Raw genomic sequence first — 144,179 nt, 5'->3', positions numbered from 1 at the left:
CTCCCATTTTCCAGTTGAGAAAATGGAGGTTTGGAGGATAAGTAACTTGCCAAGGTCACAGCTTGTAAATAGTAAGAAAGATTCAAATCTTGTCTGACTCCAAAATCACAGTCATCTCACTATACCACAGGGCCTCTTAAAAGAAATCAAATCTGTGACTCATTCCCCCTGAACCCCCTCCCTACCCCTTCTCTTCCTCTGCCAAACTGAAGCAGTCTGGTGCAGTGGACAGATCATAAGTCCTGGAGAGAGAAGCTCTGGGCCCTTCCAGGCTGTCTGAACAAGTCATTTGGTCTCTCAATTATTCTACAGTTTATTCATGTATAAAATGAAGAAAAAAGTACCACTGTTCAGATGAAAAGAGGTGATGTCTGTGATGCTCTCTGAGGACTAGAAAGTGCTGTATACGTTAGTTGGGACTGTTATAATCTAAATACATAGCTTTCTTTCTAGATCTGAAGGAAAAACTTAACTTGCAGGAATCCTTTTCCGATTGACACAAACCCATTTAATCACTTGATTTATACTCCTTGAGAATTAGCAACTAATTATGAGTTCATTTTCAAATAAATTGGGTGTTTGATTTGGCTCTTCAAATGGACTGTTGATCAAGGCAGGGATTGCATTTTCTATTTCTGTTTTATCCTCTTATCTTGCCCAATGCAGGGATCTTCATTTACCAGGAGCTCAATAAGTTCAGGGTAAAAGACTGACTCAAGAACGAGAATTTGTGGAGAAAGTCAAGAAGTCATTTGCTTATGGAGAGTAAGACATTTGACGAAGACAAGTCTGGCGAATCCAGAAAGTGCAAATTAAGTTGGGGAGATATGTCCCTAAATGGGTAAGTGAGAAATAATAGGGCCATGGAGAGGGGCAAAATCCCCAAATCCCAATGCTGATACATTTTGAGAGGATGGATATTGTTTCTTTCTGTTTTAGGGGTGGCCTGGTGAAGTGTAAAAATTACTAAACTAGGAGTCAAAATCCTGGGCTGCAGACTTGTGAGTCATTTGATATCTCTAAGTCAGTTTAAACATTTGTAACATGATAGGCTGAACTAGATTACTGTCAGGTTATTATTTCTACTTCAAAAATGTTATGAAATCACAGACAAGAGGCTGACTTTCTTAACATATGAAGACCTCCTAAAAAATGAAAATTTAAAAGCCAGTAACCTAACAAAGAGGGTGAAGGGTATAAGCAGACAGTTCACAGAGAAGAAAATATAGGCAACTTTTAAACAAAAAGAGCAATGCAAGTTAAAACTGCAAAGAAATTCAATGTTTTCAACTATCAGATTGGAAATAATCAGGGTTCCACAACACATTGTGTTGCTGGGTGTAAGCCAATACTCTCAAAAAGTAGTGGGAGTGTATACTGGAATATCCTCTAGGGAGGACAACTTGGTAATTACTATTAAAATTAAAAGTACCCTTTAATGTGGCTATTCGGCTCCTAGGTATTTATGCTACAGATATACTCACACATTTAAGAAACAGTCAGTATAAAACGGCATTCACTGCAGTATCTTTGTAGTATGAATGGATTTAAAACAACTTAAATGTGCACCTATGTATTGTTATTTAAATAAATTATGTTATACTGTATTTCCATACAATGAAATTATAGCAATCTTTAAAAGAATGAGGCATCTCTATATGTACTAGCATGAGCAGATCTTCAAGATAAACTGTTTAATTAAAAAAAGATAGGGGCAAGACAGTGTGTATAGTATAGTGCCATTTAAGTTATTAAGCAGAAAATATATTTATTATATAATATGCATATTCCTTTTTACTTAGAAATACTTTAAAACTTACAAAAGTTGTAAAAGTAAAGAGAGTATAAATGACACCCATATACCCTTTAACCAGATTCACCTATTGTTAACATTTTACCCCTTTTGCTTTGTTGTTTGAATATATATATAGATCTGAAACTATATATATAGTTTTAATGTCTCTGGAAACGATCATAAGAAACTTGTAACAATGGCTGCCTCCAAGGAGGGAATTGATTGACTAGAGGCAGGGAAAGACATCTTACTTTTTACTCTCTGCATTCTTGAACCTTTTGAATTTAGTATTATATGCAAAAAAATAAATTTAAAGTTATATGAGCATCTCTGCATATATGATACCTGAGGTCTGTACCTTCTGAGTAAAGATCACTATTCCAGTGAAGGAAGTCAGATATCTGAAAGGGTGAAAGGGTAAAAATGAAAGCGAAAAGGTAGCCAAGAGTGACCAAATAGTGATGAAGGATAGTTTCTCTTTATAGAAATCTTCCAGCTGATAGACAAAGAAAGAAGGATAAAATTATTTTATCAGCATTTGCAACCCCTATTGTGTCTGTGGATCAATAGCTATTAACACCAAAAGGATATTTACATTTGGATGCCCCCTGATGGAAGTATACACCACTGCCTGTGAAGGATCCATGGCAAAATAATTGATCCTGAATTGGGTCAGCTTCTAGATCTATACAGCAGTTAAAGGATACACAGGGATCAGAGGAACACACCATCCTGGGAAGGCTCATCCCTACGGGTTGTGCTCCCTGGCTCCTGTGTCAGCTGGCTTCTGGTACATTCAGGCAGTGGGAGTTATGCAGGGGGCTGAAGTTAGGAAGAGGAGAGAAGCCAAGGTTTTATCTATTCCACCGTGTGCCTCATGGAGGCTCCCACACTGGATACCTCTTTTCTGCAGCCCAAGCTCCTGCTGGTTATACCAACATGATTCCCGCTTCCACCTCCTGACTTGGGCCCTTGGACTCCAGTAACACCTCCTCTTCCCTTTGTTCCCTCTGGATTAGGGGTAACAGTTGTTTCCTACTATTGCTAATTTCACTTTTTTGGTTTTTTGACTCCTCCCATCACCTGTGTAATTAATTCCCCTCTTTTTAAATACTCTGAGTGGTTTCTGTTTTCCTGATTGGACACTGACTAATACACATGGCTTTACTGATTAAGTATTTCAAACATATGTACCTTGGGACAAATAATTTCCGAAGTATCAATACTTATTTTTCAGAGCATAGAAAAGAGATCCTCTGGTCTGCTCTATTTATTAGCACAATCTTGTTACAAAACCTGTAAAGATGGCAGACTAAAACTATAAACAAGTCATAAGAAATGGTTTTCATATGGCCACCTGATTTGTGACAAAGATGCCATTGCATTTCAGTGCAGGAAAGGATCGTCTTTTCAATAAATGGTGTTGGGTCAATTAGAATCCATTAAAATAAAAAAGAAGCCTTGATCCTCTGGTTCACACCATACCAAAAAAAAAAAAAAAAATTGTGATGACCCATAGGTCTATATATAAATCCTAAGGCAACAAGTTTCTTAATAAAACTACAGGGGAATATCTCCATGATTTAAGGTAGACAAAAAATTTTAAAACAAGATGTAAAAACCACTAAACAAGAGGAAAGCTTAATACATTGGATTTCATTAAAATTAATAACTATTTATCAAAAGACAACATTAAGAGACTGAAAAGGCAAGTGACAGACTGGGAGAAGATAACTTCTCTCTATGTCTCTCTCTCTCTCTCTCTCTCTCTCTCTCTGTGACCCCCCTCCACCCCATGACAAGGAACTCATCCAGAATATATAAAGAACTACAAATCTAAGGAAAAAGACTTAGAATCCTATAGAAAAATGGGAAAACACCTGAAGTAGGCACTTAACAAAAAAGGATATTCAAATGACCAGTAAGCACATGAAAATGTGCTCAATGTCATCTGATCAGAAAAATGCAAATTAAAACCGTAATTTGATACCACCACAGTAATGCCAAAATCAAAAGGACTGGTTAAGACCAAATGTTGGGGTGGAGATCTTAAGAATGGCGGAGGAGTAAGACGCGGAGATCACCTTCCTCCCCACAGATACATCAGAAATACATCTACATGTGAAACAACTCCTACAGAACACCTACTGAACGCTGGCCGAAGACCTCAGACCTCCCAAAAGGCAAGAAACTCCCCACATACCTGGGTAGGGCAAAAGAAAAAAGAATAAACGGAGACAAAAGAATAGGGACGGGACCTGCACCAGTGGGGGGGGGAGCTGTGAAGGAGAAAAGGTTTCCACACACTAGGAAGCCCCTTCGCGGGCGGAGACTGCGGGTGGTGGAGTAGGGGAGCTTCAGAGCCGCGGAGGAGAGCGCAGCAACAGGGGTGCGAAGAGCAAAGCGGAGAGATTCCCGCACAGAGGATCGGTGCCAACCGGAACTCACCAGCCCGAGAGGCTTGTCTGCTCCCCGGCCAGAGCAGGCGGGGCTGGGAGCTGAGGCTCAGGCTTCCGTCGGAGCGCCGGGAGAGGACTGAGTTTGGCGGCTTGAACACAGCCTGCAGGGGGTTAGTGCACCACGGCTAGCCAGGAGGGAGTCCAGGAAAAGTCTGGAGCTGACGAAGAGACAAGAGACTTTTTCTTGCCTCTTTGTTTCCTGGTGCGCGAGGAGAAGGGATTAAGAGCGCTGCTTAAAGGAGCTCCAGAGACGGGTGTGAGCCGTGGCTGAAAGCGCAGACCCCAGAGACGGGCATGAGACGCTAAGGCTGCTGCTGCCGCCACCAAGAAGCCTGTGTGCGAGCACAGGTCACTATCCACACCCCCCTTCCGGGAAGCCTGTGCAGCCTGCCGCTGCCAGGGTCCCGTGATCCAGGGACAACTTCCCCGGGAGAATGCACGGCACACCTCAGGCTGGCGCAACATCACGCCAGCCTCTGCCGCCGCAGGCTCGCCCCGCATCTGAACCCCTCCCTCCCCCCAGCCTGAGTGAGCCAGAGCCCCCGAATCAGCTGCTCCTTTAACCCTGTGCTGTCTGGGTGGGGAACAGATGCCCTCAGGTGACCTACACGCAGAGGCAGTGTCAAATCCAAAGCCGAACCCCAGGAGCTGTGTGAACAAAGAAGAGAAAGGGAAATTTCTCCCAGCAGCCTCAGGAGCAGCGGATTAAATCTCCACAATCAACTTGATGTACCCTGCATCTGTGGAATACATGAATAGACAATGAATCATCCCAAAATTGAGGTGGTGGACTTTGGGAGCAACTATAGACTTGGGGTTTGCTTTGTGCATCTAATTTGTTTCTGGTCTTATGTTTATCTTAGTTTAGTATTTAGAGTTTATTATCCTTGGTAGATTTGTTTATTGATTTGGTTGCTCTCTTCCTTTTTTTTAAAAACATAGATATAAATATATTTTTCCTTTTTCTCTTTTTGTGAGTGTGTGTGTGTATATATATATATATATATATATATATATATGCTTCCTTGTGTGATTTTGTCTGTATAGCTTTGCTTTTACCATTTGTCCTAGGGTTCTGTCTGTCCGTTTTTGTTTGTTTGTTTTTTGTTTTAGTATAGTTTTCAGCACTTGCTATCATTGGTGGATTTGTTTTGTGGTTTGGTTGCTCTCTTCTTTCTTTCTTTTTTTAATTATTTTTAAATTATTTTTATTTTAATAATGTTTTAATTTTTTATTTTAATAACTATTTTATTTTATTATTTTTTTCTCTTTTTTTCTCCCTTTTCTTCTGAGCCGTGGGGCTAACAGGGTTTTGGTGCTCCAGCCACGTGTCAGGTCTGTGCCTCTGAGGTGGAAGAGCCGAGTTCAGGACACTGGTCCACAAGAGACCTCCCGGCTCCACGTAATATCAAATGGCAACAGCTCTCCCAGAGATCTCCATATCAACGCTAAAACCCAACTCCACTCAACGACCAGCAAGCTACAGTGCTGGACACCTTATGCCAAACAACTAGCAAGACAGGAACACAACGTCACCCATTGGCAGAGAGGCTGCGCAATCCCTATTAAACTACCAATGGCATTTTTCACAGAACTAGAACAAAAAATTTCACAATTTGTATGGAAACACAAAAGACCCCGAATAGCAAAATCACTCTTGAGAAAGAAAAACGGAGCTGGACGAATCTGGCTCCTGGACTTCAGACTATACTACAAAGCTATAGTAATCAAGACAATATGGTACTGGCACAAAAACAGAAATATAGATCAATGGAACAGGATAGAAAGCCCAGAGATAAAACCATGTACATATAGTCACCTTATTTTTGATAAAGGAGGCAAGAATATATATTGGAGAAAAGACAGCCCCTTCAATAAGTGGTGCTGGGAAAACTGGACAACTACATGTAAAAGAATGAAATTAGAACACTCCCTAACACCATACACAAAAATAAACTCAAAATGGATTAAAGACCTAAATGTAAGGCCAGACACTATAAAACTCTTAGAGGAAAACATAGGCAGAACACTCTATGACATAAATCACAGCAAGATCCTTTTTGACCCACCTCCTAGAGAAATGGAACTAAAAGCAAAAATAAACAAATGGGACCTAAGGAAACTTAAAAGCTTTTGCACAGCAAAGGAAACCATAAACAAGATGAAAAGACAACCGTCAGAATGGGGAAAATATTTGCAAATGAAGGAACTGACAAAGGATTAATTTCCAAAATTTACAAGCAGCTCATGTAGCTCAATATCAAAAAAATAAACAACCCAATCCAAAAATGGGCAGAAGACCTAAATAGACATTTCTCCAAAGAAGATATACAGATTGCCAACAAACACATGAAAGGATGCTCAACATCACTAATCATTAGAGAAATGCAAATCAAAACTACAATGAGGTATCACCTCACACCTGACAGAATGGCCATCATCAAAAAATCTACAAACAAAAAATGTTGGAGTTTTTTACGACCCAGCAATTATGACCCAGGAATCCCACTACTGGGCATATACCCTGAGAAAGCCATAATTCAAAAAGAGTCATGTACCACAATGTTCATTGCAGCTCTATTTACAATAGCCAGGACTTGGAAGCAACCTAAGTGTCCATCAACAGATGAATGGATAAAGAAGATGTGGCACACACATACAATGGAATATTACTCAGCCATAAAAAGAAACGAAATTAAGTAATTTGTAGTGAGGTGGAATGAACTAGAGTCTGTCATACAGAGTGAAATAAGTCAGAAAGGAAAAACAAATACTGTATGTTAACACATATATATGGAATCTTAAAAAAAAAAAAGGTTCTGAAGAAGCTAGGGGCAGGACAGGAATAAAGACGCAGACGTAGAGAATGGACTTGAGGACACGGGGAGGGGGAAGGGTAAGTTGGGATGAAGTGAGAGAGTGCTATGGACATATATACACTACCAAATGTAAAATAGATAGCTAGTGGGAAGCAGCCGTATAGCACAGGGAGATCAGCTCGGTGCTTTGTGACCACCTAGAGGGGTGGGATAGGGAGGGTGGGAGGAAAGGAGACACAAGAGGGAGGAGATATGGGGATATATGTGTAGCTGATTCAATTTGTTATAAAGCAGAAACTTACACATCATCGTAAAGCAATTATACTCCAATAAAGATGTTAAAAAAAAAAAAAAGACCAAATGTTGGCAAAGATATATCAGGCAACTAGAATTCTTACACATTTCTGATGGCGTATATGTTAGTTTAACCACTTTGGAAAATTGTTCAGTAGGCTTTTTTTAATAGCTCTGAGGTGTGATTCATGTAAAATAAATTGCACTTTTTTTTTTTTTGGCCACACTGTGTGGCTTGTGGGATCTTAGTTCCCTGACCAGGGATTGAACCTAGGCCCCAGCAGTGAAAGCATGAAGTCCTAACCACTGGACCACCAGGAAGCTCCCAAATTGAACATTTTTAATGTATGTAATTTGATGGATGAGTTTTGATATACGTATGCAACCATGAAACAATTACCACAGTCAAGAATATGAACATATCCACCACCCCTAGAAGTTTCCTCATGCCCTGTGGAATCCATCCCTTCCTCTTTACTCCCCACCACCCCATCCTCAGGCAACCACTGATATATTTTCTATCACTATGAATTAGTTTGCCTTTTCTAGAATGTTATACCTGGAATCATATAGTATTTTGTATCTAACCTCTTTTACTCAAACCATTATTTTGAGGTTCATCAGTATTGTTGCATCTCAGTAGTTTGTTTTTTTTTTTATCACTGAGTAGTATTCCATTGCACAGCTATGCCTCAATTTGTTGATGCATTCATCTGTTGATGAATATTTTGGGTTGTTTCCAATTTTTTGCTATTACAAATAAAGCTGGTATGAACATTAATGTACAAGTCTTTGTGTGGACAGATGACTGTTTTCTCTTGGGTAAATATTTGGAACGGAATGGCTAAGTCATCGGTTGATGGATGTGCAACTTTTAAAGAAATGAGCGGAAGTTTTTAATTGAACTGAATATACGCATTCCCCCTGACCCATCAAATCTACCTTGGGTGTATTCCCAAGAGAAATGAAAGCACATGCCTGCCCCAAAATATGTATAAGAATATTCATAGTACTTTGTTCACAATACCCAGAAATCGGTCATATGTCTTAACATCTATGAATAGTAGCCAGAGATCCTCCACCACTGCTGTGTTCCTGAGTTGCCTTGGGCCAGAAGGGGTACTTTGTTGTTCAATAAATCTATCATAATCAGCCCATGACATACACCGTCGGTTCGCCTGCCCCTCCCTCCTGTCACTGTTCTTGTCTGTCAAACCCAGCACTCATCAATCCAGATTTCTGCCCGTTTCCTGCCAGCACCTGAACAGCTGAATGTGACTGAAGAAAAGCATGCCCCCTTGTGACTGGTTCCTAGTGCTTCTCAATTGGGAATGGTTCAGCTCCCTAGGGGTATTTGGAAATGCGGTGGGGGGCATTTTTGATGATCACAATTAATGAGGGGCATTACTAAGGGCCAGGGATGCCAAATGCCAAGCAACATGCCTGCCCAAGAGGCCAAGAGCGTTTCCACTGAAAAACACTGCTTGACCACAAACCTAAAGTGTAAGTGCTTTCATAATCATACTATGATTCTCTCATCATTTCCCTTTCCCACTCCCCTGGGCAACTTTTATCTCTTCTCACTTCAAACTTCCAACATATTTTCCCTCCTCCTCATTTTCAGCTGAAAACCATATTTCTTATTCAATAGAAAAAACAGAAGAGTTCAGGGGGACTTCCCTGGTGGTCCAGTGGCTAAGGCTCCACACTCCCAAAGCAGGGGCCCCGGGTTCGATCCCTAGTCCCGCATGCCACAATGAAAGATCCCTCATGCTGCAACTAAGACCCGCATGCTGCAATGAAAGATCCCGCATGCTGCAACTAAGACCCGGCACAGCCAAATAAATGAATAAATAAATAAATATTAAAACAAAACAAAACAGAAGAGCTCAGGAAAAAACTTCCACACGCTCTTGATATCTACCAGTATATCTACATATATACCCACGTATTCAGTGTCCCTTACGGGACATTGTGGGTAAACTGTCCAGGCCGTTTTCTAAGTCCTCTCTTTGCATACTGGATTCCATCCTCTCTCACTCAACAACTTTCCTCTTGCAACCGTTGTATCATCAATTTTCCTCTCTCTGCTCTACTGTTCTCATCAGAATATAAATATTCCATATAACTGCATAACCCCCAAATATTTTCCCCTGACATCATGTTCCCCTCTACATTTTAGAAGGTGGTAATTTGCAGGGAGTGAGGTGTCCTGGCTCTGCCACCATCTCATCAATGACCTTGGGTGGCTGACCTCTGCACATCTCAGTTTTCCCATCTATAAAATGAAAAGGTGATACTAGTTAGTCTCTAAGGTTCCTTCCCTGGTGAACATTTAACATCTATGATGTATCACCTCACAATGCATATATCTGGCAAGGCACAGAGCAAAGCCAGGCTGTTTAAGAAAGGTGTCAGGCTAAAGAAACACCACAGGGAGTGCAGGGATGGGTAAGACATTTTTCCACATGAGAAAATGTGGGGCCCTGAGATAAGAACACAAATAATTCTGACTCCGTAATAACAGAGATGGAGAGGCTCTGGGTGAGATTCAGCCCAAACGTTTGAAGGTTAAGGAAAGGAAAGAAGATGAGGCTGCAAAAATAGGCTGAAGCCATGTTGTTGGGATCTTGAGGTCTGGATGAAAAGCTTGTATTTTTTACTTGCTTCGTGGAAACTAATGCTGGGAAAACTAAAGATGATGGAAACAAATATGTGTTGAAATTCAGCTTGAGTCCTACAGTCCTACATTCAACGTAAAATTGTGTAACTAAGGTTCCAGTCTTTAACAGAGTGAATGGGGCTGGAACAAAGAGAAAATCATCTTTCTGATTAATTTGGGCAAAACACAGTTGGAAATTATCAAAAGAGAATAAATAAGTAAACTTTAAGTATTATTATACAAAAAATATATATATTTCTGATTGTATTGATAACTACACGCTGAACTCTGGAAACTGGTCTGACCATATGAAAAACATTCTTTTCCAAGTTACCACAGGAGAATACCTACTTCTTGGTTCATGACATGCAGTTATTTGGATGGTGTCCAAGACAAGTCTTGTCGCAGGAAGAGGAAATGTTTAATGATAGGACAAAATACTCAATTCTAAGACCAAATATACATTTCCATATAGTTGCTAGCATATTCTTGTTTGCTTTGTATAAAGCTCAACATTAAACACTTCAGTGCCTAACAGCCTTTAACATTGGTGCCAGTTGTGAGGTCCATAAAGCCATGTGGGGAGCCTGAGAGCCTGAATTCCCATTGACCTCACCACCAATTCACAGGGTGTCCTTAGGGAAGGAACTGCCTCTCACAGTTAGTTGGAAAATTGGACACCTAGAGACTTCAATACTAGGTTCAAATCCTGGCCCTTCTGGTAATGTGACTCAGAGCCTTAATTCTCATTGTGCCTCAATTTCCTCATCTGTAGAGTGGAGTAATAAAAGTTCTAGCCTCACAGGATTCTTGGGAGAAGCAAATGTGTTCATATATAGAATAATGCCTGGCATGTGGTAAGGGATTATACGTACTGACTGTTATTATTCACTTCACCATGCTATTTCAGCCTCTCTCTGAGGCTATCACTGCTTACTGAAGATCTTAAGTCAAAAGGCAGGAGCATAGTTTCAGTAAACTCAAATGACTGTGAAACAGAATTCAGGATGCTCAGAAATGTGACCTTATACCTCCACTTCTTCTCCCAGACTCACTGGTGTGTATCCTATGATCAGAGACTCCTGGGAAGAAAGAAAGAAGTTCTATAAGAATTTTTCCTTTGAGGTGGCCATAGACATCCTCCAATATAGCATGCTCTTCAGGAAAACTCTTCCCCCACCCACAATGTAATCTATTTCCATTTGCCTTCTTCAATGTCTTGTTAGTTCCTTTCCCCTTTTTCCTTTGCTTGGTTCACTGATACCAGTTTCTCTGTTCTTTCCTGCATAGCCCATTTTTCAAGTGTGCTTATGAATATATAAGGACAACAGAGCAAATGTGCCAGAGGTCAAAGCCTGATAACTTGGGTCAGAATATCAGTTTCTCTCATAAGAGGCTGAGAAAAGAGTGCATAGTGTCTTGGTTTACCCAGTGAAAGAAAGTGCTTTGGGAAACACGTAGGATATTTTCATCAACAAAATTTCCTATGGAGAACATGCATTTTCTATTCCTGTGTGCTTTCTTCACACTTGGAGCTAAGAGAGTTAAAATTTCAACTCAGCAGTGCCCATAGGAATGCTCTTAAGACATCTTAAAAATTCAGTCGAGTTCAACATACTCCCAGATCTGACTCTCTCTGGAAAATCTCTGCAAGGTCACACCTCTCTAGTACCGTGACCAAACAAGGACATCCTCTGTAGCATGATTACCATGCAGTCTCTCTGGAACAACCTCAAATTCAAATAAATGAATCTAGTCTCCACAAATGCTCACTTGCAACTGTCATACCACATATTCCCAAATATTTATTTGAAAAAAAGTATTAAAACTATAAGACATGAAAGTACAATATATTCTTCCTGTCCCTAGGTCACCCAGAACAAAGGTCAGGACTGACAGTTCTCTGCTGGAACGTGTTTGTTTTCAAGGCTTCACAGCAAAGTGGGATTCTTCAAAAAAGAGAGCAATAATTTGGTACAGAGATGGCCAGATCTCCTGGCCTTTATCACTGAAAGCAACGTTCTTGTCTGCTCCAACTCATTCCATGACATATCTGCTTGAGGAATCTTGACATTTTCATCACTTCTTTTCTCTGTCTTCAGGTTGGTTGCCAGCCCTTGCTAAGACTGCAGCAGGGTGTAATCACTGATCAAAACTCACAGAACTTTGTGAACTGCTTCTGTTGCACTGTGTTCCTTTCAGGAATTTGCTTGGCAAAGTCCTTGCGTTTATTACATTAGACTTGGGCGGGCAGAGGCCACTGCTAAAAGATATAATTCTAGTAAATCCTTACAATATCCAGAGTCAAAGGGCTGGTCTTGAATTTATAAAGGATGTGACGATGGTGCTTTACTAGTTGGATATTGTGGTTTACAGTTTATCTTCAGCTACATTTTGAGGTGATAAAGTATAATTATAAGAAGAGAATAAGGCCCAGAGATAAAGGCCAGATAGATAAGAAAAACAGAGAGGCTGGGGTTTGAACCCAGGTCTTCTAATTTCAGAGCCCATGGGTTTTCTGCAACATTCTATCAAGTTAAGTGCAGTAAACAAGGAAGCCAAGAAGAAGAAAAAGAATCTTCAACTCTTAAAACATATGATACAATTAAGCCTTTCTAAACAGGGACAGGCCCTCTCTCACTTACCAAAGAATGCACTGTTGGTGAAAATACATACATCCTTTATGTCTGTACAAATAACTCACACAATACCAAAAGTCATTTAGATATTTAAACAGAGCAAGACATTGGTTTTCCTGCCTCGTCTTCTTCCTCCTTTCTCCACACCCCAGATATAATGCATGGCTTTGTAGATAAATGCCTACTTGTTTTTCATGATCGTATTACAGTATAAAGTCAAGAAAAACATAAAAATGGGTATGAAACAGTTAACTACTGCCCATATCCCTGGCAACAAGTAAGCTATTCTTAAAATGTAGTGTAGTCAAGGAGTGCATATTTATACTGTCATGTCCAGAAGTAACTATAAAGGGCAGGGCTTCTGATTAATGTGAGAATCCAAGGTAGCACTTAGCCCAATCAGTTAGTGAAAAAAATACATAGTGCAGGTGTTGTGCTTAGCACTATGTATACTGGGGTGTGCAAAACATGGTTTGCCCTGCTTGAGGGTACTGTCTAGGTGGGAAGCTCTTGTCTTTCACCAAAACCGACGTGGAAGGTTAATAAAACTCCTTTTGTTACTGCAGCAATGAGAAGAAAATATTTTGTAGGCGGAAGCACCCAAAGGCCTATTTGCAGAATTGACGAAGCCTGGCAAATCTGATTACTGAAAGGATTTCCCAAGTAGCCAATAGGTAGAGAGATGGCTGCAGCAATAGAAATATAGCTGCTAAAGATGCCACACTTTCAAGGCTGAACTTAGAGCAATTGCTCGCAGTGACAAGTAACTCTCTGAAATATGTTGCTATGTGACAGGAAGGTCACCAGTCTCTTAACAGACCCACAAGTAGATGCATGATGCAGACCACCACAGTGAGACGGAATCTAGATAAAACCAGCGCTCTCATGAATCAGGTATTAGCCTCCTGGTGATGATATTCTGCTGGGAGACAAAGGGGTCATCAGGGACCGAATCATCATAAATACCAGTGGGGAGTTGGTGGCTCCCCTTCTGAGGATGGACATGTGGTCCCAAAACACATTCAAAGGATAGATGTTAGTATTTGAAGAAAGATATCAGAGGTGACACACAAAGTTCTAGACAAGGAAGATTTTCAGAATGATATGGAAAGTAGTGAAATGCATAGCAAGAGAGTCTAGAATCATGGTCTAGCCCCGATTAAATAGAAAGTCTTTATGTATCACCATGCAGTAAGTGGATCAGTGATTCCACGTGATTCCAAACATTCAAATATCAGGTTTATGGCAGTTGTGAAAAATTGGGCAAATACATGGCACACCAGCTTTTACTATTAGACTTCAGCACTTTCTCCTGCTCAGCCCAGGAGGGTGTCACGGTCATTTTCACTGCAGTGATGCAAGCAGCTGTGGTCAGAGTTAGTATCAAAAACATAACCTTCTTGCAACACTTGGACTAGACTTTTTCTAGACATCTCTTATGAGTGGGAAAGGACCTACAAATTTCTGATTCTTGTCAGATGCAGGACTGTGAAGGGGAGCTTTCAGGTAGCTGATCACATTTTAGTGCAGAAAGGAGAAGGTCTGTCAGAATAGGTGGACAGTATAGACATTTCCTTAGTCCCTCTGGCTAATGATTTTGTCCATCCCGTGTTGTAAGAGAACTGGTCATTAATATCAGATTCATACTTGTCCCGCATGTTTACAAGAAATTTTAAAAATGTAATATCCCTACCAGGTTATAAAATGCATAAAGTTAAGAACTATGACCCTCTTGTACAAGACTATATTCTTGGAGCTCAGGGCATAGTTGCTGCTTGACGAGTTATTTTTTTGAGTAGGTAGTAAACTTGTGTCTATTAACTCTCTAGTAGGACACAGTAGCATGGGTTCAGCTGCTCACAACTACAGTTGACTCATATTACTTGTGGTAGTTATGTTCTATAAAGTTGTTGCAAATGCTAAATTAGTGAATCCTGAAACATTGCTCCTAGGAAAAATACAAGATGAGGTTCCTTTGAGCCTCTGGTCACAAACTTTTCATCAACCAATCAATCCATAACTTTGTTTTATGTGTGTTTCTGCTTAAAGATCCCTTGTATGATATATAGTTGATTCATTAACATTGAACTCATGGCCGACAGCACTATAACTGATGCCTGAATAAAGCTTATCTAACATGTTTCTCCATAAAGTACATCACAGCCTTCTTGCACTTAGGAACATGAGACAGCACTTCAGCACCATCCTGGGAGCCATTTTAAACAGAGAAATCAACAAAGAGCAAAAATGCAAAATACAGAGAGACCTTCAAGATGGCAGAGGAGTAAGACGTGGAGATCACCTTCCTCCCCACAAGTACATCAAAAATACATCTACATGTGGAACAGCTCCTATAGAACACCTACTGAATGCTGGCAGAAGACCTCAGACTTCCAAAAAGGCAAGAAAATCCCCACATACCTGGGTAGGGAAAAAAAAAAAAAGAGAGACAAAAGAATAGGGATGGGACCTGCGCCCATCCCTGGGAGGGACCTGGGAGGGAGCTGTGAAGGAGGAAAAGTTTCCACACACTGGGAAGCCCCCTCGCTGGTGGGAACAGCACGGGGGGGAGCTTTGGAACCACAGAGGAGAGCACAGCAACAGGGGTGCAGAGGGCAAAGTGGAGAGATTCCCATGCAGAGGATTGGTGCTGACCAGCACTCACCAGCCTGAGAAGCCTGTTTGCTCACCTGCCTGGGTGGGTGGGGCCTGGGAGCTGAGGTTCGGGCTTTGGAGGTCAGCTTCCAGGGAGAGGACTGGGGTTGGCTGTGTGAACACAGCCTGAAGGTGGCTAGTGTGCCACAGCTAGCTGGGCGGGAGTACGGGAAAAAGTCTGGACCTGTTGGAGAGGCAAGAGACCATTGTCTTGGGTGTGTGAGGAGAGGCGCTTCCTGCTCCATGTGTCCACAGATGACAGAGCACTGCCTAAGCAAGCTCCAGAGACGGGCATGAGCCATAGTTATCATCTCAGACCCAGAAGCAGGCACGGACTGCTGACCCCACTGCCACCAAGGATCCTGTGTGCAAGCACAGGTCACTACCCACACCCTCCCGGGAGCCTGTGCAGCACGTCACTGCCAGGGTTCCATGATCCAGGGCCAACTTCCCTGGGAGAACACACAGCGTACCTCAGGCTGTTGCAACGTTATGCTGGCCTCTGCTGCAGACATGGCCCGCACATTCCAATTGTGACTACTGTACTCCTCCCTCTCCCCAGCCTGAGACAGCAAGAGAGCACTGATCGGCCGCAGCTTTAACCCCCTCTTGTCTGGGCAGGGAACAGAGACCTGAGGGTGGTCTACACACAGAGGCAGGGCCAAAACCAAAGCTGAATCCCAGGAGCTGTGCGAACAAAGAAGAGAAAGGGAAATCTCTCCATGCAGCTTCAGGAGCAGCGGACTAAATCCCTGCAATCAGCTTGGTAAACCCTACATGTGTGGAATACTTGAATAGGCAAAGAGTGCTCCCAAAATCGAGGCAGTCAACTTTGGAGGCAAGTGTGGACTTAGGGTTTGCTTTCTGCATTTGATTTGTTTTTGGTTTTATATTTCTCTTAGTTTACTCTTTAGTGATTGCTTTCATCTGTGGGTTTGTTTATTGGTTTGGTTGCTCTCTTCCTTTTTTTTTCTTTTCTCTTTTTGTGAGTGTGTTTGTTTCTTTGTGTGATTTTGAGTGTTTAGTTTTGCTTTTACCATTTGTCTTGGGGTTCTGTTTGGTATTTTTTTGTTTTGTTTTTTATTTTTCTGAGTGTGTGTGTTTGTTTCTTTGTGTGATTTTGAGTGTTTAGTTTTGCTTTTACCATTTGTTTTGGAATTCTCTGTGTTCATTGTTTTTTTCTTTTTCTTTTCTTTTTTTCTTTCTTTTCTTCCAAGCCGTGCATCTGGCAGGGTCTTGGTGCTCTGGCCAGGTGTCAGAACTGAGCCTCCGAGGTGGGAGAGCTGAGTTCAGGATGTTGGACCACCAGAGACTTCCTGGCCACATGTAATATTAATCAGTGAGAGGTCTCCCAGAGATCTCTGTCCAACACTAAGAACCAGCTCCACGCAACGGCCAGTAAGCTCCAGTGCTAGACACCCCATGACAAACAACCAGCAAGGCAGGAACACAAACCCACCCATTAACAGAGAGGCTGCCTAAAGTCATACTAACTTCACAGACATCCCAAAACACACCACCAGATGTGGCCCTGCCCACCAGAGGGACAAGATCCAGCCCCAACCACCAGAACACAGGCACCACTCCCCCCACCAGGAAGCCTACACAAGCCACTGAACAAAGCTCACTACTGGGGACAATCACCAGAAATAAGAGGAACTACGAACCTGCAGCCTGTGAAAAGGAGACCCCAAACACAGTAAGTTAAACAAAATGAGAAGACAGGGACATATGCAGCATATGAAGGAGCAAGGTAAAAACCCACCAGACCAAACAAATGAAGAGGAAACAGGCAGTTTACCTGAAAAAGAATTCAGAGTAATGATAGTAAAGATGATCCAGAATCTCAGAAGTAGAGTGAAGAAAATACAAGAAACGTTTAACAAGGACCTAGAAGAACTAAAGAGCAAACAAACAATAATGAACAACACAATAAATGAAAATACTCTAGAAGGAAGCAATAGCAGAATAACTGAGGCAGAAGAATGGATAAGTGACCTGGAAGATAGAATGGTGGAAATAACTGCCACAGAGCAGAATAAAGAAAAAAGAATGAAAAGAATTGGGAACAGACTCAGAGACCTCTGGGACAGCATTAAACACACCAACATTTGAACTGTAGGGGTACCAGAAGAAGAGAAAAAGAAAGGGTTTGAGAAAATATTTGAGGACTTATAGGTGAAAATTTCCCTAACATGGGAAAGGAAATAGTCAAGTCCAGGATGCACAGAGAGCCCCATACAGGATAAACCCAAGGAGAAACATGCCAAGACACATATTAATCACACTATCGAAAATTAAATACAAAGAAAAAATATTAAAAGCAGCAAGGGAAAAGCAACAAATAATATACAAGGGAATCCCCATAAGGTTAACAGCTGATCTTTCAGCAGAAACTCTGCAAGCCAGAAGGGAGTGGCAGGACTTATTCAAAGTGATGAAAGAGAAAAACCTAAAACAAAGATTACTCTACCCAGCAAGGCTTTCATTCAGATTTGACAGAGAAATTAAAACTTTTACAGACAAGCAAAATTTAAATGAATTCAGTACCACCAAACCAGTTTTACAACAAATGCTAAAGGAACTTCTCTATGTGGGAAACACAAGAGAAGGAAAAGACCTACAAAAACAAAACCAAAACAATTAAACCAATGGTAATAGGAACATACATATCCATACTTACCTTAAATGTAAATGGATTAAATGCTCCAACCAAAAGACACAGACTGGCTGAATGGATACAAAAACAAGACCAGTATATACGCTGTCTACAAGAGACCCACTTCAGACCTGGGGACACATACAGACAAAGTGAGGGGATGGAAACTGATATTCCAGGCAAATGGAAACCAAAAGAAAGCTGGAGTAGAAATACTCATATCAGATAAAACAGACTTTAAAGTAAAGACTACTACAAGAGACAAAGGACACTACATAATGATCAAGGGATCAATCCAAGGAGAAGATATAACAATTGTAAATATTTATGCACCCAACATAGGAGCACTTCAATACATAAGGCAAATGCTAACAGCCATAAAAGGGAAATCAACAGTAACACAATAATAGTAGGGAACTTTGACACCCCACTTTCACCAATGGACAGATCATCCAAAATGAAAATAAATACGGAAACACAAGCTTTAAATGACACAATACACCAGGTGGACTTAATTGATATTTATAGGACATTCCATCCAAAACCAACAGAATACACTTTCTTCTCAAGTGCACAGGGAACATTCCCCAGATAGATCATATCTTGGGTCACAAATCAAGCCTTGGTAAATTTAAGAAAACTGAACTCATATCAAGTAACTTTTCAGATGACAACTGTATGAGACTAGATATCAATTACAGGAAAAAGACTGTAAAAAATACAAACACAAGGAGGCTAAACAATACACTGCTAAATAACCAAGAGATCACTGAAGAAATCAAAGAGGAAATCAAAAAATACCTAGAAACAAATGACAATGAAAACATGATGACCCAAACCTATGGGATGCAGCAAAAGCAATTCTAAGAGGAAAGTTTATAGCAATACAACCCTACTTCAAGAAACAAGAAAAATCTCAAATAAACAACTTAACCTTACACCTAAAGCAATTAAAAAAAGAGAAACAAAAAAACCCCAAAGTTAGCAGAAGGAAAGAAATCATAAAGATCAGATCAGAAATAAATGAAAAAGAAATGAAGGAAACAATAGCAAAGATCAATAAAACTAAAAGCTGGTTCTTTGAGAAGATAAACAAAAATGATAAACCATTAGCCAGACGTATAAAGAAAAAAAGGGAGAATACTCAAATCAACAGAATTAGAAATAAAAAAGAAGTAACAACTGACACTGCAGAAATACAAAGGATCATGAGAGACTACTACAAGCAACTCTATGCCAATAAAATGGACAACCTGGAAAAATGGGCAAATTGTTAGAAAAATGCAACTTTCCAAGACTGAACCAGGAAGAAACAGAAAATATGAAGAGACAAATCACAAGTACTGAAACTGAAACTGTGATTAAAAATCTTGCAACAAACAAAAGCCCAGGACCAGGTGGCTTCACATGTGAATTCTAGCAAAATTTAGAGAAGTGCTAACACCTATCCTTCTCAAACTCTTCTCAAACTCATTCTATGAGGCCACCATCATCCTGATACCAAAACCAGACAAACAAGTCACAGAAAAAGAAAACCACAGGCCAATATCACTGATGAACATAGATGCAAAAATCCTCAACAAAATACCAGCAAACAGAATCAAACAGCACATTAAAAGGATCATACAACACAATCAAGTGGGGTTTATATCAGGAATGCAAGGATTCTTCAGTATACACAAATCAATCAATGTGATACACCATATTAACAAACTGAAGGATAAAAACCATATGATAACCTCAACAGATGCAGAAAAAGCTTTTGACAAAATTCAACACCCACTTATGATAAAAACTTTCCAGAAAGGGAACCTACCTCAACATAATAAAGGCCATATATGAGAAACCCACAGCCAAAATCATTCTCAATGGTGGAAAACTGAAAGCATTTCTTGATCAGGAACAAGACAAGGGTGCCTACTCTCACCACTATTATTCAACATAGTTTTGGAAGTTGTAGCCACGGCAATCAGAGAAGAAAAAGAAATAAAAGGAATACAAATTGGAAAAGAAGAAGGAAAACTGTCACTCTTTGCAGCTGACATGATACTATACATAGAGAATCTTAAAGATGCTACCAGTAAACTACTAAAGCTAATCAATGAATTTGGTAAAGTAGCAGGATACAAAATTAATGTACAGAAATCTCTTTCATTCCTATACACTAACAATGAAAAATCTGAAAGAGATTCAAAGAAATACTCCCATTTACCATTGCAACAAAAAGAATAAAATACCTAGGAATAAACCTACCTAGGGAGAAAACAGACCTTGATGCAGGAAACTATAAGAAACTGATGAAAGAAATTAAAGATGATACCAACAGATGGAGAGATATAACATGTTCTTGGATTGGAAGAGTCATTATTGTGAAAATGACTATATGACTGAAAGCATTCTACAGATTCAGTGCAATCTCTATCAAACTACCAAGGGCATTTTTCACAGAACTAGAACTAATAATTTTACAATTTGTATGGAAACATAAAAGACCCTGAGTAGCCAAAGCAATCTTGAGAAAGAAAAATGGAGCTGGAGGAATCAGACTCCTGTACTTCAGATTATACTACAAAGCTACAGCAATCAGGACAGTATCATACTGGCAGAAAAACAGAAATATAGATCAATGGAACAGAATAGAAAGCCCAGAGATATACCCACGCACAGATGGTAACCTTATCTTTGATAAAGTAGGCAAGAATATACAATGGAGAAAAGACAGCCTCTTCAATAAATGGTGCTGGGAAAACTGGACAGCTACATGTAAAAGAATGAAATTAGAACATTTCTGAACACTATACAAAAAAATAAACTCCAAATGGATTAAAGACCTAAATGTAAGGCCGGACACTATAAAACTCAGAGAAAAACATAGGCAGAACGCTCTATTACATTAATCACAGCAAGATCCTTTTTGACCCACCTCCTAGAGTAATGGAAATAAAACCAAAAATAAACAAATGGGTCCTAAGGAACCTTAAAAGCTTTTGCACAGCAAAGGAAACCATAAACAAGACAAAAAGACAACCCTCAGAATGGGAGAAAATATTTGCAAACGAAGAAACTGACAAAGGATTCATCTCCAAAATATACAAGCAGCTCATGTAGCTCAATATCAAATAAACAAACAACCCAATCCAAAAATAGGCGGAAGACCTAAACACATATCTCCAAAGAAGATATACAGATTGCCAACAAACATATGAAAGAATGCTCAACACCACTAATCATTAGAGAAATGCAAATCAAAACTCCAATGAGGTATCACCTCACACCTGTCAGAACGGCCATCATCAAAAAATCTACAAACAGTAAATGCTGGAGAGGGTGTGGAGAAAAGGGAACCCTTGCACTGTTGGTGGGAATGTAAATTGATACAGCCACTATGAGAACAGTATGGAGGTTCCTTAAAAAACTAAAAACAGAACTACCATATGACCCAGCAATCCCATTACTGGGCATATACACTGAGAAAACCATAATTCAAAAAGAGTTATGTATCACAATGTCCATTGCAGGACTGTTTACAATAGCTTGGACATGGAAGCAACCTAAGTGTCCGTCAACAGACGAATGGATAAAGAAGATGTGGCACATATATACAATGGAATATTACTCAGCCATAAAAAGAAACAAAATTGAGCTATTTGTAATGAGGTGGATAGACCTAGAGTCTGTCCTACAGAGTGAAGTAAGTCAGAAAGAGAAAGACAAATACCATATGCTAACACATATATATGGAATTTAAGGGAAAAAAATGTCATGAAGAACCTAGGGGTAAGACAGGAATAAAGACACAGACCTACTAGAGAATGGACTTGAGGATATGGGGAGGAGGAAGGGTAAGCTGTGACAAAGCGAGAGAGAGGCATGGACATATATACACTACCAAATGTAAGGTAGATAGCTAGTGGGAAGCAGGTGCATAGCACAGGGAGATCAGCTCGGTGCTTTGTGACCATCCAGAGGGGTGGGATAGGGAGGGTGGGAGGGAGACGCAAGAGGGAGGGGATATGGGGATATATGTATACATACAGCTGATTCACTTTGTTAATATAGCAGAAACTTACCCAACACTGTAAAACAATTATACTCCAATAAATATGTAAAAAAAAAAAAAAGCAAAATACATGGCACGAAATAGAACACAGAAAGGAAATGTGCTTATAGTATGAGACCGGAAGTAGCACCTTGTTCCACCTCAATTTTTCGCTGTCCTGAGGAGGAAAACACAGAACCTCTCTGGTGTGATTAAGAAGAGTCATGGACCCAAAAGGTAGTTTGTGGTTACCTGGGTGCCCAGAACTATCCCAAGAACATGGGGCCTGATCAAGAGCTATTTTCATCTGGGGATGGTTACATAAGACAGGAGACGTTAGGAAAATGTGTATGGAAGAATTTGGCTTACAATGTAAACCAAACTGTAAAATGCTATGTGTAGCAGGTACTCCTTGAACCTTAAAAAGGGCATATTTAGGAAAAAAGTAGATGATTTTCTATCACAGACCAAAAATAAAAAGTAAGGGACAGCATAGGCTGGAACTAGCTTCAGAAGAAGTTCAGGGACGTTCAGAGGTGGCTTTTAATGACAGGCAGGAACAGGTAGAGAACTCACTGATGAAACACACTGAATATTTTCGATTCTGCTAAAGTGATGTGAAATGCACCTTTCTTCTCTGATTCCTAGCCTGACAAGAAACACGTGCTGATGTGGTGCCCAGGTTTGTGCAGGTGTTTTACCTGAGAGCAGCTTCTTGGGGAGACAGTGAGCAGCCATCAGTGCTCACTCTCTCTTTGTGTGTGTGTAGAGGCCCATCTGTCAGGAAGGGCAGGACCAGCTCTGGCCATGTAGGCTTCATGGCTCATTTTAGTTATTCTAGGTGACTCAGTCTCCCCCCATCACAGAAGACTCACCAAACTCCTCGGCAAGACTGCCTCATCACCTCAGAGCCTTCTCTCAGGCTTCCTTGCCTTGTTGGCTTAGCTGTTACCTTCAGGTCTAGTATTTGGTCACTAATGAGGCAACTTGGGACCTGAAACCCAATCCTCACTTATATTCACCTTTCCTGGAAGAAAGCAAATTATTAAAAGAGTTAATGTTGTGAAGCAAGGCTGCTCACCGAAGGAAAGATCATTTGGCTGTTCACAAAAAAGCTTTATATAGGGATCCACTTGACTCATGTCCTTCCTTCTCCTATGATTCATCAAATCATTCCCAAATCCTGACTGAACAAGATGCAAAGTGGCTTATGGATGTGAAAACTGAGGGTTAGAAGAGCTAAGTGGCTCTAAACCCAGAACCGCACTGCTCGTGAGCATCAGTCAGGATTTGAATCCAGCCTTTTGACACCGATTCCACTGCCCTCTCAATTACTCCTTAGTTGCCACTCCTGGCTGGTGGGTTCTGTGGGTACTAATTTATTCAATGAATATCTGTTGAGACGCTGTTCTACCACTGAGTGCAACATGAAGTGTCTTGGAGAACACACTGCAGTAAGACCCAGACACAGGAGGGAGGCTGGAGGAGACTGGGAAGGGGGAATGACAGTGAATGGGTATAGGGTTTCCTGTTAGGATGTTGAAGATGTTCTAAAAGTAGGTAATGGTGATGGTTGTGCAACTCTGAATGTACTAAAAACCACTAACTGTACACTTTAAATAGCTGAATTTTATGATACGTGAATTATATCATTAAAGCTACTAAAAGAAGGAAAGAGAAAATAAACATACCAAAAAAGGATATACTCCATAAGATTAGAATAGAAATAGAAGTCTTTATATATTCAAAAAGAATATAATGTAGGATTATATTATAATTTGATTTTGGTACATATTACAATAAATCATAAACATAAAAATAAAATTAAAAAACCCTAGATGCAGAGTGGTCTTACACTGTGTCACTTCACTACTGTGACTAAAAAATGGGATTTTTGCCTTTTCCCTGCTTCTTGTGCAACTCCAATGGGGGTTAGGTAAGGTTCAAAACTGGATTTGCTAAGACAGCACACCAACAAGATGGATTTAACAAGAAGGTGTTAGCAGCTCTTAGTTCTGGCCTGTACTACGTGCTGTACAAAGAAAACAACATGCAGCATTTTGGACTTCACTTGTCAAATGTTAAGGTTGATTTCTCTATGAATTGGAAATCCAGGTCTAAATGTCGAGAGGCATATACAAATTTAGACTTAGATATTTCTATTTGAAAAAATGTGAGTGGTTCTTGGGTTGCTCCTTTCCTTGAGTGAAAGCCATAATAACTAAAGTCTTTCAATTTAGTTTCCAATTCTGAAGAATTTGATGAGCTAAAGTAAGCCACCCATAACATCAGTAAACATACCTTAATTAAACTGGAATTTTAAAATTGTAATTTACTTGAAGAGAAAGAGGAAAAAGTCAAATAAGCTGATATTAGGAACTGACTTTAAAAGATGCTTTTAAGTCCCAGATTGTATTCTTATGGTGGTATATATTCAGCCCTATCTCTGATAACTTTCTATGCTAACCATGTATGACTAAGAGAAACAGTATTAAAAAGATAAACCCAAGGCATGAAAGATCTAGATATGCTTTCTAAATCATTACATAAAGCAAAAATTAACTTTAATGTGCATATATTATACTTACTAAATGAGGCACAAAGATTATACTACCAAAACACATTTCCAAAAGGTTGAAAACCAAGTTATTTTCTGGTTGAACAAAATTATTTGATATACAAATACTTGTGTTTCCTATTTCAATTAATCTAAGGTTACTATAAATGTTATGACTGAAGTCCCTTAGGAATTTAGTATCTCTCAAGGTTTGGCATATTAGTAGATCATTTCTGTGTATACTTTAAAGTTTATACCTTGATAATTCATTGATTGAAATCATGGCTGCTGTCTATGTTAGGACCTACTAGGCCAAACACCATTTGCTGACTCTGGAAATTTTTTTTTTTTTTTCTGTGCTTATTCATTTCTAAGGAACACTAAACCATATGAATAAGAAACTATTTCAAAGGGCTTAAGTCCTTAGTGTGACATAAATAAGGGTTGAAAGAGGATGAGTTCAAATAGTTCCAGTTTAAAGAGCTGTTTCCCCTTTATTTTAAAAAATACTTAGCGTAAGAAAATAGCCAATGCTTGCTGTCAGGTGTTACTTAACATTTGTGTACATTATCTCTAGAGAGTACCCCGATATCCAAGAAGTGAAGGGACAGAGATTGAGCAATCTGGCTAAGTCATACTAGTAAGTGCCGGAGCCAGGATTACAACAGTGTCTCTCAAAATTAACATAGATGCCAATCACCTGGGGGAACCTTGATAAAATGTACAGTCTGATTCCATAGTTCTGGGGTGAGGCCTGAGAGTCTGCATTTCTAACAGGTCAATACTCTTGATCCACAGATTTGAAGTAGTAAGATATTAGTACAAGATTCAGTAAAGGGCATCTGGATCTCCCCATTCTGTCTGCTCTAGAGCATACGCACATTTGGTGATAGAGGTTCTGGATACTAGGAGCTTCAGTTTACAGATATGTTCTAAGTTATGCCATGGGATTTTGTTCCAGGAAAAGTCGTGATCACGTGCCAATGCCCTTCTCTAACATTTGACATATCTCTAGTGGAGCATTTCTTTCATCACAGAGTAACTGACTTCTATTTGGCTGGAATATACATATATATATTTTTAAATTGGAGTATAGTTGCTTTACAATGTTGTGTTAGTTTCTGCTGTACAACGAAGCTAATCAGCTATATGTATACATATATCCCCTCCCTCGTGAGCCTGCCTCCTCCCCCCCGCCCATTCCCACCCATCTAGCATGTAGTAGACTGCCTGGATTATTGCCAAAAGCTGGGCACCAAATTCCTATCCTTCTCTTCCTGGGTGCACAGTTAGTCTACATTCCCTACCTCCTGACCTTGCAGTCAGGTGTAGCCGATGACTGAGTTCTAAATAGTGGAATATGAATGGAAGTGATATGTGTCACCTCCAGGTCTGGCATAAAAAAATCTTGTAGGCAAGTCCTCTGGGTTCTTTCCCATCTGCCAGCTTGAAGTGGAAAGGCCTGTATCCTTCACATGTTGAAGATGATGGAGCCGTCTCTGAACCAGGACTTGGAGAAGAGTGCTTGCTCACCAGTAATATCTGTTCAGGCTTCAGGTGAGAATTAAATTTCTATTGTGTTTAAGCCATATGCACGTTCAGTGTATTTGTTACAGCAGCTAGCACTGCTTTAACGTACAGATCCTTAGTAACTGTTTCCTAAGTGAGTGGAAGAAGTATAGTATTTCTCTGTATTGTGGTCTTGCTCATTGATTCAGGAACAAATAAAGGAGAGAATTTCTATGCTATAAAACTAAATGTCAGAAAATGGGTTCATAGATAAGACTTTCTCCCGCAAGAGCCTCCGTAATTTTAATGTAGAGCTTATTTTGGCATGCTTTTGGCACTTGATACGGTAGCAATGCCAAAGTCTGTGCAGTTTTCCAGGTGGTGTAAGATCATCATATTCGGATCAGCATTTTCTCAGTGTGATTTGATTTCCAAAGAGGTGGTTTTAAATGCTGCTTTCTTGTTCAACTTTGCTGGAAGGAGGAATTTTTATTCAAGAGGTGGATAGTGAATGGGAGTGAATGGATGGTTGGGTAAAAACTAAAACCTCACACCTGTAACTTCAAATGAACATTTACCTCCCACCCCCAAATATTTTCACAGTCCCTGATGATGACTGGTAAACTCTGCTGTTAATTCCTGAACTTGGTCCTCCCCTGGAACTTGGCTAAGCCAAGTGCAACATAAATAAAAAATAAATGATGAAAAAAATAAACCCTACTTTGGAAGACGTAAGAGGGAATATGAAAGTCAAGCAACTGTGCAAACATAATTAAACCAAAGGGCTCTCGCTACAGATGGCAAGGTCATCCTCAAAGTACCTACAATCCCCATGATCTGGCTATGAGTCCAAGCTGTCTTAACCTGCCTGGGCCTCCATTTCTTCATCAGTAAAATGACAGGGTTCAGTGGTTCTCCACTGTTGGAGAACCAATGCCCCCTTTCATAATAAATTTTAACACCTACTTTACTATAAGAAATAAAATTCATAGAAAACATAACACACCTTATTTAAAAAAAGATGTTATAATTAATAATTAGCATTTCAAAATGAAAATGCCAGACACATCTGAACTAGAAGACATAATTAAACAGTCAAATTCTTTATATACCTACTTATAAAGAATAAATTTGGATTTTAAAGAAGCAAAAAACCAGAGGGCATTATATCCAAATAATAAAAGAAAAGTTAACCAGTCTTAAAATGAATAAGAGAAAGAGGAAAATAACTTGAACTGAAGTAGGGCTCACAACCCAAGTCAAATAACAGACTGCTACAATGAGAAAATCAGGTAGAACTGGGCCGTATCTATTCTGTGAAGCCAGAAAAATTTTCTTACGCTGTGATATGGGATGGGCAGTGAAGTAACACAGAAAACATATCTTTTATCTTCATAACTCACATGTATGGAGAGCCATGCATTCATTGAACTTTAAAGATCTTGCTGAGGCTTCCCTGGTGGCACAGTAGTTAAGAATCAGCTTGCCAATGCAGGGGACATGGGTTCGAGCCCTTGTCCGGGAAGATCCCACATGCCACAGAGCAACTAAGCCTGAGCGCCACAACTACTGAGCTTGCACTCTGGAGCCTGCGAGCCACAACTACTGAATCCTGCACGTTTAGAGCTCACGCTCTGCAACAAGAGAAGCCACCGCAATGAGAAGCCCGTGGACCAAAACGAAGAGTAGCCCCCGCTCACCCCAACTAGAGAAAGCTCATGTGCTGCAACAAAGACCCAACGCAGCCAAAAATAAATAAACAATAAATAAATTTATTGCTGATGGCAGAAAGAGGCTGGAGTGGAAAAAGAATCAATAATTTCCACAACATAGATTATCATCATGCTTCTATATAAGATGGCATAAAGGGAAGTATTTTTACAACAGATTTTAATAAAATTCAATGACAGCCTCACATTTCATGTGTCTCCACTACTCTAACAATTTCTGCAAATATTTTAGTAAGTAGGGAAAGAATTTTAATTTGCTACATACTATCTTTGTTAATAAATGAGTTCCTCTTACAACTCCCTCCTGGTATTTTCTCCCAACACCTAATTAGAAAAAAGCTAAACAATAAAATAAAAATTTAAAAAACCCAGCCAACAGGTATGCATGTTCATTTTTCAAAAGTCCAGATTTTTTTTTTAACAGGAAACTAGGAAATGATAGACTTACTAGAAACTATTTTAAAGGACAGTTAGAACAATTTTTAAAAATATGTTTCACATGTGAAAATTAAGTTGCATATTATTTCTCAGACTATCAAGGAATACCAGGATAATACTGGTGGGGGGAAAATTATTTTTCTGCAAAAAAGCTATACTGAGATTCAGTGAGAATCTCATGCTACCATTAGTTATAGATCTTAAATGTGCAAGAGACAAATAATGCACAAGTGGAGCCTAATGGTCCTAGTATCCCTTCACTGGACCACAACCTAGCATGACAGCCTTTAAAAGAAATCTACATTTATTCTGTGTCAATTTGATTATCAGCACATCACACAATCGTTAAAAGGAACCTTAGTCATTTCCCCTCCAGGGAAACATCATTAATTTTATTAAAAAAGTTTGAGAAAATACAATTTAACATTAAATAACTTTTAAAATAAGCAACTTAAGTTGATGTTCTATATTAGATTATTTTTTTAAGGGCATGAGCTTTGGAGTCAGACTGGGATTTGAACCCCAATCCTATAACTCAATATATAAGATAACATATATAAAGAGTTTAGCAAAGTTGAAGGCACATAGTAAGTCCTCAAATGGTAGTTATTATTATTTCTAATCAAAGCTATGGTAGCTACCATTTATAAACACTTACTATGCATGCTTTACTAACATGACTGCCTTTATTTCTCTTAACTATTCAATGAGTATTGTTATCCTTGAATAATACCTGAAAACAGTGAGGTTCAGAAAATGTTGAGAAACATGCCTGAACCCAGGTGTGTCAGAAGCCAAAGGACCAATGCTATTAAACACCATGAAAAATCCTTGTTGGGAGGGAGAGAGAGAGAGAGAAGGAGAAAGGGGAATTAAGAGCCTGTGTATGTGTTTGCGGGCTGGGAGATCCATGAGTTTACTATGAGAATTAGACATTTTTCATGTTGATGAAAATTCTAAAAAATTAATATTCACGTTCTGAATTATCTGGATAACTACCTTAAAACCAAATATTGCCAGAATGTTTCAGTGACTAGGTTTGCATTTGTCTTTACTTGAAAGTTAAAGCTGGGTTCTGCTTTAGTTGTGGAAAGCTTATGGAGAACAGAGGATAACTTAATATGAGGGAAATGATGCATTCAAGCTAGAGGAAGACCAAATAACATCACTATGTGCTAAATGAATGGAAGTAATAGTTTGAACAGAGAAACAGAGTGAGAGAACTGAGTTACCACATAGCACATGGTAGTAGTTGCATGCTAAACACAGAAGAACCTGTATTACAGTACTCAGTACCATAATCATGTTGCTGCTTCGTTTTGGCAAAACATCATCATACTTAGTTACTGTTATTCTAAACTGTATTAGTTTTATAGTTTTGCTTGTGTCTGATCTGTAAACTTCTTTCGGTTTTATAGCTGTGCGAGAGCTATAAGCATAAGGCATTTACATGTAGCTTTATGTTCATATATAGTTAGGTAACATTAGAATGAACAAAACCTGAGGAGCTAAGAGAATTTTTCCATATTAAAAGGGGATGTGCATTATTCAAGTTTGAGAAACACTGGTCTATACTGCACCGCTTGCATGTTTGGGCTTCAGCAGCACTTAACCTCTATCACCACCTATCTCACAGGATTTCTAAGAGGATTAAATGAGATGAGGTATGTGTGAGTGCTTGGCCCACAGAAGGAATTACACTGATAGTTCTGTCTGCTTTACTGGAAACAAGGAAAATATGGAAGCTAAATATGGTCTAGGCTCTTTTACTCTAAGTGTGGTCTTGGAACCAAGAGTATTGATACTACCTAAGAGCTTGTTAGAAACGGAGAATTGGGGACTTCCCTGGAAGTCCAGTGGTTAAGACTCCACGCTTCCAATGCGGGGGAAGTGGGTTCGATCCCTGGTCAGGGAACTAAGGTCCCACATGCCTTGCAGCATGGCCCCCCCTGCCACAAAAAAGAAAGAAACAGAGTCCCAGGCTCCACCCCAACCTACTGTATCAGAATCTGCATTTTAACATATTCCCAGCTGATTTAATATATGCACATTAAAGTTTAAGAAGCACTAGTCTAGGTCTCCATAGAGATAGATGGTTGACAATAAAATTCACTGCATTTTGAACTGCTCTGTAGGCTAATTTTGGTGATTAGAGAAATGCCGGCCAAAAAAGACTGTCCTATCCTGGGGTTCAGTATAAACATTACCATTTTACTAACCGGTTTTTTTTTTTTTCGGTATGCGGCCTCTCACTGTTGTGGCCTCTCCCGTTGCAGAGCACAGGCTCCAGACGCACAGGCTCAGCGGCCATGGCTCACGGGCCCAGCCGCTCCGCGGCATGTGGGATCTACCCGGACCTGCGCACAAACCCGTGTCCCCTGCATCGGCAGGCGGACTCTCAACCACTGCGCCACCAGGGAAGCCCTTCAACCGGTTGTTAATGGCCGTATGTGTAATAGGGTGGGACTCTCTTTAAAAGGGATCTAACTTCTAATTCAGAAAGAACAAAGTATATTTTTAAGTGCAAAATATTCATAAAAACTTTCTGAATTTTGAATAAACAAGTTTAAAGATCACATCAATCAAAACTCTGTTAGGTCTCCTTTGCCTAATAACAATTAAAATAATTTACATATGTTAAGCTCTTATTTAAATATTTTGGCCCACAACATCTGGTTTGCCAAAGTCTTGGCTCAGTTTATGACGATTGTGTGCTTACACTAACAAAACACATTACCAAAAAAAAAGTATGACTGTGTATACAAAATGTATTAATGTTAACTGTTCAACAAAAATAGTAGATCACATTCACCACTCATGATTTTGTCAGTGTAATTCACCTAGAGAATATCTCTGCTTTTCTTCTTGAACTCAGAGGCCCTAAACATTTAAGTCATGTTGTATTTACTTACAAAGATTTAAAGATACTGTTCTTGGAAGCACAGAAAACAAAGTTAACAACTAATATCCAAGAGAGCCACTAATATTTAAAATGACCGTGATATCATCTGTTCAAGGGTGATTTTGGTAGAATCAAAGCTTAAACTAGGCTATTTATTGTTTTATGTTCTCTATTTATGGGCCATTTAAACCACATTCAAAGAATGTAAAGCAAAGCAGATTATTGTGTATAAATATAAATATGTATGTAAATATGTACACATATACATATATATGGTTAGACCTACTAGGCAATCCTTATAATCTCTGGGTTTATCATACGATTTAGATTACAGGTAGAACTCTCCTCTACCCTTCACGGTCTCAGGAAATAGCAAACCAAGAGTCCATCCCATAGCATGAAGTATATTAGCGCCAGTACCGGTGAAACACTCTAGTGCATGTTGATTATGGTGACCATAACTTAAGAGAACCAAAATCTGAAACTCACTGGCTAACTCCAATTTTAGAGGTCTACATGCTATCTTGCAGTCCTTTCGGTCCTTATTATAGTCAATCCCTGTTCCTAGATCCATACAATTCTTCTCTTTCCAGTACTTCAAATACCAATCATTTCTGTTCATATATTAAGCAATTTAAACTCTATATACATACATACACAATGTACCAGGCGAAACACAAAGAGTGATTTTTAGCTCCTAACTACACTTTCTTGCTTTCCTATGAACTGCTGCAAAGAAAAGGTTAAATCATTACCTACAGTTTGAATTTATTAAACAATATCTAGGCAAACAGAAGACAGGCAGAAATAGGCAAGCCACGTTTTTCTAATACAGTGATTACGCTCATCTCTCTCTAGAAATGGGAGATATTTTAATCATTTTAAATTTCAGATATTTGATCAAAAATCTACATCTATTTATGCTACCAAAAATACTTTAAAAATCCTGTTAATCAGTCTCAAACTAGTGCAGATGGATTACTTTGCAAAAAATAAATATAATAGAGCACCAGCTGATGAAATAAGATATACATTAAAGAAAAGAAAATCTTTAAAATATGAACCTCTTGGTCTCTAAGGTTTAAGAGTCTAATAAATACTGAGTTTTTTTCAAGAGGTCATTTTTGCTATCAAGAAACAATGAAATAAATATAGATTAATTAAGAATCCAAATATATGCTGAAGCAAGAAACATAACTTGTTTTATAATTCATATTATGTCTTGCAAGAACTAATTAATGAATTAAATTAATATTTTGTAAGTAGTTTCTTCCTCAATTCAACTAGCATTTGGCATGACCAAAGTTTAACTAAATTAAGGACTTGAGGGTGCTTTGAATTAACATCAGATGCTAGTGGTCTTCTCCACCCCTTTATCCTCCCTCTAATGTGTCCTTGACGGTGGCATGTGTTACCCAGGCTATCCAACCTTCTGACAAAGGCATATATATAGTGAACATTACTTTATCATTTCAATATCAAGGTCACTATGTTCCCCTCCTAGGATTTAGTACGTTGAAAGACCTTCATTACATAACACTTCAGACAGCTATAAAAGCATGAACTTGGTACCATACCAAATTCAGTTTCACTGAGCAGAGCAACCTTATCTTTAGTCATCATTAAATTATAAAATGCAGTTGATATGTACATAGTCCCATACTACCTTTACACCGTAGGACAGCAATTGAACATTCTTGCTTGTGTTACTAATCATTAATATACTGCTGTGAATATACCAAAGGGACATCCTTTCAAAATTATTGCCTATAAGAAATTGTAAAATTTGCTCCCTTTCAAATAGTAAAGTAGCTTGCACCCTCTATTATCTATACAGGAAATGATTCAGGCCAGATGCCAACGTGAGGTAGCCAAGTCCAGCTTTAACAGAGAAAAGATGGCATATTTCTACAACTGCTCCTAGTGAAATGACACCTCATATATGATCTAACAATGGACTGGAGAAGATGAAGCTAATTTTTCAGATTTCTAAAGGTCAAGGCTCAAGGGATGAAAGGAGTACTGTTTGAGATGAAGCTTAACACCAGACATTTGACTGGCTGTCGAGACCTGATGACCTAGGGAACATAACAGGAAGTCCTTAACAAGTAAGTGTATGTAAGGAACAAGTGGTTCTGATTTCTGGCACAAAGCAAATGTGCCCATTACATGCAAAAGATAAGACTGCTTATCTGAGAAATGTAAAGCCCCTTCTTGTTTATATGGGAAGATAGAGGATGGGGTTAACACAACTATGGAGGGGTTCTCTGGCATAAATGAAGAAATATGTTTCTTTTATCTCCACTGAAGAATTAATCTGGACATAGGGGAGTGGGACTCTTGAAAGCACCAATCCTGAGCACATTAGAACAGAAGAGTTCTACTTTTTCTTCTCCGAACTGCCAGTGTACATGATGGGGTGAGGGAGATGGGGAGTGAATGTAGGAATCAAAAGGAATATGAAGAAACCCTGATGGAAATGATAATGGTTTGACCTTAATTCAAGAAGTAATGTTTTCAGGCTCCGGACACGCAGGCTCAGCGGCCATGGCTCACGGGCCCAGCCGCTCCGCGGCATGTGGGATCTTCCCGGACCAGGGCACGAACCCGTGTCCCCTGCATTGGCAGGGACTCTCAACCACTGCGCCACCAGGGAAGCCCAAGAAGTAATATTTAAAATGGCTAACATATGTCTCTTGTTAAAGTGTAGCACTGGAAGAGGAGTAGGACAAAAGACATTCTGGACAAAGTAGGAAGGAGGTCCTCAGGGTTGGCATTTTGCACTAACAGCTGTTGTCCGAAGAAAAGGGAAATCACTCAAAAGGTGCCAAAGACAAGAGGAGTGCCTTGTTGCACTTCCTCAAGGATATCTGTTATCATTTAAAAACTAACTAAAGACACCCCACCACACAAACTCTCCTAGCATTTTTCATCCAAAGACGTGAAAAGCCCTTTCTAAATGTTACCTAATGATACCTCTGTGAGGTAGGCAGCAAAATTCTAATTTTTATTCGAGCTAAGGCACAAATAGAGCCTGAGTTGCAAAAGTGGTCTGGAATTTTGTTCACTGCAACACACTTCCTTCATTTTGATGTAGGCAACTCAAGACACACTGCTAGGAAATGTCCTTAGAGAAAGTAGACCTAAGAGCCAAACAAAATCATTCATGACTCTGGGAAAGCGGCACTCTAACACTCACTGATGGTGTCTTAGGAGATGCCCTCCACTTAAGAGTACTAATATGTGCAGTCCTGTTGAATACGGAGACCAAACCATCTATGATGATAGGAAAAAGGCTGAAGAAACAGTCTTCTTGTTTTCCCCCACTGTTGAGACCAGAACAGTGACAATCTTAAAACATACCATCTAAGGAACTTTAGTCCTTAAGTCTCGGTCTTCACTGGTGCCGTAAAACTCTAAGACTTATATTTTGCTGATGATTTTGATGTTTTTGATCAGATACATTTCTACATCCTTGATCCCAGACAATTCTCTTTTAGCATAACTGAATTATCTGTATAAAACGTAATGCCAGGGTCTGAAGCAAACAATACATCCAGTCAGCATACATTGGTTCTATATATTTTGAGAAACACTTGAGTACACAAAGAAAGCGTGCAATGTTAAAGAGATGATGTGAACAATATTGTGGCTTGTCTAATGGAGAATCCAGTGTCCTTTCAGGAAACTGAAGATACTCAAAAGTTCCTCCCCAATTTCTATTAACAACCCTCGAAAAGTGAACATTTTCATTTGATACAAATATACAAATTTAAAATAAGTGCACAGTTCAGAATGGCCTACCATTTTCAGATTGCTTATGTGTCAGAAAATATACAGTCGATAAAAAAATACCAGAGAGGTGGGGACAAAAGGCTCTCTGGAGCTGTACAGCAAAAATGAATATCACTTCAGTAGGTAGTGATCTCTGGAGAAAGTGGTGTCCTTAGAAACCAGCAGCACTGAAAGATAGCAGGTCACAAATCTGGTGATGGGGGATAAGACGTATAATAAGGCCCATTTTCCTGCAGAAAGAAAAAAAGACAAGAACATTAAATAATAAGATCAATGTAATTGGGAATGTAAAAGAAAGGGATTTAGAGCCAATGATCTAACGTATGGAAAATGTCTAGCACATGCCTGGCCCTGAGCAGGCCCTCAAGCCAACAGAGCCATTCCACTGGAGTCAGTCAGAGTTGGTATAATGTAGGCAGAGGTAATCAGGATGATGAGATTTAAAAATATTACCATTTATTGAACATTCTATATGCCAGACACTTAACCAGCACTTTTCTTTCATTATCCTTTTATAACCTCACAACATAATGCCATAAAGTAGGTAACATCCTCATTTTACAGAACAGGAAACTAAGGATCACACAGATGGCATCACTCACCTTAGGTCACCAAGCCGGCAACCAGGAGAGCCTGAATTTTAAATCCATGTCTATCCAAATCTAAAGCCCAGATTCTTTTTTTTTTTTTAAACATCTTTATTGGAGTATAATTGCTTTACAATGGTGCGTTAGTTTCTGCTTTATAACAAAGTGAATTTTTTGTTAGGCTGTGTTGTCTTGCTGTGTGCCGAATCTTTGAGTTATGAAACAAAAATCATCATCAAGGAATTTAATAAGTACAACTGTGTTGGCAGAAATGAGTCTCTCCATGCCATGCCTGAGTGGCGAGGCTTTTAACAATGACAGTTTTTAGGGCGTTCAAGATCAAGGTGGAGAATTGAATGCTAGAACTTTAATGTCAAACGTAGAAAGCAATAAATCAGTGTAAGGAAATTTTTTGACCTTATTTTGGCTAACTTTATCTTATAAAAATCAAGACAGTTAGCTTTATGGTAGATAGACCCAAAATTACATTTATGAGACTTAAGATTCATTTCTTGTTATTTAGGAAAGTATTTCTTTGACAAGTAACTTATTTTCCAGTAAACCATAAACAAAAAATGCTTAACATTAATGTACGATAATAGATATGGAGAATGAAAGGTAGGAAGAAAACAGCATTGCTTTATGGCATATTTACATTATAGTTATGGAGCATTAAATCCATCCAGTCTTGAACATAATAGGCAGTTAAATGTTATTTGAGTGACTAAGTGAATCAAAAGCTCTGCCATTCTTCAGAGCAGATGCTCTGGAGGAGAAATTGATCCTGGGACCATAACCAGGAAAACAAGAGAATATCTAGGAAAACTTACTTTCTTCTTTTTTTCTTTTCTTTCTTTCTTTTTTTTTTTTTTAACTTTCTGATTATACATCTGACCAGGTTAAAAAAAAATTCAGTAGAAACAAATCTAAAGATTGGCTACATTTTAGGATACTTCACTAAAATTAATGAAAATTTTTTTTTTGTATTTTAGAATTTCCTACCAGGATCTGTTAAACTAATCACTCCAGTATCCTCAACAGGCATAGAAGCTATGCTTAAGAAACATGCCTGAAGAGAGAAATCTATCCTGAAGTTCAACTGAAAAGAAATGGTTCACGATCCATCTTTAAGATTTCTCCATTCCATTCCACTACGGTATTTTTCTAGGCTTCCTGTATCTACATTAAATTGTGATAAAGTAAGAAGGGAAAATCTAATTCTTAATGCTATGAAATAAAGCTTTTATATTAGTCTCACACTGTGGAAGAGACTGCCGAGCAGTCGAATACTTTCTCTATTTCTCGAAACAATCACAGAATTTTGAAGAATTGTTACCAGGTAAATCTCTACACTCTCTTCTTTGACTATAAGAGTGCTGACTAGCTCCCTTTCTGAAATGGTCTCAGTACCATTTTGATCCAGATAGACAAAAATTACCTTCTAATTACCGCCAAAGGTTCCTTTTAATCCTATAAAATTTATGTCACTAAGTCACAAAAGACCCAGAAAAATAGAAGCTCACTGCCAACAACCAACCACGTCATACCTTCACCAAGTAAAGGACTATGGGCAAAGCACACGTGAATATGATAATAAAACTGACCGACTCTACACTCGTTTCCTTTTCTCTAATCATATTTTTAATTCTTTCTAGCAAAGGAAAACTTTTCTTTACAAGGTACTATCCAACCACCTTCTAGCCTTTCACCTCAGTGTCCCGTGGGGCACCTCAAACCTAGTGTGTCACAAACTGAACAGACCACCTGTCTTTTCTCCAAGCCCCCCCAGTGCTCTTCCTCCAAATTGCCTCTCTGGGATGGTGGCGACACCATTCTCCAAGTCTCCCAAAGCAGAAACTTTGTTAGTCACCTCAGGCTCCTTTCCTCCTTCATTCCTCCCAATGGCTGGCTGCTCAGTCACCATAATGCTGTGGATTCTATTCCCTAAAACGTCTACTTCTAACTATCTCTAAGATCTTCAAACCCTTGCCATTACCACTACCACTGCCTGGCTCTAGTCTCTCATTTCTCCTCTGACAGCCTCTTATTTGTCTCCTTGCCTCCAGTTTTACCCCTGCCTGGTCCCTCTCTACACTGTGTCTTTAGCCATCTTTCTAAACAGGAACACAATGGCAGTTCTCCCTTGCTCAACACTCCCCACCAACTACGAAGGAGCCAAAGTACCGCCGCATAATGTGCAAAGCTGCAGTGTACTTAGGGGTCTGCCCTCTGCCTGCCCTTTCCACATCATCTCCTGACACCTTCTTCTGTTTCTTTCCTCTTTTTATTCCTCTCTTTGGCCTTTATATATAGATGGCCTGATATCTCAGTTTTAGAAAGCTCCAATACAGGTACAGAAAGATGATCCAGTGACCTAAGTGTTAGATTGTAGGTTATTTTATTTCATTTTGATTAATCACATTATTAATTAGGCCTGTATTTAATATATAAAATATTTTAAAAAAACACTAAAAACGCACACACACAGAACAACAAAACAAAACCAAGCTTGAGTGCGGTGTTGATATTTAATGAAAGCCTGCTTTGTAGGCCCTTAAGTATATAGAAGACGTGTTGGCTTAAAAACTGCTCTTTTGGGGCTTCCCTGGTGGCGCAGTGGTTGAGAGTCCGCCTGACGATGCAGGGAATACGGGTTCGTGCCCCGGTCCGGAAAGATCCCACATGCCGCGGAGCGGCTGGGCCCGTGAGCCATGGCCGCTGAGCCTGTGCAGCCTGTGCTCTCCGCCAACGGGAGCCTGTGCTCCGCAATGGGAAAGGCCACAACAGTGAGAGGACCGCGTACCGCAAAAACAAAACAAAACAAAAAAAACCCTGCTCTTTTGGGTTGTCTAACCAATACATCCTAACTTACATATTTCTACAGCAGAAGATAAATGGTAAATCTGGACATTAGCTTTGAATCATCATTCCAAATTTTTGGTATCAAAATGTCTTTCAGTGCCTTTCACATTTCCAGCTATCCATTTTTCTTTAAATATTAAGAAGAGTGATATATAGTTCAAAAAAATAATAAGGCAATTTTCTGCTCTAGCAATCTGCAAGAAATAAAACCGGACGCTCTTTTTTCTGCCTCCCATATATTCAACAATCTTTGTATTTATGATCCAGCGACTCCAATTACAAATCCTCTTTGTGCAAAAGCAAAACATGACATTTTGTTAGCCATTAGAACACATTAAATACTTTGCTCTTCACATAAGAAATCAAAACTGTAGCAGAAATCATAACTGAAGTCGTAGAAATGTTAGAGAGAAAATGTCTTGTAGGATATTTACTGTACATACGTTGTACAATAATTAAGAATAATTCATTTTAAGCTTAATATAACCTGCAAATATATTCTGATTCATGCATAAAAATATGCAATCAGCAATAATTAAATAAGGCAATTGATAACCTTTTGGCCAAGCGTGTTACTTACTTCTCTGTTTTTAACTACTAAAGTGATAGCGTGAATAAGTACAATGGAATAGACCTTTGATGAAATTCTAGAGTAGTCCTTTCTTAGTGTTTAATAGATTCATAAATGTATCTGTAAGAAATAATGTATTGGTTGTCACTTATACAAACTTTTAGCAAAATGAAACTTCTCATAGGGTAAACACTAGGATAGGCGACCCGGCTTACAATTAACGCTGAAAATTTCGGACACCAACAGATTCTTCTGGCTCTATTTATGTAGATGAAAAGCCATTCAGTCTTAACAAAATTAGGGAGAGGTGTGTCTCAAAGGTGATGGAAAACTGACAGTACAAGCAAGGATTGGCTATAAACCTACAGCAGAAATATTTCCCATTGAAAAGTTTACTGGGGGAAAGGCGCCCCCCTTAGAACCAAGCATTTTCCTAAAGTTACCAAAGGAAAAGAACGTCAAACGATACTATCAAGCTTATTCAAACACATTAATTGCATTATCATCTTACAATGAAAAGATGATGTGCTCAGACGCACTTGCACTATAAAATAGTTAAGATAATACACCAGGTAAGGGAGAATTCCTGGTACTTCTTACCCTGGCATCATATTCAAGGACAAAAGGAGGAAAGTCGATCTGTTCTGGGGAGATGGCAGAAAACAGCTGGTGGAGGCTGTCCACATGGTGGATTTTGTCCTTCAGTCCTGAGACAGAAAAGGTGGTAAAAAACCATGTTGATACCTGATTAATAGAAGAAAAAAAAGAATTTAAGCCGGTGGCCTGAATTGGAAATATACACATGATTTTGAAAATTTATGCTAGATAAAAACTATTTTGAAACTGAAATTGATATCAAAAAAATCTTGTAATAAGCAGTGTTTTTCAAGGTGCAGGTTGTAGTGCATCAGTGGATTATGCAATCAGTTTAGTGGATTGTGAACAGTATTAAAAACAACAAACAGAAACATGCTAGAGCAACAATGACTAGGGAATGTAGCAAGATGAGCTTTGTCTCATGAAGCTTCAGTTTCTCTTACATGTCTATGTGCTCCAGTGCATGTCATGTGTTGGGATGTAACATAATATGCTTCTTACTGTGGGCTGTGGGCAAAACCACTGCCTTATCTGATGGAAGAACTGATTCACTGGTACTCTGAAAATGGTTAACATCTCCAAATCTCATAAACCCTTTTCATTACTTCAAATGAGACTGAAAATTTTTGCCAAGTTTTGAGACATTTATTTTTCTGTTGACACTTGGCATGCAGTCTCTTTCTCAGTCAAAGTGAATCTTCTGTAGACGTGGAGCCACCTTTGCTCATTTCACTTCATGACACTGCAATCTTTCTATAAAAGCTAGTCTGCAAAATTTGTTGGTTCCAAAAAAAGAAAGAATTCTTGGTAGCAAACTATACTGGCAAACTATACTGGCATTCTAGCTAAACAATAGCTAGAATTTACAAATTCTTGTTCATCTATCCAAACTGGCAATCATAATTAGTCATGTTTACCAACGGCTTATACAACAGTTCTATGAGGGAGGTACAATGTTACTGCTATCCTCATTTTATTTACAGAAGAAGGTAACATACGCGTGTGAATTCTCAGTGCACTGGCATAGTACATTCCAGTATATAACTGGGTACATTATAAATACAGTACATGCCACTTTGGGCACTTGCCAATCGTTTTTTAAATTTCTCTTTGACACCCTATCATGTTTTCCAGTGGTTGCTCCAAACCTTTCACATATTCCTGGTCCCTAATACAACATACTGTCTTCATACCTACTTATGAGAAAAGGCATGGAATAACAGAGACAACACTACACTTATCTCTATCAGAATCTTGTCCAAATTTCCAAGACTCGGTAGAGACTCATCTCTACCATTATTTCTCCCTTACAGCTCCAAACAGATTATCCCCTCTACTGAATTCACATAACCTTATGTTTAAATCTCATTTATAGCACTTATCTTACTTCATAGGTATATAAGTAGTTTCTTATATTCACTTCTATAATTTCCCTAGTACTTGGCAGACAATCATAGAATGGTCTAAAGTTTTAGAAGGTACAGACAGACCATGCATTCTCAAGTATTTGAAAAAGAATGAATGAATGAAGATAAGGCCTATTTCATACTGAGTTTCATGGCCTGGCTCACTAATCTATTTCGGCTATACTACCAATGACTGTTATAAGGCCTCAGATATTAACACTACCCTCTGTATCCTCTCATCTTACCAAGCTTATTTGGAGGGTGGTGGAGGGGGCGGGAGGTACTCGGCCTTTCTAGAACCAAGTGAGTTAATTTAAATCAGATTAGATTGTCACTTAGTTACACTCCAATCCCCAGTTTTTTACATCAGTTTTTTTTGTTTCGTTTTCAAAGCACATGCTGTTATATACCTAATTGATACAAACTTCTGCAAACTAGATTAGGGGCTCTACAACCAGTTAGCTGATAAACTAGTAAGAGCTACGGAGAGACCATGGAGATTTTAGAGATTCTAGGAAGAGGTTAAGAAAATAAAGATTGTAGAGTCAGAACGGAGAAGAACCTTGCGGATGTGTCAGGAGATACACTGTGCAAGGAGTTACACATCGACTGGGAATCTACTATGTGCTAAGCATTGGACACAGCTGTAGGTGATACAGGGTAACAGTGGCCTGGCCATTCCTCTAATGGGGGCTTAGACTCTAGAAAAGGAGCCAGCTTATAAGCATAATAACAACTTCCTAAGGCAAAAAGTACTAAATGCAATGAATGGCCCAAAGAAACACATGAATACCTATCACAGGCAAGGAGCTGTGCTACGTGGAAAAAGGTATAAAATTACGGAACTAGAAGGGACTACACAGGGTATTTGTGTTCCACTGTCTCTTACCTCAGGATCTTTTTACATGCTGCTCGTTTAGTCCTGAAACCCTTTTCCTCAATTCTTTGCCTGGCTAAGAACTGTCCTTCAGAGTTCAGGTCAGAACTCACCTCTGTGAGGAAGCTTTCACTGAGTACCTACACTCCAGGCAAAGCTGGAGAAGCAGCTTCCCTCTAAGTGTTCCAACAACACCGTGTTTACTCATATTACTACATAACTGACACTCTTTGTGGTAGTAGCTGATTCTCTCAATAGACTAAATTCCCCCGTCTGGGGATTCTCTTCTTCAATACCATATTTATAGGGATTTATACGGTCTAACTAATGCTCAACATGAAAAGTAAGCAATTCAATACGTGTTGAGAGAATTAACAAACACTTTCTGGACTTACTACCTTAGTACTATTTAGGGATGGTCGAATATTCCTTCATTCTACAAAAACAAGTTGTACTTCAATCTGGGCCTCAGTCTCTTCATCTACAAAACGAGCAAGTTGGACTTCAATGATTTTTAAAGCCCCTCTTAGTTATACAGTTCTATGAAAGGACTCTTGACTATGCTGCATGTACTGACACGGTGAGCTGGTGGTGGTAAATTCAAAGAGAAGGCTGGGTTGGGGAAGAATGGGCAGTGATCTTAGGCACACACTCTTTGAAAGACAAACACATTTCTCTGTTGCATTTTCTCCCATTACCTCCTTTACATTCTTTAGGTATTAGCAAGAGAAAATTACTCAAAGTAGACAGAAGTGGAAACCCAGTTACAAGTTTTCCATTCAGGGAGACCCAAGAGCATTGTCTTCAGTTTTTTCATTTTATTTTTATGTAGCTCAGCTTTTAATTTTCAATTATTTACAACATAAGTCATAGATATACATTTATTTAGGTAAACTTGCTTTACTCAGTATCTACTATTTTAAAAAACTGAATTAAAAATTTGAAAAGAAGGCTGCTATGATATTCTGTGAATGCTAGAAACTCTTTCATCCAATTATTCACAAATGCACAGCCAAGAACATGGGATCACAAGACAACATAAACTAGGAAAAGATTGTTCACACATGTATGCACTTAAGTCATCTACTAGAGCCAGAATCAACAGTGGGTTTAAATACTATTAGTTCACGTTCTATTAGTGAACTTCAAGAAAGAAAAAGAGTAGTGATTTATATGAGCAGTCAACTTACCACGTTGGGTGGAGTGCCCTGGAAAAGATCTGAGAAGTATGGAAATCAGGACAGTGATTCTATTGTTTTATTATCCCTTGATTTCATCTCATTATTTTATAATTACAACCCCTCCATTTACAGTTTTCGATTTAGTATAAAATAATGGTGGATTTCATTACACATGGGTTTTATTTTCTCAATCCTTCATCATTTTCTCCATCCCAAAATATTATGAAAGGTAACATAATGGCTTTCACTTCATACATCTGCTCTTCAGTCTCTGCCTACCCGCCATTTGCACTGACTTCTACCTGAAACAATTCCAATAGTGTGGCAACCAGCGCTAGTGGCTCTAACACTGAAATTTCTGCTAATGTCTATCCATTGGTGTCCAAGTGGGGGAAAGATAGCTATTCACTGACTCTCTTGTGTGGGGAAGGAGGGGTTAAAGTCAGATCTTAGCAAACAGTGGCTATGTATTCTCGTAAGTCTGGTACAGAGTAACACTCTGGATAAGTCTGAATTTGTGATAAAAGTTAAAGAAGTTTTTATTCCATTAAAAAATTATGAAGATTCATAATTTGGATGAAAATTCCAACATTCACTAAAGTTGAAAGAATTTTACAGGGAGCACTGGTACAGAAATCATTCAGACGATCATTAACATTTTCCTTAAGTTTTCTTCATCACACATCTATCTGTTCCTCTATGCATCTATTAACCCATCTTACTTTTTTGCTGCACCTCAAAGTAAACTGCAGACATCAGTAAACGTTCCCCAAATACAGTATTCATATCTTTAACTAGAGTTCAGTGTTCGTTCAGTTTGCTATAAAATTTACATTTGATGAAATACACAGATTTTAAGTGTACTTTTGCTGGTTAGACAGATGTACACACTTGTATTAGTAAAACTCCTATTGAGATACAAAACATTTTCATCACCCCAGAAAGTTCCCTCACGCCCCTCTTCCCAGAGGCAAACACTGTTTTGATTTTTTTTCTACCATGCATTAGTTTTGCCTGCTCTAGAATCTCATATAAGTGGAATTATACAGTATGACTCTTTTATGTAAGGCTTCCTTCACTCAGCATTAACGTTTTTAAGATTCCTTCATGCTGTTGTGTATATCAGTAGTATCGATGTTCTCTTTTATTGCCAAGAAATATTCCATTACAAGTATACAGCAGAGTTTAATTATTCATAATCCTATTGATGGACACCTTGGCTGGCAGTCACTGGCTGCTATGATTAATGCTGCAGTGAATATTCCTGTAGAAGTCTTTCTATGCACATATATTTCATTTCACTTGGGTAAATACCTAGTATTGGAATTGCTCGGTCACAGACTAGGTATATATTGAGTTTATAAGAAACTGTCATAACTTTTTTCAAAGTGGTCGCAGAAATTCACATTCTGACTTATACTGTAGGAGAATTCCAGTTACTCCACATCATTGGTAATATCTGGTATCATCAGTTTTTTAAACTTTAGCCATTCTGGTGGCAGTGCAGTGATATCTCATGCAGTTTTAAAAAAAAGTTTTATTATGATATACCCAACTTACAATAAACTGCATATATTTAAAGGATAAAATTTGTTAAGTTGTGACATTACGTATACACCCATTATACCATCATCACAATTAAGAAGATGAACACTGGGAGCTCCCTGGTGGCCCAGTGGTTCAGCTTCCGGGCTTTCACTGCTGTGGCCCAGATTCAACCCCTGCTCGGGGAACTGAGATCCCGCAAGCCACGCGGCGCAGCCAACGACAACAGCAACGACAAAAAAAAAGAAAGAAAATGAACATACCCATCACTCCTACAGGTTCTCAGGGTCCTCTGTAACTCCTCCCTCCCGCCCCTCGTCCCTGTCCACAGGTAACCACTGCTCTACTTTCTGTAGAAAAATTATACATTAGTTCATATTCCCTAGAATTTTATATGAAGGGAATTACATAGTATGGACACTCGTCTGGTATGTACATGCTTCTTTTATTCAGCGTAAATATGTTGAGATTCATTTGTGTTGTTGCATATATCAACAGTTCATTCTTTTTTTTATTGCTGAGTAGTATTCTATTGTATGGATATACCACAGTTTGGTTATCAGTCCTCTCAGTGATGAGCATATGGGTTGTTTCTAATGTGGGGCTATAACAAAAGTGCTATGAGCATTTGTATACAGGCAATGGATATGCTTTCATTTGTTTTGGGTAAGTATCTATGAGTGGAATGGCTGGATCACACAGTAGGTGTGATACCATTTAACGTTCTGATCAGCACTATTTGGGAGTTCCAGTTCTTCCACATTCTCACCAACATTTGATACACAGTCTTTTAAATTTTAGCCATTCTAATAGGAACGTAATATCTCGTTTTGGTTTCATTTGTACTTTCCTAATAAGTAATTGTGCTGAACATCTTTTCATTTGCTTATTTATCATCGTATATTTTCTTTGGTGAAGTATTTTGCACAAATCATTTTTTCCATTTCTAAATTGTTTCCTTATTATTAAGTTTTGAGATTTCTTTATATATTCTAAAGATAAGTCCTTTATCAGATAAATGTTTTATTTACAAAGATTTTCTCTCAGGCTGTGGTTGTGTGGTTGATCTTTTCATTCTCTTAGCTATCTTTAAAAGAGCAGAAGTTTTAAATTCTAATAAAGTTCAATTTCTTTTATGGATTGTGCTTTTGGTGTTGTATCTAAGAAATATTCGCTTTACACTCAAGGTCACACAAAGCTTTTTCACCTATACTTTCTTCTAGAAGTTTAAAAAGTTTTGTTTTACATTTATGTGATACAAGATATAGATCAAAGTTCATTTTTTTTTGGCATATGGATATCTAATTGGTCCAGTATTGTTTGTTGAACAGACTAACCTTTTTCCACTGATCTGACTTTGCACTTTTGTAAAAAAATCAGTTATCCATAAATACGTAAATCTATTTCTGGATTCTTCATTGTGCTCCATTGATGTCTTTGTCTATCTTCATGCCAGTATCTCACTGTCTTGAGTACTGTAGCTTTAGAATAAGCATTGAAAGCAGGCAGTGTTGGTCCTCTAACTTTGTTCTTCTTTTCCAAAGTTGTTTTGGCTATTTTAGATTCTGTGCATTTTAATTGAATTTCTACAGAAAAAACCTTGTTGAAATTTTGACTGGGACTGAATTGAATCTATAGCTTTAGAAAGAATTGACAATTTAACAGTATTCAGTTTTCTAATCCATAAATACAGTATATGTCTTCATTTATTTAGGTCTCCTTTAATTTCTCTCATTAATGTTTTGCAGTATACATAACTTGTGCAGTGTATTATACAAGTCTTTCATATCTTTTGTCATATTTATCCCTAAGTACTTGGTATTTTTGATGCTAGATTAAATTATATTGCTTTTTAAATCTCAATTTGTTTCTTGCTAATATATATAATAGATTTTTGAATATTGATCTTAAACCCTGAAACCGTGCTAAAAGTTACTCATCAGTTCTAGTAGCATTTCTGAGGATACCATAGGGTTTTCTATATAGATAATCATGTCATCCATTAATGACAATCAAGACAGCATTATTTACTCCTTTCTAAATCTATATGCATTTTGTTGCTTTTTCTTGCCATATTACACTAGCTAAAACCTCCAGTACAATACTGAATACAAGTGGGGATAGCAGACATTCTTGCAAAGACATACTAAAAACCAACATACTCTTCTGTTTGTCTCCATTAAAGAAAAAATTTCAGTAGCTACTGGATGAATACAAAAATAAATGGATGATGAGATTTTGGGAAATAGTCAAGCACTTCTTATGTGCTATAGAAAGAAAAAATTAGCCACTTGATGAGCATAACAAAGTTAACTTTTCCAATAAGGAGAAAGGTTAGGAAGGTTAATAATATATTATCTGATAAGACCATGTAATCAGAACTCAACTGAAAGAAGAGTAGGAAAGACAAAGTGATTTAAGTGACTGTTCACACATTTTACTTTTTTTTTTAAGCCTTGCCAAGCAGTGTTCCCATAAGCACAGCACTTTCTACTGTGCTGTTCTAACACTGAGGGACCAAAAAGAAATTTGCAATTTTTAAAAGAATTATTAAAATACTTCATGCAAAACTTAAAGATGGTATTTCAATGACAGACAACAATTTTGTAAACAGTGACAAATCCCAAAGTGGAAAACATTCTCACTGAAGCCTTCACTCATCTTAGTTATGAAATTTAATAAGGACTTTTCACTACTTATCTTACTTAATTTCTCCATAGTGCTTTAAAATAACTATTTCTACCATCTCTGATGCTTTTCCCATCCACTGGCTTCCACAGCATTAGTCAATCTCAGTTCTCCTGCTGCTTTTTGATTATTTCTTCTTGATCTCCTTCCCTGATCCCAGGGCTCTTTCTTTAGCTGTCTAAGTCTATGATTTTATTCATTAACACTTTTAAAGAGTTAAAGCTCTATTTACTTGATGATGTTCTCAAATTTACATCCCAATCCATGGTCCCTACATCTGATGACCCCTGGGAGTCATGGATGACACAGTCCTTTCTCTCACCCGTACTCATTTAATAAATCACTAAATCCTGGGATTTTACACCCAAATAATAAGTCATCTTTTCTCCAAACCACACTGATATATTCAGATGCTTATTTTTTTCTTTGCCTAGACCAGGGGTTGGCAAACTTTTGTAAAAGCCCCTATAGTAAATAGGAAATATTTTTGGCTTCTTATAGTAATATTATAGGAAAATTTCACTAGGCAGGCCTGAAGGCACCTGGAACAGTGCTATACTGGAGGCAGGACAACGTGAATACTGATTAGGTTGTTGCTGCATCCTTTGAGGTAAGAGGTGATGGTGGGATGAACTAAAGTAGAGGCAGTGGGACTAAAGACACAGGCATAGAATTGGACAATAGTAAGCACACAGAAGTGATGCAATATGATGAGAATGAGGTAAGGCAAGTACCCAAGGATGCCTCCCTTGTTTCTGACTTAGGCATCTGGGTAGACAGTGGTCTCATTTACAAAGATAGGGAATACAAAAAGCAGTTTGGGAGGGAGTGGGAGATGATGACATGAGTAGTTCTGTTTTCAAAATGTTGAACTTCAGGGGCCTGTAAAACATCTAAGTGAAGATATCTGATCAGAAGTTCAACAAGCAGGTCTAAGCACAGGAATGATGATGATGGCTAACATTTACTGAGTGTTTATTGCATGCCAGATAATGTTTTAAGCGTTTTACATGTATTAACTAATTTCATCCTTCTGACAACTACACAAGGTAGGTACTACTATTATCCCCACTTTACAGAAGATGAAATTAAAGCACACAGAGGTTACATAACTTGCCTGAGAAAACAAGTTGGTAACTGGTAGAGCTGGGATTAGAACCTACATTACCTGAATCTCAAATCCATGCTTTCACAAACATTAGACTTTACTGCCTCTCCAGACATATACTTGGGAATTGCATATATTTTGGAGGGTTGTTGAAAACACAAGAATGAAAAAAAAGAAGTACAGAATGAAAGAAGTCAGAGGATTTGGGGACACTAACACTCAAACGGTGAGCAGAGAAAGAGGGAACCGCAAAGGAGACTGAGAAGGAGTGGCTAGAAGTAGAAGAAAAACTAGGCAGGGTAAGTTTCAAAGAAGCCAAGACAAAGTGTTTCAAGGGAGAAGTGATAACTGTGCTTAAGGGCATAGGGAAAAGAGAAATTACTGGTGTTTTTAGCGTGAGCAGCTTTAGTTGCCATAGTGGGATCTGAACCAGACTGGAGTAATTTCAAGTGTATGACAAATGGAGATGGTAAGCAGAGGGCACAGATTACACTAAAAAATTTTGGTTGTAAAGGGGAAGAGAGATAAGTGGAGGCTTTAGAATGTTTAAAAATTGATGAGTTAGATCCAGAAAAATGGGAGATAAGAAAGAGGATAATTGCTGAAGAGAGGTTCCTGAGGACAAGGAAAATATTCAATATATGTGTAGAGAAGAGTGTAGGCTCTGGAATTCAAATGCCTAGATTCAAATCCAGCCTTTGCTACTTTACAGTTGCTTAGTTTGCAAAAGTTACTTAATCTCTCTAAGCATCCATCATTTTCCTATCCAATGGGAATACTACTACTATTTACTTCATAGATATAAGGCTTAAACAAGATAACTCATGGGAAGAACTGGCACACAGTAAGTGCTTAGTAAACATTAGCTATTATCACTATGGGAGCCAGAGCACAGGTAGAGGGACTGCCCTTCATTAAGAAGGAACACACTTCTGTGACAGAATAAACAGTGGCAATGATAGGAAGAGATGGCACGTAAGTTTGGGGTGGGAGGGAGAAGACAGGGAGCTCCTCAGTGATGTTTTCTATGTTCTCAGTTAGGAATGAGGCAGGGCCATCTGTTGCAGTGAGGAGTTGCTGGTAAAACAGAGCTTGAGGGGAGCACACAGCCATGCTGGGACACTGTTCAGTGAAGCATCAAAGGACCACTAGCAGTGAATGCCCCGCGAGTCTGCTGAGAAGCCCAAATTCACATGGCTCTATGATTTCTCCACCACTGCTCAGCAACCCAGATACGGGAGTGAAGAAAGCAGAATGATGGAATAGCTCAAGATCAGGTTTGGATGGGCAAGTGTGATGCAAGGCTAAGAGGTCATAGGTTATTTTAGACATAGGTTATTTATTGACAAGAGTGGCTGAAGTGATGGAACATGAGTTTTAGGCTGGATAAGGAAGAAAAATAAAGATTAAAAAAAAAAAAGAAGATATTTTCAGAAAAAGTAAAAGGACCAAAGGACTAGATATCTTGATGAAATCAAGATGCAGGATTAGATATTAGGGATGTAATTATGAGCAAGATAGCTATATAATAACTCTCAGAGATCTGGCAGGCTAACACATAAGGTAGGAAATTAAACTAGTAATTAGAATTAAAAACAACAATGAAGGAAGACTAGAAAATCTGAAGGAAGTACAATGCAGGAGTACCTACTAGTGGCAGGATTGATCAGAGAGGTTTTTTTACAGAAAGTAATTGTTGACCTGAGCTCTGAAGGATAAATAGGAGTTAGCCAGGAGCAAGGGCAGAAAAAAGCCCAGATTAACAAAGAGCATGAAGAGGCAAGGACTGAGGGACTAAAGGCCTGTAAAGGTCGCCTACAAAGATACTGGAGTTACATGGGACCAAAATAGGACCACAACTCAAGATCACTTAAAAAGGAAGGGTAAACAAAGAAATTAGCAGTCACAACGGTGACAGCAAGAAGATGATGAAATATATCTTAATATGCATGTAGTGCACTTAAATTCAAGATTTAGCTAAAAAGAAAAATACCGTACCTTTGAACGAAATGTTGGATGAACAAAATAAACAGCCTTCAAATTCCTCTTGTACCTGATTCAAAATCAAAAAGAGAGTCAGTATAAGCCATGTCTAAAACCAGTCACCATTATGAACAATTAACTCTTTTTCCAGGTGTTTAAAAGCAGGAAAAAGTTCACATATGAATTTACTTTGATACAAAATAAACTGGAGTTAAGGAGGGCCTATTATTAAAATATCCAATCTAAGTAAAATAAAAATCTTAGTTACATGAACTATCCTTTCACAAAATACACAACGATGTTTGCTATTGCTTAATACTCGGAAAGAAAAAGGCTGCTTTCCCCCTTCATAATCTGAGAAGATAACTAACTTGACATCAACAACATCGTAGAGTTTCTTCAGGAAGTCAGAGTCCAGGTGATTGTATTCGCTGGTCAGTGTGTGAAAATATACTAATACGTATTCCTTCACAGCAATGTGATCCATTACATGGATAAAATATAAGAGAGCCTAGAAGAAAAATAAAGATAACAATCATTTTGTACAGTAGTCTATTTCACAGATGCCAAGAGAGAAAAAACCCAGAAGATTAATCTGCTCCCCAGGCACTGCAGAGAGACATCTCAGACTAACGAGTACCTCTTTAAAAAGATCTTCGGGGAAGTGTCTCATGCCAGTGTTTAGTAGTGCACATAATGCTACAGTATGGTCCCTTTCTGTCTTGTTCTAAGTGGTGGAAGAGAATCACCAGTCTCCGTCCTCTCAAACAACTCTTCACATACTCAAAAGAGCTCTTCAGTCAACTACCAGGTTTTCTCTCTCTGGAATAACGGTGTCAAAACCATTAGAGGGAGAATTTCTAGACTTTTAATCATTCTTGAAGGTCCTACCTGCATTCAGTGAAAGTCTTTGCAGTCTCCACTGAGAAACGGACTAATGGCTCTCACGTAACCAAGAATTACTATAAAAGGACATTAGAAGTGATGCCTCACATGGCTCACTTTGAGGGCTAATTTTGTTAGCATCTTTGACGTTGAACTGAATGAGGAAAATGAGAACAGGTTTAGTGAGCAGACGGCAGTGGGCCGGGCAGCACTTCCCTGCTCTGCCTCAAACTTAATGTGACCTGGATCAGTTAGAGGAATATGCCATTACAAGAAGGATGAAATTTAAGAGAAACATTAAACACAAAGCAGAGACACGATATGGGCAGGGCCAGCATGACCCAGTGGTGTAGCTATAAACCATGACAAAGAGGAAGCTAAGAGGTAACAACTGAAGATTATTATCAAACAGGTTATTTCTCCATTCCTCCTCAGGGGAGTCCTTGGCATTAACTTGAATGGACTAACATGGATTAGTTAGCATGGGTCCAACTGCTACCAGAGCAGACAGAGGAGGGCACTAAGGAAACACAGTACCTTTCCAGTTGCTACCTGGTTTGGACTTCACAATATATACGAAATGATACACCACGAACATCCAGAACACCATGTAAGTACACACCAGAATCAAAGGCAGGGGTTTACGCTTTTATTGGTATCAATCACATTATTAATGCTGAGAATGAATGTCATACTGATTATCAGTTGTTTTTTCCCCCTGTGTGTATTTTTATTATTATTTCTGCTCTTGCCAGACTGCTTCTGGTCCTCTTTCTATCCACTCACCACCTCAAGGCAAGGCAATCAAGATATCCATTTTCAGCTTCAAATTCCCCATCTTTAGCTTGAATCTTTTTCATTATAAAGAAGTACAGCCATATGACAGAAAAATGTAGAAAACAAATTCTCCCTAAAACTATGAAATCCATTTTGAGATACTGATATGCATAAACTCGCACCATGCCCCCCTCCTCCACAAAAAGGTCAATGTACATACAAGCTGTTGTTTCTTCTCCTACTGATATTATACCATAAACATTTCTCTATAGTACTTGCCTCTATAACCATAATTTTTCAGGGTCACAAAACATTCCATTTGTGGATGCATAATAATTACCTGTTAGGAATTTAAGTTATAATTTTGGGCCACAAATGAGCCTGTGAATAACATTCCCAATCCAGGGCTTCCACAGTTTTTTTTTACCCAAACACCAGTGACCAGGAGTTTAAGGGCTTAGCCAGATAAAATTATCCCCTTTTGCACAACTGTGTTTTATCTTAAAATTGTATTTAATTTTTACACTTTTGAGTACATTTTTTTTTTTTTTTACTATGGTTAAGAATTATTTATTAAAGTGATTCTCCTCCTTTGCAGTCTGTGTCTATTACAATTGCTCTAGGAAGATCTACATATTTATCCCATGGATTCAGTTGTCCCTTGCCCAAGTATTCCAATTTGGGCAATTTCTGGGCCTACAGCTACTTTCAAACCTAGGATTATTTCCTTAGTACAAATTCTCAGAAATGGGATTAATGGGTCAGTGGGCGTGACCACTTTGACAGTTTCAATTCATCTTTGGTAACAATGATTATTATTTAAAAGTAATGGCTAATTTTGATGACAGTCCCAGCTGGACCACGAAGGGACAAGAAAACTCCCCCGCCTGACATGGAGGAGGAAATGACAACAGAAGCATGATGTCTACTCAGAATGAGGAAGAAGGTGGTCTTCTCCCCCTCACCACTTTTCCTTTGATTATAAAACTGTAGCCCGTTAAGGTCTCGGGGTGCAGCACCTTCTTGCCCACCTGCCTGTAAGCCTCACAAGTGTCCTATTCTAATAAATCACTTATCTATCAAAAAAACAAACAAAAAAAGTAAAAGTAATGGCTAGTTTTGAAGGTGAAAAAAGAGATCTCATTTTAATTCACTTTTTTTTTTTTACTACTAATCAGGTTGAACACTTTGTTTACCAGTAATACCATTTCTTCTGCTATGAATCATCTATTTCTGTCCTTTACCTCCAAAAGAAGGGATTACGAAATTATGACATCTTGGGTTAACTACTTCTTCTCTTCAGAGAGATAAAAGAGTTAATGTTTCTTGTTTCAAGAAAAGCAGAATTTGATTATTAGTACAGTTATAATACAGAATGAGTCCAACCAAAAACTTGCCAGTTACATCATATCCAAAACAAAGCAGCTGCATTTTTGGAGATCACAGTATGGCAATTCAGTATTTCCGTTTCTCCCAGAGCGCAAAACCAAACCCCTTACTGAAATGCTATGTGCCAACTTGCAGAATCAGGGCTGCTACTCTATCACAGATACACAATTCTGTCTCATATTCTAAGCCCTGATTCCAAATTCATGTCCTACTTATTTTTTAAATCAACATATTTATAAAACAAAGCTTTTTAATGGCTTACCTTGTCCATATCTATTAATGTTACAGGAATGTTTCTTCCAACTACCACCATTACTGTGCGACCACAGTTATCAACACCTACAAACAGGAAATGTAATCAGCACCCAGAAACTTTATTCCAAGAATATTATCTGTCCTGGGCTCTGACCTTATAAAAATATTCTACACAAATGTGAAAGACTGAAAACCAGGAACATAAGTTTTTCAGATTTCATCTTCAGATTTCTTTTAGTATGTGGAAAACATCACCTTTCTTTTCTTTTTTTTCCCAGCTTCATGAAGTTTTGATGACTGCCCTTACTTTTAAGATAAGCCCTCTTACAGGTTTTAAATCAGGGACAGCCAAAGGTAAGGTTGAGGGTAAAGATTTTTTTATAAATAGCTTTTTGTTTAAGCATACTACAACTTTTAATAACATCAGTGATCCAGGAAAAACTAAATGGAACTCAAATCTGAAAATTAACGAGTACTGCCTGGAAAAGAAATATAAAGGGGGAATCTGATAACTTTTACTGTCTCCGTTATTTATTTATGTAAGGTTTGAATTTTGTACAGCAGGATTATGGTACTTTTAAAAGTAGAAAAAAAATTAAAAGATAGGAAAAAGGACACTGAGAAGAAATGAAGTTGGCCAATGTAGAATTACTAGCTGAAAATCTTATAGGTTGAGATGCTATTTTGAAGATCTTGATGATGAGCAAAAACTATCTTCCATTGTACAAAAAAAATCTATTCAGAGATAAAATGGACAAAATCAGAGAAAAGTGAAGTCTCTAATAACATGCTAAGTAAGGTTCTTAATCAGTAAAAGAATAAGTTACCATATCCTTAAGCTCACCTGTTTGGTATAAGGCTTTTAGAGAAGCAATATCAGATAGATCCTCAGATCTTGCTTGACACAACCAGCGATTATAACTAGAGAAATAAAGGATATAATTATTGTAATAAACAGTTGTAAATTTATAAATGAGACCTGTTTTTATCTGTCTGTGTTCTTAAAGAATAATGTTTTATTATAATGAGAAAGGAGTTAAAGAGGCTGTTACACCATGCAGAATCTCTACTCTGTTATTGATTAAAAAAAAAAATGAGTTACTGAGAAAGGAAGGTATTCACACTAGATGATTTTTAAAAATCCTTTACGAGCAAATGAAGACTACTCATATAATTGGCTAAGATACCAAGTATTCTAACATTGTTTTTAAATACTATTATCTTCCCCTACTAAAAAAAAAAAAAGCAAAGAAGGCCTAAAGCAATAGCAGTTCTCCACAACAGATGTTCACTAATCCAACAAAGACTTATTGAGTGCTTACTACACAAGAGGTATTGAGAATACTCTAGTGAACAGATGTGGTCAGACCCTCAAGAAGTTTACTTTTCAGAAGAAAACCAGGTAAGTGTTGTACATGTTATGTTGGACCACAAAGAAAGTAGGTAATTTTTTCTGGGAAGTCCAGGCTTATTTAATGACTGGCTAATCAAAGTAGCTGTGCTGATACTCTATATACCAGATCATAAAGATGGCAGTTTGGCTTTGGCTAAGAGGATACTGAAACTGGAAGAAACGTAAAGATCTCAAAGAGTGGAAGCGATCTGAAAAAGGTCAAATTAATCTTAGAGTTACCAGTTAATGGTAGAGTTGAATTTGAAGTTGCACTCAAGTCTCCAGTTTGCTGGAAAGGTCAGTACTTTTTCTACTATTTCATACTTACTTTCTTAAAATTCAAAGTGCCACTTACTTAATTGTGAAAAAAGCTTTCAAGGTACCTAAATGCATGAAAAGCAACTCTGAAGCATCTAGGTCACATATGGCAACATCCCACAACATGAAAACAAACAAACAAACAAACTAAACTAAACCAGAAGAGAGGATACTTGGGTCCTCACACTATCACTTTCTATGCAATCTCAGTAAAGTAGTTTCACCCCTACGGACCTCAGTTTCCTCATTTGCAAAACGGTGTTTATGTAGGATACCTTTCAGCTATGAAGTACAATCACACAACTAAGGATATTTAATAGGAAGTCTATTACATACGGATTGTAATCAACAAGTGATATGCCTGCTAGTTTCACAGAAATTGTTATTGTTTGTGAAAACAATACTTAGTATTGCATAGTTCTATAGTCTATGTTTTTAAATTTAGAAACGTGCCCACCTGTGCAAATTGAATTCAAAGACAATAACTTTTTTTTTTTTTTTGGTGGTGGTACGTGGGCCTCTCACTGTTGTGGCCTCTCCCGTTGCGGAGCACAGGCTCCGGACGCGCAGGCTCAGCGGCCATGGCTCACGAGCCCAGCCGCTCCGCGGCATGTGGGATCTTCCCGGACCGGGGCACGAACCCGTGTCCCCTGCATCGGCAGGCGGACTCTCAACCACTGCGCCACCAGGGAAGCCCTACAATAACTTTTAATTTTAGTTTAAGATATAATTTGCAAGTCAAGAAAGGATCTGTGTTTATTGTAGTTCTCCCTATTCATATGTACTATTCCATATTTTCATACAGAGCTATTTCCGAGGTTATCTACACTAACTCCCCTATTGTCCTGCTTTCTAATTGTTTTATGATTAAGCCATCTCCACACATCAAGACTAAACAGAATAATATGTCTTAAAAGTCTTATGAGCACCACAGGTCATGGCACAGAACATGTAACAGGAATTCAGTAAATACCTGTTATTTTTTATACTCTCTGTGTATTCATTAGCTCATTTTCAAAGATTTATTGCATAAATGCAATGCCTGCATCATAGCAAGGACTCAAATCTTTGTTGAATAAAATAATAAACATGAGTATTATTCAAGGTATTTTGGAGGCCTGAGAAGAATAATAAAAGGCCCTTGGCTTCAGAGTTGAGGTTGAATATATGAGATAGACATATTACAAAGACAACTAACATTGTAATAAGACCCAGTGAGATAAGCAATACAGCAGACATCTGAATACTGTATCAATCAAGTATGTACGCTGAGGTGGGGACTGGCAGGGGTAGGAGTGGGGGCTGGGGGTGGAGTGAGCGGAAGTGGAGGCAAGGTCCAGGCCTGTTATAGAACTAACTTCTCCCTTCTTTATATCACAAAGATCAGCACAAGGCTTTACCCACTCACTGCAATATTTGCTTCTACTCTGTTGGACCTCAAGATAGGGACTATGTCTTAGTTGTCTCTATATTTCTAGCAAATTTCTAGGGTAGTTCCTGACACTAACTATGTATTCAATGAACTGTGAAGAAAAAAAAATTTTTAAACTGGAACTCAGATGTACAAAATAGAATTAATTAACAGAAGCTTTTCCTGACTTGATGCAACTATCCCACACTGGACTTAGTTAAAATCCTTGTTATACACTCTTATTGCACCCTGTAATTTAAATACATTTTTCATACAATAATCAGTTTAACATTTCTCTCCTTTGCAAGACCCTAGGCTCAATGAGGCCTGGGGCTGTGTGTGCCTTGCGTGACACTTTATTATGTTTCTAGCTTGGCACGTTAGTAAGCGCTCAATAAATATTTAATAATGAATGAGATAAAGTTTTTACTGTGAGAAATGACATAAGAGTTACAGGCAACTGGATCTTAAGCCAACCAAGGAACACTAATGAAAAAGAAGAAAGTTCTTGTGAAATAATTTTAAGAGTGATATGCCCAAACTGTGTCACAACTGGATGGAAGACCTGGAAATATTAATCAAGACCTAGACAACATGTCTAATTATTTTAGATGGTCAAGCGAATTATTACACAGAGACAAGGCAATGCTATGAAAGGAATGATCTAACCCTACAGCCGATCCATGTGACCGTTGGTTTTGTTACTGAAGGAAGAATTGAAGGCTTTCAAAAAGATAATTCTAACTAAAGATCTACTTACTTCCTAAGAGATTTAAAAAAATTTATCATTTGTTCAACTTGATCAACAAACATAACAGAAACCAAACTCAACCTGTGTAAATATAATCCTGATTTAGAAAGAGTAAGAGAAATAAAAATTTTAAACTACAGTCTAAAACATGTAGCCATGGCAGAGTATGTAAACAGATGACCTACAGCTCAGTTATATAGTAAATTCCTAAACAATTAGTCATCAATTCTCAAACTTTTGAGTCTCAGGACCCTTTCATATTTATGTCAGTTACACCTACCAATATTTACCATTTTAGAAATAAAAAGAGAGATTTATAAAAAATATTTATTAATTCAAAAATAATAAAAACCTATTACGTGAACACAAATAACTTTTTATTTTTAAATAAGCTATATTTAGGGAGAAGAGTTACACTCTTACATTTTTGCAAATCTCTTTAATTTATGCTAGATTTTTACATCTGCTTCTGCATTTAACCTACTGCAATATCACACATTAAGCACTCTCTGGAAAACTCTATTGAACACTACAAGAATGAGAATGAAAAGAGCAAATAAGTCTTAGTAAGATTATAAAAAGAGTTTTGCCCTCATGGGCTCCCTGAAAGGGTCTAGGTTTCCTGGGTCACACTTCTGAGCTGCTGACAAGACCTCATCTTTAATTATCACAGACATGGGGCACATGAATAGGAAATCTGAAAATCTTTTGATTCAGATGTAACTTATCACTAAAGGGAAGTGAGTGGCAGGGGTACCACGCCTTTGTTTCTTGGTTCAAGCTCTGGGAACCATAGGCTGTGCTCTTCCCCAAGCCTATAGCTATGTGTTAATTGGATGTGCACAACAACCTCAGCGCCGCACAGAACACACCATGACATGTGAGGGTAGTGTGGCTCACTCATGAATTTCTAGACTAGAGAGACTACTTTCTTTATCTGTATATTTCAGTTCTAGAATATTATCTTGTACAGAGTAAATATCCAATGTTTCCTGAACCGACTGGAAACTGTCAACTATGTGACTAACTTGAATCTCAAGATCATGGCCTTCTACCAAAAAGAAGGACAATGCTTTACATGCTGTATTCATATTCCTTCCTAGAACCTACCCCTTTGCTGATGACCCCTTTCCAGAAAGCATGGACTCAGTAAATACAGATTCATTTTAAACTGGTTTGAACTAGTCATTATTAAGTGAAACAAATCTCATTAAAGAGAGCAATACAGACAGGCAAGTATCCAGTCCAGACAAAAACAAATGCCACTTTATCTGTATCACTCATGCAAAAATTAAAAAGGTATGTGTGTGTGTGTGTGTGTGTGTGTGTGTGTGTGTGTGAGAGAGAGAGAGAGAGAGAGAGAGAGAGAGAGAGAGACAGAGAGAGAGACAGAGACAGAGACAGAGAGAGACAGAGAGAGGGAAAAGAGAGAGGAGAGAATAGGGTAACTGATTTGAGAAAGGTGGTAACAAAGCAGTTCTCTGTATATGAAAACAAAATGTGTCTGGTCCTTTCCCAGCTTCTCTGAAGCTGGTCTGTGTAGGTGCCTGGAGATGGTAGTAGAGAAGGGAGATGAGCTGCAGTAGCCATCTTGAAGGCTCATCTTCAATTAGCTGTAACTCTGGTCAAATCACTCTTGGTGATCAATTCACCCTTCTGTAAATTAGAGGGATCAGACCAGATCAGGTACAAAATCACCTAAGAAATCAACTAAGAAACCTTAGAAGGATGATTCCTGAGGCCTTCCCACAGAGGTTCTGATTCAGGAAGTTTGGTGTGAGGCCTATGAATTTTTAGCAAGCACCCCTGGTAATTCTAATGCTTATACACTTTATACTACATTTCAGAAAACTGTATCAGATAATTACCAAAACTCCTTTCAACTATAATGTACTGCTGAGAGACCACAGACCAGTGGTTCTCAAAGTGTGGTGCATAGTCCCAATACTTTTTCAAGGGGTTTTACAAGGTCAAAACTATTTTCATAATAACACCAAAACATTTGTTTTTTCACTGTGTTGACATCTGCACTGATGGTGCAAAAGCAACTGTTGGATAAAACTACTGCTGCTTTAGCATGAATTCAGGTGGAAGCACCAGATTGTACTAGTAGTCGTTGTGTTCTTAATTGCCAAAATACTCACAGGAAAAATAAAGCCAGTTTCATTTAAGAATGTCTTTGATGAGGAAGAAAAAATTATTAATGTTATTCATTAACCCTTGGAAATACATCTTTTTAATATTAATATGTCACAAAATGGGAAGAACACACAAAGCATTTCTGCAGACCAAAGCATGAGGCTGTCCTGAAGAAAAGATCTAGTTGTTTGACTTGCAAGCTGAACCAGTTGCTTTATTTCATGGAACACCATTTGTCTTCAACTAATGACTGGCAGACAAACTGTGGTTATTTAACATGAGTATTTGGCAGATGTTTTGTCAAAAATGAATAAAGTGACCCTGCCATTTCAAGAAAAAAAACCAACAGTATTTGTTACCACTGATAAAATTCAAGCTTTAAAATACAGATATAATGTTAGAAAATTTGTATCCACCACCAGAAGCTAACAGTTTCTAATACTTAAGGACTTTTCTGATGAGATCAGTGGTGATATTATCAAATATAAGTTTTTGATATTATGTAATGTAATGTGTCAATATTTGGAACAACTGAATAATTACGTGAGTCAATATTTTCCAAAAGACCAACACATCATGTTGTAAATTCATGTTCTAAATTCCTATTATAAAATCTACTCAAAGTGCAGGATAAAACAACACATTTTAATATAACAATACAAAAATTCATAAATATGGTTTGAGATTCCATATTACAACATTATGAAACTACCATTTATTGAGTTATGGTGTACTATCAAAGAATATCCCCAACTATTTGAAAAGGCTATTAAAATACACCTTTTTCCAACTACATATTTTAATGAGGTCAAATTTTCTTCATATACTTCACCCAAAACAAAGTATTGCAACAGTTTGAATGCTGATATGAGAATCCAGCTGTCTTCTATTAAGTCAAACATTAAAATATCTGCAAAAACGTAAAACACTGCATTTCTCACTAACTTAAAAAATAGTTATTTTTCATAAAAACACAATGGGTTATTTTTAAATGAATTAACAAATAATTTATCATATGATAAATATTAGTGGGTATAAGCCAGGTAAAAACAAAAGCTCTTTGGGGTCCTCAATAATTTTTAAGCATGCAAAGGGGACCTGAGACCAAACAGTTTGAGAACCACTGCCCTAGTCCAAAACACAGGTACCCAAATCTAGTTGTACATGAATCATGATGTGAAAAAGTTTTAAAATATACATAGAGGCCAAATCCCAGTCATGTGAGGGAAAGCCCAGTCACTGTATTTAAAGAAAAATGTTTGCCAGATGATTCGTACACATGGCCAAGTTTAGAAACCACTGAAACTGTCGTTCGATTGTGCTTGCCTTTAGAAAAGCTGTTCGTTGGTGCCCCCTAGTGACTGATTAGCTTTTGTTCATGAAAATAAAAGGAGAACTGGACTTCCCTGGTGGTGCAGTGGTTAAAAACCCACCTGCCAACGCAGGGGACATGGGTTCGAGCCCTGGTCTGGGAAGATTCCCACGTGCCACAGAGCAACTAAGCCCGTGCACCACAACTACTGAGCCTGCGTTCTAGAGCCCGTGAGCCACAACTACTGAGCCCGTGTGACACAACTACTGAAGCCTACATGCCTAGAGCCTGTGCTCTGCAGCAAGAGAAACCACTGCAATGAGAAGCCTGTGCATTGTAACGAAGAGTAGCCCCCGCTTGCTGCAACTAGAGAAACGCCCGTGTGCAGCAACAAAGACCCAATGCAGCCAAAAATTAATAAATAAATTTATTTTTTTAAAAAAAGGGAGAATAAAGTGAAGACCAGGAACTCAGGAAAAACAAAATTCTAATTCTATAAGGGACTCCGGAGATCGTCTAGTCTGACTCCCACTTTATACATGGAGACTAACAACAACCACACATCATTACAGTATAGTGTGATAAGTGCTAGGCTATCCTTTGGTTAAGTATAGGATGTAAAAAAAAAGGAAAAAAAAAAGCATACAGAGGAGGCATTGATTCCAGACTTCTATTCTGTCTATTCCAACTTATCTCCAGGGAGATAAGTTTCTAGAGGCAATCACTTCTGAGCTGAAACCTGGAGAATGAGCAGGAATTGAAGAACGAGAGTATTCCAGTCAAAAGGTATGGCAAGTACCAAAGCTCAAAGGTAAAATAAACCATAATTTGCTCAGTATTGAAGAGAACAGCAGTGACCAATTTTAAGAGCTTGCTAAGTACCAGGTACTGTGCTAAGCTCATTACATTATCTTATTTAACACTCACAACAACCCTATGAGATGTTATCCCCTCAACTAACCCTATAAGATAATGAATATTAATCAATTATGGTGTATGATTTTTCCTTTCCTTTAACATTTTTTGAAAAGCAGCTAGCTTTCCAAGGACTGTTTGTTAATCCTTGGACAAGCTTACCCAGAAGTACAAAAGCTGCTTTTCTTTGTTTCAAAAAGGAGTTATTCAGAATTCCTTTAGAAAATACCTGAAAGAAATGGAATGGCTTTATAAGGTCCCTGGGATAAATCAGGGGGAAATAAAGCTCTTTTAACGTTAATACAACCATAGATTATGCTTTAATTATAAATATAGTAATGTTAAGTAAAAACTTTGTGACTTGGTTTTTCCCTTCCTCTATTTTCTGCTTTTAGAATATAATCTCACCCAAAGACACTACAATCGCAGTAGAAAGAGTAGGAGCTCTGAAATCAGAGATGCATCTGAACACTGACTTCATCACATACTAACAGTGTCCACTGATATTAACTTTGAATTTCTGCATCTACAAAGTGGGGACATATCTTTCTTAGTGGATTGCCATGAAGAATAAATGAGACCATGTTATGTGTAGATCATTTAGCAGAGGTAGGCCCTTTCTTGTTTCTCATGTCCTTATGTGTCTGTCAGTCCAAAGGGGTTTGCCTTACTTTCTTTGATGCTGCTTCTGCAGGGCTGCCTCTGATAACTGTCCTTGAAGGATCAGTCTTCTTTGCTTATCAATATCTCCTTCCATTCGAGCAAAAGCATGAGAGCCAATGAAAGAGAGATCAACTCCCAAGCCTTCATCCTCCTCTTCTTGGTTGTCTGCAACAAAAATACTATCAATAGAGATGGCAAAACTTGACAGTAAATGCTACAAACAGACTGTGAATGCTGCTATAGGGATGAGTGCACAGAAACTCAAAAAAACAGGGTTAAGGTTATTTTTTGAGAATGAAACTGAAATCAGATTCAGGCATTTGAAGAACTGAAATAATGAAAGAAACCACCTGTCCATGTGGGATGGAAGTTTTAGGAACACATGAAATCAAATCAAGGGGACCTAGGTGTAACCTTAGGAAGAAAAGAGTAGAACGTAATAATAAACAAAATGATAGAAGCAATTATACTGTATGTGGGTTTAAAGATGAACTGTAGCACAACACCTAACCAAAGAGAAATAGAAAGAAAAAGTGTTTGGGGTCATTTATCCAGAATTGTTTAAGAAGGGAGCACTTGACTGGCTGGTACATAATCTTCAGTCCTTTTGTCAGGGAACCCCTGAAGGAAGATGGATGGACCAGGATTTCAGGGTGTGATCCGTATTCACTAAGATATGTTTTGACTAGCGGTCTGATTTTCTACACTGGTCATGCCTACATAATCATTCTGGTACCTAAGAGTTACAGTTCTCACTACAAATTAATGTTACCTTTCTGATTTATCCATATGATCATTTTACGTTTGGCTAGCAGCCAGTCCCTTGGGAATGGATCATCTCTTAATGTGTTCCCCACTGCCTCACTAGATCTGTTTTTAAAAAATTCTTTTTTAAAGAAAGAAAAGCAAACAAACAAAATCCTTGGACCATGGCAGGGGAGCTTCCCAAGGCAATGCCACCACCTGAGGCCGTTCAGCTGGGACCTCCTCACATCTATACCACTGCTCCTCAAACTGTGACAGGCAAGGGCTGAGTGTGCCTTTATTAAAAAAAAATACCCATAAATGAATCTTCTCTCAATCCCTCAGGTAAGGCTGATTTTACATCTATTTTAACAGATTCTATATTCTAACTGAAAATAGTTATGAACACTAGAGCCTACGAGGTAACAATATTTTCTGAGATATGGATGCAAATCAAGCAGTCTTTGAGGATGGGGGACAGAAGGGAACCTTTTGGCTAATGACCGCCCGATTTTGCTTTTTATTACCCCTTGTCATATAAAACACATTTTACGCATTTAAGAAAAATTATATTCTATTGTGGTAGTCACAATTATGAGGATTTCCAAATGACGCTGGGCACATTTCAAGGCTGTACTCTGTTGGTGGCTCCCTAAAAGTACATGAGCATCCCTCCAGGAAAGCTTGGTTCACAGACATTTTCTGATAAAAAATACTGGTGATAAAAAAGAGATGAGTAGCCTTCTATAGATTTTAACTTGATGCTCATTTAAAAGTGTTCACAGCAGGAATCTCACAGTAATTCTTAAACTGCTGAATTTTGAGATCAAGTTCCAGCAATGAAGCTTGTAAGGCATATCTCCAATAACACGTATCCAAGAAGATCAGTACAAGCTGTCATACGGAACAGCTTCAGAGGAGCTCCCATCCTACCCTGCTCTACTATCACTTCAATCTACAGGGGTATGTAACCTAAAGAAACAAAACAAAACAGCATTCTTGTTTCAGTATTTAATGTTAGGTATGGCTTTCAGAGGACACAGTTGAAAATTTTAGATGATAATATACTTGACTGCTTCCTCAACAGTGTCCTGCATGAAACTATAAACTTCGTGAGGGTAAAATGTTGTCATATCCACCTCTGAATCTCTACGGCCTAACACAGACTTGACATTATATATATATATACGATACATATATATATTTTTTACATTTAAAGAGTAAACCTTAACAAGAATAAGACTCTAAAAACGCCTAAGTTGGTCTTGACCTTAGTGTCACACTAATAGCCTCCCAAGGGTCAGGCTGAACTTCCTACTTCTTCGGTGGCTGATGTTTACCAGAGCCTTTGCTTCCTTAAGAGGGAAAGTAAGAAAAGGAGAACTCACCCTCCGGGGCACCAGGTTTTTCACTTATTCTTATCTGCCGTTCGGGTACCACAGGCTCCCCTTCTGCATTTCCAATATCTGCAGGTAGGTATGGCAATGAGCAACTCTCCTCCTTTAATGACCTTGGGAAGTACAGAGGTAGCAGCTTTTGGTAAGTAGCCTGTGTGAGAAAAGCCAAACATTGTGTGAAAACTAACGAAGTAACGAAGCAGGCACCAGCAGTGCTTAGTGTTGTTCCTTACACCGTGAAGACAGCCTTCATCACGGAGAAAGGCCACACCACTTCTAAGCTCAGACTGTATGCTGCCTGGGACCCTCAATCAGTTCTTGTGTTAAGGATCAGGGTTTGTTAGTCACTCAAGTTGAGCATGATTCCCATCCTGGCAGTTCCAGGTCACTGAACCCGGAATGAAAAGTTCTGTGACCACTGTCCCCAGCCCCTCCTTCACCTCACTAGTGATATTTGTCTTTCAAGATTCAGCTCAGACACCACTTCCCTAATCCTCAGTGTGCCATCAGGGTCCACTGGACCCAGGTTTAGTTTTTGAGATTTTTTTTTTAACAGTTCTAACTCTTTGTGAAGGATTGCTATTTCATGACTTCCATTCTTTCTTAGAGATTTCTCAAAGAATAAAGATATATCTCACTTAAAAAAAAGAATAAAACTCATTCTATCTTATAATTTCCATATGGGTTGGTCCATTGGACTCATTCCTAAATCCATGATACATTATAGATACTTAGTGCTCTTATTTTTCCTATATCTTGAAGCATTTTGCTTTTTCATCATCCTAGAATTATTTTACCATTATTCATCAATTATCCCCAACTATACCAGAAAAGACTACAATAGAATAATAAGAAACCAAAAGAACGATGGAATTGCCTAGAAGGGCAGAGAAATCATTATCTGTCAGTTTTCCCATTACGTCACCTGCAATACTTCATCATCCTTCATGTAAATAAGTATATTATATGAGGTACATAAGAAGACTGGATTGTAAGTCAACTGTACTCAATTAAAAAAAAAGACTAGACACAACATCTTTGCAGCCTTTTTAAAAAACAGATATAATTCATGTACCATAAAATTCACGTTTTAAAGTACACGATTCACTGGTTTTTAGTATATTCACGAAGTTGTGTAATCATCACCACTATCTAATTCCAGAACATTTCATCATCTCAAATAGAAAATCTAAGCTCATTAGCTAGGTCATTCTCCATCCCTCCCTCCCCAAGCCCCTGACAACCACTAACATTTCTGTCTGTATAGATTTACCTATTCCAGACATTTCATTAAAATGGAATACAGTATATGGTTCTTGTGTCTGGCTTTCTTCACCTAGCGTAATGTTTCTAAGGTTCACCCATGCTACAGGATATATCAGTACTTCATTCTTTTTATAGGTTAATATTCCATTGTATGTATATACCATATTTTGTTTGTCCATCTATCAGTAAGTCAGACATTTAGGTTGTTTCCACATTTTGGCTGTTATGAATAATGCTGATATGAATATCTGTGTGCAAGTTTTTGTGTGGACATATGTTTTCAATTCTATTCTGCATATACCTAAGACTGGAATTTCTTTTTAACTTTTTTAGGAACTGCCAGGCTGTTTTCCAAAGCAGCTGCACAATTTTACATTCTCACTAGCTATGTATGAGGGCTCCAATTTCTCCACATCCTAACTCTTGTTATTGTCTGCCTTTGTAATTAAAGTCACACTAGTGAGTGTGAAGTGGTACCTCACTGTGATTTTGATTTATATTCCCTTATTGGTTAATGTTATAGAACATCTTCCCATGTGCTTGTCTATTCAAAACTTTTGCCCATTTTTTAAGATTTTATTTTTTTCATAGCAGTTTAAGGCTCACAACAAAATTGGGAAGAAGGTAGAGAGATTTCCCATATCCCTTCAGCCCTCACACATACAGTCTCCCTCATTATCACCAACCCCCACCAGAGTGGTACATTTGTTATAACTGATGAACCTACACTGACACGTCTAATCACCCATAGTTTATATTAGGGTTCACTCTTGGTGTTGTACATTCTACAGGTTTGCACAAATGTATAATGACTTGTATCCATCATTATAGCACCATAAAGAGTATTTTCACTGCCCTAAAAATCCTCTGTGCTCTATTCATCCCTGCCCCATCCTCCGGCAACCACTGACGTTTTTACTGTCTTGGTAGTTTTGCCTTTTCTGGAACATCAGATGATTGGAATCATACAGTATGCAGCCTTTTCAGATAGGCATCCTTTTTTTTTTAAATAAATTTATTTATTTATTTATTTTTGGCTGCATTGGGTCTTTGTTACTACACGCGGGCTTCCTCTAGTTGTGGCGAGCGGGGACTACTCTTTGTTGCAGTGTGTGGGCTTCTCATTGCAGTGGTTTCTCTTGTTGTGGAGCACGGGCTTCTTGGCACGCGGGCTTCAGTAATTGTGGCATGTGGGCTCTAGGTGCGCGGGCTTCAGTAGTTGTGGCACACGGACTTAGTTGCTCCGCGGCATGTGGGATCTTCCCAGACCAGGGCTCGAACCCGTGTCCCCTGCATTGGCAGGTGGATTCTTAACCACTGCGCCACCAGGGAAGTCCCAGATAGGCTTCTTTCACTTAGTAATATGCACTTAAGGTCCCTCCATATCTTTTTATAGCTTGATAGTTCATTTCTTCTTAGTGTTGAATAATATTCCATTGTCTGGATGTATTACAGTTTATTTACCCATTCACCTACCAACATATTGGTGCTTACAAGTTTTGGCAAGTATTAATAAAGTTGCTATAAACATCCTTTGTAGTTTTTTGTGAGGACATAAATTTTCAACTCCTTTGAGTAAATACCAACTTTTGTCCATTTTAAAATTGGGTGATTTGTCTTTTTACTGTTGAATTATAAGAGTGACCAATTTACCTATTTTTATTTTGGATGCTTGTGTCTTTGACATCACATCATATCTAAGAAACCACTGCCTAAGCCAAGGTCATGAAGATTTATACCTATGTTTTCTTCTAACAGTTTTATAGTTTTAGGTCTCATACTTAGTCCCTAGATACATTTTGAGCTAATTTCCTTTGTATGGGTGAAGTAGGGGTTCAACTTCATTCTTTTGCACGTGGATAACCAGTTGCTCCAATACCATTTGTTTATAAGACTATTTATTCTTTCTTCATTGAATTGTCTTGGCAGCCATGTCAAAATTCTATTACACTGATCTATATGTTTATTCTTATGTCAGTACAACATAGTCTTACTTACTGTGCTTGGAGTAAGTTTCAAAATAAGTTAAGTGTGAATCCTTCAACTTTGTTCTTTTTTTCCAAGGTTGTTTTGACTATCCTGGGTCCCTTGCATATCCATGTGAAATTCAGAATCAACTTGTCAATTTCTACAAAAAACTCAGTTGGGATTTTGATAGGGATTTTGCTGAATCTGTAGAACAATTTGGGGAATACTGCCATCTTAACAATATTGTCTTCCAATCCATAAACAGGATATCTTTCTATTTATTAAGGTCTTTTAAATTTTTCTTCAAATATATTTTGCAGTTTTCAATGTACAAGCCTTACACTTCTTTTGTTAAGTTTAGTCTTAAATATTTGATTCTTCTTAATGCTACTGTAAATGCAACTATTTTCTTAATTTCATTTTTGGATTATTCTTTGCTAGTGTGTAGAAACACTATTTTTTATATTGATCTTCTGTCCTGTAACCCTGCTGAGCTCCATTACTTCTAATAGCTTTTTTGTGGACATCTTAGGATTTTTTTATATACAAAAACATAGCTAACATTCCTGGGATAAATTCCACTTGGTGACGTTATATTACATAATCCTTTTATATGTTGCTAGATTCAGTTGGCTAATATTTTGTTAAGAATTTTTTCATCTCTAGTCTTATGTGTAGTCTGTAATCTGTTTTTAACTTTCATTGGAAAGATTTGAGAATTCAGACTTTTTCATTTTCAGCCCAAAATAGCAAAGAGAAGACAACTGAACAAAGATGACGTTTCAGAATTATTAAAGGAATCAAAGGTGAATGTAAAGACACAGACAGCAGCACTTCATTTAAAGATGAGTTTAAGATTGATCATATGAAGTGAATCTCAGACAGAGTCTTCAGATGACAATATTCTAGATTAATCTTCTCAAATTCAAGAACCTATGAGTCAACAACATATTTCTATGGGCAAAGTAGAAATATGGCATTCTCATTCAGTGAGTCACTATAGGAAGAACTTGACTATACAGGATTTTGTGATAAGAACATTTTACTAGAAAGATGTGACAGTATTCTTTCATCTTTTACGATGTTTGTGCAACAAAATTTACTTGATATAAAAAGGTTGGTTACATTTCAATTCTTACTGAAATACCTTATCAAATTGTTTTTTATTATCCCTTTATTATTCAATAAATTATTCTTAAAACGACTTTTTAAAAAAAAGTCCATTGGACCTAGATGATAAACATTAATGACTATTTTTTTCAGGTATACTGCAGGTGAAGAATTTTTCTCTGTTCCCCTGGGTCTGGCTTAGGTGCCCTGATAGACTGCCACAGCACTGTGATGTACACTCCCAGCACAGCACTTGCCACACTTCAGGGTGGTCTTTGTTTATCTGGCTATCTAACTATTAGTCTACAAACTCCCTGAGAACAGGGTATCTTATCTTGGTACCTTACTTGGTATCCTATTCTATGACATGGTCAAATCTCTAGCCCAGACTTCACTCCTCAGTTTTAGACTGACAAGCACAATGGCCTGCTGATCATCAGTTGAATACACTGACCCCCTAGGATTCAACATGTTCAAAATAGAACGTGTCTTCAATCCCTTCTCCTCTCTAAAACTTTCCCCCCTTTCTACCTGCTGTCTCACTGGTGGCATCATTATCCAGTCATCCAAGCCAGAAACCTAGGAGTCATCCTTAACTTCCCTCTCTCTTTTCCCCTACATATTTGTGACCTCCAACTCCAGTTGAATTTGTTTAATATTTTTTTAAATTTCAACACCTCCAGTGCCCTTGTTCAGGCCTGATCATTTCTCACTTGGAATATTACAACTGCTTATTATCTCTTCTTGTCACTTGTCTTTCTCCTTCAAAATCATCCTCCACATAGCTAATATAGAAGTTAGACCACATCATTCGTCTGCTTGGAGCTCTTCTCTATGTTCTCCCATTGTATGACTGATAAAGTATGTGATACCAGGCCTTGAGTGATCTTGCACCTGCCTAACTTTCATTTTTGCCACTCCTAGCCTCACATTTTATGCAATACACTACACCCTTTCTGCTATTTCTTACTTATATGCCTGTGCTTATGCTTGTATGACTACTGTTATTTGCCCTTCCTTTGGAAAATTTTAGTTACCTTTTACAATGATTTCAACTTACATATCACCATCTATGGAAAGCATTTCCTAACCCCATGCCAGGCTGGAGCTGTGTGCTCCTGTCCTTCCCATACCTCCATTAATGCCCTTACCACAATGACCATAACTTATCTGACTTGTCTGTCCCCACCAACAGACAGTGGGTTCCTTGAGGACAACGACCATGACTCATCCACTGGTGTATTCCCAGAACCCAGTGGAGTAAACCTGATATATCCTAGAATTCCATAATAGGTCACTGAGAGAATGAATGAATAGGTAAACCAGGTGAAACAAGAAGAGATAGCAAACATGGTAAATGTGTCTTACTTCAGCAAATTCAAAATGGTTTATATCTCATATATGTACCTACATATACTTTGAATGGCTATTTCACATGTATTAATTCATTTATCACAAAACTCCTGATATAAGTACTGTTAGTATTCATTTTTTATCAAAGCACAGAGAGGACACAAAACTTGCCCAAGGACACAAAACTCAGAAGTAATACAAGCTGAATGGGACAGAACACACTAAGGCTAAATAAAGCTTAATAAGATTTAAAAAAGAACTTATTTCCTAAAATGGCTCTAAATTAAATTGAAACATACTAAAGCTAACCACACATAACAAACCATAAACCTCACAACTTACTCAATACTAGCCACTAGGCTAGGCTGTCACCTGTTTCCAGGTCACAGAGATAACACGGCTTTTCCAGCAGTGGTGGTTTTCCAGTTATGCTGCCCAGGCACCCAGTGCTTAGGTCATAAGGTGATGCCTTGAGCTGTCTTGAGAGCTAATATAGTGAGTAAATCAGAACAACTCCACCTTATAAGATTTTACTGCGTGATAACAGTTTACCAGTGAAAAACATGGATAAGATGCTCCTCTTGACTTGCTTTTAGTCTCCAGTATAGTCTTTTTCAACAAATGATGGTAAGCCCCACTACCGAACATGTGCACAGATAATTAGGATTTCCCTGCTGGCAATTCAGTTAACAGATAATGAAGAGACAGAGGCAAACACTTACAAGTGAAAATAAGATTTAAACAATGCAAGATAATTAGCAAAATACCTCTTCAAGTTCAGAGACAGCAAATACTACTTTTTCAATAGTCTCTCCGTGAATTTCAAGGAATCTCCTTACCGTGCCTAAGGAAAAGAATAGAAAGATTAATTCAATAAATAAGAAATTAATTGTGAAGAAAAATCAAACCCTTCAAAGTTTTATTTCTGTAAGGGATCACTCCTCGTGTCATTCAGGTCTGTGCTCAGTGACACCTTATCAGTAAAGCCTCCCCAGGTCACCCTATTTAAAAACTCTTCCCTGATTTGCTTTCCTATAGAGCAACTATTCTGGACATTTCGTGGTTTCCTGTTTATTGTATATCCTCCCCACCCTCCCTGCCCCATCCATTAGACGAAAGCGCCACAACAGCAAGAGCTTTATTTTATTTACTGCTTTATTGCCAGTAAATAGTGCCTGGCGATAGAAGATGCTGACTCCAGACAATTCTCCCTTATCCAGTATATTCCTTTTATTCTCTGGGGCCTCTCTCTCTGACCAGAATGGTCTAGCACAAGTGCCTTTCCATTAATCAGTTACAGTATGAGAAGTCCTCCTCAGCTCTTTATCCCTGTCAATATCCTATTGAACCAAAACTGAATTATTTTTTCTTAATTTCTATCTTATCCTTTCTCTATAAACTTCTTTGTTTTTTTTTTTTTTTGCGGTACGCGGGCCTCTCTCTGTTGTGGCCTCTCCCATTGCGGAGCACAGGCCCTGGACGTGCAGGCTCAGCGGCCATGGCTCACGGGCCCAGCCGCTCCATGGCATGTGGGATCTTCCCAGACCGGGGCATGAACCTGTGTCCCCTGCATCGGCAGGCGGACTCTCAACCACTGCGCCACCAGGGAAGCCCTATAAACTTCTTAATAATGAGACCTAGTGGACTTTTCTCAGTCCCTAACTTACCTGCAATCTCTCTCTAGATGCCCACACCCCACCTTTTAAAAATATTGTCCTCTCCAGGTTCTGTCCTCCATATTTTTAATTTTCTTGGTATATATATTTTCTTGAGCTCACTAATTTGATTGTTAGATAATACTCCACATGCTGATGGCTCCCAAATCTTTATACTCTGTTTTCTGAACAAAAGACCTGAAATTTCCTACAGCCTGCTGGGCAGGCTCAGATAACTGAGACCTCAAACTCAGCATGTCCAAACCTGATCCCAACAGGTCCAAACCTGACTTCCATCTCTCCTCAACACCTGCTCCTTTACCTGTACTCCTTATTTCAGTTACACAGCAACAACCAACCACTCACCTAAGCTAGAGTCCTGAATTCTTCTGACACTTCTTCCTTCATCCTGCATTTTCAATGTGTTATCATGTGTTTTAAATTCGATTGCTAATATTTTTAACAGCCATTCCTTTTCTCTTCCAGCTGCTCTCAGGCTCTCAATGCTAACAAAGACGTTGGCGATAAATTTTCAACTGTTCCCTTGTTTCTCTTTCCAAGCCTACATATTCACTGTTGCCTGAGTTATCTTATGTTACCCTCCTTACTAACTATTTCTGATGGCTGTGCACTGCTTATATGTTAAGATCCAAAGTCCCCATGGCATGGCTCTCCACACCCTGACAATTAACCACCCCTCCACCCCTGCCCTTTAGTCCTATTTCCAGCTATTCTTCCCACCTATCTTATGCTTTAGCCATTGGCTTCTTTGCTGTACTTCGAATATGCCACTTACCCTACCTCTGCCTGCATGGTTGCCTTTGACTAGAATACCTTTCATCCACCAAGACCCTCTCTTAGTGAACTCCTACTCATTTTTCATGGCCCAGTCAAAAGCCATCTCCTTTGTACAGAACTCCATCCTTCTGTGTGCTCCTCCTGTAATCTTTTAAACAGCCCTCTATTTGTGAACTTTGCATAGCATTTTATATCTAGACTGTGAGCTTTCTGAAGGCCAAGTAAACTTAACATTAATACTACTAGGGCCTTGGGACTGCCCTCGTGGTCCAGTGGTTAGAATGTTGCCTTCCAACGCAGTGCAGGTTTGATCTCTGGTCGGGGAGCTAGGATCCCACATGCCTCAGGGCCAAAAAACCAAAACATAAAACAGAAGCAATACTGTAACAAATTCGATGAGGACTTTAAAAATGGTCCACATTAAAAAAAAAAATCTTTAAAATAAAATATATATATTACTAGGGCCTAGTACACCTTAGGAATATGGCAAGCAATCATTCAAAAGTAGTAACTGAATGAACATTCTATGACTCTGATTATCAACCTATTGCTTGCCTTGTTCACTACTGTGTCTTGGAAGCCTAAATAGAGGAGACCCATTTGTTGAAGGACTGAACAAATCTTCCTAATTCTCTTTCTGTCAGGTGACTAATTTTTTCATTTCTCCCTCTATTCTGCTTTAATAATTTTTAAAAAATGAAATTAAAAAAAAAAAACGATTTTCTTCCATCCTATTTACTTTGACACCAAGTTTTAATGTTTACACAAAATAGTTTCCCAGCGTATAACTGGGGCATTTCCTTTGGAAGACAATGTACGATGCCAACTAGTAATCAAGCTGAATTCCCTCAGCAGCACAGTTCACTCAGAAAAGTAATTCTGCAAAAAGGAGAAAAAAAAAAAGTGATATCATGGCTATAAGGTTTTTGTACTGTGCATTATTCTTTGCAACCAACTAGGATGCCATGTGCCTAACTTGTAGTAAAAACTCTGTAACTGGTGAGAATGACATGTGTGACATTAAAATTTCCAAACTGGAAACACAATAAGAACACCACCATTGCCTTTTTTCTCACCACTGTATCCTCTTCTATACAGCATAGGACCTAGCATATAGTAGTCACTCAGAGTTCTGTTGAATGAATAAATAACATGATAAATTTATCTAAATGTAGATGTTTCTTTAAGTTTCTTCTGGAGAAGAACTGAACTGCACATGAACTAAGAAAAAAAAGATAAATAACTTAGTATATCTATCATGAAGATATTACTTAGATTTCAAATGAAATAAATTTCAATAATAGTTTAATGAGTAAGAAAGCTTTTGGAACTAAGGACTTAAGAGTTACAGCCTCAGATTTGTTCTTGGCCCATATATGCTACAAAAGCCTAAAAGCCATTTATTTCCCAGATGCTTAGAAAGTATGTGAGCAAAGGGCACAACTGTTTGTGTGTGTGTGTGTATTTTTTAATGAGATGTTATAGTTCTGCCATTAGATTTAAGGTGTAATAAGTCAAGCAGGTCTTATAACATACAAGTTAACCTGCTTATCTTAAAGCTTTACATTTCCTTTGTGCTAATTAAATTTCTAGAAATTGCTTCATCAAAGTCCCTTATACCTACTTTTTTTCTTTGTAATTTGAGGAGAATTTAATTGAGGGACCGTTTACAAAAGCACATGCTGGGTTTCTGGCTGACAATTTCAAGGTAGGAAGAGCGGGCTGGCTTTCTACCCTGTGACAGGCAGAATTCTAAGATGACATCCAAAGAGTCACAACCTCGTTGAATCTCCTGCCCTTGAATGTGGAAGGACCCAGCAGAAGTGAAAAATGTCACTCCTGTGGTTGAGTTACATGATGTGAGGCACTGGCCGGCTGATGGAAGAAGAGGTTCTCCTGCTGGCCTGGAGGCAGTGGGCTGCCCTGCTGGGAAAGGGTCACGTAGCAGGGAACTTCAGGTGGCCTCTAAGCGCTGTGAGTGGCCCTCGGCAGCAAGAAAGCAGGGACCTCCAGTCCCACAACTGCAAGAAACTGAATTCTGCCAATAACAACATGAACTTAGAAGTACCCCCCAAGTTCCAGAGATGAACTGTCTGGCCCACACCTAAGTTGTTGCCATGGGAGACCCCGAGCAGAAGAGTCAGCCGAGCCAGACTCCTGACTCATAGGAACTATGGCCTTATACCTACTTTTGATCTTTATCTGCTGTTACTGCAATTACTGCTCAAAGCTGACTCCTCTGTGGTACTGTATCAAGTGACTTATCTGAGGGCCACAGAGCCAGAGTTAGACTGGTAGAACTGGGACCAAAAACCAGTCTTCTTGACTACCTTTTCAGAGCCTTTGCTACAAAATGATGGTGTCTCTTTAAATTCTAATCCATATAATTACTTTAATAAAAAATGGAGACATAAAAGGCCTATCTCAAGCTATGAGATATGGGGCACAGGCTAAACGAAACCAGAGAAAGTTAAGACCTGCCAAGAGCCTTGCCAAGGAGAATTATATAAAGGTAGGAACTTTGCTTTGGTAAGGCACCATTCAGAATACATGCAGGCTAGCTGTAACAGTAGTTTCCCACCAAAGCAGTCCTAACTCAAGCATAATGAATTATCTAGTACAACACATAGGTTACTAGACTTGGGAGTCAGAAGGCCTGTATATATGTTCCAAGTCTGCATAACTCTAAGAAAATGATAAATTTCTGAGCCTCTTTATTTGTAAAACAAATACCTAAAACACTACACTACCTAAAACACAAGGTTGTTGAAGAAGTGAAATGGAATTTCTTTTATCCCTTTTTTAATACATATTTCTTCAGCAAGGACCATATGTAAAGCATTCCTGACATACGAAAGCATTAGAAATACAGAGATGAAAAGATCTCTGGGACATCCCTGGTGGCGCAGTGGTTAAGAATCCACCTGCCAATGCAGGGGACATGGGTTCGAGCCCTGGTCCAGGAAGATCCCACATGCCGCGGAGCGACTAAGCCCATGTGCCACAACTGCTGAGCCTGCGCTCTAGAGCCTGCGAGTCACAACAACTGAGCCTGCGTGCCACAACTACTGAAGCCTGCGCACCTGAAACCCATGCTCTGCAGCAAGAGAAGCCACCACAATAAGAAGCCCATGCACCACAAAGAGGAGTGGCCCTTGCTTGCTGCAACTACAGAAAGTTTGCGCGCAGCAACGAAGACCCAACGCAGCCAAAAATAAATAATAAAATAAATAAATTAAAAAAAAAACCACCTTTCTATTTCAGATAGTCCTATCTCAAAGGGGAACAAATCTTCCTTGTCACTTGGTCTTAGACCTGTCTTCTACAGTTGGAGATCTTATTTACAGTCTTTACAAGGATCTGTGAACTTCCTGAAATAGCATGGAAATTCCCTCTGTATGTGCATTCCTCTGGGAAAAGGGTCCACAGCTTTGTTTCATCAGATGCTCAGTGTAGTTTATGAAGAATTCCAAAGAAGTCATAATAGTTAAGAACTATTGCTCTAAAAATACAGCATGGAATAAGTCCACATGAGACGACTCCATATATTTGGGCACCATATATGCTAAAAGCGTGTTCTTCTTTAGGAGAAACACCACTAATGTTTCAAACTGTTTGCCCTGCAGTTTGTCAGTCTCATAAGATATGACAGCTAGAACTAGATGCAAAATTCTAGGTGTGGTCTGAAGCTGTATACAAATACAGTGAGATCAGGGACTCCCTCGAGCTAAGCATCATATTTTTATATTACATATACAACATTCTGGCTCATAATGATTGAGCCCAGTCTTTTTAAAATCTAAATGCAGGGTTTTATATTCAAATAGCACACGTGAAAGCTACTGCTTAAACTGATAGTGCTGTATCAATCTGATATTACAAAATCTGTTTTGACTTCATTGTTGCTGCCTGCTAAGATTATTCTGAATTATGATTCAAATACCCAATGCATTGGCCATACTTCTCAGTGGTATAATTTTCAAACTTAAGAGGCAAATTTTCTAAGCCTTTATTCAAATGGATAAAGATGTCAAACCTAGAAAGTAAACTGAGAGCTCTGCAACTTGTCAACACAAACTTCCCGCCAGAGTGCCACAATCAGTTAATCAACAAATCTTCTTTGGCTGCAACTATTTAACTAGTGATAAAAAACTTTTTTTAAATTTAATTTATGTACAGTACCCCCAACCTTACTTACGAAGTGCTATGTGTGTTGCATCCTCTAAAGGGTAACCTCGTTTTGCAGAATTGATGACACAGAATCCAACAGAAGACATGGACTGCTCTCTGCAATCAAACAGAAAACACAAAAACTATACTCTAAGCATTCATAATAAATAATAAAAAATGCAGCTTAACTTCTTCCCTGTACCTTCAATGAATCTACTGTAATATTTAACCCACCTGCACTATGTAAAAATTATATTAATAAATAATTTAACTGCACCATTTGGGGGAAATATATTCCGAGTAAAATGGGAACTAAGTAAAATGGGAATGGGTTAAATTCTCAAGTCACCCAAATGTATTCCTCTTACTCTGCCATGTTTGAGAAGATTATTAATTCTATCTTCAGGGTCCTCTTAAATTATTTAAGTCCCTCAAAATTTGACTTTCATAGCTAGGTTTCATTTTAAAACCAGGGCCTTTACCAACGTATGGCATGCTGTGTCTAGGAACTGAGTCAGCCATACTTTGCCAGCTGAAGTACGTTTCTGTAGCAGCTATATAGGGAACTCTCAGCGGCTGTGCGATAGCGGCTCTTGTACTTAGGTCCCACTGTGTGAATGATGAACCGGGCAGCTAGATTAAATCCTTTTGTCAATTTTGCTTCACCTGTCCGGCAACCTGGGAACAAGGGAGAATATATAAGTCATGGAGCTGTTAGGAAAAAAAAAACCCAGCAAACTAACAGAACAATGCATGAAACAGAGAAAGTATTACGAACTTTGAGAAATTCCAGTTAAAAATATGGCTTGAATACAAACATTTGTCTCTGATCCCAAAAAAGCAATACAACAGGTATAAAAAGAGAGACAAAGAGGATGGGAGAGAACATGCAGCAGAAAAGCATCATTAAAATTTTGGAAGGAATAAAGTCAGTGGACTAGAAGCAACTGATTCAGCAAAGCAGAGAAACATAACTGCTTGCAGAAATGGGGTGACCAACATGAAGCAAGCTGGTCTGTTCTGAAAGGCAGTGTTGGATTGAAGACACACTGCTTTGATTCAAATCCTGAATCCACCATGTTCCTGCTGTGACCCTTTGGACAAGCGCTGGGCCTCTCCAGGCCTCAATTTCCTATATAAGGAGGATACTAGTAGTACTTACTTCACAGGATTAAATGAGTTAATATATGCAAAGTGCATTCATGCATTAGCTGTTATTGTTGTTGTTATTACTACAGAACACTAAAAAGGCTCAGAAATTGGAGGTCCTAAGAACTTCTGAAGGCTATGATGTGAAGTTGGACTAAAAAGAGGAGGCTGAGTTAAAAGTTTGCATAAAAACATTCAAATCTGCAACAACCCCTCCCCCAGCCAGCACAGCAAGGCGATGATTCCTTTACCACCACGGCAACAGGAAGGTTTATTCTTGGGAAATGCTGCACTAGAGCTTCTGGACTCTAAGAACCCCAGGCACAGCTGAAAAGAGGGGATTTGATTAAACTGTTATACTCAACAGTAATGGCTCTAGATCTCTGCTCCTAACTGGCTTCCAAAACAGACATCCACGATTATACCCCTGGAAGATTCCCTTCCAGGAGACTAAGAGGCTCAAACCAAAGGACCTACAGATTCTGATAAATGAAGGATGTTCTCCCAATGAAACAGCAGGGCTCCTGCTCATCATCTGCTTCAAGATCCACCAAACCCATGCACACAAAGCTTCCCAGTACCTTCTCAATTCCTCTCTCCTGAATATGCTAACACTCGAGGATCACCAGGAAGTGAGGAAAGCCTCTCAGAAATGGGGTGTGTGTGGGGGGCACAAATGCTAAAAAAAAATAGGCAATTTAGGGAAGGAAACTTAAAAAACAAGCCAAAAAACTCCCAACACTATAATTAATACTCTCAGAGAGGTGAGAGAAGACATAGTATGTCTGAAACATAACCAGAATGTTATGAAAAACAGAATATTCAGAGAAGAGGAAAAAGCACTTATCTAATTGTTATAGCCCAGTGAAAAATATGACAGCAGAAATAAAAAGTTCAATAGATGGGTTAAAGCTAAAGTTGAGGAAATCTTCCAGAAAATAAACAGATGGAAAATAAGAGGTAACAGATATAAAACCTGGAGGATGAAATGGGAGGTACAGCATCCAATAAAGTTTCTTCAAAGACAGAACAGAGAATACAGAGGGAAGGAAATTATTAAAAAAATAAAACAAGAAATTTCCCATAATGGAAAGATATGAGTTTCTAGACTTAAAGAGCCCATGGAATAACCAAACCAGACCAAGCCACATCACTTAAATTACTTAAATCACTTAAATTTCAATTAAAAAAACATCAGAAATAAAGATGAGATCATAAAGTGTCCAGAAAAGAAACCAGTAACATATGAAGAATCAGGAGTAATAACATGGGATTTTTCAAGAGCAATAATGAAAATAGAAAACAATGGAGCAATGCCTTCAAAAATCTGGAAAATAATTTCTAACGCAGAATTTTATTTCCACCCAAACTATAATTTAGGACTGTAAATTGTTGCTAAAACCATTATGTGAATGTACAATGAAGAACTAGATACTCATAGAGCCTAAACACCATCTTATTGATTACCTTTCAGCCCCAAAGGATAAAATATAACTGTACAAATGGAAGGATCAAACTGTCATCACTCTAATCTGGAGAGCCTCTTAATAATGGTCCACTAACAGCTCAATCAGATTTCATGTATCTTCTAATATGAGACAATATTAAGTACACAACACAACATCACCTATGAAATGTTTTAGCCAAACTTGATTCCATTAGATATAACTTCCAGTTTAGAGGAAATACAAGGGATAAAGCAATAAACTAAATGGTACCTCAGGTGAATCAGATATATCCAGAAGGTGGGATATCTTGAAACACATCTTGGCCTAATTCACTCAAACAAGTCATATTTCCCTCAAATCTTTTCTCTATGCTAATCCTAGCTCTTTAAACTATTCCTTCAAATAATATGGTTTCCACAATGTCTACTATGCTAATCATTTTCTTTTAGGTATATCCCAGTTTATCACTCTTAAAAAGTAATAACAAAAATAAGATGAAAACTATGCAGCATGGGGTCCTAACAGGACAGAATAAATAACAGCCTCTCTTGACTCTGATGCTGTACTTTTCCCCTCAGCTTTACTGAGGCATAATTGATGTATAACATTGTATAATTATTGTGGTAACCATTTCACAATATATACATATATCAAATGACCATGTTTAAGGTGTACAACATGGTCATTTGATATATGTATGTATTGTGAAATGATTACCACAATAAGGTCAGTTAACGCATCTATCACCTCAAATAACTACTTTTCTTTATAGAGAGAACACTTCAGATCTACTCTCTTAACAACCTTCAAGTATGTAATAGTGTTATTAATTATAATCACCAAGCTGTACAACTTTAGTATTTATATTATAGCCTGAAGTTTGTTCCTTTGACCAACATCTCATTTCCCCCACCCCTGTCAACCACAATTCTATTCTCTGTTTCTATGACTTCAGCTTTTTTCAGATTCCATATATAAATGAGATCATTCAATATGCCTTTGACTTTATTTCACTTGGCATAATACCATCAAAGTCATGCATATTGTTGCAATGGCAGGATTTCCTTTTTTATGGCTGAAAAATATTCCACTGTGTATACTATATATTATATAATATGTACACACACATAGTTTATACATACACACACCACCACCACTACATTTTCTTTATTCACTCATCCATCAATGGACACTTAGGTTGTTTCCATGTCTTGGCTATCATAAATAATGCTGCAATGAACATTGGGGTGCAGATACCTCTTTGAGATAATGATTTCATTTTCTCTGGATTTACACCCAGAAGTGGAATTTCTGGACAATACAGTAATTCCATTTAAATTCTTTTGAGGAATCTCCATACTGTTTTCCATAACAGCTATCCCAATTCACATACTTACCATGAGTGCACAACGGTTCCCTTTTCTCCACATCCTTAACAGCATGTTATCTCATTTTTAAAATAATAGCCATTCTAACAGGTGTGTGGTGATATTTCACTGTGGTTTTTTTTTTTTTTTTTTTGCGGTACATGGGCCTCTCACTGTTGTGGCCTCTCCCGTTGCAGAGCACAGGCTCCGGACGTGCAGGCTCAGCAGCCATGGCTCATGGGCCCAGCCGCTCTGCGGCATGTGGGATCTTCCCGGACTGGGGCACGAACCTGTGTCCCCTGCATCAGCAGGCGGACTGTCAACCACTGTGCTGCCAGGGAAGCCCTTCACTGTGGTTTTTATTGAGCACCTTTGTATGCACCTATTGGCCATCTGTGTCTTATTTGGGAAAATGCCTCTTCTTGTGCTGTACAGAAGTTTTTTAGTTTGATGTAGTCCCATTTGTTACTGTTCTGATTATTATAGCCTTGTAGTATAGTTGGAAATCAGGAAGTGTGTTGCTTCTGGCTTTGCTCCTCTTTCTCAAGATTGTTTTGCCTATTTGGGGTCTTCTGTAGTCCCATACAAATTTTAGGATTCTTTTATCTATTTCTGTGAAAAATACCATTTTTGATAGGGATTGCACTGAATCTATAGATGGTTTTGAGTAGTACAGATATTTTAACAATATTAATTCTTTCAATCAATGAACACAGGCTATCTTTCCATTTATGTCTTATGTCTTCTTCAATTTCTTTCATCAATGTTTTATAGTTCTCAGTGTACTGATCTCTTACCTATTCACTAAATTTATTAGTAAGAATTTTATTCTTTTTGATGCTACTGTAAAATGGGATTGTTTTCAGAATTTCATTTTCAGGTGGTTCATTGTTACTGTATAGAAATGCAACTGATTTTTGCATGTTGATTTTGTATCCTGCAACTTTACTGGATTTACTAGTTCTAATAGTTTTTTTTTTTTTTTTTTTTTTGCAGTACGCGGGCCTCTCACTGCTGTGGCCTCTCCCATTGTGGAGCACAGGCTCTGGATGCACAGGCTCAGCGGCCATGGCTCACGGGCCTAGCCACTCCGCGGCGTGTGGGATCCTCCTGGACCGGGGCAGGAACCCATGTCCCCTGCATCGGCAGGTGGACTCTCAACCACTGCGCCACCAGGGAAGCCCCTTCTAACAGTTTTTTGGTGGAGTCTTTACAATTTTCTCTAAATAAGATCATGTTACCTTCAAACAGTAATAATTTTACTTCTTTTCTGATTTGGATGCCTTTTGTTTCATTTTCTTGCCTAATTGCTCTGGATATGTTGAAGTATGTTCCCTCTACATTGAACATGTTTAGAATTTTTATCAAGAAAAAGGTGATGAATTTTGTCAAACGTTTTTTCTTCATCTATTGAGAGGATTATATAATTTTCACCCTTCATTCCATTAATGTAGTGTATCACATTTATTGATTTGTGTATGTTGAACCATCCTTTCATCCCAAGGATAAATCCCACTTGATCACAGTGTGTGATTCTTTTAAAGTGCTGCTGTATTGTTTGCTACTATTTCGTTGAGAATTTTTGCATCTATATTCATCAGAGATATAGGCCTGTAGTTTTCTTTTCTTGCAGTGTCTTTTTTTCTTAGAATTAGAAAAACTTTATTATGCAATCATACATCTTTTTTTGTATTTAATGAACCAATAAAAATCCTCTGTAAAATTATAACTACTGATTCCTTTAATAGGAACGTTATTTTAGAATTTTTATTTTTTTAATATCTTTATTGGAGTATAGTTGCTTTACAATGTTGTGTTAGTTTCTGTTGCACAACAAAGTGAATCAGCTATAAGTATACATATATCCCCATATCCCCTCCCTCCTCAGCCTCCCTCCCACCCTCCCTATCCCACTCCTCTAAGTCGTCACAAAGCATCGAACTGATCTTCCTGTGCTATGCAGCTGCTTCCCAACAGCCATCCATTTTACATTTGGTAGTGTATATATGTCAATGCAACTCTCTCACTTCATCCCAGTTTCCCCTTCCCCCCCGTGTCCTCAAGTCCATTCTCTACGTCTGGTCCTTTATTCCTATCCTGCCACTAGGTTCATCAGTACCGTTTTTTAGATTCCATATATGTGTGTTAGCATACACTATTAGTTTTTCTTTTTCTGAGTTACTTCACTCTGTATGACAGACTCTAGGTCCATCCACCTCACTACAAATAATTCAATTCATTCCTTTTTATGGCTGAGAAATATTCCATTGTATACATGTGACACATCTTCTTTATCCATTCATCTGTCGATGGACACAAAGGTTGCTTCAATATCCTAGCTATTGTAAACAGAGCTGCAGTGAACATTGGGATACATGTCTCTTTTTGAATTATGGTTTTCTCAGGGTATATGCCCAGTAGTGGGATTGCTGGGTCATATGGTAGTACTTATTTTAGTTTTTTAAGGAAAACTATGCTCCATACTGTTCTCCATAGTGGCTGTATCAATTTACATTCCCGTCAACAGTGCAAGAAGGTTTCCTTTCTCCATACCTTCTCCAGCATTTATTGTTTGTAGATTTTTTGATGATGGCCATTGTGACGGGTGTGAGGTGATACCTCATTGTGGTTTTGATTTGCATTTCTCTAATGATTAGTGATGCTGAGCATCCTTTCATGTGTTTGTTGGCAGTCTGTATGTCTTCTTTGGAGAAATGTCCATTTAGATCTTCTGCCCATTTTTGGACTGGGGTGTTTGTTTTTTTGATATTGAGCTGCATGAGCCGCTTCTATATTTTGGAGATGAATCCTTTGTCAGTTGATTCGTTTGCAAATATTTTCTTCCATTCTGAGGCCTGTCTTTTTGTCTTGTTTATGGTTTCCTTTGCTGTGCTAAAGCTTTTAAGTTTCCTTAGGTCCCATTTATTCGTTATTTTATTTCCATTACTCTGGGGGAGGTCAAAAAAAAACCTTGCTGTGATTTATATCAAAGGGTGTTGTGCCTATGTTTTCCTCTAAGAGTTTTACCATGCCTGGCCTTACACTTAGGTCTTCAATCCACTTTGAGTTTATTTTTGTGTATGGTGTTAGGAAGTGTTCTAATTTCATTCTTTTACATGTAGCTGTCCAGTTTTCTCAGCTCTACTTATTGAAGAGGCTGTCTTTTCTCCATCGTATATTCTTGCCTCCTTTGTCAACGATAAGGTGGCCAGATGTGCATGGGTTTCTCTTTGGGCTTTCCATCCTGTTCCATTGATCTATATTTCTGTTTTTGTACCAGTACCCTACTGTCTTGATTAGAGTACCTTTGTAGTATAGTCTGAAAACAGGGAGCCTGATTCCTCCAGCTCCATTTTTCTTCCTCAAGATTGCTTTGCCTATTCGGGGTCTTTCGTGTTTCTATACAAATTGTAAAACTTTTTGTTCTAGTTCTGTGAAAAATGCCATTGGTAATTTTATAGGGATTGCATTGAATCTGTAGGTTGCTTTGGGTAGTATAGTAATTTCCACAATGTTGATTCTTCCAGTCCAAGAACATGGTATATCTTTCCACCTGTTTGTATTGTCTTTGATTTCTTTCATCAGTGTCTTATAGTTTTCTGCATACACATCTTCTGCCTCCTTAGGTAGGTTTATTCCTAGGTATTCTATTCTTTTTGCTGCAGTAGTAAATGGGAGTGTTTCTTTGATTTCTCTTTCTGATTTTTTTGTTGTTAGTGTATAGGAATGCAAGAGATTTCTTTTTTTTTTTGTGGAGAAAGAATTTTTTTTTGACAGTTTAAGGCCCCTCTTTAATTACATCTCTGTTCTTTTCATTTCACCAGATAAAAGAGTTTTTCAACCTCTCTCAGTAATAACCCAATGTTCAAGAAACATAAATACTAGGAAATTATTCCACATTTGCTCATTAATTCATGTATGTTTTCATTCAACTAATGCAGCAAGAGTCTAGTGTGTGCAAATATCATGGGAACAACTTACTTGTCCTCTACTCACCATTCTGTATCGTAGGCCCCAATTTTCCTACTTTGTATTCAGTTAAATGGCAAACAGCCAACTGCCATCCTTAGGATAATAACCATATTGCTTTACACCATTAATATATTGTCTTCCTCCTTCTCATCTCTAATATCATGAACCTCAGTCTCTATAGTCTTCGGAATGCAAGAGATTTCTGTGCATTAATTTTGTATCCTGCTACTTTACCAAATTCATTGATTAGCTCTAGTAGTTACCTGATAGCATCTTTAGGATTTTCTATGTATAGTATCATGTCAGCTGGAAAGAGTGACAGTTTTACTTCTTCTTTTCCAATTTGTATTCCTTTTATTTCTTTTTCTTCTCTGATTGCTCTAAAACTTCCAAAACTATGTTGAATAATAGTCCTTGTCTTGTTCCTGATCTAGAGGAAATGCTTTAAGTTTTTCACCATTGAGAATGATGTTGGCTGTGAGTTTGTCATATATGGCCTTTATTATGTTGAGGTAGGTTCCCTCTATGCCTACTTTCTGGAGAGTTTTATCATAAATGGGTGTTGAATTTTGTCAAAAGCTTTTTCTGCTTCTAATAAGATTATCCTATGGTTTTTATCCTTCAGTTTTTTAATATAGTGTATCACATTGATTGATTTGCATATACTGAAGAATCCTTCCATTCATGGGATAAACCCCACTTGATCATGGTGTATGATCCTTTTAATGCGCTGCGGGATTCTGTTTGCTATTATTTTGTTGAAGATTTTTGCATCTATGTTCATCAATAATATTGGCCTGTAGTTTTTTTTGTGACATCTTTGTCTGGTTTTGGTATCAGGGTGATGGTAGCCTCATAGAATGAGTTTGGGAGTGTTCCTCCCCCTGCTATATTTTGGAAGAGTTTGAGAAGGACAGATGTTAGCTCTCCTCAAAATGTTTGATAGAATTCACCTGTGAAGCCATCTGGTCCTGGGCTTTTGTTTATTGGAAGATTTTTAATCACAGTTTCAATTTTAGTGCTTGTGATTGGTCTGTTCATGGTTTCTATTTCTTCCTGGATCAGTCTTGAAGGTTACACTTTTCTAAGAATTTGTCCATTTCCTCCAGGTTGCCCATTTTATTGGCATATAGTTGACTGTAGTAGTCTCTCATGATCTTTGTATTTCTGCAGTGTCACTATTACTTCTCCTTTTTCATTTCTAATTCTGTTGATTTGAGTCTTCTCCCTTTTTTCTCCTGATGAGTCTGGCTAATGGTTTATCAATTTTGTTTACCTTCTCAAAGAACCAGCTTTTAGTTTCATTGATCTTTGCTACTGTTTCCTTCATTTCTTTTTCATTTATTTCTGATCTGATCTGTATGATTTCTCTCCTTCTGCTAAATTTGGGGTTTTTTTGTTCTTCTTTCTCTAACTGCTTTAGGTTAAGTTATTTGAGATTTTTCTTGTTTTTTGAGGTAGGATTGTATTGCTGTAAACTTCCCTCTTAGAACTGCTTTTGCTGCATCCCATAGGTTTTGAGTCGTCATGTTTTCATTGTCATTTGTTTCTAGGTATTTTTTAATTTCCTCTTTGACTTCTTCAGTGATCTCTTGGTTGTCTAGTAGCTTATTGTCTAGCCTCCATGTGTTTGTATTTTTTACGGTTTTTTTCCTGTAATTGATATCTAGTCTCACAGCATTGTGGTTGGAAAAGATGCTTGATATTTCAATATTCTTCAATTTACCAAGGCTTGATTTGTGACCAAAGATGTGATCTATCTTGGAGAATGTTCTGTGTCTACTTGAGAAGAAAGCATATTATATTGGTTTTGGATGGAATGTCCTATAAATATCAAATTAAGTCCATCTGGTCTAATGTGTCATTTAGAGCTTGCATTTCCTTATTTATTTTCTGTTTGGATGATGAGTCCATGGGTGTAAGTGGGGTGTTAAAGTCACCTACTATTATTGTGTTACTGTTGATTTCCCCTTTTATGGCTGTTAGCATTTGCCTTATGGATTGAGGTGCTCCTATGCTGGGTGCATAGATATTTACAATTGTTATATCTTCTTGGATTGATCCCTTGATCATTGTCCTTCCTGGTCTCTTGTAGTAGTCTTTATTTTAAAGTCTATTTTTTCTAATATGAGTATTATTATTCCAGCTCTCTTTTGACTTCCATTTGCACAGAATATCTTTTTCCATAACTTCACTTTCAGTCTTTATGTGTCCCTAGGTGTGAAGTGGGTCTCTTGTAGACAGCATATATATGGATCTTGTTTTTGTATCCATTCAGCCAGTCTGTGTCTTTTGTTTGGGGCATTTAATCCATTTACATTTAAGGTAATTATCGATATGTATGTTCCTATTTCCATTTTCTTAATTGTTTTGGGTTTGTTTGTGTTAAGACTTTTCCTTCTCTTGTATTTCCTGCCTAGAGAAGTTCCTTTAGCATTTATTGTAAAGCTGGTTTGGTGATGCTGAATTCTTTTAACTTTTCCTTGTCTGTAAAGGTTTTAACTTATCTGTTCAATCTGAATGAGATCCTTGCTGGGTAATCTTGGCTGTAGGTTTTTCCCTTTCATTACTATAAATATATCTTGCCACTCCCTTCTGGTCTGTAGAGTTTCTGCTGAAAGATCAGCTGTTAACCTTATGGGGATTCCCGTGTATGTTATTTGCTGCTTTTCCCTTGATGCTTTTAATATTTTTTCTTTGGGTTTCCTCTTTGTTAGTTTGATTAATACGTGTCTTGACATGTTTCTCCTTGGGTTTATCCTGTATGGGACTCTCTGTGCTTCCTGGACTTGACCTACTACTTCTTTTCCTATGTTGGGGAAGTTTGCAACTCTAATCTCTTCAAATATTTTCTCAGACTCTTTCTTTTTTTCTTTTTCTACTGGGACACCTATAATTCGAATGTTGGTGTGCTTAATGTTGTCCCAGATGTCTCTGAGACTGTCCTCCATTTTCATTCTTTTTTCTTAATCTGCTCTGTGGCAGTTGTCTCCACCATTCTATCTTCCAGCTCACTTATCTGTTCTTCTGCCTCATTTATTTTGCTATTGATTCCTTCTAGAGTATTTTTAATTTCAGTTATTGTGTTGTTCATTACTGTTTGTTTGCTCTTTAGTTCTCCTAGGTCCTTGTTAAATGTTTCTTGTATTTTCTCTATTCTATTTTCTAGATTGTGGATCATCTTTACTACCATTACTCTGAATTCTTTTTCAGGTAGTTTGCCTATTTCCTCTTTATTTATTTGGTCTTGTGGGCTTTTACCTTGCTTCTTTACCTGTAAGATATTTCTCTGTGTTCTCATTTTACCTAATTTACAGTGTTTGAGGTCTCCTTTCCCGAGTCTGCAGGATCATAGTTCCTCCTGCTTCTGTTCTCTGCCACTAGTGGTTAAGGTTGGTCCAGTGTCTTGTGTAGGCTTCCTGATAGGAGGGACTGATGCCTGCACTCTGGTGGGTGGAGCTGAGTCTTTTTTCCACTGATGAGCAAGGCCAGGTCAGGTGGTGTGTTTTGGGGTGTCTGTGAGCTTAGTATGAGTTTAGGTAGTCTGTGTGCTGATGGGTGGGTTTGTGTTCCTGTCTTGTTTGTTGTTTGCTGTGAGCAGCTGGGAGCTACTGGCAGTTGGGTGGAGATGGGTCTTGGATTCAAATGGAGGCTTCCGTGACATCTCTCAGTGATTAATCTTCCTTGGAGCTGGGAATTCTGTAGTGTTCCAGCACCCTGGACTCAGTGCTCCCACTCCAGAGCCTCTGGCCCAACTTCTGGTCGAGGGACCAAGACCCCACAAGTTGCTCATCCTGGCAATAAAGGGGATAAAAAAAAAAAAAACTAACAAAACCCCAGACAAATGCTATAAATTAAAATCAAACAATCAGAAACAGAAACAAGGAAGCACACACACACACAAAAGAAAGAAAAATAGAACCAAATAAATCAAATAGCAAGAGAACAACCAGACAAACAAAAGAACCCAAGAATGAAATCAAACAATTAAGAAGAAAGGTGACAAAAACCAAGAAACAAAACCAAAGCAGAGTGCCAACTGAAGAATGAAGCAAAGAAACAGAACTGACAAAAATGATATAAAAAAAGAAAAAGAAAAAGAGAAAGGGGAAAGATGACAGAACAACAGAAAAGCAATGTAGAAACAAATATAAAAAAAATAGAAAGTATATTTTAGAAAAAAAGACAAACAAAACCCTGGAGAAATGGTAAAAACAAAATCAAGCAAAAAGAGAAACAAGGAACACAAACACACATAAAAGAAACAAAAACAGAACAACCAGACAAACAGAAGAACTCAAAAATGAAATCAAACAATTAGGATTAAAATGAACAAAAACACATAACCTAAAAACAAAACCAAAACAGTGTGACCACTAAAGAATAAAGCAAGGAAACAGAACTTATAAAAATGATTAAAAAACTAACAATAAAATAAAAAGGGGAAAAACACAGACAACAGAAAAGCAAAGTAGAAACAGAAATATATACATTAAAAAAAGAAAAAGGAAAAAAATTAGGGAAAAGAACACAGAAAAGTAAAAACAGAAATGTATAAAAAAAATAGAAAGTAAAAATATGTTATAAAACATGGAGATCCCAAAAGAGTAAAAAACAAAAAAAACCCAAAAAAAACCTAAAACCAAAAAAAAAACAAAAAAAAAAGCTAGAACCAAGAACAGAATGAATCAAAACATAATGAAATTAATAGCAATAATTATGTGTCCCTGGCATCTCTGCTGTAAGTGTCCTTGCATATGCTGTGAGCTAGAGCCCACCTCCGCCTCCCCAAGAGGCTCTCCTCTGCCTCTGGGCTGGTCTCTAGACCTTCTGAGGGCCCTGTGGGCACCACTCAGACTCTGACCTTGCCCAATTCCTGCATGTGCTGCCCCCAACGTCCACAGCTGCCAGAGCTAGACCATTTTCATTTGTGGGAACACTCATTGTCTACTCAGATATTCCTTAGATGGAGGATCTACCTAGCTGATTGCAGGGATTTAGTCTGCAGCTTGTACAGCTGATGGAAGGATTTTTGATCTTCCTTAGTCACCCCGTCCCAGGGGTTCAGCTCTGGTTTCATTCCCACCTCTGCGCATGGTCCACCCACAGGAGTCTGGTCCTGAGGCTGCCTTGGAGCTCTAGGGTCTGCCCCCGTGAGGACCAGGTGCAGAGGTGGTATGACTGCTTGGATCATGGGAGCCCTTACAGCCCCAAATGCACAGGGAAGCTGCCAGCCACAGGCATAAGAGATATGGTCGTAGCGAGGGCCTTTTCTGGTGCCTGGCATAAGGCACATGAGGGCCAGCCCTGGCCAGGGTTTTTCTGGCACCCGGCAGCAGGTGTGCAAGGGCCAGCCCTGAGAGGGTTTTTTTGCCCTGCAGCCAGCACGTGAGGGCCAGCCCTCATGGGGCTTTGTTTATTGCTCGGCAGCCAGCGCACAGAGCCAGCCTTGAGGGGGCTTCTTTTATTGTCGTCAGCAGGCACTGGCATGTAGCGAGAGAGAGGTTACAATGGTGGCTCCTCCCCCCTCTTGTGACTCAGCAATAGCGCCCTGCTTCCATGGCAGTCCAGTCTTCCTCCACAGGCATTCCCTGCTGCAGATTTCCTCCCTCCTGTCCCCTCAGTCCGTCTCCCCACAGCCCACAGCAGTTCTCACTCTGGGCCTGTTCTCCAATCCCCATGCACCAGCTCCCAGCCCCCTTGCACACCTGTGAATACACGTCCCAGTCCGGGGCACATAGGGCTGAGGTATGGACCATCTGTGTACTTCTCACTCTGTCTCGTCTGCCACAGACTGGCCGCTTCACCTTCTTCTGACATCCTCAAATGCTGCCCTTCTGTCCCAATCGATTTCCCCGTCGGAGAGGCGTTTCCCCGAATTCGGGCATCTCTCCTCTGCTTCAGCTCCCCTGACCCAGAGTGCAGGTCCTGTCCTACTTCCTCTCCTTCAGCTCCCCTGACCCAGAGTGCAGGTCCTGTCCTACTTCCTCTCCTTCTCCTTCTCCCTTCTTTTTTCCATCCTACACAGTTATGCAGGGATCTTTATAGTCCTTTCCGGTGTCCAAGGTCTTCTGCTAGTTTTCAGCCAGTGTTCTGTGAGAACTGTTGCATCTACAGATGTATTCCTGATGCATCTGTAGAGAGAGATGAACTCCATGTCCACTTACTCCTCTGCCATCTTCAATCTCTCTTCTTGTACCATCCTTATCTGGCTTTGGTATCAGGGTAATGCTGTCCCTGTCAAATGAATTTGGAAGCGTTCACTCCTCTTCAACTTTTTCACAGAAGAAATTGAGAAGAATTGGTATTAATTCTTCTCTATATGTATATGTATGGTAGAATACACCGGGGAAGCCATCAGGTTGTGGGCTTATTTTTGTTGGAAAGTTTTTGATTGTTGATTCAAGTCTCCTTACTCCTTTCGTCTGTTCAGATTTTCTGTTCCATCATGGTTCAGTCTTGTTAGGTTGCATGTTTGCTAGGAAGTTATCTGTTTCTTCTAGGTTATCCAATATGTTGGCAAATAATTGTTCATAGTAGTCTCTTATAATGTTTTGTCTTTCTATGGTGTTAGCTGTAATATCTCCACTTTCATTTAGAATTTTGAGTCCTTTATTTCCCCATGGTTAGTCTAGCTAAACATTTGTCTCTCTTCTTTAAAAGCCAACTCTTTTTGTTGCTTTTTTCCTATTGTCTTTCTAGTTTCTATTTCTTTTATTTCTGCTCTAATATTTACTATTTCCTTCCCTCTGCTAACTATAGGCTTAGATTGACCTTTTTTTCCTAACTCCTTGAGGTTTAAAATTAGGTTGTTTGAACTGTTCTTTTCTTCTAATGTAGGCATTTAGTGATATAAATTTCTCTTAGAACTGGTTTAAAACATTTTTTTTTTACATCCCATAAGTTTTGCATGTTGTATTTTCCTTTTCATTGTCTCAAGATAATTTCTGATTTCCCTTCTGATTTCTTCTTTGATCCAATGGTTTTTCAGGAGCATACTGTTAAATTTCCACATATTTGTGATTTTTTTTCATTTTCTTTTTGTTATTGATTTCTAGTTTCACACAACTGTGGTTAGAAAAGATTCCTGACATGACCTCAGTCTTCTTAAATTTGATAAGATTTGCTTTCTGGCCCAATATGATTTATCATGGAGAATGTCCCATGTATGCTTGAGAAGAATGTATATTCTGGCGCTGTTGGATGGAATATTCTGTATATGTCTTAGGTTCATTTGGACCATAGTGTTATTCAGGCCTTCTGTTTCCTTACTAATTTTCTGTCTGGATGATCTATCCAATATTTATAGTGGGGTATTGAGGTCCCTAATTATTACTGTATTTCCATCTATTTCTCCATTCAGTTCTATTAATATTTGCCTTAAATACTTAGGTGCTTCAATGTTGGGTGCACATATATTTACAATTGTTATATTCTCTTGATGAATTGACCCCTAGACCATATAGTGACCTCTGTCTCTTGTGACCAATTCTGACTGAAAGTCTATTTTATCTGATGTAAGTATAGCCACTCTTACTCTCTTTTGGTTTCCATTTGCATGGAATATCTTTTTTTATCCATTCACTTCCAGCCTGTATGTGTCATTAAAGCTAAAGTGAGTCTCTTGTAGGCAGCATATTGTTGGATTCTTTTTCTTTTTTTTTTTATCCTTCATCCCCTCTGTGTCTTTCGGTTGGAGAATTTAGTCCTTTAGCATTTAAAATAATTATTAAGAGGTAATTACTGACATTTTGTTAATTGTTTTCTGAGTATTTTTTAAGTCTCCTATCCTTTGTTCCTCTCTTGCTGTCTTACTTTAATTTTTTTTTTAACTGGTATGCTTTAACTTCTTTCTCTTTATCTTTTTTGTATCTATCATAGGTTTTATTCTTTGTGGTTACCATGAGGTTTACATTAAACATCTTATAAATATAACAGTTTATTTTAAGCTGATTACAAACCTTCACTTGTGATGTTGTGCAATGATGCATCTGATACTGTTAGTGTTTTCAGTAGAAATGATGCATTATCATCTCGGAGTCTAGTCAGTTAAAATCCCAGGGAACTTCTATTCATTCATTTATCAGCTACTGAAAGGATGCCTTTACTATACTTGGTACTGGGAACATGGAGGCCAATAAGACATATGGTTCCTGTCCTCAAGGAGTTCAAAGTTTAATGGGGACATAATAATTATATAAACAATTTACAAAATTACAATTGTGCTAAGAGCACCAAAGAGAAGTACCACAGGTTGGGAGCATATACCATGAGCGATTCTGAAGTAAAAGGAAGTAGTGCTTTGAGGAAGAGATATAAGCAAAGACTTAAGATTAAGAGTTAAGAATTGAGAGAAAGAACAACAGCACATGCAAAATTGAAAAGGAGCTGGATGACAAGGCAATGAGAGATCAGTCTGGTTCAAGTACATTGAGGAAGGTAAAAGGGGACCTGGAAGTAAGTGAGTGAGATCTTGCAAGAACTTGGAGAACAGTTTAAGGAGTTAGGACTTAAAGTGTAATGAGAGGCCACTAAATGGTTTGAAGCAGGGGAGTAATGAGAAGGGATTTACAGTTTAAAAAGCAAATACTTACTACGTGTGGAAAACAGATTCAAGTAAAGAATGGTTGTAGGAGACCAATTGGGAGGGAGGCAATGGCTGTAGTCCAGGCAGGGGATGACGCAGCACAAGCTAGGCTGGAGGTGGTGGTAATACAGAGAGATTCAAGATCTATTTAGGGCTTGATGACAGACTTTATGTGGGGAATAAGGAAGAGGAAAGTGTTAATGCTAAAGTTTTTTTGCATGAAAAATGGTGGAGATGATAATGCCATTTTACTGAGAAAGCAAATTCTTATATAAAAAGTGTTGTCAGACTGGGCTTCCCCATCCTGAACTTGGGTAATTAATGTTTTCAACTTACTGCAAGACCTTTATATTCATCCTTGTTGATTTTTTCGTTTCTTTGGCTCATACTTCCAGTCGGTTCGGATATTTCAAAATTTTTAGTCTATCATCCAATGTCTCCTATAAATCCTCCCAGCTTTTTATCATCTACAAATTTGGTAAGTCATACTTTGTAATCATTTACTAAGTTGTTGTTAAGCATGTAAAAAGAGGACAGAATTAAGTACTCAGCCCTTCAGTGCATCCTTAATAATCTCTCTTCAGGGTGGCACTGGTTCATTAAGCAATACAACTGAGGAGTGTAACCAGCACCAGCAATAACACTGAACACTGAGGATGTGCCTAGCACTTAATGTCCACTATTTAATTTATTCTTCATGAAATTAGTTTTTTCCATCCTCAAATACTCATTGAGCTCTTGTTATGTGTCAGGAACTAAGATAGGGACTATTATCATCCCCATTTTAGAGATAAGGAAACTCAGGCTCAGAGGTGAAGTAACTGGTCCTAAGTAACACAGTTAGTAAAGGACAGAGTTATAATATGAACCCCAGCTTGGAGACCCTCCAAACATATGCTGCTAAAAATTGAGTTTTTATTTTATATACTTAAATTTTATATTTTTTTAATTCATAAGTCCAGCTCTAAGGTGTAAGTGAGCGTGTGCGCTCATTAGGAATTTTTCCAGACCAGTTTCTCTGTTACTTATATCAAAGAACTTCTCAGTATTATCTCTAATACACATTATAATTTCTACATATTCTTCATGGCATCATGTTTTTAGTTAAACTGAGGGCTTTTTCCCACATCTACCCTCACAAAGTTCAGTTTCTTGATCAGATAAACAATTCTTCTCTCTTTATCTCTTCTTTCATGGTCAGCATTATAAATGATCCTGTTCAAATTCTAATATCTTTATTAGGTTAAAAACTAATTGTTTGTAGAAGTCTAAGAAACGAAGATTTTTTTATATAGGTGGGATTTGCTGTTTACATTTTAAGAAAAATTGCTGTATTTCAAAAATATTTTTTATAAAATGGGATAATTGAATTTCACAATATTCCCTTTACACACAAATAATAATAACAAAAAGTTGTGAGATCGGTAAGTTAAGAAAATAAATGCAAATAAGGTAAACAAGATTCTGAACAAACAGGACTCCTCCTGTCTCCAATTCCAAAGAAATATTCCCAGAAGAAGAATGTACTGGTTTAAAAAAAAAAAAAAGAAAGTACAGAATTAACCCAGAACACACTTGGTTTTCACCAGTAAGTCAATTTCATTTCAGAAGTGTGACACTCTATGTCCAGGAGGTATATAAAAAAATTCTGTCAATATCAAAACTCAATAAAAAATTTTCAGTTTAGATACAGAATAGTTGTTTTATAAGGCTCATCGGTGCAAGACATTATACAGCCAAGAAAATGTTACCAAAAATCTAACTGGCTATGATGACTGTCATTTTAAAATTCAGGTACACGACAGAGGGGTTTTGAAAAGTCTCAGCACTCAGCTTCTAACACATCATAGGTTTTTCAAAGGCTGTATTTATTCAGTTTTAACAACAACAAAAGAGCTACATCTACTTAGTTTCTCACTTACACGCAAAATATACTTCTTCAAACATCAAAATAAATGTTTCCTAAGCACTAACATACCTAAGAAAATTCACTCACCTCTAAGTTTCTGGAGGTCCTCCTTCAAATCAGGCCCTGCAAGCATGAAGATACTTTCTGACACAGGATTCTTATCAGTAAGACTTTCATTGCTGGTATTCACAATAGCTGTACAGTTCAGTAATGCCACATCTCCTTTCCTAAGGAAAATAAATAAATAAGAGCAAGTGTGGGGAAGAGGAGGCAGATAAGAAAGCTAGTTTCTAATTGTTTCAAAACATTCTATCTTCACTCCCTTCACAACATTGGTTTTACCAGTTCACAAGCTTAAGCAATAGTAAAAAGTTGTTCCTGATTCAGAAAGGCTAATATGGCATCGCAGATAGATCTTGAATGCAATTGCTGTAACCCTGAAACCCACAAAACCATCATGTCATTCCTTTGCTTCTTACATAAGAGATGTGTGTGAGATGGGGAGTGACAGCTAATGGGAACAGGACTTTGGGGTGATGAAAATGTTCTAAAATTGACTCTGGTGACGGCTGCACAATTTTGTGAATATACTAAAAACCACTGACTTGTACAATGTAAACTAGTGCATTTGTATGGTATATGAATTACATCTCTAAAGCTTTTTTTAAAAACAGAAATGTACTACTACTACTACATGCAACAACACAGACGAACTTTCAAATAATTGTGCTGAATGAAAGAGGCCAGACTGAAAAAAGAGTACACGATTCCATTTATATAAAGCTCTAGAAAATGCATACTAATCTATAGTGACAGAAAGATGAATGATTGCTTGGGGATGTTGAGGCAGGGAGGGGCAGGAGAGAGGGATTACCAAGGGACACAAAAAAACTTCCGGGGTGATAAATATATTCACTATCTTGATTCTGGTGACGGGTTCATGGGTGTATACATGTCAAAATTTACCAAACTGTACACTTTAAATATATGCAGTTTATTGTAAGTTAATTAAGTCTCAATAAAGCTGTAAATGTGTATGCAAAGTAATATTTCAATAATGCAAGAGTTCACAAAAAAGAGTTTAGAAAAAAATATGAAAAAAAGAAATTAGAAGAAATTATGAGAAAGTATTATTATATCATGATATGATTTAACCAAGGAATTACCAGAGAACCACTTTTCCATTGATATCCTTATTGTAAAGAAAAGGTGATCTAATAGTCTCTTCCTGATATGTTTCAGCTGCAGTATCAGAAGTAGTTAATTGTTCTTCACAAGAATTGCCCCAGCTTGGTAGTGTATCCACATCCACAAACTGGGAAGGTGCACCCAAGGGATCCATGGAATGGGAACTTCAGCTTGTCTTTTCCCAAATTCCTCAGCAATTCAATATTCACTGTAGACTTTAGCTTAAGAGAAAAGAAAGAATCATTTTAATAGAGAAGCACAGGTACTACTTTACTTCTATTAGAGTAAAAAACAAAACTCTGCTGTGAAATGCTCCAATAGTACATTGTGTGATTATAGTCACTTAAACAGTCTATTAAAAAATCAAACGTACAATGAATTACTACGGCTTTTTTAAACAGGAAGAAAGAGGGATTATTTAAACACAAATTATTTTCAAAGAATTACAGTCATTTAAATAATCACACAGCCCATCAATTCTACTTTCCAGAAACACAGGACTATTCATTCAACATTCATTGAGTGTCTGCTATTGGCGGGGTAGGGGGAGTGTCAGGTGCTGCAAGAGATACAAAGATAATATGAACTTAAAAAGTTCAGTCTAATACGGAAGATGAGAAGCAGGGAGGTTACTGCAATCAGGTAGTAAGAGATAAAGGTCTGAACTATGTAGAGAAACAGATGGAGAGGAAGGCATAGATTTGTGAGGCAACATACAAAGGAAAAATTAACAGGATTTGAAAATTTATAGAATACAGTATATGAGACACCGATGTGGTATAAGGTTGGTTGTACAGAAATGTAGAAATTAGAAGAGAAGGGTGATAGGAAGACACGTAGTGTTAAATCACAGAAACTCATGGGAAATTTAACATGATACTTCATTTGGCAATAAGTCAGATAGCTATTTCAGTAAAATGGTAGATTCGTTCATTCAATAAATCTTTATAAGCAGCTATTATGTGTCAGGTATTGTTCTAGTTACTGGGGACACACAGTGAATAAGACAGAGCAAGTCCCTACCCTTAGAGAGCTGATGCTTCCTTGAAAGCAGATGAAAAACGATAAACAAACAAGCAAGCAGGTATCTAACAGAACGACTGGAGGCAGTGAGTGTCATAAGAAAAAGGTTCTATCTGAGCAGAGAGCTAAATAAAGGGAGAGAGCAAGCCACGTGAAGCTCTGGAGGGTGCGTCAGGCAGAGGGAATGGCAAGTACAAAGGCCAAAAGGGCAGGGAGGAGCTTGGTCTATTCCAGAAGAGCGTAGAGGCTGGTTTGGCTACAGTACAGTGAGCTAGGTAATGAGTAGCAGGTGATGAGGTTGGTGAGCCAAGGAAAGGCCAGATGATCTAGTTTGTAAGCCATGATAAGAAGTTTAGATCTTAATGTAAATGAGGGTAAGCTATTAGAGGGTCCCTATAAGGATAATGACTTAATATAAATATTTGAAAAGATTACTCTAGCTACAGTGAAACTGAGTGGGGGCAAGAGTAAACGCAGAGACCAGTAGAAAACGACTGGAGTAATCTAGGTGATGGTGATGAAGGTGGTGGGGAATGGTTAGAATTGGAATGAATTTTGAAGGTAGGGTCAACAAGACTTTCTAAATGCACCTGAGGGGGTGAGGGAAAAGAACAGAATCAAAGGTTACTCCTAGATTTCCTGCTTGAGCAATTAAATAGATGGTAATGCTACTTATAGAGAAGGAAAAGACTGGAGTAGGTTGCAGGTGGAGTAATAATCAAGGTATTTTTTTCCTTATGTTTTCCTTTTGTTAGTTTGAGATGCCCATTATATGCCCAAGTATGTATATCAAACATGCAATTGGCTGGCTACATGAGGCTAGAGCCCAGAGGAGAGGTCAGGCTAAAGATATAAATTTGGAAGTCTCAGCATATGGATGGTATTTAAGACCACCAAGAGAGAAAATGCAAATGGAGAACAGATCCAAGGACTCAGTCCTAAGGCCAAATTTAGAGGCTGGAAAGAGGAAAAGTTTAAAAAAGAGATAGAAAAGCATTGATAAGAATGGAAGATCTGGAAAGTGTGGTACCCTAAAAGCCAAGTGAAGAAAGTAACTTTAGACAGAATGCTCAAGAGGGATCATCTAGGGTTAAATGCTACTGAAAGGCTGAGTAAGGACTAAGAACTAATTAGTCGGTTTGGTAAATTGGAGATAGCTGGTAACACTGAACATACATTAGAGCAAAGAGATGATTAGGGAATGACAGCTGGTATGTGAACTTCCTGAGAAGCTTTTCTGTATGATCCTTATGTTTGTTAAGAGTCAAGGAGAAAAAGCATGCCCTTCTATATCTAATATCTTGCTGTTTCTTGCTGAGAGACATGGGATACTAATTGGAATGAACAATGGATTTGACACAATATTCTAATTCCTGCACCAACACTGTGTGGTAGGAAATGTGCTCATTTATATAACAATTTCAGAAAGGCCTTGTAGATCATACCAGGATAAAATTGTATCAGAGGATTATTCTTATTTGTTACTAAGTACTCCTTTGATATTATTTTGAAATAAATAAACTAATTTTATCTAGAAGTTGGTGTTTAGTCCATCCAATTGGCCTTTGAAACTAGAGGCAACCACAAGTCCTGTTGATCAGTTCACAAGTATTCAGCCTGGAACTGGACAAGCTGAACAGAGTACAAGTGAAGGCTACATTCACTGTCTATGGCTGAACTGCCTTGAGCTCAGCGGAATGACACCCTGCAGAAATTCATAATTTCAAAAAATTATCCACAGGTTTTTGGTGACAACTCATGCTGAAATTTCTCAACCATGATATTAAAAAGTCCATTAAAAACAAACTTAGTTTTCATTTTGCAAACTTGAATGTCAAATTACAGGGCTAAATCACTTCTTTAAAATAACTTTTCTTTCCAATTCTAAGTAATACTCACTTACAGAACATTTGAAAGATACCAAAAAGTAGTTCCTACTTTTTTCTTTGATAGGTAAAATCATAAGGTACATACAATTTTGAATCCGGTTTCTTTAGTATTTTAAGGTAAATAGTTCCATATGCAATTACACTTTGAGGCAGAAGCAGAATGGTAAAAGCTTGGGTTCCGTTATCAGAAGGCCTGAGTTTGGGTTGAGGACCTACCACCTAACAGTCATATTATCCTTGACTCTAAACCAGAGTTTTCTTATTTTTAAAATAGGAGTAATGTACTACTATGGTTATTGTGAGAATTAAATGATATAATCTGTATTAAAATTGCACAGCAGGGACTTCCCTGGTGATCCAGTGGTTAAGACTCTGCCTTCCAATGCAGGGGGTGCAGGTTTGATCCCTGGTTGGGGAGTTAAGATCCCACATGCCTCTCGGCCAAAAAACCAAAAAAAAAAACATAAAACAGAAGCAATATTGTAACAAATTCAATAAAGACTTAAAAAATGGTCCATATCAAAAGAATCTTTAAAAAAAAAAACTGCATAGTAGAGCACCTGGCATCAAGCAAGGCACAATAAAAGTTATAACTTTCTCAGAGCCAATGTGAAAGTCACCTGCACCACTGCTGAGATAAAGAGATGTTTTCATGTGTGGCAAAGACCAAGACACTCACTGTCAAAGACTCTCTAACGAGCATCAGATAAACCAAAAACAAATTGGTGAATTAAGATACACTCTTACTTATCTCAATGTCTGCTCTTGTAATGACTTGTTAATCCCTAACACCTAGATCAAGCCTACATCTGTTTTCTCTGATCTGCTCCTGCGCCAGTAGGGGAAAAAAAAATCAGAAGTTATCCTCTCTGCTGTCAAAACAAATACATGGTTTCCCATGTTAGCTTGGCCCTCCATCAACACTAACAGAAAACTGTTTTGAGTCATTCTTGGATGACTCTATGCTATTCCACACAGCATCTGTGATAAACAGCCTCCAAGATGTCCTTCAATGATACCTGCCTCCTGATATTAATGCCATTGTGTAGATGCCTCCCATAATGAATAAGGCTGGCCAGTGTACCCAACTGGATATTGCAGAAATAACAGTGTGTGACTTCCACGGATGGATCATAAAAGATATTGTGGCTTCTGCCATGCTCTCTTGGACTGCTTGTTCTGGGGAAGTGAGCTCTTGTGACATGGGGACACTCATGAAGCTCATGGAAAAGCCCCTGTGGGGAGAGACTGAGAGTTCCTGCCAACAACCAGCATGAACTGACAGACATGGGAATGAATCACCTTGGATCCTCCAGCCCCAGCTGACATCTTGACCACAACCTCATGAGAAACCCTGAGCCAGAACCACAAGACTAAGCAACTTTTGAATTCCTGACCCATAAAAACTGTGAGGTAATAAATGCTTATTTGCCTATTATGTCCCAGGCATTCATTCATTCAAGCACTGTTAAGTGCTGAGTCTCTGTCTAATGGAAGAGATAGCGCCACAAAAATCACACAAAGATATAATCGTAGAAATACATACATAGTTAAAATCTGTGATAAGTGTCCTACACCAAAAAGTGGGGAGCTATTTAAATTGAAGAGGCAGAGAATGTCTCTTCCAGATAGTGAGAGTTGAGACCAAAAGTAGAAGAGTTTTACAGGCTGCGGAAAGGTACATCTGGGCGCCTTAAGGCAGGAAAGAGCCTAAGACACTAAAGGAACAAAAGAAGGCCAACTGTGGAAGTTACAGTGAACCACAGGGTATTAGATATGTTACAAATATGCTTTCTAATTCTTACAATAATCCTGCAAAGTAGGTATCAGAACACTTATTTTACAGTGAGGGCACCAAGACCCAGAGGTTCAATTATCAGCTCAAGGTAACAGAACTAGTAAGTGGTACCTTGAGATCCAAATCAAAGACCAGCTGGCACTAAAACCCGTGCCATTTCCATTACATCATATCACATTGCCTTCCTTCTTTTCCTGATGCTCTGAGAAAAGAGAAGTTATTGTTCAAATTATCTTAACTTCTCTCCAACTCAAAAAGTCTCTATCTTCATTCACTCTTTCCAACTTCCAAGTGATTTTTGGGTATATTCCACACTTTTAAGCCTGCCAAATCACCTTCATTTAAGCATTTTACTGCACCTGACTAGCTTTCCTCTAAGAGAATGTAATAACATCAAGTATCCCTTCACTACACCTGATCTCTCCTTCCCCTGAGTCTCTTACTCTCAAATTTTTTCCCTACCCCATTTCTTCAGAATACCAACAAACTCCTCTTTTCACCATTTAACTTTAAGAGTAATCTGTTTCGCAGCTCTACTTCCTTTTCCTCCATTTATTCAACCCACTGCAGTTCTGCTTCCATCTCTATAACAATACTAAAACTGCTTTTTCAAGGTCAACAATAATTCTCCAAATGTCAAGTCCAAGAGCTAATCAAATTTTAGCCGCATCCACTATTGATTATTCCCTCCGTGAAACTCTATTATCTTCTTTGACAGTACACTCTGGTGGTTCTCCTATATGTCCAACCACATCTTGTCAGTATAGTTTGTTGGATCTTCTTCCAAGATCTTAAAAGTCATTGTGACACACAAGATACTGAGTGTTAAATGAGTAATAGGTAATGTTCAGAGCTCTTACTGTAGAGCAAATTTAATGGCATTATATGAAAGTGTCATGGCATTTAACAATGAATTCTTTTTCAGCTCCATTTCTAAACAGAAATGTATTTTTCTCATCAAAAACAGATTTAAATCTCCCCCTCCCCCAACACACACACCTTGGCAATAAAGCAAATGGAGCAGCAAAGCCAAGCTAGGCAGGAAAATCTGATCCCTGATCCTTAAGGAACAGTGGTTCTTAACATTCTTGGAGTCACAGACCCCTTGGAGAATTACATGAAATATAAAGACCTTTTCATCACCCAAATTGTGACTACATGAGCTCATACAAGCACAGGTCTGGAAAAAAATCTGAGGGGTTTCCCAGACTCAAATTAGGAATCCCAGTGATAGAATACAGAGTGCTCGGGTAAGGAAAGGAGGAGGGGAAGGCTACAATAATCTACAGCTTTAGCCAGAATTTTGGATAACATTAAAGAGGAGCGGGACTTTCCACTGAAAATCAATTGATCAGTCCTGTATTTTGAACAGGTTCATAAGCAAACACAAAACCTTAGTAAAAATGCTCCTGAAGCAAGACATTTACGTCCCAGGATCTAAAAGTTTACATGTAACGAACAGATGATTGCAGAATCAGATCTATTTCCTTAGCCATACTATCTTAAGGGCTATCTTCAGTACCGCCCTAGATGAGGATAAAGAGAACCCACTATGTATCTTTTACAATTCAAATTAGTAATGAGTATATAATAGTTCTTATTACACTGTAGCTCATCTTTTTTTTTCTCAAAATCTTGTCATCTTTTAGTTTAAGAAGTCCTCCAAATAGTGCTTTATATGATTAATTGGATTGGTTAGAAGGATTAGACTTTTATTGTTCAAGACAGGGCAGAATCAGGCAGAACGTCTTGGATCACTGACTCAAAAAATTTTGATTTTTTGTCTGAATAAAGAGAAAATGATATCATTTAAAAGACAAAAGAACTTTAAATCTGTTTTCTTATTCTTCAAAATGCTTACATTGATTAGATAGGCCTGGATAAAAGTACAAAGAGAGCTGGTCCATGCTTTTGACCTCCACTCATTACCAGCTCTATTTCATTGTTTTTGTATAAATTATAGGTTTACCATTCTTTATGTCTTTATGTCTTTGTATTTCAATATTTTAAACTTCAAGGTACTTAGATATTTCCGCACAATACCTCTATCCCAACACCAAATCTATTATATTTAAGAATCATTCTATGCAAATAGAAAGAATGACTTTTTCTTTTTAGAAAGTTACTTAGATGGAAAAACAAATGGAAGCAGTCAAATATGTCAACAATAAATACAGTATAACAAAAAGATTTCTAAGTTGTATTAATAGCCCAGGTCAAATTTAACACCATTATTCAAAACCAGCCAAACACATGCTCTCTCTAATGGTGAGTTAGTAGTACCACCTTCATATTAAAAGAACTTTACTATGTTTCATCTATCGATGTCTAAACTGAAGAAGATGATTCCTGTGTACTGGTTTACATGTGTGTGAGTGGCAGGTTCTGGGTCTGCTGTGCTGTGTCGTGGTCAGTGTTTCTCTAGTTTTGCAGTAACGCCGTGTTGTTATTTACGCTCTGACAGACTGTCACGTGGTAGGTTCTTTCTCAGGAACTCAATTTAACTATTATTTATTGATATATCATCACCTTTGAAACGCTTTTACTGGCACAACTTATTGTTAAAGTTTTGAATCCAAAAAGTAAAAAGAACTTTACTATGTTTCAATTATAAAATTAATACATTTAGCAATTCTGAAACTTAAGAAACTAAGGTTATGCTTTTGAAGTAGTGCATTGGGAAGTTATAAGATGCATTATCTTAGCACTCAATCAAAGATGCTTACAACAACTTTCATTAAAATTATTTTTTCTGGGAATTCCCTGGCAGTCCAGTGGTTAGGACTGGAGAGGGCGCAGGTTCGATCCCCGGTCAGGGAACTAAGATCCGGTAATCCACGCTATGCGGCCAAAATATAATAATAATAAATAAAACAAAATTATTTTTTCCATTTGTGATTGTCCTTTCCCATAATATCTAATAATGTTAAATTAATTTTTTAAAGATAAAATCATGACTCATTCTAATACAGAAGTGAACATGGTTCAAGATTTTATTTAACTCACAAAGGAACCAGCCAGATGGTTGATAAAGGGAGTCCCAAAATTGGGCTCATTAATAGATCAGGAATACTGAAATGAATGTACGTGAGGCAAAACTTCCACTCAACCTCTAAAAGACATGTAGAATTTTCATGTCTACAAATTAAATGATTTAGTATTGACAGTAGTTATCTACAGTTTATACAGCTGTAAAATAACTTTCTTAAAATCAGGTAATACAAGGGGTGTCACCGAGATGGAATCTAGACTATGTACTAAAGCACGTTTTTTCCTCATATATATATACACATTTTTTCGTATATTAGCCATACACGCTCACCTAAATGCTCCCTTCCCCATCAAACTTAACTGAAGTAAGTCTGTTGCCACAATTTCCTCCCTTCTCATTCATCCAACCCACCGGAGGCTTGTTTCAAACACCTACACTGTTACATCTATTTACAGCCTGATCATATCCATTCTCTACTCTTATCATTTTCTTGAATATGGCAGACTAGGTGAACATGTCTTAAAAACTCAAGAAACGCCTGAAGAAAATGAGGTAATATAGATAAAACTCTATTTTCTAAGCTGGCTGCAGCTATCTTGAAGGCACAGACTTATTTCTTTTATATACCTATATGTTAGCTTTAATCTTCCACAGCTACAGACATCAGAACTCCTTTCTAAACACTTTTATGCAGCCCAAGAATAAAATCGGACAAAACTGCAAGAAAGAAAAGCTAATTCCCACTTGGTGACAGAGCACCTAAAGCCTCAATTACCAAGCAAGGAGGAGTCAGCCCTGGTCACTTCCCCCTCCGGCGACCAAGGAGCGGAAACCAAAAGCCAGACCAATGTCACTCCAGGGACTGCAGAGATCCAGACAACTCAGCATCCTGGGCTCAGCGCCTACCTAGCCCTGATTCGAGCAGCTCTCGGTCCGTGAAACACCCAGTCCACACGAGCGACCACACAAACTCGACTCCTGCACCCCAGGACGCGCGCCTCCCCAGGGGCTAGAGCACCACTGTCCCTTGTGCCTGGGTCTGCCTATCCTCTATCTTCTGGTGGGTAACTTCTCCCCGACAGCGCCTCGGGCGAGAGGAACCAGACCAACAGCAGAGGGGGGAGCGCCAGGCTCATTTTTGCGGAGAACTGACAAAATCAGCCCTCTATGCCCGCACCCCCAGCCCTGGCCGAGTCCCGTGCGCCTCCCGCTGCGCCCCCGGCCCGCTCCGCCCCTCCTTCCTTCCCGGCCTCTGTCCCGCCTCTCACAGCATTCCGGCGGTCCCATCCGGGAGGTAGGCACGGCGGGTTAAGTTCCTCGTGGAAAGCGGCCGAGCGGCATCCCCTGACAAGCCTCGCCAGGAGCTCAGCGGGTAAAGCAGCCAAAGTCGCAGGAGGCTGGAAAGCCCAGCCGCAGGAGCCCTGGCAGGCGAAACACCGCCTTCCGCTCCCGGCCGGAGCTCACCAATCAGAGCCCAGCTCTTACGTCATTTCCCCCAGAAGGCAAAGGGAACGTCGGGCGGAAGAGGCTCCTTGAGCGGAACCGGAAGGGGTGGGTTCGACGGGCGGGTCCAATCAGCTCGGAGCCTCGTGGAGGCCCAGGTAGGTACCGTAGGCGCGCGGCGGCCGAACGCTTTTTGCTCCGCTTCTCGGGTTTGTTTGGTCCAGGCTGAGGCCTTCCTGGTGCCAGCAGCGGGCGAGGCAGGGAGATTTGGGGCCGGTCTCGAGGGTGGAGGGGCACCTGGGCCACTGCGGGAGCCCCACCGCCGTCCCTGGGAAGCCGGCCGCGGACACCCGAAGCTGGCGCGTGCCGTGTTGAACTAGTTCACCCGGCGCCTGCAGGGCTCGCCTGAGGATGGTCTGGCAGCGTGGTGGGTGTGCGGAACCCCCACTTCACCCTCTCCTGACTGAAGAATTGGTTTAGGGACATCTGACAGGTGTGTTCCGGCGGTCCAGCTTTTCAGCGCATCATAGAAGCATGTTTTCGGGGGCTGTGGGTTAAGAAGCAGGGGCATAGAGGAAGGTTAGGGCGTGAGCTCTCTCCGAAAAGCGTCATATTCACAACATGCATGTGAGACACAAGTGACCAGTACCAAGATGTATGGAAGATCGTTGAAGTTCTGAGGCAATGGAAAAGGCTTCGAGAATTGGACTAGCCCCAAAGGAAGTGGGCCTCAGAGGGTAACACTTAGGTAGACGGGCGAATGCATGTTATTCTAAGTGGGAGGAACAGTTTGAAGAAGGCAGGTGACAGGACAAAGAAGGAAACCAGCTAGCCTGACAGAAAAGTTTATGCGAGAACTAAAGAGGAATAGATAGGTTGAGTTCTTGCGAACTGCACACTGTTTAGCTCTTAAAGGGTTTTGGGGTAGGATTAGTGCGTTTGAAAAGATTAGTCAGGTAGTATTAATGACTTTTAAAAGAAATGAATGAAAAACATGGAGGTGGAGGTGCTACATAGTGCAGGAACCCAGTGATAAAGAGCTGGAACAGAAAGTAGTGGAAAGAGAAAAGGATCCTCCTTCAGAGAAACAGGTAGAAGTTTCTGACAAAAGAGAAGACGGAGGCAAAGAAATAGTTTAGTGGTTAAAAGAGGAAATTTTGGAGTTTGGTTTGTAATCTGGCTTTGGCACTTAAAACCAGCTGAATGACTTTCAGCTAGCTATTTCATGTCTCTGTGTCTAGTTTCCTTGTCTGTAAAATAAGGATAAGAATAGTACCAATCTTGCAAGGTAACTGTGAAGGATCCTTTTAAGCACTTTACATGTATTAACCCACTTAATTCAATTAATTATGATCAATCCAATTAATAAATATGAAATTAACTGCATATGTTTACTCAGTTATATATATTTTAATGTATCAGTTACCATATAATAAGCACTCTTTCAGTATTGGCTGTTTAAATAATACTAATGAGCCAAAGGTTACTACAAGGTTTTGAGCCTGAATGGCTTGGAGAGCTGTGTGTTTTAGACTCAGAAAAAAATGAGTAGGGTTCAGGAAGCAAGGTAGGTTTGGTTTTATACACGTTAAATGTGATACTGCAAGGTGTTTGGATGGGGATGTCTAATAAGTTCTTGGAGCTGTATAGTTAGTATTCAGGTATGTAGGCCAGACTGGAAGTAGGGATGTGGTGGGTCCCTGAGCCTAGGCATGTTGTATGAAGTCTCCAAGGAAAATACTGTGGTAGATGGCGGAAGACTACCATGAACAACAATTACAGTTAAGGGGCTGGGGCCAGAGGAGTAAGATGAATTGGTAAAGAATTGATCAAATGGCCCAGGTGAAGAGCGTTTTTGCGATGTTAATATTATCTTCCCTTCATTTTTAACTGGCTTTATGTTGGTTCCTAGGAGAAGAAAAATGAGGCCTGTAAGTGGTCATTAAAAGAAAGTATTAGTACAGGCATTGAATATTTTCCTGTTAAAGTAGACTAAAACATCAGGTTGTAATAGAAAGAGACCCTGTAGCGTTAAACCAAACAAACTGAACCAACAACAACAACAAACAAAAACAGCTCCAGAAGAAGGCTGTAACTTCTGTTTAGTATTCTTGTGTTTTTTAAGTTGCACCGGTATTTGGGGGAATACCTTTCACATTTCCATATTAAGAGCAGACAAGCTTAATTTATCTCCTTCACCAGTTGTCTCTTATGGTAACCAAGTGTTTTCAGTGAATTTGATTTAGTGCAGTTGTTAAAACCAAAGCTGGGCCCGCCCCGCTGTGGGCAGTCAAGCCAGTCCTACTGACACCGGGTTGTGGTGAAGGAAAAGTGCACTAATGCTAAGTGCAGCTAATGCTGAGAAGACACCCCTCCCCGACACTGGCTTTCAGGGAAAGGTTTTTAAAGTCAAGGTGAGGGAGAGGGGGTGGGGCATGTGATCAGCTGGTGGGCATTCTTCTGATTGGTTGGTGGTGAGGTAATTGGGAGTCAACACCATCAACCTTCTAGTTCCAACTGGCCTGGAGTCTACCTGCTGGTGGTCAGCATTCAGTTAACTTCTTCCACCTGGTTGGGGTTTCAGTATCTGCAAAACAGCTAGGATATGGTTCAAAATATTATCTCCATGGCCCTTGACGAGGAACCTAAAGATCCTTGATTTTGTTTAATGGCTAAAACTATTTTTATTTTGTCTTGCTTGATTCCTTTGTTTCTGCATTTTCTCACTTCTCTGATTACATTTGCTCTTTGGAACTCAGGGAAGGCTTAGGAGGCTAAAGGTTTTCTACTAACGGGAGGCAGGTGGAGGACATGGTGCGGCGGGGGCGGGGGGCGAGGGGTGGGGGGCGGCGGTGGTGCCTGACCTGGGAAGGCCCTGTAGTGTCCTGCTCGGTTACACAAGAACTATGGCAACTTTGAAAAACAGTGTGCCAAGGGCAGGTGACTGCCCTGCTTTGGAAATCCAGGGCATACCTGCACGTTATTAGTTACAGTAGTTCTCAAAGCGGGGAACCGCAGCAGCAGCATCACTTGAGAACTTGTTAGAAATGAAAAATCTTGGGTCCCACCCCAGACCTACTGAATCAGAAATAGGCCCTGGGGATGTGCGGTGTAGGTGGTTCCCAGCAATTTGTTTTCATAATCCCTTGGGTGATTTAGATACATTCTGGAGTTTGAGAGCCACTGTGCTCGAAGGTAAGTGCCACAAGATCAGGGATTTTGTTTTACTCAACACCATATCTCTAGCGTCTAGATCAGTGCCTGTCTCATTATTAGTAGGTTTACAATAAATGCTCACCAATAAATATTTTCAGTCTCAGGCTGTCCGTCTCCGTGTAAAAACTTTGATGGTAGTTGAATGGGCAGAAGCAAATTGTTAAGCTGCATTGGGGCTACATGTCAGAATTTGTGAGGTGGCCATGACAGTGTGACCAGTCCGAAACTTGAGTGAGAGATTACACATTGAGTCAGCAGTGAATAAAAAATGGAGATGTCTGGGTATTTTATGTCAGTAATATATTCAAAGTAAATGAAGGTTAAGCAACCACAGGTCGTGTACTTTTAACTACATGATATGCAGTCGGTGTTTGCCAGCCTAGCAGAACCCAAGAACTCAGTTTTCTTTGTTTGCAGGTGCAGCTGCCTCACTTGTGGTATCAGATGTTAGAACATGGGGCTCACCAGGCAGTACCTACGTTATGTTGCCAGTGCAGTCTTTGGCCTTATTGGCAGCCAGAAGGGTAATATTGTCTTTGTGACACTTCGTGGTGAAAAAGGACGCTATGTGGCAGTACCAGCCTGTGAACATGTTTTCATCTGGGACTTAAGGAAAGGAGAGAAGGTATGCGAGAAATCACCTAGATTGATATTGATTTATGGGTATTTGAGGGTGGAGGCAGAAGTGGGAGAGCTCTGCTTTGTCATGCACAGATTTTTTTTTTTTAATGTGTGTGCCTCTAGAAATTTTTTTTTCCTTTGGGTAGATAGCGAAGTATCACATTCTATTGTGCTCTTCTATACTATATTCTGAAAACCACAACCAAAAGAGCTTACCTCTTGGGTATTTATTTGTAGTGATATTTACAGGTAATTATTTGTAATCATTATTCCCAACATGTTTGTTTTTCTCTGCTTTACCAGTTCTCCATTTTTCAAGTTCTTCTACTTGCCCTCACAACTAGTTACAGAATATTAAGCATTTAAAAGGAATATTGCTATGTTGACTGAATCTTTTTCTTACTTATGCAGATGAGGCCCAACGGTTGTTAAACTAGCCTTTGATATCTTGTATGACTCTGAATTCCCAAGCCTTCCACTTCTGCCAAACAAAATACAGGCATTTTGATCTTGTCCACTCACTTTGTGACCTCCAAGAGGTTAATACTTTGATACTTGGTGTCCCCCAGAGTCCCTTGGGGATACATCACTGTAGCACTCCAGTGCCATGCAGGTTGGTTTCTGGGATGGGGCTCAGTTGAATCAAGGATGTGTTTATAACCCTTTATGGAAAATCATTTGGTGTTGACATAGAATAAGGACTTAGTATTTTATTCCATTGCCTGGGAAATTTTGGCATGTATTATGCTAATGTAGAGCTTTGGAGAAATAGTATAGTATAGCTTTACCTTTTCTTGAATGTTTCATTACCCTGTACAAATAATAATTTCTATATTAAAGAACTTGAGGTAGAGTCCGGAGACTCATTATTATTCATAAGAGCGATTTGGAATTATTGATGCTCTTAATTTTACTGTGCCTGATTATTCCCACACTTTTTCCTTGATGACATGCTTAACTCCTCTACATTGTTTTTAATTCTTATTATTTCAGATTCTCATCCTTCAGGGGCTTAAACACGAAGTCACTTTCTTGTGCCCCTCCCCAGATGGGCTGCACTTAGCTGTTGGTTATGAGGATGGGTCTATCCGAATCTTCAGTCTCCTGAGTGGGGAAGGAAATGTGACCTTCAATGGACACAAAGCAGCAATCACTTCCTTGAAGTATGATCAGCTAGGAGGCAGGCTGGCATCTGGGTCCAAGGTGAGACCTTGAATTAGGTGCCCGGACTTTAATCTAGAAAGGAGTGTAAGGCTACTGCTGAAGCAGGTTATTCACAAACATTGTTGCGTGAAACAGTGGGCACTCGGTGTACAAAATAGTATAGATGGTAGAATAGAGTGAGAAGGATGGATATGAATTGGGTGGTTCATTTTGTTTCCTGTCAGATTCACTGGTAAAAGACTATTAAATACAGGAACAAGATGAGGATGCCCATGATAGTTACTATGTAACATCATTGTGGATATGCTACCCAAAACAGTACACAAGCTGGGGGGAACAAAACAAATTGGAAAAGGAGAGTCAAAATGATGATTCTTGGCCATTCGTTTTGGTAAAATCGGTAGCTTTCCTATATCTCAGTCATCAGAAAATAGAATGTAAATGATTCCATTTACAAAAGTATGTTAAGTAATGGACACAAAAATACTGTGAAACTTTACTAAAGAATGTAACAGAAGACTTGAGTGAATAGAGACACAAACCATGTTCTTGAATGGCAAGACAAAGTATTGAAAAGACGCTCATATGTTCTAATTAGTTTATACAGATAAAGCAATTTAAATATCCCAAAGGTCTTTTTGTTGTTGTTTTAGAATATGACCAAATGATTTAAAAGAACATATTGAAAAAACAAATGAATAATAAATAGCAGAATTTTGGGAAAAAATAAAAGGGTTTCAGATTTCTTTTTTCAGGGTTAGATTTAAGAAGTTTCAGATATTAAAATGCATTATGAAGTCATAACTTATAATGTGTTATATTAACCTGGCATTAATACAAAATAGTCAGATAGATTACTGTAACCAAATGGGAATCCAAGAAACAAATCCACTTGATATATTTTAAAGATGACATTTTTGATGAGTAGATAAATGATGGATTACTTATGAAATAGGACTTAAACAGTTGGCTAACTGTTTGGGGGGAAATTTAAAGTTAAAACTTTACCTCATGCTGTGTACCAAAGAGTCGCGGATTAAAGACTTAAATATTAAACCATGATATTTTAAGTAAACTAGAAGATATATAAATAAATATTTATTTGATATCAAGGTGGAAAAAGACTTCAAGCATATCAGCAAGGAAAGAAATTATAAAGGAAAAGACTGATAAATTTGAACGCTTGATATTTGAATATTTAAAACATTTGTGCATTTAAACACTATAAAGAAGTTGTCAAGAGTAAATCCTAAGAGTTCTCATCCCAAGGAGAAATTATTTTTCCTTTTTTTCTTTTTATTATATCTATATGAGGAGATGGGTGTTAGCTGAACCTATTATGGTAATCATTTCACAATATATGTAAATTAAACTGCCATGCCGCATGCCTTAAACTTATACAATGATGTACATCAATTATTTTTTCAATAAAACTGGAAAAAATAAAGTTAAAGGACCATGAAAAAGGGAAAGTATTTAATAGTTCCACTATGAAAGGGAAGGATTAATGTGTCTTAATAACCAAGAAACAAGTGAAAAATAAGACCCAAAGGAAGATGAAAGACATGACTTGGCAGTTCAAAGGAGGTGCAGAATGGCCAGTAATCACCATAGAGCATGTACAGAATTTCTCATTGGTATTCAGAAATGCAAATCAAATGAACATTGAGACAGCCGTTCAACTTTTGAAATTGGCACTGTTTTTTGAGCAACTGATAATATCCAGAGATGAAGGGATGGGAAAACTGGCATTGTCATACATATCCTTGGTGGACCTTTAGGTTGGTGCAGCCTTTCTGGAGATCACCCTGAATTGCAGACTTAAGATAGAAATACCTTTTAACCCAAGAATTTCCCTTTTTAGTTTTTATTCTGATCAGAGATATGTACAAAGATAGAGGTACAAGAATGTTCATTTCCACATATCTATGATAGCAGAAAATTGGAAACTGCCTAAATGGCTGAAATAGAAAAACTTTAAAGTAAATTATGGTATATCCTTAAGGTTGGTTATTATGTGACCATTAAAAATGAGAACAGTGTGGAAAGACATGGAAGTATATTAAATGAGAAAAAGGAGGAGAGTTATACAGTGATAGGAATAGCATGATCTCAGTTAACAACATGTATGTATACATAAAGACTAGAATAGTATACAACAAAATATCTGTGGTGGTTATATCTGGATGGTGAAATCAACTGGTGTTTGGTTCCTCTGTGCTTTTCTGTATGTTTTCCAAATTTTCTATAAGGACTACATATCAACTTTGTAATAAAAATATTGTTTGTCAAGTTAGGCCTTATGTGGTAAAGAAAATTCTTCTGTATTTGATTCCTTTAGGACACAGATACTATCGTGTGGGATGTGATCAATGAAAGTGGCCTCTACCGTCTAAAGGGGCACAAGGACGCTGTTACACAAGCATTGTTTCTACGAGACAAGAATCTGCTAGTTACTAGGTAAAGAAATAATAAGTTTCGTTTCCATTTTTCTCTAGGTGAATTCATTGGAGAGGTTTTCAGAGAGGGAATTTGTTTCATTCCTTACGCGTATCTCCGCACTATACTCAAGCTCATGTGCTAGTTTCCTCTTCTCGCTGCTTTTCCTCTCTCTTCCCCTCCCCTCCCTTCCCAAACAGTGTCATAGATGCTGTCCAGAGTTATTTATAGCATTTTTTAATTCCCTTTTCTGATTTGTCATTATTTTCCCCTGATACCAGCTTTTCCATAATTCCTTAACTCTTCAACAGACCTTGTATAGGATGAGCTGTCTACTTTCTGGATCCCTAGAAAGTCAGAAAAGCCGAACATGGAGCAGTGGGCAGATGCGAATACCAAATGTTTGTCTTAGCCTGCCTCTTGAGAAGAGACATACTCCATACTTAGGCCTTCTGAACATCTCATAGGTTGAACCATTTGAAATTTCCATTTGTGTGGGTTAAAAATGATAGGTCAGATATCAGCAATTTCATATATCAGCAATTTCATATAGCTCAACCTAATATAATAGTTATCATTCCTAAGGAATGACCACCCAGGAAAGTTTGGGATCTTAGGTTTTGCCAGGCAGTAATTAGAAGAACCATAGTAATTAGAACCATAGAAGAACCAGAAGGCAGTGTAGAGGAGCAGCACGAAATGCTGTACCAGTGGTGGATTTGTTCCTGTGGGATAGGATGCAGGGACGTTAGTGTGTCTTGTTCAGATAACACATTCTGTGAGGCAATGACTCTACTGCTCTGCTAGAATATACATACACCTTATAGCTTAGGGAATGTAAGGGAAAGGAAATAACACGGTGAGGTGGGATTATATAGCAAAGACTTTGTAAATTGGGTTTTTGTTTTTTTCCAGTTTTGTCTTGAAGCAGGATTATATTAGATTCACATTGGTGAAGAAGCAGGGAACAGGCATTTGAGGCAGGAATAGTAGAGCCCATTGGCAGGGAGATTAAGTGCCAGTTAATGGGAGGTTTTGGGAATGGTGCTGAAGAGCTTGATTTTGAATCCATAGAGAACCTTGAGTTAGTGCAAATTTAGAAGATTAAGATTAACTGACAGTAATGTATTGGATGTGGTGAGGGAACAGAATAGACAGAGACCAGATAAGTTATTAAAATAATTCGGGCAGTAGGACCTAACTTCAGGTTTGTGTACAAAAATGGATTGGAAGGAATCGAGGCTTGGAGACTTCCCAGAGGAGGCGTTTTCAGGACCTAGAGACTAGCTGGACATAGGAGACAAGGGAGCAGGAGAGACCTCTCCACACAAGATGTTTGTGTGTTAGAATGAAGGAATGTTGATGCTGTGGCGATGGAAATGGTGGTCAACTTGTCAAGTTCTGCGTTCTGTAGCACTCTGAATTCAAGGTTATTTTTGTGCTTACAGATGGAACATTTTATTTTTCTACCTGAGAATAGACATATAAAGAGTTAGGATTCTTTACTTTTTAAAAGAAAGGTCAGGTAAATAGTAGCATTAGACATCATTGCTGTGTATTGTCTTTTTAAGGCAACAAATAAGTCCTTGATTTTCCTGTTAGTTCAGTGATTCTTCCTAATAAGAGTTTTTTCCTATTTCTTCTTCTAGTGGGAAAGATACCATGGTGAAATGGTGGGACCTTGATACCCAGCACTGCTTCAAAACAATGGTCGGCCACCGAACTGAGGTATATGTAGGGTCATGGGCCCAGGGAAAGAATAGCAAGGCAGAAAGGAAAAGATGGTTTCTTCCCTGGCCCTTTCATGACTTTGTTTTTACTGCTAACAGTAATCAACATGTACTGTCTTTAGAGAGAGAAGTTGGAGTGGTGGACAAAGTGCCAACCGTCAGAGCAGATGCAGCTGCTCTGGCATTTAGTAGAAATTGGCCTCGGATAAGTTTTTAACCCATGAATGTGGGTTTCATCACTTCTAAATTATAAGTATCCACCTTTATGATCATAGGGAAGTTTAATGATACTGTGTATCATTGTGCCTGGCCCGGTGACATGTAAATAGCAAATTGTAGCCATTATAATAATTACCTGAACATAGATCTGTTCAGTAGAGATCAGGGAATATTTTACATCTTTGCATCCTCCTTTGTGCTTTGTTCATACCAGGCATAGGTGAAGGTGATTAAGGGGTACAAACTTCCAGCTATAGAATATGTAAGCCATGGGATGGAATCTACACATAGGGTATATAGTCAATAATATTTTAACAACTTTGTATGGCGATGGATGGTAACTGGTCTTATTTTGGTGATCATTTCATGATGTATAAAAATATTGAATCACTGTGTTGTATGCCTTAAACTAATTTAACATTGTTAATTATAACTCAATTATATATATTTTTGTATATATATGCCCTAGAATATATGAGGAATATACACACCCTAGAATTAATGAGGAGGAAAAGCAGATTCTTTCTTGATTTGCAACAGTACTGTTGTTTTCATTGTTTAGTTAGTTCATGGATGTTTGAGGCTAAAAATTATGCTCTGATAGATGTTAATGGGACACCTTTCATTTGCAAGGCACTGCTGAAATCAGAGAAGTGCCACGCTTGAAATCATTATTTTGAGTGGCTTCTGGTTAGGATTTATTCTGAACAGCCATTATCTAAATTTAAGGATAGGAAATTACAGAGAAACTGCTAGTTACCCCATAAACAACACTTCCACCACAGATCATTTTCTTTCTCAAAGTGAGCTGTCTTGTAGTGTATTTTGAAAGGGTTGTCTTAATATTAGACTTTGCAATGCCAAAGAGATTTCACTACAGTGTACTTAGACTTTTGGAATGTCATGTCATGCATCCTGGAGTCCCTTAATAACCATATTATTTGAATCTTTTTATACCCTGTAGGTGTGGGGGTTGGTTCTGGTGTCAGAAGAAAAGCGACTCATCACTGGGGCTTCTGACAGTGAGCTGAGGGCTTGGGACATAGCTTACCTGCAAGAGGTAATTGCTTTTTTTCTGATCATGGGCAGTGTCATGTTTTAGCAATTTCATAGGCTTGCTGAATTTAGAATCAGATGTAATTTTTGAGTACTTCGCATACTATTGGAATTCTCTCTTACTGTGATTTCTAAACAATTTTTTTTCTTCATTCTGTGGTTCATTTGCACTTGGAAGAAGGATAGCTTTAGGCTGACAGCTCTTGGTAATGTTAATGTTTTAGTCTGTAGGGCTCTTAGCTTGATATTCCTTGACCTTTGGATGTCCACGGATGGACTTCCGAATATCTGTGACCCTCTTCCCTCAAACAAAAATCTATGTGAAATTTGTGTATGTTTATGTAAATATGTATATTCTGAGAAGATCTGTCACATTTTCTCAGATCATCAAAGATTTTGCGTGAATGAAAGGTGTTATAGACCTTAGGGTTTAGCTGGAGTTAGGTGTGTGGTGTTGTGTCCAGTAGCCATTTTGATGGGTTCTTCATTAGTAGGCTAGGGTTTATCTTTTTTTTTATCTAAGGAGAAAATGTAACCTCTCTTGCAATGTCTTTCAATTGGTAATGCCAATATGAATCTTTCCCTCTAGAATATGGTAGATCTTTCACCTAAGAAGGTTTTAAAATTAATGAGGTCATCATTTTTTCACCTTGTTATGAAACAATAGTCCTTAGACTGTGGAAAGTTATTGGAGCTGGTATAATGAATAATGTTTTGTTTGTGTTCTTGATGTGGTCAGTTTTTAGCACATTCTGATGAATGTGCTGTCGTTGAAGAGGTTTGATCAGAGAGATCACTTAATGGAAGTTATCAGTGGCTATAAGGACAGGTTTCTAAGTCATTAGGGAGGAAAATCACCTCCTGGAACAAATTATTTCAGCTTTTTTTTTTTTTTAAAATGTATTTATTTATTTTTGGCTGTGTTGGGTCTTCATTGCTGCACATGGGCTTTCTCTAGTTGTGGCCAGCAGCGGCTACTCTTCATTGTGGTGGCTTGTCTTGTTGAGGAGCACGGGCTCTAGGCACGCGGGCTTCAGTAGTTGTGGCTTGCGGGCTCTAGAGCGCAGGCTCAGTAATTGTGGCGCATGGGCTTAGTTGCTCTGCAGCATGTGGGATCTCTCTGAACCAGGGCTCGAACCCATGTCCCCTGCATTAGCAGGCGGATTCTTAACCACTGAGCTACCTGGCAAGCCCTATTTCAGCTTTTATTTTCCCATTTTTATAAAACAGATTGAAGACTCAGAAGAACCAGAGCCCAAGAAAGTCAAAGGGTCTTCCCCTGGAATACAGGACACACATGAAGCAGAGGATGGTACCCTTGAGATGGATGAAGCTCCTGAGGATGTAATTCATTTTTGTTTCTTACCTTCAGTTGAGTTGAATGGTGGGAAAGTATTCATTTTAGGGAAGATCTTTGTCACCTGCATTTCTTGGGATCATGTCTTTTCAGGGGTCAACAGAACTATCAACCTTCATCTTTTCTCTTGCTTCCTCTGCAGCGCATCCTTACATGTAGAAAAGCTGGTTCCATAATGCGGGAAGGAAGGGACAGAGTTGTGAACCTTGCAGTCGACCGGACAGGCAGGATTCTTGCTTGCCATGTGAGTACCAGGCTTAGAAGAAAATAACAAGGACTTGGCTCTTCCTTTAGAGACTTGTTCTTCTTTCGTATTCAGTGTGGAGGTGAATTTTTCTTTGGTCCTGTTAAGATTTCCTTATATGGTATTGTGTGGACCTGTATTCCCTAACTTCTGTTAGCCCAACAACAGTAATTGCTCTTATTCTTCTTATTATTAGCAAACATTTATTAAATCCCTGCCTTTCTAAACAATTTAAAGTATTAACTTCTTTTTTCTGTTTTTTTTTTAAACATCTTTATTGGAGTATAATTGCTTTACATTGTTCTGTTAGTTGCTGCTGTATAACAAAGTGAATCAGCTATGCGTATACATATATCCCCATATCTCCTCCCTCTTGCGTCTCCCTCCCACCCTCCCTATCCCATCCCTCTAGGTGGAAACAAAGCACCGAGCTGATCTCCCTGTGCTACGCGGCTGCTTCCCACTAGCTATCTCTTTTATATTTGGTAGTGTATATATGTCCATGCCACTCTCGCACTTTGTCCCAGCTTACCCTTTCCCTCTCCATGTCCTAAAGTCCATTCTCTATGTCTGCGTCTTTATTCCTGTCCTGCCCTTAGGTTTTTCAGAACCAATTTTTTTTTTAAGATTCCATATATATGTGTTAGCATATGGTATTTGTTTTTCTCTTTCTGACTTACGTCACCCTGTAAAAAGCATTAACTTCTTATTTAGTCTCAGAGTAACATTGTAGAAAGTGGTGAATTCCCACTTTACAGATGAGACAGCAATCCCAACGAGATTAAGTTGTCCATGGTAATACAACTAGTAAGGGAAGAAAGAGAAATGTTCTTACAGAGAAAAAGCTAAATTACAAATTGCCTCTCCTGGACTCACATCAACCTTTTGCCTTTCTAGGGGACTGATTCTGTGCTAGAAGTGTTTTGTATCCTTTCCAAGGAGGAAATTCAGAAGAAAATAGACAAGAAGATGAAGAAAGCTAAAAAGAAAGCAAAGTGTGTTTTCTTTATATTTACTACTAGTCAACAAGTATCGTGGGTGGGCCACGTAGTACTGAAGGAAAAACTATGGCTTCTTTAAAGGAGTATTTACTCTGTTTTCAATTACCATTAAATGCTAGGGAAGATTTTATGGAGTGCTGGTAGTCCAAGTTTTTAATTTCTAAATACAGCTTCATAACTATCATATTCCTAGGTCTTGCACTCAGAGCCACACAGAACGAGAAAGGCAGTACAGATATTCAGACATGGCTTCTAAATGATTTAATTCTGAGAGGCTAGCAGTGTGTCTTCGGTGACAACAGCCAATACAGAAGGAATCCAGGTGGCATAGTACTGACCTTTGGGACTGTGAGAAGGAAGACTGGTTGGACAGTTACATAATTGGAGTTTGGGGGCAGTATAACCTTACAATAAATAGGTCATTATAGCCATAGAAATCAGTTTCTCAGTGGTTGAAATTTATCAAGTCTCAAAGAAATAAAAAGTCACCAGTTTTTAAAATTTTTTATTTGCCAAAGCAAATCTTTTGAGACCTCTGGGTTTTTTTGGCATGGTTGGGTTATAAGTGCAGAGTAATGGGTTTTCTAAAAAGTCCTGAAGTTAGAGAAGTTTACCAGAAACACTTCAGTGGGATAGTTTGAACTATAAAGACTTGTCCCCAGAAATTTTATGGGCTTTTGCATTCAGAATCCGTTTATTGAGGGTACCCATAGGATGGAATAACACTTCATATTAATTGCGTTGTGGTTCACAAAGCGTTTTTACGTACACTACATTGTTTAATTCTCATGGTAATCCGTGTGGTTAAGTGACTCTTCCGGGTTCAATAAAGGTTGTTGGTCTCAGACCAGAGCTTGACTCAAGTAATAGCAAAGCTTCTTCTAGAAAAGTGATAGCATGATAGTCTTTTTTTTTTTCTCCTCTAGATTAAATTCTTGCAAAGAGGAGGAGGAAGACCTTGAAGTCAATGTTGAAATGACTCTGCAAGATGAAATCCAACGGGTGACTAATATCAAAACTTCTGCCAAAATCAAGTGAGTGAAAATGTAGTAGCTGAGGTATCTGAGAGAAGTATCTGAAGTGTTGCTACAAAATTGTATCGGCTTTTCCCACTATTTGTAAGCAGTCTCTGCAAATTACGTATCTGGAGATGGTAATCGTGGCCTCAGCTCCTGCCTCTCACCATGGGCCCACTTACTCATCATCTCATATTTGTTTTCTTATGATAGCTTTTTAGCTTTTTACTTACAGTTCTTTGCTGCCAGTTAAAAAGAAAAATGTATACCCCACATTCCAAAAGGATTTGCGGTCACTTATAAAAAAGAATACATGCACAGAAACAAGTCAGAGCCAGTATCTGAGCTCAGGTTTCTTGGACTTAAAAGCCTATACTAGACGACTGTCCAATACTCAGAGCACTCTTATTTGTAAAATCCTTTATACTTGTTCAAACTTTGTATAGATGGAGGGCATTGCAATGCTTTTCTCCTAGAAAAAAATTAACCTTGTGAGCTAAGATGGTTGCTGGAACATTTATGAATATTTTCTCATGCAGATCCTTTGACTTGATTCATACTCCTCAAGGAGAGTTAAAGGCTGTCTTCCTTCTGCAAAACAACTTGGTGGAATTATATTCACTGAATCCATCCATGTCAGCTCCTCAGACTGTCAGGACAAACAGAATTACCATCGGGGGTCATCGCAGTGATGTGCGGACTTTGTCATTCAGCTCAGACAATATCGCTGTCCTTTCAGCAGCAGCTGATTCCGTTAAGATATGGAACAGGTTTGTGAAATGATGCTTTCTGCTTTATCCAATAGTGTTTTCTTCCCTTTGAGTTAGTTTTTAATACTCTTGATGGTTAGTTATTCTTAGGGCCCTAAATACAGTTCCCTCAAAATGTATCTTCAGTGCATTTTGACTGTAGGCCTGTGGAGTTTAGAGTAGGAAAAATTGCCTTTTTAGATTTGGTATAAAAAATGTAAGTTTATTCCATGTCTGAAGCTTATTGCTGTACTTGGCTAGAGAAAAACACAAGCATACTTCCTACTCTAAATTCAAATAGGCTCTTAGTGCTTTACAGTAATTTTACCATGATTTCTCATTCCTCACTTTCCTAGATGACTATTTCACATGTTCTTACCTCTCCTCACACCTCACACCTGTAGCCCCTTTAAGCTGATGACCTTGCCTCCTAGTTCACTGAAGAAATGGAATCATCTAGAAAATGTTCGTATGTTCCCACCTTAGCTGCATCTGTATCCACATAATCTTTCTTCCTATGACTGTTGGTGCTCCTAACCAAAAGGTAATCACAAGCTATATTTCTCCTTCTAGCAATTTTCCTCCCTCTCTTGCATCATTAATCTTCCCTCTCTGTTGGGTTGTTCGCATCAGCATACAGATACACTGTAATATCTCCCATCTTGAAGGAAATAATCCTGTTTCATCCTTATCTCTCTGTCCAGTTATCTCCCCCCATCCTCTGACTCCTTTTCTCCATCAGACCTTTATCCCCACCATTTCACCAAAACAGCTCTTGTCATCTCATCAGTGGTGTTCATGTTTCAAAATCCAGTGACCAATAAGCTTCGTTTGACACTGTCTTTGAATTGATAACTTTTCTCCTCTTTGAAACAGTTTGAATTTCATTACTTCCTCTTTCTCTGCTGGCTGTTTTTTTTCCTCAGTCTTGGCTAGACCCTTTTTATTTTGCTGACTTCTAACTGTTGGAATACTTCAGGGCAGAGTCTTTGAAAGTTTTCTCTGTCTACACTCACTTTCTGTGATCTCGAGTCAGGTGGCTTTCTATAAGCTGATGACACTTAAATTTCTATCTCTAGCCATAGCCTCTCCCTGAACTTCAGACTCATATGTCCAAAGCTTTTGTTTGTATCTCCCTTGGATGTCTAATTAGGCATCTCAGATTTTTATATGTCCAAACCATACTTGTGATCTTCATTTCTTCAATAGTCTCCCCACCCTCTGTTCCTACAGACTTCCCCATATTAGTAAATAATTACTTTCTGTGGTTTTTCTAGCCCAAATCCTTGTAGCCATTCTTGATTCTCTCATGTCCAGTGCATTAGCAAATCCTATCAGCTCTACCTTCAAAACTTCCCTGGTGGTCCAGTGGTTAAGAATACACCTGCCAATGCAGAGGACATGGGTTCGATCCCTGGTCCGGGAAGATCCCACATGCCATGGGGCAACTAAGTCCGTGTGCCACAACTACTGAGCCTGCGCTCTAGAGCCTGTGAGCCGCAACTACTGAGCTTGAGTGCCACAACTACTGAAGCCCGCGCACTCTAGAGCCTGTGCACTGCAACTCCTGAGCCCACACGCTGCAACTACTGAAGCCCACCTGCCTAGAGCCCGTGCTCTGCAACGAGGAGCCACTGCAATGAGAAGCCCGCACACCGCAATGAAGAGTAGCCCATGCTCACCACAACTAGAGAAAGCCAAGACGCAGCAATGAAGACCCAGTGCAGCCAAAAATAAATTAAAAAAAAAAAAAATGAGTGTTTAAAAAAAGAAAACTCACCTGGAATTCAACCACATCTCATCACCTGCGCTGCCATGACCTGGTTCAAACCACCAACATCTCTTATCTGGATTGTAATAGCTTTCTGACCAGTCTTCCATGCTTCCTTACTTGCCCCTCTGTGGTCTATACTCAACACAGTGGCCAGTGTAATCTTTTTATAATGGAAGTTCTATCACTTCCAGGAGCTCCATCTCACAAAGACTAACTACAAGCCACAGTCCTTACAGACATTGTCTCTTACCACTCTCCCCTTCTCCAGTGGAGCCACCCTGGCCTTTTCGTTATCCCTTACAGGCGACAGGAGCATGCCTGTGTCATGGCTGTTGTGCTCCCTTTCTGCGTGGAACCATATTCCCCTTTTGGCTAAGGCTTTCTCCCTCTCTTCTCATCACATGGCCATCCTGCTATCCCCTTCCCACCCTTGTACTCTTGGTCCCCTTCCCCAGGTGCTGCTAGCACCTGATACCCCAATATTTGTCTCATTTCCAGAGGATGTTAAGCTTTATGAGATTTGGGGCCTCTTCTGTTTAATTCATTGTTATATCTCCAGCACCTAGAACGGTACCTGGCATTCAGTAAATGTTGAAGGAAGTGGGCATTTGATATCTGTTTGTTGCATGGATGAATGTTTATGGTCCAGTAAAATGAACTGTACTTGTAAGGATACAGTATGCTAATTCGACTTGCAGTCCTCTGGCCTCACTTCTTTGTGGTGGCAGTTTGTTGAGCCCAGCAGATGCTTTTCTCAGCTGTTTCGTAGAATCTGTTCCTTAGGATTGGGAGCCACTATGAAAGAAAAAGTTAGGTGCCGCTTACTAATTTCTCCCTTCACTGTAATAAGCCAGGGTTATTCAGACTTTATCCTTTCTCATATTGATCATTCTGTGTGGCTAAGTTTGTATGAAATGTACATGCTGACCTCTCAGATGGAGAAGCAGGTTCTCTTAACATACAAGTTCTTTATTCCTTCTTTCTCACAGGTCTACACTGCAGTGTATTCGCACGATGACCTGCGAATATGCACTTTGCTCATTCTTTGTACCTGGTGATCGGCAGGTGGTCATAGGAACAAAGGTAAACAGGCTTTTCCATGGATTTGGGGGACTTTTTCTACTCAGTATTCTTAAAGTTGTTTGAGAAATATGCTTCCTATTTTAGCATATGGGAAATGTATTAGGGCCAAATAGTATGAGAGGGTGTTAGTTCATTGCCCTTTTTTATGAGGTTTTTATTTTTATTTAATTAATTTATTTTGGGCTGCATTGGGTTTTCGTTGCTGTGCACAGGCTTTCTCTAGTTGCGGCGCGAACGGGGGCCAATCTTCGTCACGGTGCGTGGGCTTCTCATTGCAGTGGCTTCTCTCGGGCTCTAGATACACGGGCTTCAGTAGTTGTGGCTCACAGCCTCCTGAGTGCAGGCTCAGTAGTTGTGGCTCACGGGCTCCTGAGCGCAGGCTCAGTAGTTGTGGCTCACGGGCTCCTGAGCGCAGGCTAAGTAAGTAGTTGTGGTTTGCGGGCTCTAGAGGGCAGGCTCAGTAGTTGTGGCGCATGGGCTTAGTTGCTCCGTGGCATGTGGGATCTTCCCGGACCAGGGATCGAACCCTTGTCCCCTGCATCAGCAGGTGGATTCTTAACCACTGCACCACCAGGGAAGCACGAGGTTTTTATTTTTAAGTTTTGTTTTCTGTGTGTGTTTTTTTTTTAAACCAAATCTTATGTCAAATTACGAAGAAAATTAAAATCATGACCTTGAGATAACTGTCACTAACATTTTGGAGATCAGCCTTTCATGCATCTTTTTATGAGCACACGTGTAATTGTGTTTTGAGAAGACTGATGATAAAAGACATTAAGTACCAGCATCATGCGTGGCAGATAGAAGCATTTGGTAAAGACAGCCTGACTGATGAAGTCCTCAGCTGCTAATCAGATTGGGAGATAACCATGAGGGAATAAGCGGACATGGATTTGGATTCAGGTTCTTCCCCTTACGAAATGGGTAATTTGGAGAAAGTCATATAACTTCTCTTAGTGTGTTTCATTATCTACACAATGGAATGGTGACACTTGCTTTTTGGCAGAGCCTTTTCTGCCAGATGGGCCTAGGTTAGAATCCCAGCTCTTCCACTTACTGGCTATAAGACCTTTTGGGCAAGTTACTCAACCCTGTGAGCCTTAGTTTTTTCATGTAAAATGATGTAAATAACCTGCCTCACAGTCTGCAAAGCATTTAGCACAGAGACTGGCTCCCAGCAAATAACTAATAAATAAGAACTAGTAGCAGAAGTAGCACGAATGGTAGTAGTAGGGGTGGTAGTGGAAATAAAGTGGAATAAGGTCTATGGAATATTTTGAAAAGTGCTTTGCAAGTATTTGTCATTATTATCCCCCTAAACTAATGCCATGTGCGCATGATTATTTTATTAGAAAAACCTATGTTATCATAATGGATATTTTTGGTCCAGCAAAAAGTGTAAAATAAGCTGGAGAGATTTTAGGGTCAGTGTCAGTGAAAGAACATTAAATTTCAGTTAAAAGTTTTCCTCAGTTTTCATTCATTCTTTTAACAAATGTCCATTCACTATCTGCTATTGGGAAAACATTTTGCACATTGCTTCAAAGACTATTTGTATGACTCAGACAGAATCCCTAGCCTAGTCTCTGTGCCGTGCTGCTAACATACATGATCTCATTTCATCCCCACAACAGCTTAGAGGGGTTGGTGATATAAACTCCATTTTTCAGATGGAAAAACAGGCTCACGGAGATGAATTTACCCACAGTCAGAGTTAGAGAGAAGCAGCCCTGGGATTCAAGTCTTCCCCTTACGTTCTTTCCACCACGTGTGCACAGGCTTGTCATAGAGCAGGCTTTGCCACTGTGTGTGTTCCGTGCTGGCACCATGACCACAGCATATACATGGTCTAAACAGGAAGCGTGGCTGATAGCTTTCTAAGCTACTGTGATTTTGTTTTTTTCAAGTTCATTGCCCTCCCTAGCATTGTAGGTAGTATTTCTCATGATCAGTGTATTCTAGAGGGGGAAATCAAGAGTTGGTTAAGCCAACTACCATAGAGGATAGTCCACTTAAAGGACTGATTAAGTTTTTTAAAGGTTTTTAAGTTCCCCATTTGCTCTTATGTTTATTCTGATATGCCTGTGGCCATGATATTTACCTTTTGAAGTTGAGGAAACCAGTGGAAGTGACAGTAGTCCTGTACTACAAGGTTGTACTGTTCCTTAGTTGTACAGTATAGCAACCCTGCCAGGATTAACCCAACATGTCCGTAGGGGATTTAACAACATTTATTCACAGAGGAAGTACAGAGCATGGACCGTGGAAGCCCGTTTCCTAAGCAGTTAGCTACATTGTTGCTGCTTGGTTATGAAACTGTGTAGGTTGTGTGTTCATTTTGTGTCTTCCAAAGACAGGAAAGCTGCAGCTTTATGACTTGGCCTCAGGAAATCTGCTGGAGACAATAGATGCACATGATGGAGCTTTATGGTCCTTGTCTCTCTCTCCAGATCAGGTAACTAAACCAGATGTTAAGATCTGGGCTTCAGTACTCTGGCTGTACTTCCCATTTCTTATATCAAGTTCTACTGCTGCCTAACAGGGATTTGTCTCAGGGTTTCTTTAAAGAAAGCCCACTTCTATCTAATGTCTAGCTTTTATATATGATGCCATATCTTGTGCCTGATAATATGAATAGCTGTCATTACGATTTGAAACCTTGTTCAGCTGCTGTTCATCATCAGCTCCATGACATCAAATTGCTTACCCTCCTGACTTTGTACCAGTGGTTTGTGATACCTCTTAAGAGGAAATACTTCCTGGGGCAACACAATGTGGAGGATAGAGTAGACTTTTGTGCTCCCCTTTTAGTCCATACATCTATGACTATATACATCTAGTGATTTTTTAGTAAATATGTGAACCTTTTCAAGTCAATAACAGTGTATTTCCCTTCAAAGGAGTCACCCTGGAGAACTGTGTACTTATTCCAGTAATGGTGCTGTTGCTCAGAACATTTTGAGATAGTTTTTGACACCACCTTAAGGGATTGTGGCCCATTTATTTGAATACTCCCAATGGTGGCAAACCTTCATTCATTGAAAGTAGATATTTTTGGAAAAAAACGGAACCTGGAATTTAGACTGGGTAATGCCATTTGGGGTCAGAAATGAAACAGCATTTAAAATTTAAATAGTAGCAACATCTAGCGTTTGTAGAGTGTTCTCTTTTCCAAAGTGTTTTCACGTCCATCATGTCATTATTGTTATTTTCACAATGATTTTATAAACTAGGTAGTCTTTACAACTGCACCAACACTGAGGGTCATTATAAGGTTATTTTCCCATGTTACAAATCTCTGAAATAGCAGAATAGACATTTGAGATGTAGTTTTCTGACTCTATAGTCCTTATAGCTTACACTTACACTAAAATGTGATAAAACCAATTGAATACTTCATAGCAAATTCTTTTGACTGTTGCCTTACCCTGCAGTGTTCATTGAGTCTTTCTTCCTGATGCTGAATGAAAGTATAACTAGAACTTTACACTAGTTATCATCTGACTACATTAGTCTCTGCTAGGAGTTCTCCAGTAGGATCTGTGGTGGCATCCCATAAAGAGCAATGAAGGGAGTTAAGGAAAAACCACATATCCTAATTCTTATCCCATGCCATTAAATAAAAATGGTCTTTTATACTATTTTGAGGTGTCTTATTAAAGTTTCTATACTAAGATATTTTTTTAACGGAAATGTCATTTGATTTTCAGCGTGGCTTTGTGACAGGTGGTGCAGATAAATCTGTCAAGTTCTGGGATTTTGAGTTGGTGAAAGATGAAAACAGTACCCAGAAGAGGTGAGTGGACATTTTTTATTTGTGTCCATTTTTGGGGAGCGAAAATTGGGAACCATTGAATGGGTTTTTGACATGTATTGATATTTCTGTTGAGCTCCAGAGGGTTTTTGGAATTTTTTTGTGCCTTCGTACTCATTTTCCTTGATGCTTTCTGTAATGCTAGGCTTTCTGTGAAGCAAACCCGAACCTTGCAACTAGATGAAGAAGTTCTGTGTGTCAGTTACTCTCCCAATCAAAAGCTGTTGGCTGTGTCTTTGCTGGACTGTACTGTGAAAGTTTTCTATGTTGATACTTTAAAGGTACAATGGTTATGCCTATGGATATTTGCTTTCTTTCTGACTGACCTTGGGTTGAGACTATAAAGAAGTGTCCTTGAGTGTTCCCAGCAGTAGTATGTTTCTAAAAATTTGTGAATCAAAACATTGCAAGTACACTAGGAAGGCTAGGGTTTTAAAAGAATCCTTTGGTTCATAAATTTTGTTTAAAGCAAGTTGTATTTCATATGTTCAGAAAATCTGTGGACAGAAAATCCTGTCGTAGCCAGTAGTTTTAAGAGCGATGCTAGGTGTCTTAGGCAGTGATTCCACACTTGGCTGTAAGTCAGGATCATTTGAGTTGCTTTTAAAAATATAGATTACTGGGCTCTATGCCCAGAGTCTCAGTGGGACTGGATTGGGCCTGGAAATATTGTTGTGAAACAAGTGCTCCAGAGACTTTTCAGCTAAGAGATCCAGAGAACGTCTCTGTTCCATATTCTGACTGAGGGAATAGGCTTCTGCAGCAGCCCTGGCTCCACTGTTTTGCAGCATTCTTGGCAAGTGCATGCAGGGGTTGTATGCTGCATATGGGTACAAGTCACCTTCAGTGGTTTGACTGTCTTCTTTGAAACTACAGACATAAAGCAATCCAGAACAGTCTTAGCATTGTATTTAAAGTTATATTTTAGGTCTACAGGTAATAAATTATACCTGTGTTTTATAGACATGAGTTATTTATATTCTTTTTTTATTTTTAAATGTTTAGTTTTTTCTCTCACTGTATGGACACAAACTGCCTGTCATATGCATGGACATCTCTTATGTAAGTAAAATTTAAATAGTGTCTCAGTAACAAGTTGTCTTTTCTAAAATGCTATCTTAGTTCTTGGCTTGATAGCTTCATTTTAGTATTTTTCAGTTTGTTGTATAACTGACTATCCTAAAAAAAAATCATACCTTATATAGATTTCTTTAATGCTTTTAGGATATTTTCACAGATACCTGAATTAATCCTCATAACCAACTCCCTGTTTTGGATTTCCCAAATAGTATTTTCTTGTATAAAAATAATATAATTGGTAGAACACCCTAGAATATGAAGAACTTTCAAAAAGGCAGCCCCCTTTGTTCTGAAGTATAATGTTTGTAAGGAAAATGGAACTTTGCAATATTTACGGTATTTTGCGTTATGTATACTTCTAGTCTCTTGACCAAAGTCATATTTTTTATAATGTCTAGTTATGATTAGGAGTGGCAATATATATTTAAAAACAATGTCTAGTCTGTGTAAAAGGAATTGGCCCCTGCTCTAGCTTGTCTGCACTCAGTGCATTAACAGAATGAATTGGTGTCAGAAAATATTTTCAGTTTTCTTGTTATGTTGACAGCAATTTGAACTAGGTGCTAAAACAGGAAAGGTAAGAAAATCAGTGATAGGAGACATGGCATAAAAAGGGCTAGGTCGTAAACATTCTATATAGTAGATTCTTTCCCAGGCATATTCTTCTCTTTCCCTCTTCTCTCCCCCCAAACTCTATGACAGAGATTAGAGATTCTCTCTTCTCTCTGTTGAACAAAGTAAACATAACCTCCATCAAGGCATAACACTGTCCTGTAGCAGGACCAAAACATCTAAGCCACAGAGTTCTTGCTTACTTACAAGCTTTATAAGTAGATCTGTAGGTAAAAGAGAGGATGTAGGTGCTCTTGGTAAAGAGATGAAATTAATGTTTTGGCATTAATGTTTTTGAAAGAAATGGGATACATGTTCTGGTTAGCTTTTCTCCAATTAGAGTTTCAGATAATCAAGTAATGTTTTACTTCTCTTCCTCCTAGGATGGAGTACTGATAGCAACTGGCTCTGCTGACAGGAACGTGAAGATCTGGGGTCTGGACTTTGGGGACTGCCACAAGTCTCTGTTTGCACATGATGACAGGTAGGTGTCATCTTTTCAAAGACCTCCCGTTGAGTCACCTGTAGGTATCATTTCCTGGGAGCATCTGTGTCTATTATTTAGTGTTCTCAGATAGTCAGAAATTAAAAATTCTAAAATATAGTCAGACACTCTAGAACTAGCTATTCAAAAGCTATTTATGTGTATAAGACTCTTTTTAATGATGAGGAATTTGATGACATTTGAGTACTTCTCTCACTTTTCAGTGTGATGTACCTAAAGTTTGTACCCAAGTCTCACCTCTTCTTCACTGCTGGGAAAGACCATAAGATTAAGCAGTGGGATGCAGACAAATTTGAGCACATACAAACTCTGGAGGTAACCTCTTGCCTGCTTTGCTTGCTCAATACTTAAGAACTTCTTTTAAGATCAAGTGTTGATTTCCCACTAATGTAAGCAGTTAGCGGTCTATGAATAAGGTATTCTTACTCAGGATTTTTGTTTTTTGTCCTTTCTCTCCGCAGGGGCATCACCAGGAAATATGGTGCTTGGCTGTAAGCCCCAGTGGGGACTATATTGTATCATCGTCCCATGACAAATCTCTGAGACTTTGGGAGAGAACAAGGGAGCCTCTTATTCTTGAGGAAGAAAGGGAGATGGTAAGGTGTTCAGCCTTGGTTACAAATGTGCTGGTGGGTGTCAGTATCTGACACGCTGTCTCAGCTCGAGTTTCCTGTCTAGTGCTGTCACACCTCAGTCAGTGCAAGTCCATTGAGCTCCAAAAGATGTTTCCAAGACTGCTGACACCACTTCGGCAGCCAAGCGGAGACAGAGATGCCATAAGGGGGTTGGATTGTGAAAGAAGCAGCTTCTCACTGTCTCATTTCACTTCACATAGGGGTCATGTTTTTTCTTTGAAATTAATTCATATCTATCTCTTGTCAGCAAAGGGAAGCAGAATATGAGGAGAGTGTGGCCAAAGAAGACCAACCAGTAGTAAGTAAATCTTTTGGGACCCTCAGACTGTGTCCTATAATTATCTTATTGGAATTTACTGTAATTTCAAGAATTTCTAATGGGATTAGAATTGGGACTAGATGTCAAAGTCATCCACAGCTGATACGGGAAGGAATCTGTGTAGTCCTTCTTAATCCAGCTGTATATCCTGATTTTATGGGACAAATGATTGACCAGATTTGGTATTGAATGATTTTCGTTCTGGCTTTTTTTTAAGGAGGCTTCAGGCAGTTGTTTCACTGTAAATCAAAAATCAGAAAAAAATTGAGAAATTGGGCATTCTCTTTAAACGTGTTGTAGAGCAGGGTATTCTTCTGATAATGCATGTAACACATTTAACATAGTGTCTGGCACTTACTAAGTACTCAGTTAATGGTAGCTGATAACACCATGTAACAGTCATCGTAACATAGTAATGTCTATTCTTTTCTGGATATAAGATTAATTTATTCGCTCTTTAACACCTGTCAATGAAATTGTTAAAGGATCTCTTTGTTCCTGGCAGGTTCCGGGAGAGACTCAAGGTGACAATTACTTTACTGGAAAGAAAACTATTGAAACGGTCAAAGCAGTAAGTTAATACTAGAATGCAGTATCTCATTTTTAATTTTTTTTATTTCCAAAAAGTATTTTATTAAAATCTAAAGAAAAACACAAAGGAAACAATTATAAGAAATAAAAACAGCATGAAATTGCCCTTTTTCTAGATTTGGCCCTAAAATCACCAAATAAGTGTTAAGAGCCCCTATTCTAATTCCTTTACTTTATGGCAGTAGTTCTCAAAGTGGAGCCCCCAGACCAGAAGCATCAGCATCCCCTGAGAACTTGTTAGAAAAGGAAATTCCCAGGCCCTAGCCCAAACCTACTGAATGTGAATCACAGGGGTGGGGTGAGCAATAAGTGGGGGTGTTTTGGTTTGTTTGTTTGCTTTTTTGATTATAGACTCTTTTTTTTAAATTGAAGTGTAGTTGATTTACAATGTTGTGTTAATTTTTGCTGTACAGCAAAGTAATTCAGTTATATATACATTCTTATAAATTCTTTTCCATTATGGTTTATCACAGGATACTGAATATAGTTCCCTGTGCTATACAGTAGGACCTTGATGTTTATCCATTCCATATATAATAGCTTACATCTGCTAACCCCAGCCTCCTACTCCATCCCTCCCCCAAAGCAGCCACAAGTCTGTTCTCTATGTCCGTGAGTCTGTTTTGTAGATGGGTTCATTTGTGTCATGTTTTAGATTCTACATATAAGTGATATCATATGGTATTTGTGTCTCTTTCTGACTTAGTTCATTCAGTATGGTAATCTCTAGTTGCATCCATGTTGCTGCAAATGGCATATTTTGTTCTTTTTTATGGTTCAGTAGTATTCCATTGTACATTTGTACCACATCTTTTTTTCTCTTAAACATCTTTATTGGAGTATAATTGCTTTACAATGTTGTGTTAGTTTCTGCTGTATAACAAAGTGAATCAGCTATATGTATACATATATCCCCTCCCTCTTGCGTCTCCCTCCCACCCTCCCTATCCCACCCCTCTAGTGTACCACATCTCCTTTATCCATTCATCTGTTGATGGACATTTAGGTTGTTTCCATGTCTTGGCTATTGTGAATAGTGCTGCTATGAACATAAGGGTGCATGTATCTTTTTGGATTAGAGTTTTGTCTGGATATATGCCCAGGAGTGGGATTGATGGATCATATGGTAATTCTATTTTTAGTTTCTTGAGGAACCTCCATACTGTTTTCCATAGTGGCTGTACCAACTTACATTTCCACCAACAGTGTAAGAGGGTTCCCTTTTCTTCACATCCTCTCCGTTTGTTATTTGTAGAGTTTTTAATGTGGCCATTCTGACCACTGTGAGGTAGTACCTCATTGTAGTTTTGATTTGTATTTCTCTAATAATTAGCAATGTTGAGCATCTTTTCATGTGCCTACTGGCCATCTGTATTTCTTTGGAGAAATGTCTGTTTAGGTCTTCTGCCCATTTTTCAATTGGGTTGTTTGTTTTTTTGTTATAGAGTTGTATGAGCTGTTTGTATGTTTTGGAAATTAAGTCCTTGTCAGTCACATCGTTCACAAATATTTTCTCCCATTCTGTAGGTTGTTTTTTCATTTTTTTATGGTTTCCTTTGCTGTGCAGAAGCTTGTAAGTTTGATTATGACCCATTTAATTATTTTTGTTTTTATTTCTACTGCCTTGGGAGACTGACCTAAGAAAATATTGGTACTATCTATGTCAGAGAATGTTTTGTCTATAATCTCTTCTGGGAGTTTTATGGTGTCATGCCTTATGTTTAAGTCTTTAAGCCATTTTGAGTTTATTTCTGTGTATGGTGAGAGGGTGTGTTCTAACTTCATCAATTTACATGCAGCTGTCCAGCTTTCCCAACACCACTTGCTGAAGAGACTGTCTTTTTCCCATTGTATGTTCTTGCCTCCTTTGTTGAAGGTTACTTGACAGTAGGTGTGTGGGTTTATTTCTGAGCTCTGTATTCTGTTCCGTTGATCCATATGTCTCTTTTTGTGCCAATACCATGCTGTTTTGATTACTGTAGCTTTGTAGTATTGTCTGAAGTCTGGGAGGGTTATGCCTCCCGCTTTGTTCGTTTTCTTCAGGATTGCTTTGGCAATTCTGGGTCTTTTATGGTTCCATATAAATTTTAGGATTATTTGTTCTAGTTCTGTGAAAAATGTCATGGGTAATTTGGTAGGGATCACATTAAATCTGTAAATTGCCTTGGGTAGTATGCCCATTTTAACAGTATTCTTCCAGTCCAAGAACATGGGATATCTTTCCATTTCTTTTTTTAAAAAATAAATTTATTTATTTATTTATTTATGCCTGCATTGGGTCTTCATTGCTGCATGCAGGCTTTCTCTAGTTGTGGCGAGTGGGGGCTACTCTTTGTTGCAGTACACGGGCTCTAGGCGTGCAGGCTGCAGTAGTTGTGGCACGTGGGCTCAGTAGTTGTGGCTTGCAGGCTCTAGAGCGTGGGCTCAGTAGTTGTGGCACATGGGCTTAGTTGCTCCACGGCATGTGGGATCTTCCTGGACCAGGGCTTGAATCCGTGTGCCCTGTGTTGGCAGACAGATTCTTAACCACTGTGCCACCAGGGAAGTCCCTATCTTTCCATTTCGTTGAATCATCTTCAATTTTCTTTATTAAGGTTTTATAGTTCTCAGTGTATAAGTCTTTCACTTTCTTAGTCAGGTCTATTGCTAAGTATTTTAGTTTTGGGTTGCAGTTTTGAAAGGTATTTTGGTTTTTTTGGATGTAATGTCCTGAAAATATCAATTAAGTCTAACTGTTCTATTGTGTCATTTAAGATCTCTGTTGCCTTGATTTTCTGTCTAGAAGATCAGTCCATTGATGTGAGTAGGGTTTTAAAGTCTCCTACTATTGTATTGTCAGTTTTTCCCTTTATGTATATTAGTATTTTCTTTTTTTTTTTTTTTTTTGTGGTATGCGGGCCTCTCACTGTTGTGGCCTCTCCCGTTGCGGAGCACAGGCTCCGGACGCGCAGGCTCGGCGGCCATGGCTCACGGGCCCAGCCGCTCCGCGGCATGTGGGATCTTCCCAGACCGGGGCACGAACCCCTGTCCCCTGCATCGGCAGGCAGACTCTCAACCACTGCGCCACCGGGGAAGCCCTAGTATTTTCTTTTTATTTAAATTTATTTTTATTTTTGGCTGCGTTGGGTCTTCGTTGCTGCATGTGGGCTTTCTCTAGTGGCAACGAGTGGGGGCTACTCTTTGTTGTGGTGCGTGGGCTTCTCATTGCAGTAGCTTCTCTTTGTTGTGGTGCACAGGCTTCAGTAGTTGTGGCACGTAGGCTCAGTAGTTGTGGTTCGTGGGCTCTAGAGCGCAGGCTCAGTAGTGGCACATGGTCTTAGTTGCTCCGTGACATGTGGGATCTTCCCAGACCAGGGCTCGAACTCGTGTCCCCTGCATTGGCAAGCGGACTCTTAACCACTGTGTTACCAGGGAAGTCCCTGTATATTAGTATTTGTTTTATGTATTTGGGTGCTCCTATATTGGGTGCATACATGTTGATGAGTGTAAACTCCTCTTCTTGTATTGATCCTTTTATTATTATATAGTGTCCTTCTTTATGGGCTTTGTTTTAAAGTCTGTTTTGTCCAATATGAGTATTGCAACCCCAGCTTTCTTGTCATTTCTGTTTGCATGAAATATCTTTTTACATTCCCTCCCTTTCAATATTTCATCTTTGTCCCTTTTTCTTTGTTTTTCCTTTTGTGGTTTGATGATCTTCTTTCATATTATGTTCTTTTTTTTTTGGTTTTTGTGACTCTATTGTATGTTTTTCATTTGTAGTTATCCTGTTTTTCAAGTATGTTAACCCCGTCCTATATCTACTTGCCTCAGACTGGTAGTCATATAGGCTCAAACACATTCTAGGAAATGAAAAAAAGAAAAATCTACCTTTTCTTACTCTCCTCACCCACATTTTATGATTTTGATGTCCTGTTTACATCTTCACGTTCATGCTTTTGCTATTCATTGTGGTATCATCACATTCACAAAAATTTTAATTTATTTTTTAATCTGTGTACTGGCTTATTTATGTGAGTTGCTTTCCACTTGTGAATTTTCTCTTCCCTATATATTCTTCCTACTTTTCTGCTTAGAGAGGACCTTTCAATATTTGCTTCAGGATAGGTTTAGTATTGCTATATTCTTTTAGTTTTTGCTTGTCTGAGAAATTCTTTATCCCTCCTTCTATTCTAAATGATAATCTTGCTGGCTAGAGTATCCTCGGATGCACATTCTTCCCTTTCAGGACTTCGCATATATCTTGCCACTCCCTTCTGGCCTGCAGTGTTTCTGTAGAGAAATCTGCTGATAGCCTTATGGGGGTTCCCTTATAATTAACTGTTTTTTCCTTGCTGCCTTGAGAATCCTCTTCATCTTTAACTTGTGCCTTTTTTATTATAATATGTCTTGGTGTAGGTTTGGGTTTACCTTGTTTGGGACCCTCTGTGCTTCCTGTACCTGCTTTATCTGTTTCCTTCTTTGGGTTTGGGACGTTTTCAGCCATAATTTTTCAAATACATTTTCAGTCCCCTTTTCTCTTCCCCTTCTGGAATCCCGATTATGTGTAGATTGGTACACTTTATATTATCCCATAGGTCTCTTATATTGCTTTCATTTTTTTCTCATTTGGCTTTCTGTCTGCTGTCCTGATGGGTGATTTCCATCATTCTATCTTCCAGGTCACTTATTTGTTCTACATTATTTGTTCATTGCGTGTAGTTCAGTTTTTGTCTCGACAAATGAGTTTTCTAATTTTTCGTGGTTCCTCTTTACTGTTTCTAGTTCCTTTTTATAGTACTCTGCATTTCTGTTGATAGCCTTTCTTAATTCCTTCAGTATTTTCATTATCTCCTTTTTGAAATCAGTGTCTATTAGACTGAAGAGGTCTATCTACTGTGGTCTTGGAGGGCTGTTTTTATGTGGGAGCATCCCTGTGTAGCCTGTGTGGGTTTAATATTTTTAGTGCAAGGGCTGATTTTCATATGGATGCCTGTTGCCTCTTTTCTCAGCGTGTGCTGGCCATTATCCCCTTAATAGAGGGTGTACAGATGCAGTGGCTGGTGCCTGGTTGTGGGGTTCTCAGCGGCAGTGGTGGCTCATGTGTGCCCCCGGAGCACATGATGGGAGCAGAGGCAGCTCATGATCACTCTTGGAGCTCATGTAGGCAGTGTCCTGCCTCCTGAGAGCTCGCTCAGGGAAAACGGCTGCAGGGTGGCTCCCGCACCTCCCCTCGCACACTGCCCACACAACAGCACCTCTCCAAAGCCCAAGTTTCCACACTCAGCCCTTGCCCGTACTGGCAGACGTGCATCTCAGGCTGGGGAGTGTCGAGCGGGTGCACTGACCCTCTGTGCAGGTCTCTATTCTAGCTGCTGCAGATCGGTTGCTGTTTTCTCCTCCAAGGCTCTGAAGCTCTCCCTCTGTCCTGGCTGATCTCCCTGCCAGTGAGGGCACTTCCCAGGGTGCAGGAACCTTTCTTGTTTCACAGCTCCCTGCCTGGGGCGCAGGTCCCGACCCGATTACTTCCTTACTTTCTTTTTTTTTTTTTTTTACTTTTGTCCTACCTGGTTACATGGAGATTTTCTTTGCCCTTTCAGGGGTCTGAGGTCTCCTGCCAGCATTCAGTAGACATTCTGTGATCACTCTCCTGTATCTCATTTTTATTTTTTAAAATTTATTTATTTATTTTGGGCTCTGTTGGGTCTTCGCTTCTGTGTGAGGGCCTTCTCCAGTTGCGGCAAGCGGGGGCCACTCTTCATCGCGGTGTGCGGGCCTCTCACTATCGTGGCCTCTCCCATTGCGGAGCACAGGTTCCAGACGCGCAGGCTCAGTAGTTGTGGCTCACGGGCCTAGCTGCTCCGTGGCATGTGGGATCCTCCCAGACCAGGGCTCGAACCCGTGTCCCCTGCATTAGCAGGCAGATTCTCAACCACTGTGCCACCAGGGAAGCCCCTGTATCTCATTTTTAAATAGGATCCCAACCGGATAGGCCTTTTGTGGCAAAAAGTTGATGAAATTTACAGATGAAGATCATAACCTCTGTTTTCTTCCCTTGTAACCAAGGACAGAAGTAGTGCTGAATCTGTTGGATCAGTGCCTTGTTTCTAGAAAGGAAAGTTTGATCTCCTGAAAGTGGCACCTCTCAGGTGTTCCTGGGAGTTGCCCTACTCAGTGTGTCCACTTGTAGTCTCACCTGAATCCATGACCCAGTCTCCTTGTAAATTAAAAAAGAAAAATCAGGGACTTCCCTCTGGCACAGTGGTTAAGAATCCACTTGTCATAGTAGGGGACACGGGTTCAATCCCTGGTCTGGGAAGATCCCACATGCTATGGAGCAACTAAGCCCATGCACCGCGACTACTGAGCCTGCACTCTAGAGCCTGCGAGCCACCACTACTGAGCCCACATGCTGCAACTACTGAAGCCTGCATGCTCTAGGGCCTGCATGCTGCAACTAAGCCTGCGTGCTGCGACTACTGAGCCCACATACCTAGAGCCTGTGCTCTGCAACAAGAGAAGGCACCGCAATGAGAAGCCCGCGTACCGCAACGAAGAGTAGTCCCTGCTCACCGCAACTAGAGAAAGCCTGTGCGCAGCAGCGAAGACCTAATGCAGCCAAAATAAGTAAAATTTAAAAAAAAACCAAAAAAACCCCGAAGACATCTTTGAATGCTGTTTGGCACACTATTGGCACATCTTTATTAAACTGATTGAAGCAATTTCATTTGGTAACTTTTCGTCAGGCCTTCCATTTGCAGTGTTGTGGAATGGTGAGTTTGTTGTGATGACTTCTGTCCTTTGCCATCCTCCGTGTAGGCTGAGAGGATCATGGAGGCTATTGAGCTATACAGAGAAGAAACTGCAAAAATGAGAGAACACAAAGCCATTTGTAAAGCTGCAGGGAAAGAGGTAAGACAGTCCATTAAGTTACGGTCTGAGAAACATTTTTAAATGGAGACAATTCCTGAGGAAAAAAACATCATTTGGGGATTTATTAACTCAGATCAGGAAATGAGATAAATGTAGTAGAATCTTTTCTAATTCAAACATTAGAAAGAAGGAATTGAGAAGCTTTGTCTTAGTAAAAAGCCAAGGATAGTTAATTTGAGATCATGGTGATTATTGTATTGAGTTAAAAACTCAGATTCCTCCTTTTGTTTGGGAGGCAGGGTAAACATTTCGGATTTCTAGATGAAATGTATTGCCCAGACTCATTCATAAATAAGCAGTATTGAAACTAAAAGTTATTATTAAATAATAATTCTTCAGGGTCAATTTTTAGGGTCTCTCTTTTCAAAAGTGTAAAATATTGTTATGACCCTGCCTGTGATAAGCACTATCAAAGGCTTGTTTTTTAATGACTTGATTTAATAATTTCTTCATAGGTTCCTCTTCCCATCAACCCCATCCTGATGGCTTATGGCAGTATCTCTGTGAGTAGACTAATGGTTTCCCTTTGGTTATTCTAAGGTTACTTTCAGGCACAAGAGAGGAAGTGAAGAGGCATTATGATTTTAGAATAGACACATTGGGAAATACTTTGTCATTAAAAATCTCTTGAATGCTGGAATCCTCTAAGACGTTTTGTATTTCAAAAGGACCATTTTAGTGTCACTGCAAGTCATCCTTTCTGGTTGGACTGGACGGCCATTGTTTTTTTAGTGCTTATTTATGTTTAGTATCCACAGCCCTCTGAAGATTCTATTCATTGAAACTGAAGTTTTTGGAGGAAAAGTTGATATAAATTACTCAGATAAAAGAGGAGAGAGGGAGAATACTGGGACAATGTATGCTTTTAGTGATCTTTAATTACTCAATACTTGCATGTTTCATTCATCACAATAGTAATGTGAGTCAGTGTGTCTTCATTTTATGGATAGGAGACTGTTCTGACTTACAGATCAAAGGGAACATAGTTGATAAGTGGCAGAGCTGGATTGTGAACCCAGATCTGACTCAGTCTAAGCCCGTGCACGTAGTGCCCTTTTTAGAACAGTTTCTCATAAGAAGGAGAGATATCCCTGGTTTTTAGGAGATGGAAATTAGAGAGCTTCAGTTAAGAAATCAAGAGTATCACTAATGCTGTCACACTTCCTTTATAGCCTTCAGCTTATGTGTTGGAGATTTTTAAAGGAATCAAGTCAAGGTGAGTGCCGGTGCACAGTTATTACAGCTAATACCATTTACCGAACATGAGATAAACAGACATTATAATTGATGGTTATCTTCTTTAGAGGTTTAACTATGTCAAAATTTTGATGGAAAATAATTCATTATAATGTTCTTTTTGAATTAGAACTAGAAGGTTCCTCCTAAAATATGAAGGGAGATATTGAATACTTTTAAAAAGCACAAATGAAGGGCAGTGCTACTTTATATCATAGGTAATGAAATCATCTATAATTCAGTCACAGGTACCAATTGCTAACATTTTTTGTTGTATATTTCCTTTGGCTTATTTTCTGTATACATACACAGTTGGAATCATATGTATACATTTTTATATCCTGTCCTTTTTCACAGAATATTTCCTGAGCACTTGCTCACTTTAGTAATATTCTTCAAAAACACATCATTGAATTAGTTCAGAATATTCCATTGTATATATAGTTACTATTGGGTGGTGCATATGTGTTTGGCTGTTATCAATACTGCCTTAGTAAACACCTTTATATATAAATCTTTGTCATCATCATTGATTATTTTTCTTAAGGGTCCTAGCAGTCTATTAACTAATCAATGGACATGAGCTTTTTAAAGGTTTATGTCGCTTAATTACTGTCAGAGTGCTTGTAATGACTTTTACCAGCTTTTAAAAAATTCTTTGCTGGTTTGAGAGGCAAAAGGTGGTACTGCATTATTTTCCTTTTTAATTAGCAGAGTTAAAATTTTATTATATTTGTTGGCCATTTGTATTTTTTCCTGTGAATTTTTACTTTCCCTTTCTTGTGCTTTATAGTTGTTTCTCTTACCGGTTTTTTAAGAATTTTTTAATATCTTTTGTCATTCATTTTTGAAATAATATTTGAGTTTGATCTACTGAGAGTTATCATTTTTTTAATAACAAATCACAATATCTGAGTATATCCCATACAAGAAACAAACAGGACCTATCTAAGATAATGAAACTTTGCTAGAGAAATGTAAAAGAAAATTTAGAGTAATGGAGGTACGATGCATTCGTAGATGGGAAGATTCTGTGTTTTAAAGATTTGGTTTTTCTTAAACTAGTCTATAGGTTTGTGATCCCAATTGAAATCCTCTTGAGGGTTCTAGTTGGAATTGATGAAATGATAATAGAACTAGCTCAAGAAAAGTAAAACAAACCAGAAAAAGAACAAGAGGGAGCTGTTCTCCTAGATTAAAAAACTGTAAAAATGCAAAATTAAAACAGTACAGGATTGTTGTCAGAATCAGTTATGAAAACAGACTCTAAAGCCCTAGAACACTCTATGACATAGAGGGACTCAATAAATGGTAAAAGAAGTATCATATAAAGATGGGATATAGAACAAAAGGCTTTAAAGAAATTGGTTATCTGAAAGAAAAACAGTTAGATTCTCCTACCCTGCCATGGACCAGAATGTATCAAGTAGGTTAAAATACTAAATATAGAATACCAAAACGTTGAAAAGAGAGAACCGTTCATAATACAGATGTATGTTTAACTCTGGATGGGTAAGATCTACTCAAGTATAAAAGTAGAAGAAAAAATAGGAGAGGAAAAGATTTTTAAATTGACCATGTTAAGAAACGTGGCATTTTTAATGTTTATTTTTTCCTCTGCAGTGAGCTGGAAGAATCTCTGCTTGTGCTGCCTTTCTCTTATGTCCCAGACATTCTTAAGCTCTTTAATGAATTCATCCAGCTGGGCTCTGATATTGAACTTCTATGTAGGTGCCTCTTCTTTCTCCTCAGGTAACGTCCTTTCCAAAAGAATATCATGTCTTATCCGCATAACTGCTCCAGTAGTGCCTCACCTGAAGCTGTCCATGCTTTGGGATTAAGAAATGTGATGTTTCCGTTTCAGACACTGTTGGGAATTTCAGTGCTGCCTGACATAATTCTTATCCTTTGGAGTCAGTCTTGCTCGTAAAATGCAGATAGTGATGACCCAACTCTAAGTAGCATGAGGTACTATGTTGCTAAGGATGCTAAGGTTACAGTCTAAGGTAGCAGCTCTGGTTCTAGTCAGTTTGCTGAAAGCCCATCTCTGAATGGCCAGTCTGCCTCAGTGTTTCTTTTTGACTATTGAGTTTAAACCAAATGGTTTTATTTTCATAATAGCATTTTAAGGAGTAGTCAGTTTATTTCCCAGGTCTCTACAAGTACAAATGGAAGGATAGGGGCATATTTGGAGGGAACTAAGAAACATAAAGAAAATGTTCATTAGATTATATTCTTAAATAGGAAGAATTCTTATTAATATGTAACAGAGGGAAAATATATTTACAAAGGCGTAATATATTCTTATCTCCCACTGTGTCCCCCAGTCTCAAGCTGTTATATCAGAGGACAGGAATAAAGGCAAATTTGAACATTCCTTAAAATGCTATTAGGAAATCAGAAACTGCTCAGCCAATACCAAATAGTTAAAAAGAAAACAGGTGTATTTGGTGAATTGGCCTTTTTTCATGATCATTAACCCTTCATTCCTTTCTTTCTTTCAGGATAGTAGCAAATGAAGAACAATGATATGTTTATATTATTCTGTTGTCATATTTACAGTTTATTTTTTAATTGCTATGGCATATGTGCTATTGAATCGGGGTTACTGATTCTATGAGAAACACAGTGAATATTTCTAGCATATTGGGGTGGTAGATGGGGTGCTACCTCGCAGGTAGATATGGCAGGTCACAACTGAGGGTGAGGGTGAATGTGGAGGTTAAAGGAGCATGAATCATCAAGGGCATCTTGGTACTCTAGGTCAGAGTTTGATCATCTCTTTTTTTGGCTGAAATATTAATAAATCTTTGAGTTAGCAATTCTTAGAAGGCTCATTTTCCTCTGGTCTTTACATAGAATGCCGTTGTCAAAATCTGTGGCCACTGGGTAGATTGCAAAGAGTCAGCTTTGCAAATGAGTTGAATGTTAGGATAGTATTTTAAAAATTGTTATTGGATAGAATTGAATAGTAGGAAGAAACTTCTTTAGTTTTTTTTTCATAGAAGCATTTCTGTATTCCCATGATTGGCAAAATGATTTTTTTTTTTGGACATTTTGTCTGTTTGCTAGTTCTAGAAGGGACAGGTAGAGCTAGAACCACTATCCTTCTTTGTGACATGCCTGGTTTTATTTTTGTTAGGATTCACTTTGGCCAGATCACTAGCAACCAAATGCTTGTGCCAGTGATTGAAAAATTAAAGGAAACAACTATTTCAAAAGTCAGCCAAGTCCGGGTAAGTATCTTTGTAGAGACAGAACAAGGAGGGGAAAATTCTAGTGTGTATGTTACTTACAAGTAGCATAGTGTGCTGTGCCCTGTCTTTGGTGATATTGACCTGACATGCATGTATATTTAAGATGAGGTTTTTGTTAGAGCTAGTAGACAAAAATACAAACAAACAAGGAAAACCCTTAGGGAAGGATGAGTAACAACACATGAAGCTTTGGTTCCCCTGACTCACATATGCTGCGATATTGACTGAATTGAGAGGAAGTTTATTTAATCTCTCTTGTATTCTTTCTCAGGATGTTATTGGCTTCAACATGGCAGGTCTTGATTTTCTCAAGAGGGAATGTGAGGCAAAAAGTGAAGTTATGTTTTTTGCTGATGCTACCAGCCACTTGGAAGAAAAGAAGAGGAAAAAGAAAAAGAGGGAGAAGCTGATTTTAACATTGACTTAGAACTGAAATGTGGTGCCTTTTTCAACTTTGTCTTGAAAAGGACTTCCAAACTAAGCAGCAGAACCTATGAATGTGATCTTATTTGGAATTTGGGTCTTTACAAATATAATTAGTTAAGATTGGTCATTCTAGATAAGATTAAATCCAATGATTTGCTTTTATAAGAATGCCATGTGATGGACAGCTGCATGTAAAAGAATGAAATTAGAACATTCTCTAACAAAAACACCATACCCCAAAATAAACTCAAAATGGATCAAAGACCTAAATGTAAGGCCGGACACTATAAAACTCTTAGGGGAAAATAAAGAACATCCTTTGACGTAAATCTCAGCAATATCTTTTTGGATCCACCTCATAGAGTAAGGAAAATAAAAACAAAAATAAACAAATGGGACCTAATTAAACTTAAAGCTTTTGCACAACAAAGGAAACCATAAACAAAATGAAGAGACAGCCCCCAGAATGGGAGAAAATATCTGCAAACAAAGCAACCAACAAGGGATTAATCTCTAAACTATACAAACAGCTCATGCAGCTCTACGTTAAAAAAAAAAAAACAAGGCACATGAAAAGATGCTCAACATCACTAATTATCAGAGCAGTGCAACTCAAAACTACAATGAGGTACTGCCTCACATTGGTCAGAATGTCCATCATCAAAAAGTTTACACACAATAAATGATGGAGAGGGTGTGGAGAAAAGGGAACCCTCCTACACTGTTGGTACCACCACTATGGAGAACAGTATGGAGGTTCCTTAAAAAACTAAAATAGAACTACCATATGATCCAGTAGTCCCACTCCCGGGCATATATCTGGAGAAAACCATAATTCAAAAAGATACATGCACCCCAGTGTTCACTGCAGCACTATTTACAATAGCCAAGACATGGAAGCAACGTAAATATCCATTGACAGATGAATGGATAAAGAAGATGTGGTACATATATACAATGGAATATTACTCAGCCGTAAAAAATAATGAAATAATGCCATTTGCAGCAACATGGATGAACCGAGAGATTATCATCCTAAATGAAGTTAAGTCAGAAATATCATACGATATCACTCATGTGGAATTAATTTAAAAATGATACAAATGAACTTATTTACAAAACAGAAGCAGACTTACAGATATCAAAACAAACTTATGGTTTCCAAAGGGGAAATGTGGCAGGGAGGGATAAATCAGGAGCTTGGGATAAACATACACTACTATATATAAGGTAGATGGCCAACAAGGACCTGCTGTATAGCACAGGGAACTCTATTCAATGTTGTGTGATGACCTATATGAGAAAAGAATCTAAAATAGAATAATATATGTA

The 144,179-nt window shown here is 38.6% G+C and overlaps 2 protein-coding genes across 3 annotated transcripts; one reads left to right on the top strand and one right to left on the bottom strand.

Annotated features, from left to right (window-relative positions):
- Positions 1–34,693: 34,693 nt before the first annotated feature.
- On the bottom strand, positions 34,694–105,763 carry GDAP2 (ganglioside induced differentiation associated protein 2). Its single transcript, XM_082856191.1, has 14 exons — positions 105,617–105,763; positions 96,625–96,867; positions 95,546–95,685; positions 77,551–77,704; positions 77,055–77,143; positions 71,171–71,247; positions 64,698–64,857; positions 62,574–62,730; positions 54,508–54,584; positions 53,671–53,747; positions 50,729–50,868; positions 50,373–50,427; positions 39,573–39,716; positions 34,694–35,182 (listed from the first exon to the last, which is right to left on the bottom strand). The coding sequence occupies exons 2-14, from the start codon at positions 96,798–96,800 to the stop codon at positions 35,135–35,137; spliced, it is 1,494 nt and encodes a 497-aa protein (XP_082712317.1). The 5' UTR covers positions 96,801–96,867; positions 105,617–105,763; the 3' UTR covers positions 34,694–35,134.
- A 169-nt stretch (positions 105,764–105,932) lies between these two features.
- WDR3 (WD repeat domain 3) lies at positions 105,933–143,447 on the top strand. 2 transcript variants are annotated; one of them, XM_082833054.1, is made up of 27 exons: positions 105,933–105,949; positions 109,425–109,632; positions 110,622–110,831; positions 113,134–113,252; positions 114,881–114,959; positions 116,145–116,240; positions 117,467–117,580; positions 117,736–117,837; positions 118,735–118,832; positions 119,765–119,872; positions 120,394–120,624; positions 123,367–123,460; positions 125,814–125,915; positions 127,171–127,256; positions 127,420–127,555; positions 128,280–128,336; positions 129,350–129,450; positions 129,675–129,786; positions 129,933–130,067; positions 130,354–130,404; positions 130,931–130,996; positions 137,815–137,907; positions 138,384–138,431; positions 139,101–139,144; positions 140,788–140,916; positions 142,307–142,400; positions 142,693–143,447. In XM_082833054.1, the coding sequence occupies exons 2-27, from the start codon at positions 109,462–109,464 to the stop codon at positions 142,846–142,848; spliced, it is 2,832 nt and encodes a 943-aa protein (XP_082689180.1). In that variant the 5' UTR covers positions 105,933–105,949; positions 109,425–109,461; the 3' UTR covers positions 142,849–143,447. The 2 variants fall into 2 exon arrangements, with proteins under 2 accessions (XP_082689180.1, XP_082689179.1); XM_082833053.1 differs by lacking the exon at positions 105,933–105,949 and adding an exon at positions 106,023–106,284.
- Positions 143,448–144,179: the final 732 nt, after the last annotated feature.

The sequence above is a fragment of the Leucopleurus acutus genome, assembly GCF_964270905.1.
Source record: "Leucopleurus acutus genome assembly, chromosome: 2".
NCBI lineage: Eukaryota > Metazoa > Chordata > Mammalia > Artiodactyla > Delphinidae > Leucopleurus > Leucopleurus acutus.
Note: the sequence above shows the minus strand (reverse complement) of the source record. Positions and strands in the feature narration are given on the sequence as shown.

Bases quoted from the DNA above. Each gene is read 5' to 3' on its own strand.
- GDAP2 (XM_082856191.1), bottom strand. From the start codon at position 96,800: ATGGATCCCTTGGGTGCACCTTCCCAGTTTGTGGATGTGGATACACTA. The intron at 54,585-62,573 runs GTAAGGCAAACC...TTATTTCTCTAG, and splicing joins CAGAAGCAGCATCAAAGAAA to TTATAATCGCTGGTTGTGTC. The intron at 35,183-39,572 runs GTAAGAAGTACC...TTCTTTCTGCAG, and splicing joins TCCTTGAATATGATGCCAGG to GAAAATGGGCCTTATTATAC.
- WDR3 (XM_082833054.1), top strand. From the start codon at position 109,462: ATGGGGCTCACCAGGCAGTACCTACGTTATGTTGCCAGTGCAGTCTTT. The intron at 116,241-117,466 runs GTAATTGCTTTT...TTTATAAAACAG, and splicing joins ACATAGCTTACCTGCAAGAG to ATTGAAGACTCAGAAGAACC. The intron at 130,405-130,930 runs GTAAGTAAATCT...TGTTCCTGGCAG, and splicing joins CCAAAGAAGACCAACCAGTA to GTTCCGGGAGAGACTCAAGG.